General features: G+C 39.8%; 5 protein-coding genes across 7 annotated transcripts; 2 read left to right on the forward strand and 3 right to left on the reverse strand.

Moving 5' to 3' along the window:
• Positions 1–24,227: 24,227 nt before the first annotated feature.
• Positions 24,228–77,266, reverse strand: LOC118770139 (potassium voltage-gated channel subfamily C member 2-like). Of its 3 annotated transcripts, XM_036517607.1 has the most exons (5): positions 75,605–77,266; positions 33,674–34,613; positions 32,203–32,373; positions 26,823–26,923; positions 24,228–25,725 (listed from the first exon to the last, which is right to left on the reverse strand). In XM_036517607.1, exons 1-4 carry the CDS (start codon positions 76,163–76,165, stop codon positions 26,856–26,858), a joined length of 1,740 nt encoding a protein of 579 aa, XP_036373500.1. In that variant the 5' UTR covers positions 76,166–77,266; the 3' UTR covers positions 24,228–25,725; positions 26,823–26,855. The 3 variants fall into 3 exon arrangements, with proteins under 3 accessions (XP_036373500.1, XP_036373499.1, XP_036373498.1); XM_036517606.1 differs by having other exon boundaries at positions 24,228–26,923; XM_036517605.1 differs by lacking the exons at positions 24,228–25,725; positions 26,823–26,923 and adding an exon at positions 27,253–27,889.
• Positions 77,267–83,953: 6,687 nt separating this feature from the next.
• Positions 83,954–85,639, reverse strand: LOC118770682 (hemagglutinin/amebocyte aggregation factor-like). Its single transcript, XM_036518442.1, has 5 exons — positions 85,582–85,639; positions 85,283–85,358; positions 84,970–85,158; positions 84,498–84,650; positions 83,954–84,054 (listed from the first exon to the last, which is right to left on the reverse strand). Exons 1-5 carry the CDS (start codon positions 85,637–85,639, stop codon positions 84,009–84,011), a joined length of 522 nt encoding a protein of 173 aa, XP_036374335.1. The 3' UTR covers positions 83,954–84,008.
• Positions 85,640–87,881: 2,242 nt separating this feature from the next.
• On the reverse strand, positions 87,882–92,181 carry LOC118770521 (coiled-coil domain-containing protein 107-like). The gene is made up of 6 exons (XM_036518246.1): positions 91,920–92,181; positions 91,322–91,542; positions 90,855–90,927; positions 90,641–90,731; positions 90,314–90,423; positions 87,882–89,311 (listed from the first exon to the last, which is right to left on the reverse strand). The coding sequence occupies exons 1-6, from the start codon at positions 92,056–92,058 to the stop codon at positions 89,007–89,009; spliced, it is 939 nt and encodes a 312-aa protein (XP_036374139.1). The 5' UTR covers positions 92,059–92,181; the 3' UTR covers positions 87,882–89,006.
• Positions 92,182–96,014: 3,833 nt separating this feature from the next.
• LOC118770602 (GLIPR1-like protein 1) lies at positions 96,015–99,027 on the forward strand. The gene is made up of 6 exons (XM_036518364.1): positions 96,015–96,331; positions 96,913–97,161; positions 97,434–97,546; positions 97,785–97,870; positions 98,345–98,371; positions 98,731–99,027. Exons 1-6 carry the CDS (start codon positions 96,146–96,148, stop codon positions 98,883–98,885), a joined length of 816 nt encoding a protein of 271 aa, XP_036374257.1. The 5' UTR covers positions 96,015–96,145; the 3' UTR covers positions 98,886–99,027.
• Positions 99,028–102,621: 3,594 nt separating this feature from the next.
• Positions 102,622–110,257, forward strand: LOC118770683 (crystal protein-like). The gene is made up of 8 exons (XM_036518443.1): positions 102,622–103,113; positions 103,307–103,508; positions 104,364–104,497; positions 105,499–105,626; positions 106,526–106,644; positions 107,416–107,556; positions 108,056–108,228; positions 109,805–110,257. Exons 1-8 carry the CDS (start codon positions 102,622–102,624, stop codon positions 110,255–110,257), a joined length of 1,842 nt encoding a protein of 613 aa, XP_036374336.1.
• Positions 110,258–121,896: the final 11,639 nt, after the last annotated feature.

Genomic DNA, 121,896 nt, shown 5'->3' on the forward strand with positions numbered 1-121,896 from the left:
TATTCTAAATTGTGATATTGTATTGTGTATATCACTGAGGTAATATCCATACCTCTTTTACTTTTGTAAACAAGTAAACCAGCACTACACACGTTGTTTTGCATTGTGTTGACACCCTGTTCAGTTCTCCCTGCCAGCTGCGATGACAGGTCTTTAAATTTAAATTACATGCTTTGCACAACTAGTCATATGATATTGCCCATTAAATTAACACTGACTGCAGCTTATAAAAAAAACATGTATTTAGTGTAGTGCTACACTGTCTGCCTTTACTGAAGGCTTGAGGCATTTCATATTATATCCCGTGTGGTACAAAAAGGCAAAAGTGCTCAAGATAGTGAACAAATTTTGTTCTTTGCAATGAAAGTGTGATCTTAACATTTCATTTCAACTTCCATGAATTGGGAATGCAATTGTAATTGTAATCAGGAGTAATAGGTGGGATTTTTATTGTGATCATCTCTGATGCCTCCTCCTGTAATTCAGGCCTTACCCAGGGAGCCTGGCTGCAGAATGGCAATTTCTCGTGCTAATCACCTCGCTCACAGAGTGGCCTGTATAATACACCAGGAGCTCTCATTCCTGTACAGCTTCCCCACAGCCAAAGCCTGAATGACCCTTGTCCGGAGTGGTGTATGACCAGGCCTTATTTCCCCCATGTGCTGCTCCATCTGTTGAATCAATGCATCATGAAAGCATTGGTGAACGCACCCCCTCCCTCAGACACTGTGGTGGGGACGGGAGAAGTTGTTCACAATCTGCTTCTACATATGCAGCTTGTGAGAAATCAGAAGAAAACAGCCTTTTGTTCAGCATAAGGTAGGGTTAGTGTTTCCCAAGTTACATAAGTGCAGTATGTGTTGTCCAAATCAATGGAATCAAAAGAGGTCACACAACTGCTTGGATTCCTTCCATTCATTAGGCTCAGGATATCCTGCTTATGTTTATGGATTGTATTTTGGAATATGTAGTTCCAAAAAAAGCACATCCAAATATGGCTAAATGGATAAATACAACATATAGGCTATGAAACACTGACAATATTTTATTGGGTCTGCAGAGATTCAATATTTACAGTTATGTTAATGATAAGGGGTTTTTTTTGAACAAACTGAAAGGGGTGCATTTCACACACTCATAAAAATAAAATCTTTTTTGCTTGTGTGATTGTTTATTTACTTATTATTTTCCTGAAATAATCCATTTATGTCGTAAAATGTGTTGTTACACACATGTTGACTTGGTTATCGAACACTGAAAGTATTACTTTTACTGTTATTCTCCAAGTAGCTTCTCTATATCTCTCTCACACTAATAACACATACAGAATATCAAAAACATTTATCAGTCCAGTGCAATGGAAATTACCAGTGAGTGAATTTTGAACTTTAAATTATACAGTATTTAAGAGTTGACTGGACAGAGAGGTCACCTGCAGCTGGGGAAAGTTTTTCTCGACTTTTTACACCCTGTTCCCAGTTTATAAAAAGAACATGCTAAGCATAATAAATGAGACACCTTGCCAACAAACGATAAGGCAGATGGCATCTTCCTGAAGCATGGCCACTCCATATGGCAAGCTGTCCTAATATATCCCATTAGGCTGGCAGTTAAAAAAAAGGGGGTTACGGTCTCAATAATGTGTGGTGGCTCACTCTAAACTAACCCTTGAGTGACAGGAGACTTTGGCAGATGAGCATGTACACATACACTGCTCTTTCATAATGGAACCTTCTAGAAGGCAGAATTTTTTCAAACTGGCAGCTTTTGTGCCCTTTCTCTCCATTGCTGCCCCCTGGCCGTCTCCTATCTCCTATCAGCATTTGCAGGTTGTCTTCCTAGAACACCCCCGAGGGCATCACGAGCTGTGTTTGGCTGGCTTCCATCTTAGTTGGTTCCAGGGTTCAGTGCCCTCGTCCAAATGGCAGCGGCCAGCCCCTTCCACCATGGAAGGTTTTCCTAATTAAGGATTCAGGGGAAAAATGAAAAATGTAGGAGGCTGTACTGGAGTTCTATTGGTTTCAGAAGATGGAGTCTTGACTACTGCAAATTGCCCCATAAATGGAAGATGGAAAATGGCTCTTTCCTGTGCAATGGTCCATTCTCTTGTGCAAAATATGAATGATAGGCTCCATGGGAAGGTTCTGACCACTTCTTCACATGTGACCTATTAGTCACAGACAAATATTTAAACAAAACATTCTTCTTTCAGTGACAGCGACAGAGCATTGTAATTCCTGTCTTGTCTACAGGTGAACAAATAGATATTTCCCTATAGCTTCTACCGAAGAATTTGTGTTCACCTGGTAGCAGTGGGCGGCAGTGTAGCATAGTGGTTAAGGAGCAGGACTCGTAACCAAAAGGTTGCCGGTTCAATCCCTGCTGGTGTACCCTTGGGCAAGGTACCTAAACCACAGTTGCCTCAGTAAATATCCAGCTGTATAAATGGATAACATTGTAAAACAACTGTAACCTATGTAAGTCGCTTTGGATAAAAGCGTCTGCCAAATGAATAAATGTAAATGTAGCACCTCCTCTGTGTGTTGTGGGCACAGTCCTGCTTTTGTTCCATGTGTCATGTACTGGCTTACTGCATCCTGAGAGGTCCGGTGTCCTGTAATATCTCTCTCAGAATATAGGCTTGAAGCAGACTAACCAATTTAAATGCAACATGTGTAGCATAGCCTGCTGGGAAAAAAAAAAGCTGAAGGGCTTCATTTTTTTTCTGTGCAATGTATTCTGAGTTTAGAAAAACATACCATTTTTCCAAGGTGTGTTAAAGCACACTGCAAGGTAACATGTCAAGGACGCTGAATCAATGGGCAGCCTCTAAGCACTCAAATGATTTCAGAATATTGACTTTTCTCAGATAATAAAGATGTGTTCCTCAGAGGTCACTGAAACAGAAAAACATACATTTGTTCCTAGAATTCTGTTGCATGTCACGAAATTTATACGCTTATATACACAGTATTTGAGTCCCTTATGTCTTTCAATGAAAGACATTAGAATTTTGAATGCATGTGCTGCATCTGGTTTCAAAAATACATGAAACACATGTCTTAGTGACATAGTGTCTTGCTAAAAAGCCTTGTTTTACTACAGACTGCTATAACATTTCAATAGAATTGTAGAGCTTATGGAGTCATGGCAAATGACCAACTCATGAAATGTACAATTGCAGCATTGCATGTAATCTAGCTACCAATCTCTATTTCACATATGCAGTAAAATGCCCTTTCCATTTACAAATGGGTGGTGAATGGATGAACCTTACTAAAATTCCTGTTTTTATTTTTATTTTTATTTTTATTTTTTAACCTCAAAAACCTCAAAGTGAGATTCAGGTTGATTATGTATTTAAGATATGTTCTTTAACTCGCTGATTTCTTGTTCAGAGGCCTTCACCAGTTTCAACAACAGAATTATCAGATGGCTCCATGTCTATCAGTACCTCTGATGCAAAAACAACATGGTGTTTAAGAAGGCGACCAAGGTTGCTAGACAATGAACATTCTCCGCGTGGTTACAATCACCTGAGCTGTGACACATCGAGTATCTTTGTGTTGGAACCTGTAACGGCTGAGAAAAGAAGGACACGAGGCGAGATCCCAACACACAATGAATGCGGGTTAGTATTTAAACTAGCCTGATAACAAGGTGGCCCTTGGGATGCCGATGGTTGGCAGTCGTATTGGATTTCTCACCCAAGGATACCTGATAAAATCTTTTGTTGTGCATTTTTCATGTGTTCGAATAGCTAAAAGGAATCTTGCCAACATTTTTTTATTCATATGGACACTCGTGGTGTTTCAAGTGGCCGCACACATGCACAGTGATGAACAGATCACAGGACATCACATGCTGTAAATAGAAGTAATGAGTTGCAAAATGGGTGCACTGCTTAATATACTCATGGCTTTAGGAAAATGCATGGCTACATTAGATCAATGGCTTCAAATGCTTTGTATAAGAGTGTAAGATAAAGACCTGGCCTTTTCACCTGCTGAAAATCACCTGGCTGCTACTGGCTACATTGTGGAAAGCTTTTAATAAGATTACTTGTTATTTAATATGAACAAACAAATAAAAAAAATAAAGTTAAATAAATACTTACCCTCCACCATAGATATTTGACTATATTACACTATGCATTGCCATTTATTTTTTTTCTTATTTTGTCTTATTTTGTTTGGTTTTGTAATAAAGGTCATCATCACAAGGTGCTGGAGTAGAAACAACAGCATTTGGCTCTTTGTAGAAGATGGATGAAAAACATCTGGCATTTTATAGAGGATGAATGTAGGCCTTTTTTTGAAGCTACAGCTGAGGGTAGACATACAGCAGGCATTGTAACTGGAGATGCAAGATACAAGAAATTACCATGGCTTCTGAGATGGAAAATGTAGGATCAGAGAGTTCTGACATTGGAATTGATTATTAAAGTCTTGAAAGACAGTTATACACAGTACTACTGTGCCAAAAATCTATGTAAAACCTTTCTAAGAGGTAATGTTCTTAGATTTGCGGAAGGCTTTCCATTGAAATAAAATTCTTATTGTGAATTAATAGTAGACATGATCACTTCTTCCTTTCAGTCTGATATTCCAGCACTATATTTGAATACACAATAGACTGAAGTAGTACCAGGATTTGAATGCACGCCTTGGTCACCTTGTATGTCCACTGGGGTTCGTGAGTGCGTATTCACTCCCTTGTCAGTCTGATGGAACCTGAATCCAGCAAGTATCGGGTGCATACTCGAAATAAGTCTGTTTGGGAATTCTGCTGGAAAAGATGAACGGGAGCCGGCAGCCAACAAAAAGTGTCAGTATGTGAAAAAGAGGGCTTTTCAAGCAGGGCACTGAATGCAGAAGCAGAAAACGTGTTTATAATGAATGAATGTAGGATTATGAATGTTGTTGAGCTTCAGCCGACGGCGGTAATTCAGAGAAGAATTCTGTTAGAGACAGACTGAGGTCCACAGTCAGCGTCTGGCAGACAGGATTCTCACATTTATCTCCTCCATGACATGGTCATTGATGAAACTGTTTTTTTAAACAGATGCCATGTACACAACCCAATTCATTTCATTCTCATTCTCATTCTCATTCTTCTTCAACATTTTGGGCTGTGTGGCCTAATTCTGCTGTATAATGACTTAACGTTAAAGAAAACTTTACTAAGACTTTGCATCCAAATGTTATACACTTATAAAATATAAAATATAAAATATAAAATGAATTGATTTATTTTTTGTTTAAGATATGCATTTTTTTTTCTTGCCAGGCTGGTGACACAACTCCTATGACACTACTTTGTCTTCTCACAATGAGTAGCTATGCAAGGCAAGCTATGTGCCATGAGGCAGACTGTCAGAAAAGATCAAATTACATTTGATCAAAGCACGGAATGATTTCGCCTGGAGTCTCTACCAGACAAAAGTGCATTTCAAATTGCCCTTGCTTTTCAAGCATTTCAAAAAAAAAGAACATTTCTCCTGAACAACTGCAAAAGAAGATTTATCAACCAAAATTTATCTACAGCTTTCTTTAATGTAGTTTTGAAAGCCATAAAAATGCAAAAATTTCAGAAATACATACTACCATTAAAAACATGTACAATAAATTGATGAACAGTACACACAGGTTATGGATAAATATGGGTTATGGACAAGATATGTATTTCTTTTTAATATCTTTTTGATATTCTTCATGTTATCATTTTCTATTGTGGGATACCAACCATTAATTTATGTCATGAATTCTGAACTAGAAAGCCATATTGCAGGTGCATAGTACATTGCTAATAATAAAATATCACTTAAGTATTATTAAGTCTAAAGTGTAAGTACTCCGCCCCCTAGCTGTTGTTTTGGTGTTCTCCCTGTCTGTCAGTGTCGTCCATGTGCTTTTCTTTACTGTTCCCATGTGCTCCGGCCCTGCCCTGCTCTCCACCCTGTCCCCGCCCACCTGATTTCCTGATTGTCTCCACCTGCCTGCCTGCCCACCTGCATCCCATCTCCTCGTCAGCCCAGCCCTATATCTACCCTGCTTGTCGCTGCTTTGTTGCAAGCTTGTCTTGGTGTGTGCTCTGTTAAGTTCTGGCCTTGTTGCTTATGTTGTTGGTTCCTGTACCAATTTCTGCCTGACTTTGTACCTTGTCTCTGCCTGCCATCCTGCCTTGGTTGCCTGATCTGCCTGCCTACCCCAGCTTGTTCCGGTCTCTGATCCCTGCTCCTGGTTTGTGTCTGCCTCAGACTGCCTTCCTGGTTTTTTGACTCTGCCTGTACTGCCACCACGAACTTGCCCAGCGACTCCAAATAAGGCCCTTGAAACCCGTACTCGCCTGGTCTGTCTGAGTCCGTGCCTGTGCCCTGACACTAAAGACTCATCCAAATACAAAGCAAGCTAGCAACAAACTTTTTTTTTTTTTTTTTTTTTTTTTTTTTTCTTTTCCCTTTTTCTTTCAGGTGCTTATTTGATTGTGTTCTATGTTTGTGTCACTGATCAACCGAATGCAGAATAATAATCCAGATATCAATCCTAACAGTTTGTCCAACGTGGGGGCAGGTCAGTTATTTCTGAATTTGCACTCACTCTAGCATTAACTAGCTTCACTGTGGATATACATAAACATGTTTGTCATCTGTTTAGTTCACTTCTTGGAATTAGTTTTCATAGAATTGAAACCTATGTCTGCTTCCTGAAAAAAACTTTTTTGAAGTACTACATAGTGCTTGTCCTTTGCTGTTTGATAAAGGGAATTATAATTTAAAATTGAACAATTGTGAAAATGTTGATGGATATCTCAACTGTATACCAAATCAATGGCCCTTGGAAGGCTGACTTATAAAGGCTTGTTACATCCAGCTAAACACTGGAGGTTTTTCTCCCAGAGCAGCTTCAAGACAGACATGCATCCTGTGAGATTTACTGCAAGATAAAATGAAACTGCAGCATCCCACAGACAGAATGAATAAAAAGAAATGGTGCCACTGTGTTGAATTAATGCAGTGTTCAAAGAGAGGACTCTTCAGACTTTGATTGGTTAGAATTCCCAGATTATGTAAAGTCAATCAGTGCCATCCAGCCACTCCAGCAATCCATATCTTTGTTAAAGGCATATAGTTAGCATATAGTTAAATCAATCATCTGTCCATCTATCTATGGTGTATTCATTCATGAGGACACTCAGTATGCTTGGCCAAACTCGTGTTTCACTTCCAGTAAGGACATTTCTGAATCCCTTTTGAGATGGAGATCACCATGGAAACACCTCATTGCCATAAATATGAAAAAGTACAAAACCTGAACATTTCCACATTATGAAAATAGCCAGCATTATGACTCATTAGAAGCTACTCTTTCAATAGGGATAGTTTTGTTTGTTTTGATTTCTGTCACTGTTGAATAGTCACCCTTTTTTCTCCCTCCCTCATGGCCTGGGAGAGCCCATGCTTTATTCAGTAACAAAGATTTGTAACACAGCCAGCTCCTGAGGGAGGAAAAGATCATGTTTGCTTGCTTGCCATCTCTGTGTAATATTGCCCTGCTTCCAGATGTTGATTGTTCTCAGGTTGTTGCTCAGTCAGTGTATTAGAGTCTTTATTAAAGTAGGCTCTTATTTGATCTGTGGGCTGGGAATCCCTCAGTGACTCACCACTATTTCTAATGCTGTAGTGATACTATGTAAAACTCCCCTATGGTGTCAGCAACTGTTCTGGGGTTGTGAGTCAACATATTAGGTTTTTCTGTTACACATTCACAGAGATACACACACACACATACACACACACACATACTGTACAAACACATACACATGCAAACATAAACAAACATTTTCAAGGGGCAGCACAAGCGTTAATTTCAACCCACACCCAAATCATCTCACAGCGCCAAATAGAGCCCTGAAGCCTCTGGTTACAATGCAAATCCTCTACAGCTTAAAACATCAGACCCCGCAGTGCCACCAGCCTCAAACTGTGGAAAATCGGTCTGAAAATAAGAAAGAAATCTGTGAACCTGTCTGTTCAGGTATCCACTAATAAGGCCTATTTCCATTTTGTTCTGGGTGTTAATGTATATCTGTCCACACGTTACACTGTCTACTTATTTGCCACCTCTTTATTGTATGAATATTGTTTATGATTGAGTGGAACAACAGCAATCACTGTGTTGCACTGTGTATTGCTAAGTACATACATGTTTCACTAATTATAAAATGTGCTCGAGTTAGTTTTAAGTTTGAGATGCAGGTTATATTGTCAGTTGTAACACACAATCGATTAATTACTGTTCACAAGAATATATTACTACTTCAAAAGCTGGTGGTGCCTTCCAGAATATTCAGAGTAAACAGAGTATCCCTTGGCATATTCTCCCCAGGTGATATTGGTTCCAGCTGTAACACATGGTCTTTTCCACCATGTTAATTCAGTTACGCTCAGGTATAGGCCATCAATCACAAACATCCAATTGCAAGAATGAAACTGAAATGCTGTCCAAGTCAGTGGATTTCCATGCATTTGTCAGTCTGTCAGGAAGGATAACTGTTACCCAGATGATGATACCTGAGATTTGTGTCAAGAACAACAGTGAAAATGAGAAATCACAACCACATAAGACAGGGACTTTGTGCAAACCCTGGAGTGACCTTAAGTTAGCCACCAGGGAAGAAGGTGTGCGTTTGTGTGTGTATGTGTGTGTGTGTGAGTGTGTGTGTGTGTGTGTGTGTGTGTGCGTGCGTATGTGCCCTGTACTTCTGTGAGTGCGAATGCATGTTCATGTGTGCATCTGCATGTCTGTATGTGTGTGGTGTGTTTGAAGGCATGCAAATGCATGTGTGTGTGTGTATGTGTGTGTGTGTGTGTGTGTGTTTTTGTGTGCGAGCTTGAGAGGGAGAGAGCAAGAGGGAGAGAGATAGAGCGAGAAAGGAGAGCGCAAGGTGTTCAAATCCCTGTTGAAAAAACTACACCTCAAGTTAATGGACACGGTTTGACGCTTATGGGCCCAAGGTGTCAAATCCTGTTAGAGCACCCCAGCTGAATCCCCAGCCAAACATTACAGGGAACTCAAGATGACAAGTTTTATTTCAGCATTAGCAATGGGGCTGCATGTTTTATTAGTCTGAATGGGCTCACTGCACTATATCAAACTGCCTACATGTGGAAATGTTACAAAAGGACACAAGTGAATGCAGTCTGTAATGACACTACTGCCACAAAGTTAATTTCTCATATCTTTATGTTTTAGCTGCTTGGCAGATGTGACATGCTGCTCTCCCATAAGACACCGAGGAAATCAGTGAAGAGGCACATATTTGTTCTCTGTGCAGTGCTGCAACCGTAAATGAACCCAAGCTAAAATTAATCTGGAGCACCACAGTTATTACAGTCATTGTTAACACACCTAGCATAAGGGGGCGTAAGGCCATTTTACTATACTTGGCTTAAAAGGATGGTTTTGTTGACCAAATATGTTATTGAGCAGCAGTAACTAGTTAATAAGACAAAACAGCTACAAAATACTGATGCTTAATTGGGTCAGCCCAACCGAGTATCACTTTCTGATGTGACTGCTATTAGGAAAAATGGAGGTTGTCAGGTCTCAGCTCCAATCACACATCACACATGTATGTTTCAGGGGAGACATCTTACAACTGCAACCATTGCAATATAATTTTTAAAACAAAACTGACATGCATGAGTAGGTAGTGTGGCATCTTTAAAGGTAAAAGAATCTGAATATTGAGTATGGTCCAAAATGAGGGTTCAATATGGCATTTACTCAACAGGAAAACCAAATCTTACAAAAAATGTCAGAGAAAGAAATTTCTTTGGCTTATAGAACTTGCAGTTCTCATGAAGAGTCTGAAAATTTCAGCACTGACATAAAGTTTTAATTAAGTGAGGCTGCATAAATATTTTATCTTAAGAGCAACTGCACTGTGAGTACCAAGTGAAGTTAGATTCTACTTGCAGAGATGAAACTTAAAAGTAGTGTCTTTTTAAAGAAATTCTGGGGTTGCTTAGCATTAAATGTTAAAACTGTATAATAATCAAATGTATGCAGTTTGCATTTAGTTACCTGTATGTGTCAGATTACACAGTTGTTCTTCAGAAAACATATGGGGAAAAATGTTTTGGTATAGTCAGTCATATGTATTCATTATACATGTTGATGGCATTTCAAGTCATCTGTTTCAAAAACATTTCCAAAGCACTGTGCTTGAACTCCTAATGGGATTTATGCATGACTCCTCACTCATTGCACTTGTTAAAAGCAATTGCTATGCAAGAATGAAGAAAAAAAAAGTCATGATGCTTGTTGAAATTTTCAGTTATAGGGAAGAAATGCATGGTAGCTGTGTTTAGTCTGGACCTAGGATTTATTTTTCCCTTTGAGGATTGCTTTGTGTGGGATTATTGCATATGAATGAGTCCCGTTACAGTGGAGGACTCCTCAGAAGGTGGCGTTACCCTGCGTAGGGACTCCTGAGGAGGCTGTGAGCTCGATCCCATGTGGATTAGCACATTGATAAGGCTAATGAGTCCTGACACATGGTGCAGGGGAGAAAAATAACCGCACGGATGTAGCGATGAGCAGGATCTGCTGGACTGAGGCCAGTTTCTACACGCAATATGTTCACACTCATTAATCATAAATATGCTGTTATGAAGGTTTGAAAACAAACAAACAAACAAAAGATAGAGGTGGACACCCCGGCTTCAGAAAGTATAAGTCCTACCATGTATTTGTTCTAGCCATTCACTATACAGGGTGATTTCACTAATTATCTCCTCTACCTGGCTGAAGAGTTGTGCTAATTAAATTCAGCTGGTGCAGTGTAGAAAAAATCAAGGTAGAGGAAATTATGTGGTGAAGTGATTAAAATGCCACTCTAAACCACATGTACAGATGCTAAAACAGCAAAAAAAAAACAATTAAAAAATCTTTCCATTTGGTTTAACGATAAATGAACCACGCATTCTTTATACATACGTCAGTCCGTACATATACATTTGTAACAGGGGTCACTCGCAGTCAAAATAGATGACAATTACTTGAAAATAAAAGATTTTACAGTTATATGAATTTTATGGTGTAACTATGTACATAGAAACTCAGATGCTAGTGGCAAGCGTGTTTTATCAGAAGGTATTAATGCCTAATTCTGTTCTTGCTCACAATGAGACATGTAAAATTTCAAGATGTCTTCTCTGTGCCAGTTTCCTCAGATCATCCTAGACAGTATGGCATCACACATCATATCCCCGGCTGTCAAGGCTCCCTGCAAATGGACTTGCGACTTTGTCTTGAGGTGTAACAGATCTTCACCATTTACAGATAGGAGGATGAAGGCGCTCGTGATCCATGAGGCAAAAAAAGGTTCCCTCTCATCTGCAGGGTGAAGCAAAGTGCAGTGAGTCTCCCCCAGATCAGCAGGTCAGAGTACGGTAAATGAATGCGATACTATCATAACGCCACATTAAGGTCTGTCTCCATACTTCTGCCAGTTAGGATTGTGAATGGATATGATATTGTAGTCATAATTTTAAAAATATTACATTGTCTCTCAGAGATATTATTCAAAGTGCATTACTGAATTGGAATGAGGAGCATGTCATATATGTCATCTTGGAAAAGGTTGTGTTGACCTCATAATTTTTTTTTCATCATATTTGTGATTACCAGGCACTACACTATTTTTCATTGTGAATGACATGTTGGCATTTTACCCATTTGTGCAGCCCAGTTACTGATGACCGATCATTTCAGGTAGAGCATCTTGCTAACTTGTACAAATGCGGTGTCCCCAACTGGAGATTGAAAACCCACCTCTCAGGCTCCATCACCTTAACAACCTCTTTCACTTAGCATTATCTGGAAAAGGAAAGGACCACAAAAGCCTCTCCAAATCGATCATGTAATGGAATTACAAAATCATGAGAACTTGTAAAAATGCAACCTGGGTGTGAAACCGTGAACCATAAAACATGTACACATCAGCCTTGATCAGCCACTGATGTGGCGCATGCTTGGCTCATCCAGCTAAACCTTTTCTATTGACATTTCTATACGTTTATTTACTTTTTCAGTAAAAATCTAAATTAATCTCGAAGGCTTAATCGGATACATTTTCTTCCTTTATTAACATGATGGTGAGCTCTCCAGCAGCTGATTGGATGTAAAATTCACAGACAGGAGATGGTATGTATGAAGGTTGAGCGCTTAGCTTGTTATCATGTTGCAAACTTTTAGTAAGTGGCCACACAATGGGGAATGTGCTTCTCAAATAAAAGATTACAGTGAAAAATTGTTTCATACCAAAGAACTAAAAGTATCTAAATATAGACATCTGGGTAGAATTCAGGTGATAGAGGCAGAGGTTATTACAATGTGCATAGGTAACCAACATACGAAGCAGAATTACTTTTTGTGTACATGTAATTTCCCTGACAGTAGAGGGTTCAGAATCAGAAGACGGATCATTCCAATCATATATTATTGCATGGCTGCAAGCACAAGTGAAAGCAATTATGTGTTAAAGAAATTAAGTCTATTAAACACATTCACTTTGTGACACAATCCATTACAGAGCAACAGATGGAATGTCTATGAAACAACCTTCAAAGCTGCACTCCACTTCACTGTGGTTAAAAATCCCATACCTTGCTTTGCTCATTCTGTCAGAACAATGATGAATGGTTCTCATTAATTTTACTGAAGACCTGTTTAAGTGAAAATATGGAGCTTTGTATGTAAGATCAAAAATTGGACTCTGGTGGCATTACATATATGCTGAAATATAACTTCACAATTTCAGGGCTATTTATACTCAGGTCATCATAGAATTAAAGGGGTAGAACATAGCTCCACTGGGCCTTCCTCTTTTCATTTCCATTCACTGTGGAACCTACTTGACCTTAAAAAGAGGAATAATAGGGGCTTTCAAAAGCCACAAATGTTGCATTTATTATCCTCAGTGATTTCCCAGTTTCAAAGAAAATACGTTCAAGAAACACTCACCATTCCAAAGTGGAGAAGCGTTCAGTTCACAACATTAGGATGGACTGTGATCCAGACTTTTCAATTTGTTTCTTACACAGTATTTTTAATTTAATGCAGGCACTGCTGAATCCACCCAATATCTTTAGTGTACAAATGGCTTTCCTGGCCACGTAACTGTATTACACTAAATATCATTGTTCCTTCAAATAGTTATGGCAATGAACTTTACGCTCTACTTTCCCCCAAATTGGCATTGTGTTAAATTCAACTTTTGATTTAATAGAATGAATTAATAATATACTAGAACAGAAGGAACATGTTCATGGATAAAAAAAACAGAAGCTCAGAATTGTTGCTCATTCTTGAAAGAGAAGAATATCTTTTGCATGATAACATGGTGTTTGCCTACAAAGGAGTTGCTCCAATGACTGAAAATTCCAACAAACAGCGCAAAGAATCATTTTTGTTCTTTTTTTCTTCAGTTAGCAGCAGATGGATTTCTCAGATCCATCAAAATTATATTGCCAATACTGTTTTGGCACTTAAAAAACAAACCACTAAATTTAATGTTGTTTTTGTGGTTTTTGTTTGTTTTCACCATAGTCATTTTCAGCAGACATGAATCTTCATCAACCACAAAATGGGTGGAGCCATCAGTGACTCACTGACCCAATCATTACCATTGTTCTGTGTAATGCAGTTTTTAATTGGTTCAAATAAACTATTGATTGACAGCACATTATAGTTGTGTCATGGGTCTCTCATGACTACATTTCAAAGGCTAGCATAACCCAGTACTGACACTTTAGATCTCTGTACAGATGTGGTAACTTTAATTGACTGTCTTGTTTTTCTTTTCTGGCAGCTGTGAGATGTGGACCACACAGTTGATTTCTTGACTGCATGCCAGTTGGCTGTAAAAATAAGAAACATTTAATGCCCAGTAGTACCAGGTCTATAATCTGGAAATAAGATGGGCGTTGTGGTCTCTGCTCAAAGCCTGCCAAGTCTCATTGCCCATAATATGCCCTTCTGTCTTCCTCCATAATGTTATTTCCTTGTCTTGACTCATTTGGGAGAAGCCCATAGTTGATGAGAGTTGATCCTTTAAAGTGGGCCTGAGGTGATTTCGTGTGGAAAGAAATCCCAGGGAAAAGTGTTTGGTTGGATGTGCCAAGAATTAAGACATATAAATTTTAAAATAGATTTTTCAGAAAACTTACACTGTAGTTTAAACTCCAGGCCATTGGAAATATTAAATATTAATACAGTGACCCACTGATGGTGTGCTACAGTACAACCAATTTAAATAGTTAAGTATGCAATAAAGAATAGCGACACTCCCCAAAGAGAGTTTGTGCTGTACCTATCACATTGTGTTTGTGTAGTATGTTTAGAATACAAATGGAAAAAAGTGAGTCAGGTAAATCTATAGTAACAGCATATCACACAACTAGCCAAATATTCTAAATATAAGTTTATAATGCTTATTTCAAGCATTTCTTTTGGACTGACAAGAATACAAAGAAACTGCGTTTGGTGCAATTGCAAATAGAATCTATTCTTAAATATTCCAAATAGTTGCAATATGTTAATGTTGCAAATTAAATAAAAAAATGTTAATTGACAAATTAAATAAAAAAAGTCTTCAAATAAAAAACACCTATTGCTGTTAGATAGCTGGAAAGATGGTTCTATCATACCACTTGTACAATTGTCTACTGTGATACCACTCACTAGCATACTAAGCAGCACTTACAGTCATTTTCACCCTGTTTCTAATTGGCAGCTGAGGTTGTCTTCTGCTGGTACTAAGCATACTTTCTTAAGCTTACCTACATTAAGAGCAGAATCTGAAACTTACAAGCATATTTAAATCATTGTGTGAACAAGGCCTAAGTGTATATAAATATTAAATGTATATAGATCCATTATATATGTCATGCCTTGAGGGCAACCGTACTCCATTGTCAGCTAAGATTATAATGATTTAATGCTAATAATAAGTGCCTAAAATGTCAGCCAGGACTTTCAGTAATCTGTGTGTAATATTAATTTTGTTAACCAGATATGAAACAAGTCATTTATATGGCACAAGTAGAATTTATGTTTTAAATGAAAGTACAGATCCCACATATAGAACACTGTAATTAATACTGTGGCAGTGTTTGGTACGCTGCTGGGGCGCTGGTCTCTTGTTTAGTAACAGCGCTTGTGTTAATCCTCATTCTGCTATTGCTTGATGGTGGCCAGATCACTTTTTAAGATCAATTTTCTAGCTGATAATATAATAACGTTTGCAGAGCTATACAGAAACACATTGCCAGTCTCTCTCTCAATCTGTGCAGTATAGTTGCTGCACAATATTATTTCACATGCTGCTATTTTAAACATGAATGTGCTCCACTGCCCTCTTGTTATTTCTGAATGAAATATAACTGAGCACTTGTCAGACTGTCATGTTCAATGATGTATGTGTATATATGGTCTGAGCCTTACCTGTGTGCACTGTTCAATATCACTCCTTCCTCAAACAGCAAGATGAGTTCAACGTAGAAACAGTTTACATGGTATTTTTTTGCCATCCCTAGGGGCTTTTATACTGTTTAAAGACAATATGGATAAACTGACTGACAAGTCATTCTACAGATAAAATATTCTTTTTTTCTTCATTGATGTAAGCATCAAAATCCTCACTGAAGGACCTTGAGCTTTCAAAGACTTCAAGTAGATATGCCTTAGCTGGGTTTGGAACCATAAAGCTTATGTGACAAGTTCAGTCCCCTACTCAAAGTGTCACACTGTTGCCCAGACCTTCTTTTGGTGTCAGTGCAGAAGCACATCTGGCTTCAGAGCCTGTCTGATCCTAGATCTGTCAAGGATAGATAAAAAAGTAACCACACTAATTATTCCAGACATAGATGAGGGGGGTGTATGCAGCTGTAATTAATGTTTTCTTAACATCATAGGGTTTGATGATTATTGAACATGCTGGAATTAATCTCCAAGAAAATGAATGGCAATAATTCATAGAATAATTAACTGTAATAGTCTGGATTGTGAACTAAATCTCCCATTTCTTTATTCTCCGGAAACAATCCAAGACCTGATATTTGAGCTAAAACAGAAGATACCCTAAGCCTGGACATGCCTACAACTGTGTAAAAGCAAAGCTGTTCTTAGAATTTACAAGCATACAATGCAAATTAATGTTTATTCTGATTAATTTTATCATGAGCAGTGTATGTATGAAATTTTGATATCTTCTATATTTTGAGGGAGCATTCCAGTTTTTGTCATTACACTGTTCTAGCGTTGGTTAACCACAGCTCTCTGAAGTTATTTTTTACACCTGGGCAGGCAGTTTCGTTTTCAAACAGCTGCTTTGAGTACCATTTGTTTAAAGGTTAAGTTAAAACAATATTGAATTCACATAATCCTTATCTCTCTGTTTTTGAGAAGGGATCAGTTCATATTTCATATCTGACAGGATCATAATGGCTCCAGTAAATCACAGCTGTTTGAACAGGCATTTTTTTCTCTCTGTGTTGTTCAGCACTAACAACATGTGGGGAAAACTGGGTCACACTCCATTTTAAAAGCCTGTATATGCTATTAGAAAAATTATTAAGTATTAAAATTGTTGGATTTTGAAAAGAGTTCAGACTTAATGAGTAGTAAGGTATTCATTTAAACTATAACTTGGCCATTGAGTTGTGTGAGGAAATATTCTTATTGTTTTCTGTGTTGACAGTCTTATACAGGACAAATTACATTGCACATACCAATCATTTATACAAATGGATGTTTACAGAGGCAATTTGGCAGTATATTGCTTAAGGGTGCAATGGCAGAGCCTACCTGAGAATCAAACTGGCAACTCTCTGGTTATAAGCCTACCCTAGACCCCAATGTCTGCTCTATGCTGCCACCCAGTGTTAAGGGCCCTGCCGTTGCAGACTTCAGCTTTCACTTGTGTGTAACTCAAGAAAAAAAATCATCCTTAAAAAGGGTTATTCAATCAACAGTGATAGCTGCAATGAGAGCACAGGTTTTTCCCAAGCAGAAATAGCCATGAAAAGAAAACTTGCTCATTTGAGTTTTAAAGTAAGAAAGAAGGTGTGGAGAGACAGGGTAGGGAACATCCTGTGTCAGATGCTGAAAGGTTGTTTATGGCCAAGATTGCTGCTAAGTAGAGATGTCCAGCCACAACCAAGAACTGTCTGGGGCCTGTAAACTAGATGTTAAATTGTGTTGAAACACCATCATTTACATACAGGAAAAAGACTTGAATGAAAAATGACCTGTTCAGCCAGCAAGGAATATTGTTATGGCCAAAAATTGCCTTTAAGGTGTGTTCACCTTTTATCCACTGAAGGAAATGGGTGTGGCCAGGTAAAGGTTATACCAAACTTTGGGCACCATTTTGTATTTTCTTGCGGCCATGTGACAGACAAGAAAAAATAAATAAAAAGGAAGAGTAGGGATTCTGTGTTTTCTGAAACTGAAATCCAAAACTCTTTGTAAAAATATAGATAGATATGTAGATATTATCTCTGGATTACGTCATATTTCCCTCTTAGATTAACTGTAACTGATTCAAGTACTGAACTGGAGACTGGTTCTGGTAGGACTGTGGGGTTTTTTGTTCTGTGCTTTTGCTTCTGCTGTGGTTTGAATGTTGGGGGGTTGTCTTTGGCTTTGTGGAGTGTGAGTTTGTTTTTCTTGTTTTGGTTTTTTCTTTGAAGAGTACTGTTGACTCCTCAAGTGTTCTGCTCAGCCTGCAGTGAAATTCTATTAGTTCTTTGCTGGCCCATCCTTTCATTTCTTTTGCGCTCTCACTGTTTTAAACTTGTATTTGTAAATATGTCTGAGTCACTCTCTTTCCCCCAGTGCTTATACTACAGCATTTCTGGCAATGATTTGCACCTTTCACAAGACTGTTACGAATGCATTGTTTGTGTGTTGTATAAAACATGCTGCATTATAAATACAGTGGCGTGAAGAGGTACATGTGCAGAGAGTTGGATGAATATTTATTTGATAGCTCAGCAATGCTGTCAGCGTTACTTTATCAGAAGTGTGCTATGCCATGCCTGTCATGAAGTACACTCAGAGGAGGGCAAGGTTCGGAATGCTTTCGCTATTACACGCCAATTAGTGTGCAGAGTGTGGTCTAAAAATAAAGACTAGTTGAGACCTTGACGGGAAAAAGAATAATATGGGTTTTAGATACGAAATTGGTTTTAAGACCTCGGGGGAGTGTCGTGTCTAACAGCAGCCCTCTAAAACTGGATAGCACACTTCTCCAGGTGTTGCGGACAGCAAATGATGATATTGTCTTTCTCTTCCTCTCGGATTCTGCGAGTCGCGCTTCATCAGGTTTTCATTATCCGAGAGGTCTGCCTTTCACCTCCTTTCATCGCCGAGCTGAAATGATCAAATTGACTCACGCGCGGTGAAGGCAAGATCACAGCAATGGGACAAAATTAATAGTCTTGTCCCCACATGAAGCTCCATTATGGGCTTGCTAGGGAGAATTATGGCTTGATTGCTTCTTTCTTGCCTGGTCTAGAGACACCTCCATGTTGTAAATGAGGAAGAGCCAGAGGAACATGAATTGAGAAGAATGGTTTCCAATACCTTGCCTTATTGAATATGCAGAATTATGAATCACCATATTTATACATGCATACATATAAGAGAGACAGACATATTTGTTGATATCCTAGCACGCACTTACAATTAACAGGTTATTGTCTTTTTGTTGGCTGTTGAAGCTAACCCATTTCCAAACTGGTCTGCAGGTTGTTATTATTATTATTAGTAGTAGTACTAGTAGTTGTAGTAGTAGTAGTAGCAGTAGCAGCATACAGCATGGGGAAAGGGGACTCTTTTCACAGGTTATGTTTTAATCTTTTCTATGAAGGATGCATTTTCCTGTGACATACTTGTATTTTTGTATGTAGTATGTAGTATTAGTATTTTTGCTGTACCTTTGTATAGATATGTTCCATGTACATTCCAAGAAATAACCCATAAAAACAGATCAGCAAGATTACATTACATTTGGTCCACCATGGTCAGGTTAATATTCAGTGTAAGGGGTTTTGCTGTTGGTGTTAAAAACAAGCAAGGAGAACATCTGTTCATTCATTTGAGGTAGGCGGACATGTCTATTAAACAGGGACTGTAGTTTTTAGTGTTTCTCAGTCAAAACATAAGCCATACTGTAAGATCATACTGTAGGCCATTCAGCTATAGATCCCTGGGTGTGCTGTACTTATTCAAAAATGATTATATGCTCCTGGATCAACATTGTGATTTAGGTGAACTTTACATACATTACACCAAACTTACATACATGTTCCACCCTTTCTTCCATACATACGTCCTGAGCAAGCCAACCTAAAGTGAATCAATCAATGGGACGGACACTGTAGTGAGGGTGTTGGATGTATGTTTACTTGAACCACGGCCTTGAGACCATTCATAATTTCTGCTCACTTTCAGAAAGTAGTCATTGATGAAACGATGTGTCTGGTGGCGGCGACATCATCTGGCGAGGAGGAGGGGCGGGCAGCACCAGAGCATTGATCACAGTGAACACTGCTGAACAGAAATCAGGTGAAGGACAGGGTGCTGCTTAGCAACAATGCTAACACTACAGAATGCTAACGTTTTTTGAGTCATTAAAATAATAAAACTTATTATATCATGTGTTAACATCATAAAATGACTTTTTGTAATAATAAATCTGGTAGTGTATTACTGCTTGTTTATTTAACAGTGGAAGCTATTAATTACTTTTTTAAACAGATGCCCTTATCCATGGGGATTTGTAATACTTTAAGCAATGCAACCTATTTGTAGGTCATTATTCAGCAGGATTTTTTTTTCCTTTTTTTCTGCAGAGATTTAATTTATTTAATAGAAACAGGCTCAAAGAGCAACAGCAAAAGTTGCACCTGAGAGTTTGAAATCATAACCCTGAGGTTTTGAACTTAGTGTCCTGTTATGCCATGTGCTATGATTAATAGGGGATGATGTGTATACAGTATTAGTATAACACAATAGGTTTTGAAACTGTGTGCTCTGATGTGGAGGATCATTTCTCACCTGAAATGGAATTTTACTATTTTTGTAAGTCTAGGTAATCTAGGTAAGAGTTTCTGCTCAATGATAAAATGTAAATGTTACCTTAAAAATTAATACTTTAAAAAGCAAATAAATAAATAAAAAATGTTTAATGTCTGTAATTTTCTAATACTTCAAATAGTTATGAATGCCTAGATATCTGAATTGCATGGCCAGATAAGAGCAAACCTAAAAAAAAAAACGCTAAAACTTTTTTTTTTTCATATTTCAAAACAATAAGTGTGGTGACAGTGATAAATAGCCAGCACTGTCTGCGCTCCTAAATCTATCCTCTTAGACTGTAGACTGCTTCAATTTGGAGGACACGTCATACAGACATCGAACAGTAAACAAACCTTTATGTAGACAGACAATGCCCAACATTTCACTGAAATGAAGCTGTCGTTTGACGAGCAGTTTATGCACATCAAAATAGTTCATGTACACACAACACTGTCAGTGAAGTAACTAACTTGATATTGATATTGATCTAATATTGGTTGGCACAGCCAAACGCAATATAGCCACTGCTGACAACTGTGAAAGGATGAACTTCCCGCTGAAATAAATTAGCTAAAATAGCTTTAGAAAGAAAAATACACTATGGATACTGAGAAAGAAATACTCCTTCATACACAGCTTTTCATTGTTTTTATCTGTGTAGATTTCAGTTCAGCCAAACAGTATCTGTATTGTGATCAATATCTGCAACTAAGTTATCTGTGTGTGTGTGTGTGTGTGTGTGTATGTGGTTGCCATATTTAAGGTCAGTCCACTAACTTGAAGGTCTCAGCCAACCCATCATCAAGACCTGTAAAGTAAGCCTTGACAGGGATGCACTTGTCTCTGTGAAAAGATATGCTGTTTGACTCTGTGTATACATGTGGTCAGAAATAGTTTTTCCAAGTAAACCACAGCTTGCAACCACAAATGCAAATACATTTGCATTTTCTCAACAGGCATTTACTATGGTGACTACGGAAAGGAAGTAACATGGGACATGACACTTTGGATGGCTCTTTGACTAACCTTAACTTTATCCTAAACCTACCATCAAAGCACACTGTGGTTCTATAAAAAAATTGTATGGGAAAGTGTATTGTTGTGAGCAGAGACAATTCAAACAATTGAAAATGTTACCTTCTTGGTATGTGTTTTGTATGTACAACCAAACACCTTCCCCGCTCAATATTCCAGGAAAAGTAAATAAGTGTCTTGAATGATAATAAGCAGGGAAATCATTTATCAGTTTTGGTGTGAGATGGAGTAAATGCATTAAGTTTGAATAGGTAAATGTGTTTAGTTAATGCATTAATAAGGTAATCCCTCACAACTGTCTTGATAGTCGGATAAAAAAAAATAAGGCCTAAACAATTCAGGGACACCCAGTTCTCATATAACTGGGACTTTCCGAATGGTTCACTGGTCTGTGTCTTTTTGAATGAGGAAAAAAGAAGGCTTTACTGTGTTTTGGGTCTTATTTAATTTCAGTGACAAGCAATGATGTGATTGCAGTGCTCCCTGTAATGGCTACTGTTGTAGCACATCCTCACGCTGAAAAGATTCTACACATTCAGTGTTCAGCCTACACTCGTGTGTCTATCAGAGAATGAAGCTCTTCTCTCAAGCTAATTAGTAGGGCACTCTACCAGTCCCTGAAAGTGAGTAGCGCTCTCATTGTATAAACCACTCTGACATCCCATTGATGCAGTTGGTCCAGTTACTTTTCACAGTTCATATGGTTAATCGCCTCCTCTAGCTAGATGCTCAGTCACACTTTGTTGAATGAAAATAAGGGCCCACTTCAGTGTAGCTCCTTTTTTTTTACTACTGATAATAAGCAGCTCATGTAAAAAGCACATTATTCTGCAGTTCCAGCTCTGAATTATAATGACATGTTGAGGGTTTTGCCGTGCAGTGTTTTATCCTGCCCATGTGGTCAGGTTTGGGAAGGTGGCCCACTCAGCGGCTGCATCAGGTTTGTCTCCATTTTGTACTGAGATTTATACACAGCATGACAGGAGATACACGCTGGTGCCTGAAGCTAAGCAGAGTTGGGCTTAAGTTTGTACTTCCTCGAGAGAGGATCTGGGGAAAAAACAGGTTTCTGCTGGAAAGTGGTGTTGGTGGGCCAGCAGGTGGCAGTCTTCCCTCTGGACTAAAGAGGAGCCAAATACCCCTGTGTAGTGATGGGGACACTGTGCTGTGGAATGTCTCACTGTGCAGTCTTCTGGATGAGACTCAACCAACGTCCTTGCTATTTGTGGACACTAAAGATTCCATGACACTTCCTGCAAAGAACAGCGGTTTTCCCAGCGCTTTGGCTAAATTCCCAATCAGATGCTTACAATCTGCCTATTAAATAATGCCTTAACGTAATTGCCTAAATAAGTTTTGCCCTCTTCACCTCAGGTGATGTGTAGTGCTTTGGAAATCTTGACAATCTGGAAGGCTCTCTGTAAATGTAGTCCATTATTATTATATGTGGATGTCTGTCTGTTCTGTTGCAGTACAAAGACCTGGAGGAGAAGATTCCATATGGCAGGGCCTAAATTGTCTCTCCATTTCAATATTCATGGTCACGACTGTGGCATTCTTAAATTTTTACCTCACAATGCTCCTGGGGTGGGCCTTCTTTGCAAAATCTGTCCATAGCTGTTTACATCCTCTTGACTTGGGGACTGTTTCCATGGTGATGAGACTTAAGGTGGTTGACTGCGACAATGGGAATGGGATGCCCAGGATAAATAGTTCTGCAATTACATGTAACTGTGTACTGTACCTTATAGATGCTGCATGAAGCTGAAGTTGGCTTTAAGCGTATGAACTCTGCATGTGTTTGACAGCAGTGTTTTTTAGGTATATTTTATCTTATTTGGTTTAATCATCTATTTCATACTGCTGATTACAGTCCTATAACTCGTCGGAACCCAGCTCAAGGGCCCATTTACACTGACATGAAACGCATATTATATACATTGCTACTTATAAATTAAGTGTAATACAAATTGCACTTAATACTTGACATTAATAGTACTTAAAGCTGGGTAAGCAGGTAGCAAAAATGTTTCTGTGCAGGTTAATGTAAACACACAAAGCTGAAGTGCTATTTTTAAAAATCATTTCTAAATTATTTTAAACTGTTTATTTGAATATCTATTACTGGTTTACTACTTCACTGACATTTTTCCAGATTTTTAAAGTAAACAGTCATAAGTAGTAATGTATTTCCTGTTTTGACAGTAAAATAGGGCCATGAAAGAACCTATCCAAGTAAAGAAATTTTTTCAAAGAAAGGAACCCACATTTTGAGTGATACATGATTATGGGAATCACATTGTATTTTCTTTTATTCTGCACATGTTGTTCTGTTGTTGTTATGATATTCTTACATTTTGATATATCATCATGGGTGGTGCATGCACTCAATGCCAAGAAATGGTTCCACAATACAGATAGTAAAGCTGGCATTGTCCACACACGAATTACACAAAACACAAAGTCCTGGATGGCAGCTTTGACAGGCGCGGACATTGCCGAGGATCACAGCATCAGAGCACAATGAAACAGACAAGTAACCAGGCTACTAACTCCACAGCAGACACAGAAACAAACAGAATTAAAATTTTAACAGGTTTCCTTTCACACATTTTAAAGCACACATTTTGTTATTCTGCAATATAGTTTGTAGGGTGTCCAAGGTAATTTATTTTAAGATTTAAACAGCAGGAGACAGAATGCACAAAAAGTGAATTTTCCTAGAGCATGCTGTGTAGAATGTGGGTATATTACAGTTAGAAAGCACATTCCTTGTGCAAGCCACTCCAACATGGAGTTATTTATCTCTTAATTGGTGGTGTGAAATATTCTAATTCCCCATGGGAGATAGAGAAAATCATACAAACTCCTGTTCAAAGGGATAAAGTGAGTGATTTAACATTTCTTTCATATGTATGTATAGAGCAAAAAAAACAGTGCAAATTGGTGCGTTTTGCATTAGACTGTTGCACTTTCAATCTGTTATACTGTGTGTGTATATATATATATATATATATATATATATATATATATACCCTCAATTTCCCCCTTTTTCAACCATTTTTAAGCAGTTGAATACATTAGGCTCGCCTCACAGCAACAACCTGCAGGGCGAGGCCAATTCAATCCTCTGGTAAACACACATGCATGCTAGCGCAACTGTTCTTCACACTGCAAACCCATAGTGCACTACAGTGAATTGGGTGCTAATTGGAGGATATAGGCACTACTCCACTGACACGGGTGCCGAGAGCAGTGTGGCGAGAGGGCCCTGGATGACTTACCCACCCCAATCCCCAGCAGAACGAAGCCAATTTGTTCTGCTGTAGTGGGTTCCCAGTCATCGTTGACTGGCAAGGCTGGTTTTGAAACCAAGTTGTAGGGCTGTGCTACCAATAAGTTCCTATGTTGTCTTTTATTCTATGCTTGCTGCAGACAGAGATAATGGTCATTTAGAAGATATACAGCTGAAATTTTTATCACCAAAAATAATACTGTTTTGTTGACGAAGGTGTAACATTAACATTGAAATGACTACCTTGATATGTTTGTAGGGTGTTTATTTTTGTTGGGGTGGGGTATGTAGGTCAGGGAAAATTCAAAGCAGGGAATACCCTCTTCAAAGTGGGGAAATTTAAGCATTTTAAAGCGGTCAAATCTTATGGAACCAGTATCAGGAGTGCTCCATTTTCTATCTTGCCTATTTTTCATTAATCCTTGTCACCAACTCTGATAAATTTGATATGCAACGGTAAAAGACAAAAAGGATAGCCCTCGTTAAAGTGCAGTTACCTTCCCCTTGCTGTTCTTTCAGTATTTCTAAAAGAACAGTAAACTGTTTTGTGGTGTCCAGTGCCGAATTCTTTGTTTTTATTGCATCTCTCATGTTGCACCTTTTAAGCTCCAATGCTAAAATGTAAAACAAAAGAAACCAGCCAAGCAATGAATCCACCAGGATACTAAAGGAAATAAAAATATCGATGACTATGCGTCACATTTATTAATCTCAGCACACTTGTTCCTGTCTATATATTTATTTAGTTTTTAGATAAAGAATATTTCCAGATCTATCTCAGCTTTATACATCTTAATACATTTATTGCAGGGATTTCATGGATGGAAAAAGTTTATGTGGGCCATCACATGTAAATGTCCACGAAGATTCTCCTTCCAGAAGACATCATGAGAAGAGTTTGTTATCCCATGCGTCTTGTGTGAATATATACAAATATATATTTCATCTCTTTTTTTTTTTGAAGTGCGTCTGTCATGAGCATCGAGGTTTCATTTCAAAATTATATCAGCCGTAGTCTCTCCAAAGCCTGGGCCCCACGCATCCGTCTGCTCTGTGATTCTAGTCTTCCCAGTATCCAGAGGCCTCTCCCAAATGGAGTTCTCCAACAAACGGCCATGGTTATGCCCAAAGTCTCACACCCGCTGATCTCCTTCGAGCTTTTAATCCATGAATAACGCTGCTCTGTGCTGCGGTCAGTGACAGCACCATCAAGGATTCCATTCATTCCATCAATAATTATATCTTTCCAAGACAAATATTGATCAGCATGTCAACATAATATGTACAGTTCACATCTCTAAATATCAGAAATGTTTCTGTTGTAACAGTGCATCATGTTTTACAAGGAATGACATGTAGATTCATGCAAGTCTATTTGGTTAAATCTATATACAGGTGTTGTTTAATTTGCTTCATGGTGATAAATGTAAGCTTTCACATGTTAACATTACACTGGGGGTAATTCAACAAATCATTAAAAGTACAGAAAATACTGTTTTTTAAATAATAGCATTGGTATATACAGTATTCCCTCACAGACCGATCAACAACATTGTGTATATGCGAGAAAGAGAGAGAGAGAGGGACTGTACACATCTCTAGTATAAATTGACAACATTAATGCATGTCAGTTGCTTAGCAACCTTACTACAGTTGCCATAGGTAATGGACAGAGTTCTGGTGGAAGAAAGTAGAACATACTGTAACTAGCTATTTATTAAATCGTTATTGACTATTTATTAAATCATTATTGATTTTATTAAGTCATTTTATCAATGCTGAGATTTCTTAACAAAACTCACAACCAAGGACATTCCTGATGACACTGAAACTGTTGTGTGTGTATGTATATCCCTTTGTATCCCTATATGCAGGTAGTCCACAAAAGTAATTTTATTTAAATGAATAGTTCAGCTGTGTGTGAATGTGTGCCTATGTGTTTGCATTCATGTGTGCTGTGTGTTTGATTATCATTTAACATTTATATTTTGTTTGTTCTTATTTTAAAGCAAGGTTCTCCCTTTAACCTGAATTCATAACAATTACATTTATATGTACTGTACTGAGTAGCTGCAAGTACACATTGTTTCACAATGCTTACTGTTTTAGAACCCATTAATTGTTTTGCTTTTTTTGTCAGGTACACTTGTTGTAAAGTGTAACTAAAGAAAAAATCATGACACAGTGTGGTTAGTATTGCCTTGTCTGATTGTCTGATTGAAATGTTGCTGAATTACCCCCTCCATAGTGAGACAAAACAAAAAAAACAAAAAAAATTACTTTTAACACATCACAAGGAATTGGATGTGGTTAAGAGCAAGCCAGAGAAACAACGTTACCTTTACATCACGAGGGAGCCTTCCTTCCAGCCATTAAGAAAGAGCGCTGCTTTCTGCTTGTGTGCAACCAGTAAAGACAACCTCTTTGCAGTTCTCTGCACCTAAACAATCGGAGACACCTCAGTTCGGCCATGTGGTGACAGCTGGGCAAAAAAAAAAAAATCAGCAGCGGGGCAGCAGCATAGCCACATGCAGGAGGAGTTTGCCGGTGTGCTCCGACATGTTTTCCTCGTTGTCTGCAGCAGACAGCACACGCATACACACACACGCAGGTCCCAGTGTACATTCCATGTCTAAGATTCAGGGGTTTTCGCTTATTTGTTTGTTTGTTTGTCTTGCTTACAACACTGCTTGCAGACGATGAAACGGGATGATCCATGCAAAACGTGGTCAAGGCCCGGAAGTTTTTGTGTGGGGGGGGGGGGGGGGGGGGGGTTGGGGGGTTAGCGTGTGCGTGAATCAAGACAAGGCTGCAGACATCTCCAAGGGAAAAAAAAATGGATAACGATTATTGACGTGAGGTCCAATGAAGTGATAGTATGGTTTGGAAGCACATCATCTTCTGTTGTATCTAAATATAGCTATATACATAATCTCCCTGATTAAATATATTTATTAAACATTATGGCCATTTTGTCAGCCACTGAAAGTCATCTTTATTGCCTTTAAGTAGCTACCATAATAATATTGTGGAACTTTAGGGGAAGCACTACTCTGTGATCATCTTATCAATAGGCAAAGCACAGGGTTTCTTCTATGAGTGAAGCAATGGGGTTTCTAATATTTAGCTACAGTTTAACACCATACACATTTTCTACTGAACTATCTGTACTTTAAAATTAACTCTGCAGGGGGTGGGACTCCGTTTTGCAGTTAGCGACCCCGGGGCGGACCCTGGCCGGCCCGTATGGATGATGGGGGGGCGTGGCCTCACAGGATTGATGGGATGGGAGAGCGAGAGCGTCTCAGCGGACAGGGCGAGCTGTACGGCGAGGTCACCGGAGACAGTCTCAGAGCATTGCTGGCCACGCCAGCTATGTTGTTTAAGCTTCGGGATTTCTCGTATCCTTCAATGCAGGAGAACGCACAAGACAGAACAAGTAAGTCGTGGTCAGGAAACCGGAATTTAGAACAAGACAAGACAAGGAGACAACGGTGCGATGTTACAGAACTCATGCACAGATTAGACGTGTTCAATGGTGCTTCACAGGCAAGTGTCCGTTAATGAAAATACGCATGATTGTTTATGAATCACTGAAAAATAAACACGACATTTTTGGAGAATTTAGGAAGATCTTTCTCCTTGTGTTACATTTTAAATTTTCAGCCACAATGAAACAAATACTTGATGAAAACTGGAATCAGCTTTGGGTTTATTCTTTGTAATACCAATACAACTGCACACAAGTGAGAACATATATTAAGGGAATATGGTGCTGCTAGTTATCATTCTCATTAATGGACACGTTATGCATTACATCAGTCAATCGTTTGCTGTGGAAAAAAATACAGGTAAAATGTTCTAAGTCATGATATATCATAAGCTATAATAAATAATAATAAACTATCCTGTTATTTTTAAGTGGATGTCTGCATGGTCTAGTGCCAGTTTAGTGTCATTTGTTTGACCAGGTATGGTCATTTGGTGCAAGGTATTAAACCCTGACAGCTCAGCTAAAGAAAATTCATCAGCAACATATTGGGATGGAAATTATTTTAGATATGAAAAGGTTTGCCTTTACAGTAATGTTGTCTATGTTTATACGAAACCCCTTTTCTGTGATTTTCAGTCAGATCAATTTAATCAAGAGGTGTTGTCTGTCCTAATTCCCCAAAATGACTACAATGGCAGGAGAGGCCAAGGAACCCCTGGAAAAAGCTTTTAAGGCAGGAACAGTTATGTATGACTCTACAGGTACAAAATACCTTTGTCAATTAAAACACTACTAATTCACTCTGTTTGAAAGTTTATAAATATGTTACAACCAATTAATTATGATTTGCAGAACGTCTGTTTCCTTTCTATAATAACCGTATCTTCTATCTTCTCTTTTGAACTTTGAATTGAGTGAATGGATGTTTCATTTTATTGATTTCATGTTTAAAACTCCTGCAATGTTCTCCAATGCCTTATAAAATGGACAGTGAATCTTAATTTAGCCCTCGTTGATTTTTAGGTATACCAATATCATTAAAATGCTGAATGTGATTATTCTGAATATCTGGTCATTCACATTTTCTGCCTAAAGCCAGTCAGAGGAAGCACAGAACAAAAGACAGCTGCAGCTTCTTTCAGCTGAGGAACAAAGCCAGTATGTTTTATGCATATCCCCTCAACTTGCAAGGGATCATACTGTGAAGAGAGACAGCGGCAGTCTAGAGACAACAAGAACTCTGCCACTCCTAAAATTATGCAGCACCCGCATGGTGCACTTCTCAGTTGGATCACTGGAGTTATGACTCTCTAGTACAGCAGCACCCACAGGAGATCTAAGGGTGGACGGACATTTTCAGAGATATTGCTTGGATGGGAGCTGTAATCACCTGCCGTTTCAGGTGCTTCTGGTTGAAAGGCATCTCGTATATTCCATAGAACCCTGCAGAACGTAACTTTATTATATAAGGCACTTTTGCCTCTACCCTGTTGAATGTATCATGGTCATGTTATGTAAAGTTGGGCCCAGATTGGGACCCATGTCACATCAAGAATGGAGACACTTGCCGTATGTCTACAGGGATGTCAGATCATTCTCCCAGCAGGGTACTGTATGAGCAAATCCTCGTGAGCGAAGTACTTCATTTACATTTTACCTGGCATGGCTCTGTGAGGACTGACTGTATAAAATATCAGCCCTTTAAGACATACTGCTTGAAACAATGCAAACCCCTGCCTGCACAGGCACCTCTTGCTGAGCAAAAAAGAAATCCCAATCAGGGCCTGTGTGCATGAGCCCGAAGCTGTGCCACAGGGGGGCGTTCCTCCAACAACTCTAGAGGATGCTTAGCCAAATCAGTTTCAGTTGAAAATGGAGGGGATCGTAGCAATATATCTTCACTTGTGAAATGGGTGCCATGTCCTAAATGCCTTGCATTTGGAAACCAAAGGCTGCCAGTGTTGCATAGACCAGTACCATTAGACAATTAACTAAATTGTGGAATTAACTGGGATTTTTTAAAATGCAGTTTTTAGATGTTGTTTATTCTCTGCTGTAAAAACAATGAAAACATCATGGCAATGCTGTGTTGTTGTGAAAAGGGCTATTTGAACAGACCAGACAAAGGCTGTGTTATGATGTGCCACTTACTTTGGGACTCCCTTGTTAAAGTAACCTAATGTTTATATTATCAAAAACCTTTGCATTGTTCCTATAAACCTACAGCTCTATGGAATAAGTTGTTCACACATATATCTAACTGTTAAAATGGTTCTTGTCCATGTTGCGTTACCCCTCATTATCCTGCATGTTTTGTGTCCTTTTTTATCTTCATTTATGTAGTACTGTGGACTGATCTTAAAGCAAATGGCAGAGTGACAGAATTTTACTTCATAATAATCGCACTTCTCTTTGACTGCCAATTCAGCTTCCCTTACCAGAGGCTCACTGCATGAAGATGCCTCACTTCCAACCAATGAGAGAATTGCATTCAGATCGCAGACTGGAGAGGCAATTCGGTTCTTATTGTAAGCAATTAGCCATACCTTAATGGAATCTAATATCACATTATAAAGTAATTACTATGATAATTATGATTACATTTAACCCCCATGTGGCATATGCTTTGGTCTTAGAGTAAAATACATCTTCAGTATTTCCTGATTTGGTCTGCATTACTTTAAATGGCAAGGCCACACAGCATTGTAGAGATTGCCTGTAACCTTCCATATTTCTAGAGGAACCAACATACTCTTCATTAGGGTATAGATTCCTTTCTGTTGAAGCAGACAGAAAGTGTTCCTGACCTTTTTACCCTTTCCTTTAGAAGGTAGCTTAATTATTAAAATACACATGTACCAGATCTTTCTGAAATTATTGTACTAACACTGATCCTTAGTTGGAAACAGTTTCACCTTTATTTGACCCTTTTTATGCAAGGTAAATATATGTCAAGTGTACCTTGACAAGGACTTGTGTGAGCATAGAAAGTGGGGAAGCTATTGTAGAGATTTTATTTCCTTAGGAGAAAATACTGATGGCATGTGGGTACAGGGGACAAACATTTGCCCTTGGTGTGCAGCTTTGCTGATTTCTGAATAATGTGTCTGTTATTTAGCAGATGTTAACATTATGATGCCCCTCGGTGTACTCCTCGGTGTAGGGCAGGGAGGGCCGCGTGCGCATTGACCTTTCCGTCGCCCTGTAGTCTTACGTGATGTTCCCTGTATCACTCCATAGCCCGGGGAGATAATACATTACCAGGCACTGGGTGGTGAAATTAAAATGGTGTCGAACCCACCAAGGGTAAAAAGAGCGGCCGTCTCAACGCGACCTGCTGTTCCTCAGCTCGCTTGCTTGGAGGGATCAATCTGTCACGGGCTTCCCGTGGTGGCTTTGCATTGGCCAGCCCGTGTGTCTGGCTGGTCAGTGACTTACAGCAGAGGACAGAGCCAAAGGGACGTGTCCTTTCCAACGGATTACCCACAGCTTTTCCGAATGTGAAGGTTGACCTCGGGAAGGGGTATTGTGTGTTTTGGAACAACAGCTGTTAAGCATGCAGCTATGGTTTTTGGAAGGCTTTCAAGATGTACCTAATGGGCTGGGGGTGAACAGTAATTAGATGGAGATTATTGAGATGATGCCCTGCTTATGATTTACAGTATGATTTTGATCCAGTAGCACTGAACATACCACTTAACGTATCACTTCTGTCCTGCATGTGTTTTGACTGATCAATGATTTATCCTGATATTATTATGAATGTAAATAATCTTAGACAAGGATTATTGTTTGCCATTCTATGGTTTTGTCTGTTTAAGGCTATTTTCTTATAGGGACTGACTGAAAATCTGCTATTGGGTTACAACCGCTGACACATTAATGACTAATATGAAAGAGAATGTCATTACTGTGTAGTTGGTTATAAAGTATATCTGTACATGTCTTAAGGCAGTATTTTTAAACTTTTTTATTGTACCTACTATGTACTAGTTCCTCTGTTGGTACACTTAATCCATGTGATTATTTGGGGCTATATTGTATGGTTATTACCTGTTTAAGCCAAAATAATATAATTGTTAATGGTAATGTGAGCATCTCTAAAACTTTCAACAGTCTGTTATTATAGAAACAATAGATCAATAGATGAATAACCCATTGATAAAGATACTGCATAAAAATAGCCAAGCAGCCCTGATGTCTAAAAGAAGGAGAGAGCGGCACACCTGGCTTCCGGATGCCACCGTCCGTGGAGCAGGTATAGTCGCTGGCGGCCAGCAGGAAGCAGGTCCCGCCGCTTCTCCGGTTCTTGTCCTGCGTGCTGGACCTCCGCATGGGGAGCCGCTCCTCCGGGGACAGGGTGAGGTCACTGCCCCCGCTGCAGTCAGCTGACAGCACTGGCCCAAGCGCCAGCAGCGTTTGGGGACGAGATACAACACATTACATTACATTATTGGCATTTAGCAGACGCTCTTATCCAGAGCAACTTACAGTGTTATATATTTATACAGCTGGATAATTACTGAGGCAATTCTGGGTTAACTACCTTGCTCAAGGGTACAGCAGCAGTGCCCCAGCAGGGAATCGAACCAGCAACCTTTCAGTTACGAGTCCAGGTCCTTAACCACTGTGCTACACTGCCGCCCTCATCAAACACTCACATCAAGCACGCTCTGCAGACCCATTGTGGGCCAGAGCGCAGCAGGGGGGTTAAAGGTCACTAAAGGGGGCTTGAAATAGGCAGGATCCATGGTCAGGATGCAAATCATATCAAGCCGTATGCCTGTTTATTGCCACAGGCGGGGAACACATAGTCACTTGTGAAAAGTTAGAAAGTCAATGTGGCAACAAGTGATTTCAGTGATACTTCAGTGTACTTCTAAAAAAAGCATATATATTTTCACTTTCAAGGACAAATTTAAATAGATATCAAAGTTTCAAATCCAGATTGTTACCTGGATAAAATATGCATGTTGTTTATTCCACAGGATGCATAATTTGCATATTTTAATGGCTGTTCTGTGTGCCCTAAAGCAAAGCGTTCAGTTATCACATTATCATTCATAGGAAGGAGGAGCAGAATTTATACCCATACTGAATGCAATCACATCAAAATGCACTATAAAAAATTCTAGTAACACATTAACTGAAGTGGGTCTTAAGTATACCTTTCTTAGCAGTACTTAATGCGTATAGCTGTTCTCCTCAGTAATATTATGACCATCTTATACTAAACTGACATGACAAGGTCATTAAGATACTAGTGACATAAAATTGCAGCAATGTTAAATTTGCCATTCAAAGGTTTCTGTACCTTAATTTGAAATGAATAATTTCTTGTGTAGACTGAATCAAACCTTCATTGGACATCCTTTGATAAGTATTGATTCCTTTGATTTTTCTTATGTGGGTTCCCAGTATCTGTCCTTTAGGTATATCATTGCTATTTGCATAAATATCTTTCTTTGGGCTTGAAAATAAATCACTCCTAAGTAACCACACCCCACAACCTCCACTTGCTGTAAATGGTCATCAACAATTATAAAAATAACATTTAGTTATGTGTTTAGCAGCCACCTGTACTTTGCCAATGCTAGAAATCTGCATGTTGAATGCTCTACTGATGTTTACAATACCAGTGCCTGCCCTCAGGTTACAAGCTCAGCAGGCTAAGCATTATGCCACACTGCTGCTTACCGGATCTGTTGCGCTCTAACACCCTGTTCCCCTGGCTATGGCCGTGGCAGGAATCCCCCTGGGTACTGTTGCAGGCCATGTTCAGCTCTGTTTTGCAGTAAGTGGGCGACCCCCCCTGCGGTGCCTGGGGAATGTGCTTCTTCCTCTTCTTGGGGAGCTTCTGTTTGGCCATAGCCAGGGAGTAGTACATCCCAAAGTTGTTGACAATGACAGGCACGGGCATAGCTATCGTCAGCACCCCGGCCAGGGCACAGAGGGCCCCGACCACCATGCCCGACCAGGTCTGGGGGTACATGTCGCCATAGCCCAGCGTAGTCATGGTGACCACTGCCCACCAGAACCCAATGGGGATGTTCTTGAAGGTCGTGTGGTCGCTGGCCGTGGGGTCGTTGGGGTTAGCGCCGATCCGCTCGGCGTAGTAGATCATGGTGGCAAAGATGAGCACGCCCAGCGCCAGGAAGATGATGAGCAGCAGGAACTCGTTGGTGCTGGCCCGCAGGGTGTGGCCCAGCACCCGCAGCCCCATGAAGTGGCGGGTCAGCTTGAAGATCCGAAGGATCCGGACAAAGCGGACCACGCGGAGGAAGCCCAGCACGTCCTTGGCGGCTTTAGAGGAGAGGCCGCTCAGGCTCACCTCGAGATAAAACGGAAGGATAGCCACGAAGTCAATGATGTTGAGGACGCTCTTGACGAACTCCAGCTTGTCTGGGCTGAAGGTGACCCGCACCAGGAATTCAATGGTGAACCAGAAGACACAGACTCCCTCCACATACGTCAGGGCTGGGTCCGTCTCAATCTCATACTGTGGGCCCAGGTCCGGCAGGCTGTCGTTCCGCAGTGGCTCTGTCTTGTTGATGATGGTGTGGAACGCCTCGTGAGTCTCAAGGCAAAAGGTGGTGATGGATACCAGGATGAAGAACAATGAGGCAAAGGCCACAAACTGCAAAAGTGGAAAGACTGAGTTAGGGAAAAACTCACACACAAGACTAACTAAAGGAAGTCTCATGCTAGCCTCTGTAATTACCCATAGCTGACCTTATAATTGTCATTGAACACATATTTGCATTTGAAGCTTGAAATTGTTTCTTGAAGCCAGGATTAGGAATGACCACATATTTGCATTTGAAGCTTGAAATTGTTTCTTGAAGCCAGGATTAGGAATGATGCCAGTTATAGTGTTTAGTCAGATGATCTCCACCAAATGGTCATCAGGAGGCAGATTTGTAAATGTTTAATTAATCCAAGTGAACAATCACATTGTGACAGTGTGGAGTAGTATTGAAGTAAGTGGAATTGTAACCTGAGCATCGCAGGTTTAACCACAGGGTGGGACGCTATATTCTCTGTGCAAGGCCCTTCTATAATATAAAATTCCTCTTACATTAATGGATATTGTATCAACTGCAAGTAGCTGCAAGCAGCAAAGCTGAGACAATTAACATTCAGTAAAGCTATGTGTTTATCTTACTTGTCAGTCTTAATGCCTTTGCCCCTGGTATGACATGCTCATTTATTCCAATAGGTCTTTATGGAAGGGGTGAAAAAAAAGCTTTCACATGTCAGACACTAGCGCATTGGCACTTATTAATGCGGATAGCCAGACATAAAGGATGTGTGCAATTTACTTTGCTTCACTGTTGCACAAATCTAATGAACAGACTAGAGATATCCCCTGGAAAACACAAACCAGTGAATGAGAGTCCTAAGGCCTCCCAAATACTGATCCCCAGTCATTAATCAGTGATTAGACAACACAGCAGGTCAGCTCTGGACATCAGGAGTGAACCTAAATTAGAAATAGGCTTTCCCTGGACAACAGAATATGTTCTGTGTATAACCCACTCATTCATAAAGTCATACTTCATCATAATTTCAAGGTGTACTAATGCTTATAGCAGTATTTTTTAAATGATTGGTCATTTTTCAAGTACATGCCTACTCCCACTGCATGCTTGGGCCAGTATGCCTGCATGAGATACGTCTAAGGCAGTGAGTTAGACCTAGTTAAAGGGCAGGCTGAGCCCTACAGCCTGGGTTTGAAGCCAACTGTGCAATTTGCTAACAATGACCGGGATTCCACAGAGACAGAGGATAGGGGTGAATAGGTCAGCCAGGGCTCCCTTGTCTTGCCACTTTCTAGCATACTACAGTTTGTTGGGTCCCTGCAAGTTGCTCTGATGATATTTACATTTACATTTATTCATTTAGCAGATGCTTTTATCCAAAGCGACTTACATAGGTTACTGTTCTTTACAATGTTATCCATTTATACAGCTGGATATTTACTGAGGCAATTGTGGGTTAAGTACCTTGCCCAAGGGTACAGCAGCAGCCCAATGATATCTTCCAATGAGTGACCATTTCAAGTCCGCTGTGTGACTTGTGGTGTGAAAAACTGCTATCAGCTGTGAGTGTATCAGAAGATTGCATTCGTCCTGTTTCAGTGTTTCTGTGCAGAGATTGTCATGGTAAGACAAGCCCGTTCTGAATTGGCTGTTCAAATTAACTTGCCGTAAAACTAACCCTATTCTTAACCTAACTAAGGCCAGAGGACTGGTAGGCTGGCCACTGACAATTCTGACCCCCCATATCTGCTGATGCCTCTTCAGCTTTACCATATGTCCCACGCCTTTTGAAAGCTTGGTTATCAACAGGAAATAGGAAATCCTTCATCCTTTGATTATTCAAGGTTTGTCTGTATTGTTGTTAATAAACTTGTTTCATTAATTATATCTTTGCCCCGTCTGTATTTTGTATTGACAAACCAGACCGTGACAGGCATAAAACACCTCAAATTTTTAACTTAATAACTAAATATTAACTAAATATTCTTTGCAGAATTTAATTATCCTCACCAACTGACCAGTGCCACTCGGGAAATAGAAACGTTCCTTACATAGACGGTGCCCTGTCTGAGGATAGGCATGTTCCCTAGAGGACCCTAACATCAATATAACACTAGACAGCACAGGAGACTTTAGGCCATGCCAATGTGATGTCCAGGCATTCTAATTAAAGAAACTTCACATCTGATCTGCAGCTGCAGTTTATGAGGTGACTCATCTCTCAGTTAAAGCACTCTTTAGCATTCTGGTCACTCACAACCCTTATCTAACCAAACACCACACTAAGGGTGCCAGCATTCCAGTCCATTCTAATTTGTTTACTTGTTCTCATGTTACAGGATTGCACTGGTTAGACATACAGTACACACCTGTCAACCAACTATTCATTGTCAATGTCTATCAATAGTGTTTTTCTGACTGCTTGTCACATAGGCATCATAAATTAGAGCAAATTATCATTTGAGCAACACTGTGGTATTATTCATGGGTAATACTACATTAATTGTGTAGTTTTGAAGTTATTCCGTTGCAATTACTATGTAACTACTATGTATCAGTTTGTTGTCATAAAATAACAAAAAACGGGTCACAAAAATAACCAATATGATATGACTAACCATAGTCCCTCACCCAACTATAACACTATCCCTATCCATGGCTAACTAAACTTGTCATGTAGCATGCCACTTGATGAAATGTCTGACTGAAATGCTTCCATGTGCCATGCTAGTAATTTGTAGCTGTGCAGTAAAAAAATGGCAGTAAACTATGGAACAGGAGCTGTAATTGTGTTCACACCGTCATGAAGGAACGCTTTGTGTTTCAGCTGGCACTGTGAAAGCTGATGGAGTTTCCGGTTGCCCTGATTTCAGAGTGACATGTCCTGTCAAAGCCTCATGTTTGGCTCACACCTCATCGCCCCTGTGGGTCGGTGTGCTGAGGCTATGAATCGGACAGATGGGAAGTGCTTTCAGACTGTTCCTCTGTTTATAGTACTCAGAAAAAATGACCTGGCTTTCCTATCTTTACTGTACACCATACAGTACATTACACATTTTTAACCAAGCCCTGTGGTTATTAGACCAAATAGTGTCCATTTTGAGCCTAGTTTAACAAGCCAGCAATGTTTATAATACGTCTACAAAAAACTTCTCCACATCTCCTAACTCTCCACAGCACCCGCATATCACAGATTCCCCAGGGGCTCAGTCGTTAGAGTAGCTTGGGCTGTATGATTCAGGATCCAGAGGTAACAGGCCCTGAATAGCAAGCCCATACCATTACACTTTACCATTCCACTCTTAATTAACTGGACATTGAGTACATTTCAATATATGTCTGTCAAGAGTCCAATACATAAGCATTTTGTTAAAAAAATGCTTATGTATTGGACTCTTGACAGACATATATTGAAATGTGTCTATCAAGAGTCCAATACATAAGCATTTTGTGAAAAAAAAATAAAAAATTTAAAAGCAATATTTTGTCAGAAGCAGTGTGCCAAGGTTGATTCTTAATCAAAGCACTCTATGACAATTCCATTCTGAGGAGCGCCCTCTTTGTTAAAAATTTGATTGAAAGTGAAATTTGATGAAGTCTGAGCCACAGAAAAGCGCTGTGAGACAGCCCTGTGTAATGATCACTGGGCAGAGCTCACAGCTGTATATCTCCCACAGCCCTCTCCCTCCCTCCCAAACCTCCAAAAGCCATCTCTCACTCTCAGTGCAGCCCTGGAATATATTCACACTATGTAGGTCATTCTACCCCGACGGGTATGTGAGTGCTCTCACTAAAACTGGTAACGAGGTGTGTTTTTATGTATTATGGATGTGGTCGTGACTTTCTTTACTACTAATTTTACATTATTCATTTTTTGAGAAAATTACAGCAAGCGGCTATCTTAAGCAAACAAAAATCCATGCCGGGTTAACTAGAATCCTTTAGATTGTAGCCAAGAAAAAAGGCTGTCTGAATTAGACATAAAATTCTATGTGAGTCACTGCATACACTTTACATGAGTGTTCAATGGATTTTGATTTGGAATTGAATAATTAAGTAATAGTGGCATAGGACCATTCACACTCACAAACTGCTTGTATTGTCGTGAATACTGTCTGTCAGTTTAGTATAATGCATGACGTAAGTATGTTTTGCAGGACTACTTCCCTTACTTTTGTGATCTGGCAATATTTGGTGAATGAGAGTGATTCACCCAGCTAACCAATTTGCCTGCTCATTTTCATTTCACTGACCTTTTCAACACAATTTTGACTTTGACTTCCAATGACATAAACATGTTAAATGTAACTGTAAGGCAAACTGCCGGTAACATTTCAGATAACAGCCTTGGTTGTCATTTGCTGAACTTTCAGCAGGGTATTAAGACGTTCAGTACCATTCTGTTGTGCCAAGACAAGTATTTCTCTTCTGTTGATACTGTACCTCTAAATTTAAATAATCTTTGGACACTGTCTCTGTGCATATTTGCGTGTGCATATACATGTGGGCAAATGATCAGGTGATAAGATAATGCAAAGCTTGTAAATCCTTTCGTTCTAATCCTTTGTTGGTCGATACTTCAAAGATCTCAGGCCAGAGGTGTCATCTTTGAGCCCTGTGCACTTTTTTCATGTCCCAGCCAAACTATGGCTGCATCCAACAGTCAGACGACAGGAAAAGAAAAAAAACATTTTGCAAAGGGGAAACTGGGGCATGAACTCCAAAGCTTGAGACTGTGGTGAATGTTTAACAAGCTCTGGGCTTCACTTTCCATCAGTGCCATTGCAAAACTGTTGCCTGTATAAAGCAGTACAGATCACAGAGGCGGGCCTTTGTGGTTTCGCTTCCTTATTTGACTGAATAATAAATAGTCCTACTGTGCCATGCTAAGCTTGCATACATTTACACATACACAGTCAAGTTAGGGACAAAATATTGTCAGAAAAGCTCAAGTTAGACGATGCATGGCTATTGTTTTCCCCTGATAGCTTGTAACAGCTTGATTATGCATGGATACATGGTGCAAACAGACAGGCAGTAATGTATAGCAGACATTAAAATGCACAGGGTTGTGTTACAGACGCAATGGCTTGAATACTGTGCATGCGAAATAATGTGTGTTGGGAGTCTGTGCATGCACAGAGCCGCTTGCCATAAAGTCCTTGAAGTTCTTCTCTGACCGAGAGCCTCGGCGTTTCTCTCAATTGGTATTCTCCTCGGATGAGCTGTTCTCGGAATACATAAATCAGCCATGGTGTCCCATGCAAGCTCAATTCTACCAGAGGCCTATCGGTAAATTTGCATTTGATGCAGAATAATCAGAATCTGGCAGGGCAAGCGCATCGCAAGTTAAATGACATCACTGGTGGAAGCTAAGTATGTTTTATGGGTCACAGCCTAAATGCAAACAAAACTACTGACAGAGGAGGCAGACTGTTGGAGGAAGAAATGGATAAAATGTTGAAGCAAACCCCTAAATAGTGCATGGGAAAGCAGGTTCTCCACACTGATTCTGAAGGTATCAAATTTACTGAAATGTACTGCTACACAGTGTTCTCTGCCTTTGACAACGAGTGAATAAAAATTGCATTCACTACAACAGGATTCACTAACTGGTTCCAACTGAATGACCAAAAAATGGTTTTAGAATCACAGACTGATTAACTGCTCAATTCTGAAGCATACCCTCCCATCAAATGCCCTGCCTGACAGGTGTGGCAATCAAGCCGAACCCATAAATCCAAATTACGGACTTTGGCATTGCTCCATAGAAGTTCCCCCTCTGACGCTGCTCTCCCGCTGCTCTCCCGAACAACAACATATCACACCCAACCAATCAGCACCTCTTTATCCGTCCCTCCTCTCCACACCAGCCATCTGTTTAACACCTTTCCTTTAAATGAAATTACTTCCACGGTTCTTCCTGGAAAGCACCCCGTTCCTAGTGATATAGACTCTGTGTGATCTTGGCCCAGGCTCCTGACAGCTCTCCAGCGCTCTGCCTCTCCAGGTTCTGTGACGTCATTACTCACCGAGGGGACTCCGACAGTTCTGACAGACCTGGATCCTTCCCAAATTTTTTTTTTCTTTTTCAGTTATAGTCATATGCAAGAGTATGCCAGGCTTAACTGTAGCTTTTTGGAAACTTGCTGACTGGATGATGCCATATACTTCAGGTTTGTGGTTCAATACTCTAGCAGTTTAGCCCTAGAATAAATATATATTATAATGTAATTATGCAGGATTTTAATTCCAGCCCTGTACTTCACCTTATAGGCCTTCCACGCCCATGGGAAAAGTTTGCAAGATGTTAAAAAAATGCAATTAAATTGCATAGTAATCAACAGTGTCTCCAATACTCCCAGTATAGAAGGCACATTATATTCTGTACTGTTGCTTGGAGAGTACTACCCTCCTAGACCAACCCACGAACCTTCCCCAAAATCATGGGACTGCGCAGATAATGGTACAACAATCGCAGCCAACAATAAGCAAGGAAAGTTTTGTTTGTGATATGTGTTACATGGATGTATGGATATATGAATATGATATATATGATAATCACATTAACCTCCACATCTTATAGTGATCTTGCATCTCAGGAGGGTAACTCACATTATCCACCACATACATATAACATTCCCCTTCATATACATTACCTAGATGCCAAGCAGGAATTGCTATAAAACTCCTATATATGCCATAACATTATTTTTACATGATAAAAATACCAATGTTATAGTGACATGTAACCACTAATTAATCAAAGTGCAATTTCAAAGTGGATGCTTACTATGGGTACTTATTATTCTTTACACTAGCCTGACATCCTCCACATTCAAAACCACTGCAACTACTGACTGCCATCTTTTAGAATACCTCTCTCTCTGCCTGTCCCTTCCTCTTTTCTGTCTCCTTCACTCTGTCTCTCCTTTTTTCTTTCTCCCACATTAAACAACATCACATCCTTACACTAGACTCGCCTGGGAAGCCCTTTTAAATCTTTCGGCAAGCAACCACACACCGGATTAAAAATAGCATGTTGAAATCTTCAGCCATGCTAATTTGAATAATTCATTGTTACGTTAAGTTTAAAAGGCTCGTAAAGCAGACGGAAACAAGAAGACGTCTGAAATCATCGCCGAGCACAATATTGTATGTTCTTTATAGCTTCAAAGGAGTCGGGCAGGGGAAGCTCAAAAGGCATCTCCCCATTGATAAGCTCTACTGACACCTCACCGTCTATAAATAGTCGGCTCACTCACTGTGTCCAAGCACTTATGTTAGATTGGCAGGCGGAATTCCCCCCAAGGGTAAAATGGAGAAGAGGAGTGGGGGGTGGGATTACACAGTGACACTCCCAGGTCACCTTGGGAGTCCCTCCCCCGCCCAAAAAAACGACCAGGGTCGTACATCAATGGCATGCTCCGCACAGCGGGTAACGGCTTACACAATAAAGGGTTTGAAACGGAAGCGCAGGCGCGTCCAGGTGAAGCGTGCGGCATGTGGCCTGGAGCTGGCCGGAGATCCAGCTCATGCAGAGAGCTGGCAGAGGTGGGCGTGACAGGATGGCTCTGAGCCAGTCCTTCTGCATTAACCTCCAGCCTCTGAATCTTTATGTCAGCCCGACGTGCACGCCAGCTCTGATATCCACATACTGTTTGAATTTCCTGTGCAGGATATGGTGTCATAATTGTTAGTCTTGTTTAGCTGATGACATTAACCAATGTGACGCATAGTACAGAGCAAGACAATGGCAGACAAAAAAATAATTAAAATCATCTAACCACATTAGGAACATTACATACTGAAATAAATTTCTTTTCATATAGGATGTGAATGCACTTAACTATCATTAGTGTTCATGGGGGGCATTAAATCTTTGTAAGATGCATGAAAATACAAAATAATTGGGGATTTTGCATAAGAATTGCGTGATGGGTATATGTGGCATATGAATATAGCAATAGTTGGGTCACATTTAACCTCTACGGAGAGACTCTCCTTTGTTCAGGCAATGTGTTGGGCAGGGTGCTTTCCCATAAAAACCTCATAAATGATGAGGATGAAGTGTAGCGGGTGTGGAGGACTGCTCTGGGGCTTCTGCATAGCTCAGTTGTTAAGATATTCATTTCGAGTGGCCTGGGTTTAACACTAGCCATGTAAGCAGCCAACAACGTCAGGGAGCCCACACCAGCGGAATAAATTGGCTTCAATCCACTAGGGACAGAGGTGGTTATGTTAGCAGGAGTTTCTTATCTCACTGCTCTCAGGCACTCTGTGACTCGTCAGGTGCCCTGAGTTGCATCAGGGAAGCCACGCCCGTCCTCCAATAGGTGCTAAGCAAGCTATAGTGTATTGGGTGGCTTGTAGCGGTAAAAATAGTTGCAACAGAGGATTGCATTCACGATGCTCTGCGCTCCTAAATGAGTACAGTGGTCATCATGGTGAGAGATGGTAGTGTTCAATTGGCAATTCCCTAAAGAGGAGTGCATAAAGGAGAAAAATAAAAATAATGAAATAAACCTCTTCTAAAACAAAATAGTTAATGTCTAACTTCTTTATGTAACAAAATCGAACATGTACATGCATTATGACACAGCATTTCCTATTCAATAACACTGGACATTACTTAGTAGGAAAGTAATATGCAGCAGTGGATAGTTGTAAGGTTTGTTCTAAAACTGTGAGCCTCCACCTTGCTTTCCCAATTCTAGCACACAGTGACGGCTTTGACATGCTTTTGGTGTGGCTGGTGCTCAGCCAGTGTTTTACCTTTGCGTGCGCTTCAAATGGCTGAGAACTGTTTGAGCGGTGGAATAACTGCATGCGCAGTTCCTCCGTTCTCCCACCCTCGCTGCGGAGCTCTCCCACTGCGACGGTGTTTGCTTTCAGCTGTTGGCAACACCCAGCGCTCAGATCCCAACAGCTCAGTGGGGCTGCTGCTATTTTCGCAAAAGCGTTAGTCTTGCAGTTTAAGTGGATGAGGATACTGTTTACCTTGACAAGCACTGTGCCAGGCTTTGGACTTTCACCTTTGAAACTAATGACTCATTAGGCCAGAATATACGGGGCAGCTGTATTAAAGAGAGGGTTTAGTACACGTAAGGAACAGAAAGATTAGAAAAGACTATGAGGCATAACCAATCGCCTGAGTGGCAGACAGTCCTGACAAATTAATGTGAGAAATAAATAAATCAGTCAAGTATATCCATTTATGTTTAAGGGATCTGAGGCCACCTGGGTAAAAAAAATCTGAATTTTACCTAACAAATCTCATAAAATGACTTTGAATGAAATGAGTTTTAAGTTTTCTGGTATTTGAAACATGTATTTGAAAATGTACTCCACTGAAAGTGCTCATTTGCACATCAAGCAAAAACCATGTGAAAGAACTATTGCAGGCAGTGGTAGTGATTCTTGGCATGTCTACTCAGACACTTGCCCTGAGTTTTGTTTCATCATAGAACATTGCTGAGTGATTTCTGAAAGCATTGCTGGTGTTTAATACTGCATAGGCCAGTAGTCTGTGGCCAAAAAAAACGCTCCAAGTAATGTGGGTAAGGCATCATCATAGATGAGAAGGCCCTTCAAACTTCCATTAAAAGGTATTCGTGCTTATTTACATGACAGACATGCTCATCTAGGGTAAATTGCATTGCTTACAACTGACATCTGTTTATTCCTTTGGATAATTACTCAAGCAATACAAGTCATTTAAGTTTTTTGAGGATACAATAGTGGTGCCACATCTGTTTAAAGTCCAGTTCCTTAACCACTACATCGCAGTGTCACCCCCATGGACAGATCAATGAGGTAACGCCCTGTCATTACTTTCTGGCCCTCTAACCGAATGGCATGACTGGGCTGAAACTGCTCCAGTGCTGTGCTGTGATATGTGACATATGATATGTACTAATGACTGCAAACTCAAATGGCTCCAGTGCTTTGTATACAGGATATGTGATTCAGCTCCTTCTACGCCCACTACAGTGTGGTACTGAATTGGGCACAGCATACATACTGTGTTGGTACGTACATACTGGGCTATCCCTCTCTGGGTGTTTAAGGTGTTGTTTTTTGTTGGGTCAGCTTGGTGTCAAGTCTCCTGAGCAACAAATCCTTTATTTTTACAGTCTGCAGTCTTACAGAGAGCTATCTTTGAATACATACATGTGTTATGTTTAGTTAGTTATGTTAGTCAGTTGGGTTAGTCAGTGTTTGGGCAAATGGGTAAAGAATAATCTCATACATGGTTGTGGTGTCTCGCAGGCACACACTCACACACTCACACGCACACACACACACCCTTCTAGAGCATACTAATCAGCTGCATCAAAACATTGCACTCTCAATTATGAACAGGTCTTGTCTTGAAATAGGTTTTCCAATAGGTTTTCCTCCTATAGGTTTTTCTTTTGCCTTTTTTTTTTTTCTTCTGGTTCTGCATAGGTGAAGTTGGGCATTGAAAGAACAAGAGAGCCATGAACACAGTGTTCGAGAAGTTATTTTCCCCCTCTCTCAACAAGTATCTCAACAGGGACTTGTTTGGCAGTGGTTCAATGTATGTATGTCAATGCATGGTCTAGAATAAAATACAAGGGATGAAATACATCGGTCGACAACTATTCAGCAGCATAGTCGTAAAAAAAGAGGTGATTGAACTAGGTGAAATTAATTTCAAGAGGCCAAGAACAGCAGTATGGATCAATATGTATGACTAACAGGCAATACTATCGATAGCTTGGTGATGCATGCAGTCTAGCTTGGCCATGGGGACAGTCTGTCTATGTGTAGTATTGGGTTATAGCTGGTGTATGTATGATTTACTGTAAGTGCTGATTCTTTGATCAATCAGTGTAGCTGTAAGGCTGTAAGTTAAAAGGTTAGTAGGTTTTATATCTACACAGGAATTCTGTGCCTATTCCTTAATGAATGATTCCAAAGGGAAATGATGAGTAAACTTTAACAATTAAATGAAATTGCATGTGCATGCCCTTTTTGTGCATCTACACGGGAGAGAAAGGCAGTGTAACTGCGTGATACAACATGAATACTGCTACATGAAGATAAATGTTACCTGAAAAAGTCAAAGCAAATTGTTTCCATAAAGCAAAATAAAGTTAATGTTATCTAAACTGGTATTTGTAGTTTTTGTCAATGTGAGTTTAAATAGAACAGTGTTTCTCTATCCTGTTCCTGGAGGACCACTGTCCTGCACATTTTCCATCTTTCCCTACCTGACTGAACTCATCGGTGGCACTTTTCATTAGCTGAGCACACCTGATTTAATCAAGAGCATGTTAATCACACTAATTAGGTGTGTTTGGAGCAAGGATAGATAGAAGATATGCAGGACATTGGGCCTCCAGGAATAGAATTGAGAAACAATGCAATAGAAAAATTAAAACTCATAAATGATTAAATTACTACACCCCTCGTTGACAGCTTTTAGCCATTTATCAGCACTCCACCCCATTTATTTGGGGCAGCAAGTCCAGTAAATTACCTCCAATTACTGTCATGGGTGATAATATGGCTGTCAGTGGATGGGTATCTGTCAGTTCCAGACCTAATACATAAACCACAGGGATAAATGACAGTTTGATGATCCCAAGGGTAATATCATTTACCATGAGTTACTACAATCTTGGATATGAATTAATATGTGTTTGGGATGTTTTATATGTGTAATTATTCTCACTGTTATTACTGTTGTGTTTTTATACAGTTATAATAATGTTTTAATCATTTTTGAATGTCACTGTCTTTTCATGTCAGTGTATTGCAGTTCAGTTTTTGATTACTGAAACTGTCAGAATGCATCACTATGACCTGTAATGACAAATGATGAATGATATCCTGTAATAATTATGATAAATAAACCAGAACACATAATCATGATCTGTCATCGCTTTTCAAATTACAACCAGGTCAGGTGTCGATGTAACATATGATTTTCAGCATGGATAGAAACAAATATATTCACTAGTACTAAAGTATTGAACCAAAAGCAAGATATACTAAATTTATATGAACAATACTTAAAAAACAAAACATAAACTTTGACATCACAAATAAAATACACACTAGTAAATGAGGTAATAAGGAACAATTTCCAATTTAATGTTGGACTTAAAATGTGTTCATAAATATATCTTTGTATGTGTGTGGGTAAAAACAGTAAAATGTGGTGTTTAATAATTGTTTGTTCCTCAAGGCTAAGTGGATAATACCTATTTATCGGTATACCAAGCAACAGCGATTTGATTTGTGTCATGTGATTCAGCAGAATACCACCTTCAGCAACAGCTCTCCGTCAGTGAGAACAGAACACTCACAAGAACTGTAACTGTTACTATGCTAAAATTATCAATGTCAGACAGGGCAAAACCGCATTTTACACAAATGCATCTATAAAAGCCGCTTGCATAAACTTATATCAACAAAATATGAACTTGACGGTGAAGGCCTGGAATGATGTTTAATCAATGACATATAACCTTGTCGTATAGTCCCAGTGCTGTGGTCTTTACAGGCTTGTTCTTGTAAAAAAGAGGGACTCAGCTTTTAATGCACCAATGGGAATTGGCAGGAGCTGTGTAAGACGTCATTAAAAGTATCGTGCCAGCAATGTCAGGTGAGGTGACACCTCGGTTCTTGTGTGTTCTCGCTCAGAATTATGGGAGTTATTTTCAGTGTTTACCAGAGGTTCCAGACTGAAGGAGGTGATGGCGTGGGTCAGATACCCACGTCTGTCATCTCACAGGGGTGGAAATAGCTGTATTAAAATGAGACTGACATGGGCTCAGACCTTGTTTAGAAACCCTCTAAATATAATAGGATTAATATGGCAGTTAGCTGTATGTTCATTTATATTCAATAAGGTTACTTCAGAATAGTTCTACTGTCATGGTCAGTGTTTTCAATTCCCATGCATATTATTAGTATTAATAATAATAATAATAAGAAGAAGAATTGGCAGTGCATAAGCAGTGGGTGTGTGGACAGCAGTATGGTGGCATGGTAAGGAGCAGGGCTAACGTGACAGTTCAGTTCCCATGTGGGTCACTGCTATTGTACCCTTAGGCATGGTACTTAACATGAATTGCCTCAGCAAATACTCAGCTGTTCAAATGGATAAGTCAAAGTCGCTCTGGCTAAGAGCATCTACTAAACAACTTTAGTAGTCGCATACACAGAAGCACACAGCATTTTAATTTGGAATTGCTCAGCTTGGACTTAAAACACAAATGTTTCGAAACGATCCTAATACTCTTCTCTGTCAGCTATGCTGGAGGGCATGACCTCAACCAATACAGCATTTCTCAATCTAAACTATATCTCGTTTATCACTGTCTCTACCTGACATACTCCTACATTTTGTCTCAACTCCCACACAGATCGCTGCAGCTATTTACACTCATTTTGTGTGTGTGTGCGTGTGTGTGTGTGTGTGTGTGTGTTATCCCCAGGAGTTTGCTGAGTGCCAATACTGTGTGTGACAGCGGCAGTCTCCTCATTTTGTGTCAGCCTTCAGGTGACCTTTTCGTAACTGCTTACTTTTCAGAACCCTAGATTTTTGACATTCTCATCCCTGCTTAGGTTGATTCTTGACACCCCTTGTTTATTTGACAGCTCTGCACTTTTTCACTCAGTACAGTAAGCGACAATTTTTTGTCCGCTGTTTGCCAACATCGCCTCCGAATTCCGCAGGTCACAGTTGGGTTGATTTACTCAGGCTTGCTCCGCTGAAACACTACACAGTGAATGAAAAAAAACACCAGGGGAGTGGCATTTGCAGTGATTGTCATTCACAGCTGTGTACCACCATATTCAGTAGTAGTGACATTTTTGCATGAGTGAGTGCAATGAGTTGTATGCTAGTAAAATGCATGGTTAAGGACGAAGACAGCATGCCATTCACGAGTTAAGAGACCTGAGAATGCTTTCTATGCCACTCAATAATGTCCAAATTCAGGTTTGGACAACCTCAGATGATTTGAAGATTAAAACAGAAAAAAATAAGTTGTCCAATGTCCAATTTAGCATAGGTCAAAGTAATTTCTCAGTTGATATAAATTCAGTAGATTCCCACTGCTAGAAAATTTCATAGAATAATCCATGGAAGAAGACCAGGAAAAAATGACAACGCTAACGATTAATGGTCTTAAAGGTTTAACGCACTGAAACTTTCAGTTTTTTACTGTATTTGACTCTTACTGCTCACCAGCAACCGTTCATTGTTAGTATTTTTTCTTTACCTCATAGAGATGTATAGAACAATGTATCGAACAATGAAAACTACTACTACTAATGACAACTAACAATAGTATGAAGAAATACTTCTTGTGTAAAACAAAAGTTAGTGAAAGACTCATGTGCATTTTCATAAATTAGGTAACAGAAGAGAATGAATCCACCTAATAGGACATGTATATTTTACTGTATAAATACTGTTTCCATCTAAATACAATTTATGCATGAATTTATAAAATCATTCAGCTCTTATTTGAAACCATTTGTTCTTCAAACAGGATCAAAGAATCCTAGAAGACATTCAGCTGGTATTTATGCTCAGCCCCTAATTTATTTATCATCTTCAAAATGAATTATTAATTGCAGTCATGCTTTCAAGCTCACCTGAATAGAACCGTGCTTTGGCCCAGACTGATTTTGAAATACAAGCCAGAGGTTCTCTCATTCTTACTGATTTCTCCAGAATTTAGGTAAATACATTAACCATCTCCTGGTTTGGATATAGTATCATAACTCAATTGCATTAAAATATTCACCCACATGCTATGGGTCTTTCATGTGTTCAGAGTATTTTCTGGAACACTATAGGGATTTATGTAGGTCTTCTTTTAATAATAAATGTATGGTTATTCCTAAAACTGTATTGGACTATTTAACAGCACTGTTAAATATTCATAAACATTCATAAAAATTTATTTCAAATGTAACAGTTTGTCTTATAGCACATGTTGTTTTGATCTTGTGCATTATCTTTGATCTTTTATATCAGTGACAACAATTGGCACTGAATATTAACAAATGGTAAACTCTTAAGTAGTGACTGCTATTGGATGATAATGAATGTTATAAGGGTTTTATTACCTCCTAACGTATTATATGTTTCCATAAGGCTCCATAAATAAATTCAGAAAGTGTTACTCTCTCAGTGCTAATTTATACATTCACTGACAGAAATACTAAATTCCGTATGGTGGTTAGTTTACAACTGCATCTCTGTACAACTAGGAACCTGCAAAGGGTTATGGCCCACACCACATCTATCTCTCACCTCATGTGCAAATATGAATATAAGTGAGCGGTTCTCACTGTTCATATTGATTTAACTAAAGAGGTTATATAAGACTGGGGAACCGTGTATGCAATCATAGTCTTGTGCATGATAATTAGAGCTTTTTGCTCTTGTCCAAATGATTTAAAGACCATTAACACTACAGGTGTGAAACATGGCACCCACTTTTAATTCATCAGGGTTTTAGGTTGTATTTTGTGAGCTGCCTGCATCCTGAAATGACAAGGCCTTTTCACAGCTACTCACAGAGTAATGAAAGGTGCTTTAATTATTAATTGTATGTATGTATAGGTTTCTTTTTAAATGAGGACAATTTACAGAGTGAATATAAAAGATAAAGGGCATTTCAATTTTTATTGCATTAGTGTAAAGGAACCCAAGTGATGAACGGCTGGGGTTGACTTGTCTAAAGCAGTAGATATGTAGTTATTCATGATTCCCTTACATTATACAGTGTTTCTCTGTCTCTGCTCGTGGCACAAGAGGTCAGGGAATGCTATTAACCCCAGAGCCGGTCTAAAACAGCACGCTGTACCTTAATGCTTATTCCTGCCCTGTGGCTTCATATGGAAACATGTATTAGAAAAATATTGGGAAACTATACACCAATCATCTGCAGCGAATGTTCTTTTGCAGTATTGTCCTGTTGCACTAACTCTCTCTTCAATCAGCTTTTGATCAATGATCAGACTCACACATGAATGAAACAATATGTAAACAGTATTATTAAGAAGATTTGCCATGGCAGGTACAACTTAATAATACTCAAGTAAACTGTTATACATCATGTATACAAAACTGTAGTGATCTGAAACTGATTTATCACAGGCTGCTTACAGGGGAATTACAGTAGCAATAACGATGACTATAATGGGCAATGGAAAAAGAAAGTGCTACTTGTCATGCCTACATTCTTGATCCACTCAGCCTTCAACACCAGGCACTGCCTGATCTGCTGAGGTTGTTGACAAGCAGTGTTGCCAATTTAACAATTTTTGTCACTGGATATGGAGACATTTAAGCTGCATTCACATGCGGAATTCTACAGTTATCTTTGGATTTTGACATTAACACCAAGGTGTGATCTTTCATCTCATTCTACTCTATGATTACATTAACAAACCACCGCTTGACTTGAATGAAGTCCAGGACACAATACCCATAAACTAAATGGAATACCACCTACATCAAAGCTGCCTCCACAATGTTATCCACATCACGTTGGTGTTCAAATATGCCATATAATTCCAGGGGAGAAAATTAATAACCATTCAAATTCGTAGATGAACATGACCTTAAAGAAATCAAGTGACATTTATGTACATTTATGGGGCACTAGATATTGATTTTACTACCATATTAATACCCTGAAATGTAATAAACATAAATAAATAAGCTATGCATAACCCTCACAAAAAAGCATCATTTTTTGACCAATGAAATGCAGCTTTCAAAGAGATCTTTTCTCCTGAACTGTTGGCAATGGTGTTGACCGGTTTTACCACATTAGAATGGTTTACACCACCTGTCTGCTATTTCACACCTTTTCCATCTGCTCTACACACCTCCAAACTGATGAGTACCATACATATCTTTTAGATTTGGCCTATTGTGTATTTTTACACCATCCATTATCCCATTATTATTAGCCCATATTCATATTATTGTAACAGCTCTGTAGCAGCATAAGTTTTAATGTGCTTTGAATATTGCGAGAGATGATTAGGGCTGATTGACAGAAGTCTCAATAACCCTCTCTTCTCTTTGTAGAGAGCAATCACGATGTGAGATGAAGCAGTACAGCCCCATGCAGACCAGCAGAACCACACTGCAAACTGAACTATACTCGGTAGATGTATGGTGTTTTTACACCAGGTGAAGTTATTTTAATATGTAGCAGATTAGCACTTTCCTCTTTCCGGGACCTGATGAGCTGACACACATAGAGACCGGTACAATATACATGGAGAAAATCACTTCCTTGGTTATAGCTTCAGAATACGCATCATCCATAGAGAAAAGTGCTGCAGCTAACTCTGCTAAGGGGTTGAGTGATATTATTTTATATATCATATATTATATGTAAACACACACAAGTAATACGATATGACTCTCACAGTAAAAATTAATGCATATGCTTCCTCATGTGCACAGCCTTATAAGAAACCGCATGCACTTGTGGCATTCACATGTGTGGGATTTGAATTCACAATGAAGTCATTCAAATGGCTAGCATCAGGAGTCAGTTTTGGGCTTAGAATGACTGGCAGCATTGGTTTAATCACTTCCAAGGCAGAGAGCAAGGACATCTAAATCAAGCAGTGGGATATAAAAAGAGCCCCAGAGCGGAATTTATCAGAGATGCTCTTCATTTCCGAAAAGCTCCTTTATTAGTCATGAAACTGTACCAGCGGATATACCCCATCAGGATGCTTTCTCAGTCGGAGGAAAACAGAATCAGAGATGAACGGATGATGAGGCAAACGGTGTCTGGAAAGACGGCCTTAAGGTTATTTGTCTTATATTGGGTAAGATGCTCTCATTTCCCATTAACTCCACAAAACAGTACACAAAGACTGAACTGCTGCCTGACAATACTTCATCTCTGTCGATATTATGTGTCAAGGGGTATTGATTTGGACGTGCTTTTCCTATGGCTGGGTAAACGTGCCAAAATATGACTACAGGAGACAAATGGATATGATCAGAGAATCTTTACTGCAGTCAGCAGTACCTCCAGATAATGTGAGAGGTGCTAACCTAAAAATGGATGGTTAGTGAATATGGGTTAAATTGACGTTGAAACCCATATATGAATTTTCTTATGCTAAAACGCAGCTGTGTGCGTACATTTTTGTGTGCGTGCCTGTGTGCATGTGCAGGTGGAAGTGCAGGGCAAGTCAGAAACCATGGTGTAGCTCATATTACCAGCAATGCGGTAGAGGCTTCGTGCCACTGATCCAGCCTTATATTTGCCCTTGTATTTGCTGCTTGGAATCTCCTTCTGTAACCGAAGCAGATGAGGCCATCTCTCCAAAATCCCCAATGAGTTTTGAATGGTTCCCCTGAATAAACCTCTGAAATGAATCTTCTAAAATGCTTCATCAATGCCAACCCCCTAAAGTGGCGATTCCTGTCACAAGGTCACAGCCTTGCAAGGTCAGACAGAGAGAGAGAGAAAGAATGTGTGTGTGTGAGAGAGAGAGAGAAAGAAGAGTAAAGAGAGTAAGACAGCTCAAACATGATGGCATCCCCCCTCCATAATGCCATCAGTCATGCTTTGTAATGAATGGTCATTACTGCGGGGTGACTTAAACCCCTGTGCATGTGCTTATATTACATACGACAACATTGAACACATTATGGATTATGTGTTTTGTTGTAATCGCCATGTAATTTATAGAGATGCTAGAAGCAATGATTGTCTAGAGGTCCATGTAAGTAATATTCATAGCTTGCTTGTTACACATATTCTTTAACTGGAGCTATATTTGTGAAGATTACTTTTTTCTTAATTGCCCAAGATGGCTGTTTTTCAGGAAGATTTAGAGGTAAAGGATTTTGTGTCTAGGTTATGCAAAGCTTGTGTACTGTAAGTTTACACGGTGTGGAGTCGCCCTGGTTTTAAGGAAGAGTGTGACCTGCGTGTATAGATAATGACAGGAAGATTTGCTGGAGTCTGGAAAGCTGAGCTCTTTGCTGACCTGGACTTCTCCACTGTGTGATTCAGCTCCACTGGCCTGTGGATTGGCTGGCAAGGAGGAGGTGAGAGGGAGAATATCTCCATTGAAAGCCTAGTTTTATACAAAAACATACCCCATGTAAAGAGACTGGTTTAATGTAGGTCCTTGTAAGGTGTTTAATGCATCCAACCAAGTGCTTTTTCTGGCATTCATTTTGAAATACTTTGTGATTTTTTTTTTCTGAGAAGAAAACTTTGAAGTAATTTTAATATACATATGAATTGACATGTGCAACATAAACTTTTTTTTGTTATTTAATTCAAGAAAGAATTAGCAATGCTGATGCAGAGAATGGCTTGTCTGGGACAAGCTGTAGAGAGACTATGAATCTGATTGTCTAAGGCTTCTATTCTATCTAGTGAGATGAATCTTTGAAAACAACCTACACATGGCAATAGTTTCAGATAATGAGACCTTTAATTGGTACCCACTATAGGTAAAAATTGCCAGTGCCTATAGTGTCACTCATCAGTGCCAAACATCAGTAAACAGAATCACAAGCTACAGTATATAGAATGCAATTAACAAGGATTATTGCCCTTGCCTAAATGTTATGGTCAAAGGTAATGATAAAGCACTCTAGCTGTCTGCTGTGGGAAAGGACTTTGAGCAACATGCCATAATTCTTTCAGTGAAGGTACTTAATTCAGATCACGGACAACATGACAAGGATGATTACTGACACAGCGAGGTGAGATCTTCGAGAGACGGTGCACACACTTCCCCTGCGGATGTCCAGGAAGACCAGAATCACATCCAATCTGCATGCTCAATATCCCCTCCTGTTGCTGTCTGGATCCCGCATACATGAATTCGTAATAGTGATACGCACGCCAGATGGAACATAGACAATAGGTACTTATCCCAGCCTCTCAAGTGTATTTTTTTAAACAATGGGAAATCTCATTTGCAGGAAAGAGAAGTTCAGGAGGTTACGTATGTTATGTGTGTCTTTTTATTGCACTGTTGTCCCGTGGTATCCTTGGCCCAGTGGTAGATCTAACTGGAATCAAAAGAAAATGGTTGTAAAGGTGTTTTATTGGGAAGTAGTCAAACTCCTGTTAAACTGAGTCAAAAGGAATACTACACTTCCTGTAACAATACTATGAAAATCCTGCCTATTGCTTCTCTGTATCCACTTTATATACTCTATTTACATTCTGTATATCTGTTATAAGTTCTGAAAATGCTTACTAAACTATTAAAATGCCTAACAAAATAGTGTGCCCTCTAAATGAGTTCCATATTACAAAAGTAACGGCTCAGTGCAGAAGCACCACATTAATAGCTTAAATAGACGGTGGAGGTCACCGCTGCACTGCTATTAATATATCTATTATCATCGATTGCCAGCTCTTTAGGACATTGTGTCATTGGCTTTCTGAACCTGTTACCACCTCTATTTTAAGGGGTCAAAAGAGCAGCCCATAAAGGCTGTCTTTAGTGAGCCCTAATATGCCCCGCGCGGCCGGCCCTCCATTTCCCCTCTGACAGTTTTATACGTCTGTCCTGAAACCCAATACTCCCAAAGCTTCACTGGGCAGCAGCAGTCTCGCTCCAGGGGAATGAGTGTGCACTCCAAAAACCACTTTCCAGGGGACACCTGCGGTGGACCTTTGTTCTTTTTTTTTTTTTTCAAAAGGACATCATCCTAAAAAGATTCCTGACCTTGACTTTGTGCAGTTGGTATTATTCATTATTATTTATAAACTGAAAAAAAGCAAGTCAGAACTAAAAATACCCAAAGCTGCAGAATCACTCGTGCTAGTCTTGTGAGACAAACGTCATATAAGCTTTGGGAAGCACACAAATTAATGGCCACTGCAGGACAAAAGTGCTTGGGTCCTTTGATATTATGTTCCTTTTGCTTTGCCCAAAATACCCACCCAGTCTGGCTTTAAAAGGGAGTGAAGAAAGGAAAACCATGTTTTATTGCTGGTCTGTTACTCAAGTGGAGTATCTTGGGCTTTCACTGCATTATTGCAATGTACTATTAATCACAGTAGTCTTCCATCCCAGCTTGTGATTTGTGTGGTTGTCTGGCATTGACATTCTCATGTCCCCCAGAAGTACCTACAAACAATGTCTGCCATGAATGTTTCCACCTTCCATATGAAGCACTGTGTAGGTTAAATGGCACAGTGAAAGTATAATTTTCTTTGGGTGATAGTGTGAGTGAAAAAATCACCCTTGAAGAGCCAAATAAGACTCCATTACCCACAATGCAGATGAAGAAATCTGTTTGAATCCTTCACAATGTACACATAGCAGAGATATCTTTGGTGCTAAACATTGTTCTCTCTCAATTACCCTCATTGATATTCTGTCCAATTAGAGCCATAAAAAGGCAATTGCCAAACACTGTTGCTATATGTATAGTGTAAGTATAGAATGGTTTACTATATGTAAAACTGATTTCTTGTAACTTTTGCCAAGTTTTTTTGTTTGTTTGTTTCTGTATATTTTAAATATATGCCACATATTTTGGCTGTTACCATATTTTCACATATTTCTGTTTCACAATGGTGGGAAGGAACAGGTGCCTAGCTCATGGAAATGAAGACCCAAAAGTTTACAGGACAGTTTTAAAGGGTTTACAGGACAGTTTGAAACCACCATGGTTTCACAGTTTGATTTGATCTGAGATTTTCATGTCTCAGACTGTGGACTGTAATCTGTATGGAAACAGGGATTTTGCCTGAATCAATTCATCGATTCTAGCGGTTCAGTGGCAAAGTACTCGGGAAAATGAGGATGCTGATCTGTAAACCCTCTCAGCGGTGGGCTGTTTACATCATTACAGCAGCGCAACTGTGGCTTAGCGGGAAGGTGCAGTGCAATCATTATTCTGCAGACATGGCTCCTCAGGTGGGATGCCAGGGTTTAGAGGTGTAATCTCATGTTAGCAACACAAAGGCCTGTGCTATGCATGAGTAATAGACAGCGACCCCCTTTGCTTATGTTCCACAGGGGAAAGCCCCTCTCAGCCACTGGGAAGCAGAACAGCTTCACGTATAAAGATGCTGTGTGTCAAGTGCAGTAACTCGATTGAGGCTCTGCAATGTTTGAAGGATTTTCTAACACATCTCGTGTCAACACTTGCCATGTTTTACATTATTTTACATTATTGTCATTTAGCAGACGTTCTCATCCAGAGCGAATTTCATAGGTTACAATTTTACAATTTACCCATTTATATACAATGGGTATTTACTGCCGGATATTTACTGAGGCAATTCTCCCTAAGGGTACAGCAACAGTACCCCGGCGGGGAATTGAACCTTGAAACCTTTCAATTGCAAGTGCTTGCTGTCACCGCTACACACACACTGCCACCACCCCCGCCCCGCCTTTTTTTGCACTTTACGGCTCATTCTTAGGGGATGGAACTGGAGTTACAATGTTCCAGTTACTTAAACTTCAACTGTCTCCATGGCATGTGTCTTGGTTAAGACACAAAATAGCAAAGTAACAACTGATTTTACATGGTATTAGCTGTAAATTAGTGGCCTTTATACAAACATAGTTTTGAAATGTGGATTTAAATTCACTGACATCAAAGATATGGTCTTTTTTACATACTTGGGCAAACAAAAACTGTAAAATTGTGTTAGTATTAAGGCTGACATTTGAAATCAAAGAAAGATCAATATTTAATGGGTGCACAATTCCAGTAAGTTTCACAGACAAAGGGTTCATTAAGCTATTCGATACAGCTAGAAAACCCCATATTTTGTAAGTATGAGACAGTTCTGAAATACGGATGATTGGAAACATTATTTTGGGAATAAATAGCACTGCCTCTGACAACCAGCCTACAGGTTCATGAAAAAAAAACATTTTAATCAACCGCCTTATTTCCTCAGGAGAGTTTTATCTTTAATTGTGCATCAGGCATGACCTAGATGCAGCATACCAGACATGCTTTCTTAGATTTGCCTGTATTTTAATTCAACCATGATCAGCCCCAAGCCCAATCTCTTTGTACTGATGTGATATTAACAAAAAAAAAAAAAAAAATCTCGAAACCATTCCAAATTCAGGGTCTGGAATATTCAGTCTAGTGAGCCCCAGGCCTGACACAGATGATTAGGCCAAAACTGGGCAGGAACAAAGCTTTCTTCCTGCCGTTCTGCAATACCATCTCTTGGCATTTGGCAGCCCGTCTTTATTTTCTGTCTGAACCCGAGCTCCTGTTTTCTCCATGCTCCAGTGGGTGGGATGTCGCATTGGCACGGCTTTGGCTCATGTGATCTGCGGTCCGTGTGCCGGGCGGTATGCTATGCTACGGCTGGGCAGAGTGCAGATGGTGGCAGTGCAGGGCTTCTGTTGCGCCCACGCCTGTGCAGAATTTACGCCATGACTGGACTCTTTCGGTGTGTAAAGGTACGGCCTCAGAGAAAATGGCAACAAATTACTGATGAATTATTTACTGTTTCTCTCTCTCTCTCTCTCTCTCTCTCTCTCTCTCGTATCCAGGGTGTCTTCCATGCCTTACATTTTAGCTACTATCCATTTGTACAAGTTGCTTGAGGACTCAATGGTAATGACCTATCTGAGATTTCTCAACCAGGCAGGCACTTGCTACAGTATGAACGAATGGAAGAATAGGTAGGGTTTGTAACAAATAAGTTTCCACTTTGACTCTCAGATGAGGAACTGGATACAAGATACTTAGTCCTGAATTGCTTCAGTAAATATCCAGCAACATACTGTACATGTATGATATGCAACACTTACAGTACGCTAAGTAAATTACCCCGGACAGGAGACACAGCACAAGTAAATGTATAGTATCTGAGATCACCACAATTATCAATGAGAACCAATGATTTATGATGAGGAGAGGGCTAGCTGAAGGGGGCTCCTCCTCAAAACATGGGTGTGCTCATTGAGAAAGCAAGGCTTGATATTCCTGTTATAATTCACCCGCCTCAAGCCAACAGCACTGTGCACCATAGGAGTGTTTTTCCAAGGATACTAAGCAGCAGGAGTGCCATGCTTGAGAGTCACTGTAATCATAGTAGTTTAAGTAGTGTTTAAGTGTGGCAGACCTAGTGCCTTACAAATAAGCATGCAGGCCTGGACATCACGCATTCCTCTTTTGTTTCAGTTGCCACTTGGTTGCCATTGAATGGCATGCCAATAGGAAGCCTCCTACCACAGCACTGAACCAATGGGTTCAAGTAATGTCTGATGCAAAGTAACGTAACATTTGTGTAAACTTTGTTCATTTTTGTAAAGCATTTGCACACTTTCATCACTTGAATGATATGTATCAGGAGACCAGGGAATATGTGCCATAACTTCTATTATGATCTTTTACGAAAAATCACTTAAACAAGAGAACCAGCATTATAAAGGAATGGACTATATGGAATTTGCTTAAATGACCTGTCAAAACATCACTGTTACTATACAGCATGTACGTGTTCAGTGCGGCCAGGGTTGCAACAGTGATCTGTAATTGATGTCTCTACACCTCTATTGTATGGTTGTAGCACAGTTGTGAACAAAGCAGGGCTGAACACTTAGCACAGCCGCAGCTGTGACTGTAATTCCAGAGACAACACTAGTTCTGTAACAGTGCCCGGCTTTCAGTCACAATGAAGTGAACTGTGGTGATAATCATGGTGATGAGGTACTCTGTGACCGTTTAAAGAAGTGACTCATTTGCCTTTCCTGGCCACCCACTGAAGGAGTGGGAAACACTGTCACCTGCAGAGAGGGGCCCAGCTCTTCCAAGAACTGTATTGCGTCAGCCCTGATAGTGAAGCACAATTTGTTTAATTAGAGTTGTAAACCACAATTTTGGAGGGAAATTTCCACACCATCCCTCATGAAATTACAGGTGGAAGCATGGCAGGTAATGGACTATAAGCCCAAGTGGAATTGCAATGAAAACAACACACTCTCAAAATTCTCAAAAATATATGGAATTAAAACACATCCAGAGTGCAAAGATGTCAGAGGTTGATTCTAAGAAAATGACATATTTTTTTAGAAAGTATTATATCATGGTGGTAAAGAATAGAAGTGATACATAGCATTGCTGTTGTTAAAACAGCTGCAACTAATGTGTTTTCTTCAGTGTAGCATGTCTGGTGCCAGTGGAAGACCCATTAAAATGACTGACAGCTGTGCCAGTGATTTTGTTGGCCTTGCCACAGAAACACCACAGTGCTCTCAGACACAGGAGGAAAACAATCCCAACTTTGCTGTCTGAAAACAGCAGTGGACTTTGGACGATCATCAGGCCAAAATGATTTAGGCAGCTGTTGGCATGATGAAGGCCACTGATGTGAAGCCTTGCTCTGTTGTGAAGGATGTTATATTCAAACTACTACAGTGGCATGAATCAAGATAAAATAAGAATATTAAAACAAAATACAGGAGCTCTTAAGAATGTCATTCCACATTTCACACATTTGCAATGGAAAAATTGAATAAAACTTTGCTTCACAATACTATCTGCCCCCCCCCCCCCTCAAATATAATACCTAAGATGTCAAAGTCCATTGAAATGATAGTAAAAGTGGTAGAATATATATATTTTGGACTGATAATGATTATGGTTTGTTAAGTACAGTGCAGTATTGTGCTTCTGACATCACTCCATTCAGCACAATAACTGAGTGATTTCTTCCTCTACTTGTATATCCTGTCTTTGTTTTATTGTTTGGTATTGTTTGCAATAAAATGGCCTTACAAAGCTCCCACGTCCTCTCTCAGAGGTCCAAACTGAAACGTCAGTTCACACTGGTCCCAAATGGCTGACAAAGTCCACATTTATTGTTGTAAATAATGTATTGTTAATAGGTTTCTCAGGTCAAGATGCATTGTGTTGTAATCATTATGTGATAGAATAATATTTATTACATGGACATGACAATTAATTGACAATGACAGTCACTGAGTTATGTGGGGTTTATTTTCACATATAACCAGCATGAGCAGCATTTAAAGGCTGTTTCTGTGAAATGTCAAATGCAGGTAAGTTGTTTTCTGTGTAACAAGTATCACTCTGGTCTTGAACAAGCTCAAACCCAAGTTCCCAAAAGGAAAGCTATACACCTTGATTTGTTTTTGATTGATTCAGCATCTGCACTAACACAATATCTTCACTGACTGAGACACAGGTCAGGGAGACCATGACTTAGCTGTTTTCCTCCAGCAAAAGTGGACTTTCAAGGCTCATAATGTTACTCATTGGAGAGGACAGAGATATTTCGGGACACGCTGTACAATTTAATCCTGTTGAGAGTTTGCTTGGTTCCCGAAGATCATCACGAAAATGATCCGTCTCTCTCTCCGAGAGGCTGTCTGATTGATTACTTTAGCCTGAAAGCTGAGGGCCACTGGGAATGCAACAGATTGCAGACATTACACAGACATTTGCATAATCTTTTTGTACACAGCCACCCAAGGGTACAGAGCGAATATATTAATTACTTGATGTCTGTGGAGGATGTTTGAACAAACACAAAGAAGAAATGGAAATGGAAAAATAGAGAGACAGAATATAATATATCTGAAAGGAATTTAGAAATGAGGAACAATAATAAGCAGGTTTGGTGATTGTGACTGTCATTCAATCATGCTGTAATAGAAAAAGAAAATGGTTTTGATTACAAATTCTGTACAGGGCTGAAGTTATGCATGCTACTAGTATGAAGGGAAAGGTGTTAAGTACTGCATGGAGGTGAAATTCTTAAATTGGGTTCGCTATTAAATTTAAGTAATGCAAATTAATCAACATCCTTTTTCTGAATATTTGGTAGTATTTGAAACTAGATTCCTGACACAGTCACAAGCAGTTGTATAATCACATTCTACAGAATTGTTCATAATTACTCCCATTTATCTAGTAAAGACTCTTTAAACACATCTGTGTATGATACAGATTTAAATGACACTGAAAACTGACAACCCTTTCAAACCCAAAACTCAGTCTCCTATTTGGTTGACCAGCTCATTATCTAGCCACCACACAACACAGCTTGACATTTTCAAAGTTTTGTATGGGTTTTGGACATAGCTGAAATAGCAGTGATTAAAACAAAACCTGTAATATACCTACATTTACACTATAGTATTAGTCTTAGCCTTGGAAACCAGAATAGTCTGTTGGTTGCAAGAATGCTAAAAATATCATTTTGCACCTGTGAACATAATTGGAGATCAGCATACACTTTAGATTAGCCTCTTACACACTTAAAAATCCCCCTTCACAAATTACTTTGAAAATTCCTGTGACTTAAGAAATGGAATAAGCCTGGGAGAATTAGCACTTGGCATGCTTCCGCTAAGATAAATCCTTTCGTGTTCCGTAAAATGTCTCACACGCCAAGGCTTTGAACATGAGACGATGAGTTTTGCTAATGTCAAGTATAGCCAAAAGTGGCAATATCTTGCGCTTCAGTGAAATACAAATCAAGCTTTAAAATAGGACCAAACCAATCCTTTAACCCCACAGAAATACATCAGATGCATATTTAACGTCTGTATATAACAAGATATATGATACTGTAGCGAGGCTGACATTCAGAATGCTCTTCCTGAGAATAAATGTTTCCCTCTTTGCACCTAATCAGAGAGAAAGAGGAAATCTCCCTTCATTTTCAGTTTTAAGGGAAATTACCCACCATTTTGTGTGTTCAAAGGGTCATGAAACTAGGACCCCCTTTCCACCTCATACTTTCTGAGTTATGATGAATGGTGATTAGTTGGCATGTGATTTATCTTTACCTTATCTCACAACCTATATAAGAGATTATCGCTCTTTTTCTTCTTATACTAGGCCTAACAGACCCAGCCCTCACCACATGGTGAGTGTTTCTTTTGTCTCCTCAACAAGAAACTGACATCTGGTGAACAAAGTAGCTAGAATCCAAGTCTATGTAGCTGGTGATGCAAGACTCCAAGGGATACTGTGCCAACCTCTGTTCAGCAGTCTAGTTTCAGGGAGAAACTAAGGAATTTTAGCTTATGTGAAAGTGAGTGAAAGAACTCTGAACTAAGCTTGTCCAAGAGCATTGCCTATGAATTCAAACAAGGCGAACCGCAAGCATAACAGGAGAAAGAACTAGGCCTTCTATTCACAGGGAAAGAGAGAAAGGGATTCAGCAATGTCCTGCCCCAGTCTACACAGAATAGCCAAATCAGAAATCCAGCCTTACTCAGCATGCAAAGAAGGCCAAGCCACATGCAATGTCCTGTTGTGTGCTGATCTGGGCCCAAGGAGAGAGAACAAAGGAGAGACCAAAGGTCTTAGCCTAGAGATATTGATGAGGAGATATACTGACAAAGACTGAGTATATAACACTCTTAATGTCTTCAACTCCTAGTCTCTCTTAATTATTCTAAATACCAACTGGTGTTTGTGTCATTTTTTCTATACCAATACCTATTTACAATATTTCTGCTTACACTATATTTTGTAAATGTTTTGTTTGATAATGTTATATGAATTTATGAATTGTGATTTCCAATTATACATACTCTACTTTCAGATACAAATAAGTCTTCAATAAGTCCTTTGAATACATTTTCACATTAGGTGAAATTCCAAAGCTTGTATTTCAATAATTTATATTCAAAAATACTGAATTGTACAATAAATGGTGTCCTCCCCCCCCATGCCCAGGTAGCCGTGATCACTACAAAATGCATGTTAGGCAGTAAGTGGGCATGCTGATAATCATCAGCATTGTATTGTACAAAAGCTGTGATTCAAAAAATTGCTTCATGAATAATAATGTCCAGCATGAAAACAGCAATTTTCTCCCATGCTTGTATATCATGTCTGTGTTAGTCATGCGCAGACCTCATAAAATCTCCTGTCCTGTTTCAGAGGTCCAAGCTGAAAGGTCAGATCACACTGGGCCCAAATGGCTGCCAAACTCCATGCCAGTGGAGTCAAGTGGAGCAGCTTATTTAACCTCTGAGAACAGTCACCATGAAGGCAGAGTGTACGTTGTAACTGTGATGTCACTAGGGGACATCCCTGTCAGACCACTCAGCAGGTTGAAAGGGAAAAAAAGCTTCTGCAAAAAAATTAAACACTGCAGTGTGATTAAATTCAAACTTTGTAACATAGGTGGTGCTTTTCTTTATTTGGTGATAATATTTTCACAGGATATTTTTGTAATTATGTTTGAGTTTTAGGCAAAATTTTACTTCGCATCTTCATTTGGCCATAATGGAAGTAACACACAGATTGTGACCCATCAACATCTGCTTTCTTTTTGATGTTTATCTATTATGCTAAAGAAATCAGTGCAGTTTGGAGAAGTGGACAGCACCATTATCATTTTATCTCCCTCCAGTTTTCTCCCATTAAGTATAGTCCATTAGCCATCAGCTTATCCTGTTCTCCTTACATTTTCAAGCAGTGGCTTAAATGCTGAATGATTTGTCCTTAAAACAGTCTGTCCTGGGACTTGTTCCCAAGCAACTGTCTGAAAAAACGAGAGGGATGGCACATCTTCTCTTAGAAAGAATGTGGCTGGCAATCTAAGGGCATTTATAGTCATTTGAACTTCGCTGTGTTATCACTCTAGTAAGCCGTGATTTGAAATCTTTCATTTGTCCTGCTTAATTAGCCACAACGAAAGCAATTCCATTTGTCTCGAGAACAGGAGACCAGTTTACGGAACGCAATAAAAGAGGAAAGATTAAGCTTGACCCCTGGCTATTCCCTGAGGGGACCTCTCTGACAGTTCCTAAAAACAGCTTTTTTTCTCAGCGCAGATACATTAAGAATGCTGTCTTCACCTGAACTTTCATGTTGCACAGGTCTCATCAACCAACAGTACCAGAGACACAGCAACAAGCTTCAGAGAAACAGCTAATTCCTGTCCATAAAAGATTTTGTTTGGGTGAAATTAAATTCAAGTGACTGAAATATTTAAACCCCTTAATATTTAAATAGATAAATATTTCACTGTTCACTGGACTTATCTGTTCTCCAAAACACATTTTCCGAGTTTCCAATTCAAAGAGCAGATTTTGATCCTTAGTTGTCATTACACATGTTTCAGTAAAGGATTTTAATATGTGTAAACTCTAGTATGTGCCCACAAATAGCCACAGAAATAGTGTGAGTTAAATCTATTCTGTTGATGTAAATGTATTCAAATATGTAAATTCTTTCAACATGAATTATGGGTAATTACCATCCTTGGTCCAAATCAAATATGCTTTCCCTTTCACATTGAGAAAAGCAGTTCAGGAAAACTCGGTATGTTTCCAGCCAGACATTAACATTAAAACATTATCACAAATATTAAAAAGTGAGAAACTATCCCAGAAACTAACCTGGAATAGAAAATGTTTTGTGTGCAACACCGATCTACATTGAGATGGATACAGTATAAAACTACACATTAGAACACGAAAATTTAAAAAAGTGCTTTTCTTTTTTGAAGAACTGTTTTACATCAGTCCCTAGTGATGTGCTAGTAACACTGTGTGTGTGGTTTGAACCCACTTATTTGTAGAATCTGATCATGAGTACACTGGACACTATCTCAGTCTAATGCACTTCCCCAGGTGACACCAGGCAACAGCAATACATTTCATTCCTGAGCATCAGGCACTCTAATCCAACCCTGTCTAGCACTCTGCCATCAGGCTCCTACCAGAAGCTAAAAAGCACTCTGGTGTTGAACACACACTCACACATCTCAAGCCAGAGGGATCCTCTCGAACTCCTGTTCCATTTGTGCCCAGAAACAGACTTCCAAGAAAATGAGCTTCAAATGAGGCGGAAACAGCAGATATGACTGCCAGCCACAAACCCCTGCAGCTCCTGTTACAGGTGACCCGTTTCATAGAAAATACATAGTACATGGTGTACACGTGTGCAAGAACATGAATGAAGAGTCCTCCGCAAAAGGAAGGGAAGTCAAGTGCGATTTTGGGAGCGTGTTGTCTTTAGCTGAATGCAAGCAGTGGAAGATAGAGAGAAATGGTTTCTGACTTCCTCCTCTGAATCAAGTCCGCTGATATCCTCCAGTTGAAAGGGAAAAATCAAATCCACTCAGGCTTTGCTCTGCCAGGTGGCTGTCAGGAAAAGGCTTATGAAAGAGAAACAGGAAAACCTCTAGTACTGGGGGCTTAAAGATTTGTCCACTGGGGAGCACACCTCACTTGCGGTACTTCAGCTGGTTTAACTAGTGTGCTAGGCCAGAAAGAACTGGAGATCCAGGCCAGGGATTCAGTATAATGAAGCCGAGACCAGCCCCTTAGCCCATCCTGTGATCCATGAAGGGCCAGGCGATACTAATTTCCTCTGTCAGATGTGTGTGTGGAACGCAGAGCCTGTGCTTCATCCCTGCACTTTCCCAGGCCTGTGTGCTTGACTTCATCTGGGAGGACCAGGCGCTACGGGCAGTCAGTCACTGTCAGACTGTGAGAGCGGTCTGTTTGGAGGGAAGAAAGTTCCATTAACAAGAAGCAGTCAAGCGGGCCAAAGTCCCACCCTCGTTTCTGAAGGGAGTTTGTCAGACCTTGCCAACCAGGACTGACGCCCCTCCCATTGTAAGCAGGCAATGGGATGTTCAATGGGAGACCATTCAGGAAAGCAAATTTCTCACTCAAATCTGCACACCTGTACACATGGAGAGTGAATGGAACAGCCACAGCCCACACAATGCTACAGCACAACCTGCAACCTGCAAATGCTTCTGCACCATGTTATAGCAGGTACTCTAATTTCTTGAATCTCCTTACATTCTGAAAGAACTTGCTGTAGGGAAAAAAATGTCAATTTACTTCTCACAAAGTCATCCCAGGGTTTCTCAGTATGGCAGACCTGAAGCAACACACAGCAGGTTTTCTCAGGTGTGTTACATAGGGTAAACACTCAGAGTCGATCTGTCAAAAGGTGATATGATATGATATGATATGATATGATATGATATGATATGATATGATATGATATGATATGTGATTCACTCAGTCTGCCATCTCAGCAAGATTACCTGGTGATTACACAGGCTTGTTCAGGCATTACCCATTGAACTTTTCTGTTCAGGTTCATTACATTATAATGGTAATACAGAAGACTATCTTGACTCCAGATACGTACTGGACAATCAAGTGGTTGGGGAACCAGAACATCAGCAGAGGGCTCTGTAGATTATATTACACCAGTTGGATACTGTCCTTGTCAGTGCATTAAGACCAATTATCCAAAACTCTAGGGGAAGTTGCTGTTGTTTAGATACAACAGCCTTTTCAATTGTTTTACCCTATAGTCAGTAGAAATTTAAAACAAAATGTATTGCAGTGGGTTTAAGATATCATGCAAGATCAAGCTGCTTATAGACAATAGACTATATGGTATCAGCCAATCAGCCAGGATAGTAAAGAAAAAAGGAATTCCAAACTCCAATCACGTTAACTTCAACTTTATTGCCATCACTGGGTGCACTGGGTGCCATATTTATAAGAGTAACACTATGGCACATCTGTCAATCAATGCAGTGTGCCTGTATTACATGCAGTGTTCCTTAATTCTGTGTGGAATACAGGATACCATAGCCTACAGCAATTATTACAGTAAAATTGCAGTGAACAGACAAGCTATGTGAGCTCTGGACTCAGACGGATGTGACCAATACAGACATTTAACACTATCTGACATCCATAAGGTTTACAACATACCTATCCAGGTCGGAAAACTGTGAGATAAAGGAAGCTCCTTAAACACCTTGACAGGTGTGCCATGGGGATGGCCAGACATAAATAGCTGTGCCATAGTAGATCTTGTCATGGAGAATTCCATTCATATTCATGTTGTGGAAGAGCACAATCTATACATGTGTAAAAATTCAGAACAAAAAATGATTCTTTTTACATGTGTTCTTATGCCCACAAAACAATTGTTTTTGTCCACCTCTGACCCACCTATTCCTCCTTTTGTCAATACACATTTTCCTTCCATGTATAGCTTGTCAGATGGGCCACACAATTACATGTACTGTGTGCCAATTACCATCCAGGCTTAGAATTGCCACATTCGATACTAAGCATTCTTTTAGTTCCTTCTTTGACCCATTGAAAATGATCAGTAAATTGAGAGTTGAAAGGGGATATCCTCACAGAGGAAATCCTATCACAACATTAGCATTTTAAACAACACCAGTCTCTAGAACTGCAACTCCAACATTTCATATGTGAAAATTAACTTTCTGTTCATTGTTAAATTGAAGGCAGCCATCAGATATGCAGCCCCATCCCAGCCATCATTTCATTAAGAGTTAAATTATGTGAGGTATGTCAATCGGTTTCTATGACTTTCAGTAAATTTACTCATACTGATGATTGTGCTAAAAAAAACACTCAAAAGACACTCAATGGTCAATTACTATAAAGGAAAGAGGAAAGGAGCTCATGATGTTGTTTAATCTTCCTCTGTATAGCAAAGAATAGTCAGTGCATTATATTTGCATTTATATCTACTAAATTGATATGGAAACCTACGCAGTCAGGACATTAATGGTCATGTTCAAACATGCAACGCTCCAAACATTCTTGAAATACTGGATCTTGTGGATACGTGTTTTGATACAAGTGCAATCACTGTTTGAATACCATGATAACAGCATGGATTATGATTGACAGATTGATGAGTTAGTTATGGTGTTCAGGGTCTTAAGACTCTTAGAGTGCTGGAGTAAATGTATCTTCAAATGACACAGAACACTGACAAAGCACAAAAAAATCTGTCAGGATAAATGGAAAAGATAGTGCTTGAGATACATAGAAATAGTGGAACTAAATTATACCCACTACAATATTCATCTCTATTTGATAAAAAATTTAAAAAGGGACATTAATTTACAATATCTTTTATTATTCAAGTTTTATTGTAGTGCACCAGTTAAAGAATCATCTTGAAAAATAGCATATTTAATAAGCCCCTTGTCCTTGGGAAGTGCTTCATCTTTGAGAGTGAAAGGGATGACATCAATAATGTAGCATTCCTTCGAGACAAATGGTATTACCGTTAATGCTAATGCACCTTGCGCATGTCCGCTCCTGCTTGGTAGTCCTGTGGCATAGCTCTGTGAGATGAGCACATTCCAAGCTCACACCCATCACATGTGTACTGCTGCTTACAGAAATGCACAGGATAACATGTCAAGCTAAGGCTGATTGCATCCACCCATTTTGTACAACCCGATCTGAGAGCAAAGCCACACACCTTCTGCTATGGTCTGTTTCAGTTGGTTAGCCTCCTCCATGTAGAGTCTGTAGGTTCTCTACAGATGTCTTGAATGGAGTGTTGTGAGACGTTTGACAACAGCATTTGAGCCCGACTGCATTACAAGCTACCAGATGACAGATGTAATCTCCACAAGAAGGCTAGAGAGAGAGAGAGAGTGAGAAAAGGAAGGGAAGCTGATCTCTGCTTAGCATTAGTTAACCAAGTCAAGCTGTTGCCCTCAGTAGCTGCATAATCCGATTAATCTTACAGGAGGTGATGATTAATGTTGCGGACTTTGTATTTGTGTATAATTTTGAACCAATCTGAATCAAACACTTGAAGCATATTCAATCAGAATAGGAAGCCATTCAGTGTTTGACACTGTGGGTAACATGCATCAAATTTTATTTTTGTATTTTGGCCAGGAATTTTCATTACATGCCTAATGGATCCTCCAGATTATTAAAAGCACATTTTATGCTCTAAAACAGATTATGTTCGTTTTGCGAACTGAGGGCATCCCCTCAATTTAGATGTAAAGTGACCATTGCATGCGCAACAGAACCCCTGAGACAATTTATTTCCATGAGTCTGAATTTCTCAAGGACACTTGTGTCTGGAGCAGTGGGGCAAAGCGGTTCAATCTATCAGAACTCCATCCTTCATGGTAATGGCTTTTATATTTATTTGCAAAACGACAGCTTCTGCATGCCATATTTGCAGACAAGTTGAAGTGATATTTATAGCACACCATTTGCTGAATTCACACCAAAGTCAAAGGGGTCTGCCCAGCTCTTGCATGTAGTCGCCTTTTTCATGAACAATCTGTGCCTTGACACAGTATTGCTGTTAGCCGTCAAAACCGCCTGCCCACAATTTTTGCAGTGTCAGACAACAAAAGTTTGGCACTGTTTTGATTTTTGTCTTTACAAAGCTTTAGAGGACATAGTCATGATTAATTGGCAAGTCCTTGCAAACATCAAAGAGGGGTTTGATAAAGCAAAAAAACAGGAGTGATGCAATATGAAATGAATATGCTGTTTGTGCCTTATACAGTCTTGTTCCTCTGTGGTGTTACTGGAACACCCACAGCTCAGTTACTCCCTCAGAAAAAACTTGGCTATTATAAACAAACAAGGAAAAAATGATCCAGACAAGGAACAGCAATACTGAGCTAAGCACAAAATATTAAAAAAGACATATACCTCACTATGTAAACAATGAGCAAAAGGTTAAGACACAGAGCAGGTGTTTTATTTTGGAACATTTCAAGAGGAAGACCTCATCTTGTTTTGCAATAATTTCCTTGTCTGGGCAATTCCAGTAGTTAGGGGGTCGTTTGCTACTGGAATTGCCCATACAAGGAAATTATTGCAAATAAATTTCCATTTGCAATGTTTTTACTAAGAGCGATTATGTAAATGCCACTAGGTGCAAACAATACCCTTCAGAATACTTTATTTAGACAAGAGTTTTTCATAAGAGATTTCTATGCCATTGACCTGACAACAAACAGAGCTAGTGAAAGCAGACTTATGGTGTGTCTATGGTGCAATGAATGCTTTAACTATTGTTACAACATTGGTCTAAAAACAAAGAATATGGACACCCTACTGTCTCTCAGCAAAAATGTTTAAGCTTGCCTTTGAGATTTACTGCACATTCTTAACTAGATTTGTTGATGTCTCATTTTCACCATCACATTTTTTAATGGATAAACACAGAACAAGCCTGTAATTGGTTTACATTCGTGGTGAGCTTTGTGACTTTAGTTTGTCTTTGATGGACTTGATTTTTGCATCAAAATGCACGGGCCTTCGGTTGGAGTTATTTGGCTTTAGAAGAAGTCCCTTTGAGATCATTTTAAACTTACTTCAATGCACTGACAAAAAAGGATAAATATTTCTGAGCAATATTCCACAGGCATATTCCCAGCTATATTTTTCCAAAGTGTTTTTGATCCCGGGATAGTTATTTACTCATGTTTTTGTAAGGCACAAGAAGAACTTATGCCATTAATTTGTTTATACATGGAGTTATTATCCCATGATTGCATATGTATGAAGCCTGTATGCTCAAGCAGGGAAAAAGCACCTTCCTTCTCTGAACTACAGTTAATGTATGGTTTAATGGATACCTAATGAAAAAAGTTTGGTTTGTGGGTGTGAAAAAGCATGGAAACTACAGGCCTATTGTACAATTAGACACAAATGCTCTGAAACTCACTACTCAAAACTATTACCTTCGAGACTAAAGAATACCCTTACAGGGTCAAAGCAGTACTTTCAAAAAGGGATGCTCACTGAATATGCCCTGAAGATTGAAGCAAGAATGATTGATTGGCAGTATATTGAAATGGCTGGCAATGGTTGCAGACATCCAGTAGTAGGCTGTCACTGCCCAGAGCCATTCTGACTGGCCTCTTCAGAGCGTCTTATCAAGCCGGCAGCTGCTGTCCATTTTCTTAATAATTGTTAATTAAGCACTGTTATAATTCAGCCATTGCACTTTTTTCCTTATTTTAATGCAAGCACAGTATGTGCAACAGAGCAGTGTAAACAGTGGATGCTCAACGGACACCAACAATGTAGGCTTGAATAGTTGTACATGAGGGCACTCCATCTATTTTAGTTTTTTTTTTTCATTTGGCAGACAACTTATAAAACGTGCATTCAACAGCATTAAGCATTAGGCAAGCAGCCATAACAATAATGAATCAGTAGAACCATCCTTGTAATATAATGCCATTGTAGGAAGCTTTGCGACAAATTAATAAGTGCTTTCGTAAGGCCAATATCTATACACTACTACCCCTGATTTCAAGCCACCAAGCCACTTGTATCACCATAAAGTGTTTACCACTAAGTATTTTCTGTTGCAAACGTTCATATCGCCAGAAGGCTTTTCCCTTAAATTCTTCAACCACGATCATGTGATCATCATTACTAAGCTTTTACTACAGTGTTAGGAAGGGAAGGGGTCAGAGATTGAGGAACTGAGATGTAGTCTGAAGGCTGTGCCTCAAGATGGACAATGATCGTCACTGTCCTAACTCTTGCAGGGAGCTCATTCCACCATTTAGGGACCAGAGTAAAGACAGGATGTAATCGAAATTTATCCAAGCCATAACAGGTAGCCAATGTAGAGAGATGAGGAGGGGGTGTGACATGATAGTATTCTGACAGGTTGTAGATTACTGGAGCTGCAGCAGTTTGAAATAGTTGGAGAGGCTTGATGGCAGTTGCAGGGAGGCCATTTTAACTCATATATTTATGCTAAATCCCAAACGGTTGTGTAATGGTTAAAAAAGTCATAACAATAGTTTGGCAACATTCAAGACCCATTTGGGTCCAGCTTCGCAGTCTAACGATAAAAAACACCCATCAATGCAGCACACAATGAGTTATAAAGGGAAGTTCATGGCTGAATAAGTTCCTGAGATCGCATGGTTTCATGGACCGGGCAGTTCCAATGAAAACAGGAAGGCACGAACGAGATGCTGCCATGACAACAAGCACAGCCTGCCGAGGTAGCATCTTTGAACGTGCGGAGACACCCAACAGCAACCGGTTTAACCTCTTAAGTGGCAAAGCAGGCTAGATCTCTCCAGTGTATGACTGAAAACAAATCCGCAGAATTGAAAAAGGAAGTATCAGGCGCCAAAGAAAGAAGGGTTTACCGTCACAGCATAGTGAACTGCAGCAGGGACAAAAGAAAAAACGACAGTTTACATTTGCAACAGTGCACAAGGACAGATTCTGGCAGGAGGAAAGGCAGCGCAGACATCAATGTAAAACTCCCCTGATGCATAATTAAGCAAGGGGTGAATACTAGCTGCCTGCAATGAATCAGAATTTCTCTCCCATTGCAGTCTGATTTCTGAGCTTTCAGTTATGGCAAGACAATTGATCCTCTGAAGCCTGTGTGTTGGGTTTAAGCATGTAAGACATTATAATTTTATGCTTTAATTAAAAATCTTTCCAGATTTAACTATTTTAGTGAACCAGTCTCCATCCTGATGTTTGGTTCCCAAACCACATACTAATAATAAATAATATCTGTTTCATTCTGGAGACAAGCTATGTGGGTCACGCCAGAAAACTGAACCAATTGATCATTTTTAGGTCAAACGAAATGATTTCCTTTGCAACACCTTCGCAATACAAAGTTGTGCTAGCATTATCCTTCTTAAGTATCAAATATCTTTCTTAGCAAAGAACTTGACTTTGCATGTAACTGATTCACAGGCAACAATCAAGATCATATTGTGGCAGATGTAAAAGACCCAAAAGTGTTGTCAGGGTGGCAATTTCATTGTGTCTTTCTGCAATGCAACCAACCTGGTGACAAATCATGAAATAACAGTGGGTGACTAAGAGAGAGGCTGAGAGAGAAAACACACCAAGAGAGAGCAGGTCATTATCCATGACAGCTGAAGGCATAACAATGTAATGGGTGACAGATTATATCAGATCTGTTGGTTATTGAGAAGCTGAACAGCATGGCGCCAGAGGTTACTGAATGGGTGGCTGAGGCAGCCCGGCCCTATAGTTTTAAAAGATGTGGTTTTACAATCTAAGCAATTTAAACAGAGGGTATTGGAAATCAGATATCTCTCTAAATATTTGTAGCATTCTGTTTATCTAGGGAGGGGGATGTGAGTGACTCGTGGCTATTAGGTTACTTTTAGTTTTAGAACAGTGGGTGTTCTCAATCACTCCTCGTATTCACTCCCCTTACACAGGCTGTTTTTGTTTAAACAAGGCCAATTTGTTCTACTCCTGCCCCAGGTCCCCTAAGTCCACAATACAGCGCTGTGCCAATTTGATTACAGCTATTAAACACGCAAGCAAAGTAGGTACACAGCGTGGTCACCATCAACAATGTCATGATTCAGTTTTTTTTTGAATGGGTAGTGGCTCATTCAGGAAATGCAGCTATCATTTCCTGTTTTTTTTATAATATCCAGCTTAAAACTGAGAGTCCACAGAGAAGATTCAGATGGATAGCAGAACATGTTTGAATGAGCACAGCTGACCCGCATTTCCACAAAACCCAGATAGGTCTTGTTTTGTGTAGGAGTTTAGTTCATCATTCATAATTTGTGATTTGTAATGACGGACGACATCAAGGAAAGAAGCAAATACTAAAAAATGAATATTTCTGAGTGCAGAGCTCTTTCTCAGTGAGGCAGGTCACACCCCCAGCCCCACCTCTTTAAACGTGTAGATTACAGACAAGGCACTGCGTTAGATGGCTTGAACAATTAATTATTGACTGGGTCAACTGCCTGGTACAAAATTATGTTTTTTTTTTTTTTTTTACATTTTTCCCTAAATAGAGTGGAATCTTTCGTCTTCCTTGGCTGAGCCAAACCTTGATATCGTGAAATATCAGCATGAGAAAGGTAACTTTATCCCGTGATGTTTAGGGAGATATTAAGGGTACACCAGCACTGTCTACTTGAGAGCCACAGGGTTCCCTTCTTCATTGACCTGTTGTTCTAGGCATCAATAAATAACACAGCTTCACAAAGGCACAACCACATAAAATACTTAAAATTCTGTATCTAAAACCCTCATGGTCATGAATCTCCAGGACGAGAAGCAGACACCGCACAGATCCCCCCAGGAAATTGTCGCAGTGCCTACCCTGGGAAAAGAGGCTTCTATAGGCTGTGTGTAAATGGGGGAGCTACAGTTAGCAGATTTTTCAGTATTAAGGTCCATATGGACAACTGCACTAAAAGGCTAAACAGTAAACTGCCGTAGCCTCATGCCACTCTGTTCTCCTGATTGCCAATGTAAGGGCTATATATTTCCCATTACCAAGACAGCTGAGCTCCAGCCAGCCTGCAGAAAGATGAACACTGGGAACCGGGGCGTTGGAGAAAAAAAAAAATGAGTGGAAGAAAAGATGTATTTGCAGCTGGTGCTCTTGGCTCTTTCGAGGTCTAGGTGGTAGTTGAGAGGTTGTATTTTTCCATGTACCATCCATGTCAAAGCAATACAAAAAATATGTACTGCCATTTAGCACAGTCAGTGGACATCTGCGGAGTGACCTTGATCAAGTCCAGCCATATGTCAGTGCTCCAAAGGTAACTTGTCTGATGTTGTGACAAACAGAACCAACCTACAGTTTTATTTTCTAATCTTTCTATTTATTTGCTCTGATCATCCGTTCTTAAAGACATATCTATGTATAATTGGAAATAAATGCAATTATGCAACTACTTTACTTGCTTAATTAATAAAACAAAACAATACAATACTCTTAATTGCATTCGCCAGATTTGGAATTAATGTGTATATTTTTTTCATCCTAGGTTTTATTTCGAAATACCACCTACAGTCCATTCAAAGAAACCCCACCCCCTCCGTTACTGCCACCTCCAAAACAGGTTTCCATAACAACCTCCGATTCAAAATCTAAACTTCTATTTATAGACATATTGCCTCAGACTACATTTCGGAGAGGAGACCGGTTCATTAATTTTAGTGGCACATTTTTATGTCTCTATTTCACAAAATTGTTTATTATTTCACCTTAACAAAGGACAACTGTCATTCTTAATTCCCTGGAAGATGCATTAATTTTAGCTCCCAAAATCTTAACAACTTAAACTTCTTTGTAAATCTTTCTATATCTGTAGGGGTGGAGTAGTTTCTTACAGAGGTTGGATAACAACGATGTGCACAATATATGTTGTATGAGGATAGAGGAACTTCCCGTTGCTTAAGCGCTCCATTTTATTTTACATTTCACCAGGTGCTTTTTAATCACACCAGCGCGGCTTACCCTTGCGGCTCTGGAAGAATAGGGATCCTCAAATAGATTCCAAATCACCGGTTGCCACTTTTTCCACAGGCTGACACTGCCGTCGGCGGACACCACGTCCTCAATGCCCAACCTTTTATTAACCTCTTCGTCCTCTCCGTCTCCATTGTCCACGTTTATGTCAAACACGTCGAGCGCCTCTTCTGCGTCCCGGTGCTGCCGGTAGGTCATCCAGCAGCACGGCTCCACGTCGGTCTCGTCGATGCCCCAGAAGGACAACTCTTCCTCGAAGAGCGGACCGCAGACATCTGCCGGGCAGTGAAGTTTGCCGGTCCGGTAGTAGTTGAGCACGTAGGCGAAAACGCCCGGGTGTCGGTCGAAGAAGTATTCGTTGTTCTTGGGGTTGAACTCGATGAAGCCGGGGACTTGTTGCAGCTGGTCCAGCACGGACCCCGGGTCCGCCTCGGAGGCTAGGAGAGCCAGACGCGTGCCGGGCAAGGTCTTCAACGTGTTCCTGTACGTTTCGTGCCTGGTCCCCCCAACGTTGAGGATTATCCTCTCATTGTCATCGATCTTGCCCATCGCTCTGGGTAAGACATGACTCGCTAAAAGAGAGTAAGTAATCGTGCATTTAAAAAAGTAACGTCAAGTACAGTGACCACACCGAGCGAGATCACAAATCCACAATACCTCCCAAAATCGTTCGAGGAGAGATACTTTCAATAGGGAAATCTCTCTCTCTTGGCGCTTTGCGAACGTGTTAAGCTAAAGCATCTTTGTCGGTGATTAAAGACAAGGAACACGCAATCCCGTCTAAGCGAGTCGTCTAAACCTCCGGCTCCTTGCGAGCGTGCAGCGCATGTTTTCTTTGAGCACCTTCCTTTACCTCAGCGCTGACCATCCGGACAGGAGAAGTCAAACGGAATGACAGCTCCTTTCACTGTTGATCTGTCACCTTCGGCTTTATACCCTTGGGATTTCGCCAGCACAAGCCTCTGAATATCAGACTAATCTCATTCATTCCGTTCCTCAAATGTGCTTCTTTTTCCCCGAAATAGCGTCAAGGGCACACCCTTTATTCTCTCCCTCACTCATCGGCATGCGTTGTTGCTTCAAAAGCTCAGTGAAACGGGGGGAACGTCTTTTCAGTCCATGCTGTATCACTCAAGGTCGCAGATGAGCTTTTTAATCAACTATTAATAGTACTTTATTCAGTGCCTGCTGCATCCATAATACAACTGTTGATAATTCCAGAGTACAAAATGCTCGCGTGTATTTATACTTTGCACGCGCTCTTATTCTCAACAGGTCAGGCAACAACAGAAACGGTTCTCCTAAAAATACTCACTTTGTCTTATCTTACCGCCATTTATATTTTAGTAAGACCAAACAGCTTGGCTTCCGCATTATTTTAGAGGAATTCGGTGTATTGGTGTGTGCCCCACCATCCAGCCTGATCAGCGCGAGGGAGCTGTCCTTTCAGCACGCGCGCTATTAGATTTCTGTCACGTGAAAGCACTTAACTTCAATGGAAACACAATACCACAAACCATCTGGGATCACGCTTTCCAAGGGTGCGTTTTCTTTTCTAAAACTAACTTTATTTCTCTGCAGCACTATGAACGATTTTCCTTGTAGGGACCGCGGTAAAAGCTGTTCCCCATTTATCCGCTGTTGCTTTTGTTGGAGCCCCACTGTCTCCAGTCTTATTCATAAATGGAGCGCTACGCGACAGGGTTACCCCGCTCGCGAGGTTTTCCTAAGCCAATTTCTTCTTCCGTTGTCTTCAGCGCTCTGTTCATGGTGAAGGGTTAGGGTCTCTAGCAGAATGCTTGTTTTTATTGGGTTTACTTCTTTTGCTAAAAAATCTTGACGTCCAACGGTAGTCATAGATGTCAGTAATTTGGACTAACACATAGAGAATCAATTACAGTGCATTTGCACAGTAAAAATTGAGGTTTTGGTTTTATGAACAGGCTGTTCAGTCATCCTTTAAATTCATTTACAGTTAATTTGAGATTAGTTTGGTGGTCTAATACAGCTTGAGGTAATTTAATGGTTAATTATTTACTCCATATGAAAACACCAAAATCTCATTATGTGGCCTACATATTCACAATGAATACCCTGAGGTAGTAGCCTAGAAATATGCCATACTGTGATCAAAAAGTTTAATTAATCCATGATCGTCATTTGCAAGGGGCTAATTGTTCTTTGATTCAATTTGCTGCGTTTCAGGAATCTGAAATTAAACTTTAAAGTACCAAGTGTGACAAAGCCATTTTAACCCATATTGTAATAAAAAATGTAAAAACTCTCGAAGTTACACTGTGTGAAGTGATGGTGCAGTGCAGTGGTTGAGGAGCCGAGTCTGTAATCTGAAAGTTCCTGGTTTGATTCTGAGGTTCAGCACTGCTTTTGTACCCTTCAGCAAGATATGTAAACTGAACTAACCTTTCCTCACTAACCTACTACTATCATTGTTTAGAAGATAAGCAACCATTTCTTTTAGATGTCCACACAGAATGTTGTCCTCATGAATTTAAAAATAACTTCCACAGTGCACAGTTGTGACAGTAATTTGATTAAACTTTGACCATCTGTCTCTGAGGGGACAGCCGCTTAACTTCCCTTGACATGTTTTACAGAAAGCTTGTTCCACTAAAATTAGTTGAATATCATATCTTTTGAAAGCATTTATTTATCTACATATTAAAAAGTAAACATTAGCTCATTTCAGAATGTGCTTTTAATGAGTTGTTATTGACACAGCTGTGAGATAACTGTTTTATGAAAAGCACTTTGTGTGGTTCCCAGCAAATGCAAAATATCAATGACTAGAGGCTATTTGTAAAAAGGGGTGGTACACTGGTAATAATACATAAAAAAAACAATAAACAGTAGAGAAGGAGTAATTAACAAACTAAATCCATATTCCACCATAGGTCACATCTGGACATTTCTTATTGTCTCTCAGCCTGTTATATTCAGGGAATGAAGAAAAGCTTTGTCATCTTTTTTATTAGATGTATATCAGTGTGTCCCAGAAATACTGGATCTTTGAATTATAGACTATCAATGTTTTTCTTGCCGTAGATTAACTGATGTGAAATGTATGGAGTGTGACATGTACATGTAACCAGAAGTCATATGGAGTGCATACAAAGCATTATGGGAAAAATCCAAGATTGAGACAGGAAAAATCTAAGGGAGAGGTGCATATCCGTAGCAGTGTATGCCTCACTGCTAAGCATTAATGGGGTGACCACCTGCACGCCACCAGGTTCACACTGCCCATACGGCTTACAGGTCTTTTCCCACTATCAGATACTCTACCTATGGATTGCATTTAACAGCAGAGAGAAATACCATTGGGAGAAACCATTTTCTCCTGTTACTCTTTCCTGAAGATCACTGGCTAAAAATAGACAGCTCAGACACCGTGTCAGATGGCTGATCTTTATCGAGAGGCAAGCGCAAATAGTTCATGAAGATAAAAACACAAAGAATAAGATGTGGTAAAATTAAATAAAGACTATGGTTATTATATGGAAAACACACTCAATATAATTCAACCATCTACAATATGAGAAAGGCTTTCCTGTCTGTTTACAGTAGAGTACATATCCTGCAGATTGGAAAAAACTATCATGGCTGCAAGCTTCCAGCACCAGCAATGTCTGTACCAAGCATGTTTTAAAAAGTAGATAAAAACTTGCAGATGTGTACAAATACAGGTGCATTTTGTAACTTAACCCAATATAACTGCTCATTTGCAAACTAGCTACCAAACAAAAATAAGGATCTTAAAAACTCTGGATGAAATAGCCAGCCAATAAATCAATAGACAAACATTGCAAATGTAGTTAGCTAGTTACTTAATAATTAAACTAATGGACTAGATAGTCAACTCATATTCTTGTGAGTAAATGGGAAATAATTTTACATGGGTGTGCACATTTAGCATGTACAATACTGTAAATCTCTCTGATTTTCTGTGACTGCATATCACCAGTGCTGGGCAGCCACATAGAAATGCCTATTCCTGCCATATCCCCAAGGCATATTTGATGACTTTCAGGCTGGTAATAGGCACAGGCAGGAGGGGAATGTACTTATGTTACTCCATGGCAGAGGCCAGCACATATCTTCTGTCTGCCCTGGTAGCCTTAACGCTCTTGCCCAGAGACAGCTGGAGGCGGTGTCAGTTCCACCTGGCAATTTGCATCTATCCAGCTGAGAAAGGCCACAAGACCATATCTACTTGGGCATGCATTTATACAGGGTATCCGTTTGAGTGGCCTCCTTAATTCAAGAACAAGTCCACCTGTCCACGTCTTTTTGTTTTGTTTTTCAGTGATATTTTGAATGCAACAATAGTGTCATTGGACAGAGAAATCCTCTCTAAAGCTGTAATTTTAGCCTTTACAGTGTACTAAAATGTCTTGTGAAGGCTGGGCCCTGTGTTGGGTTAATGTAGCTGTGTAAAAGTTGATAATGTGATAAGACACTGTATGAGGGTCAATGTAAGGAAGCATTAGCAGGGTAGTTTCAATTGAGTGAAATGTCTAATAGTTGTTTATTGTATTAATGTAAAGATAAGATGAATGTTATGTTTAAAAACAAAATTTTAAAAATTCAAACAAAATAAATTTGGCTACCGTTATACTATTTTGTGAGACAGAACCAAGGCAGTTTTAACTGGTACTTTTTTAAAAAATTTTGCTTTAATTTTTCTTCAACAATCTTGTCATGAGGCATTACCTTTGACTATACTTTATATACTGCTTTTAAACCAAGGGCATTGGCCAGCAATCTTGCATGCATCTTGGGTGTTATACTGGGTGATCTACGCCAATGATTCTTAATAAATGTAATATGTTAGGAAAAGTCCCATTTGGGCAAAACTGGCCAAAGCTTTATTACTGCTACATTATCATTACATAAGACTACAACTGAAAATGTTAGACTTTACATTTTTTACTTGCATTCAGACAGGTAAAATTCAAACAGCTTGAGTCAGAATCCATTTTCCAATTGGACAGCAGGCTCCTCCCTGTTAGATCTGAGCAGAGAAAACTGAGAAGTAATCAGGGGTCTGTTGTGTCACAGCTTGTTTTGACTGCAGAAATTTGGCCCTGCCCGAGCTAGGCAACATGTGCCTAAAAATCTATGCACTGTCAGCTGTAACGTGTTTTTTTTTTTCTTCTTCTTTTTTTATTCCCAGTGTTTACATTTACTTCATCCCATGCAACCCTCTCCTAATTTTATCTGGGCTGTTTCTCCTGAACTTCCCAGTGGACATGCTGGGAAATCTTGCTGACATTTAAGTCTTTCCACAACCACGCATCGATAATTCTCCCTGCATTTCCAGCCGGAAATCCCAAAGCTGCATTTCGTCTCGTGTTCGGCTTTCTTTCTGTCCCTGCTCTGTGCACATCTTTTACTTTAGATGGTGTGCTTTCTGCTTTTCTGAGACAGGAACACAGCGGGGTATACTGGATGCATTCAGGAAGGACTGAGTTTTTGTACTACTCTTTTAATACTACAAGCATTTTTACTGATGTTGCTAAGTGTTTTTGGCAATGCTGGGTCAATCTAAGGTGGAGTTCCCCGTCAACAGCTGGCAGAGGTATGTCATGGTGTTTCCAGTGTGTAACCAGACAGTTGAGGGATTGAACCCTGCGTGGATTGCTGCTGTTATCTTTGAACAATGTACTGCTACCTCATAGCATGAATGACTATGTAGCGCTATGAATGGATTATATGTAGATTCTAAGAGAGCTCATTAGAGCCAGGATCAGAGTGCCTGTGAAGATAACGAGTGTGGTAATAACAATAATGAAAAATAATGTGGTTGTATTGTATCAAGTCTGGGGGTAAACTCACTCCAGTTGAGTCACCCTAATAATGTAGTGAGCTCTGGTGAGTTCTGATCTTCAAAGATGTAACAGGTTTTTTTTATTTCCAATTTAATTACAACTCTGGGTATCAAGATGGGGCTAAGACGTGTGTGCCGCCTCGGAAGGCCTGCCCTGATACGAGCAGAGCAGACATGCTGGTTTCCTGAGAAGGTGTGTTCCCTGCATCTCCAGCCGCTGAGCAGTCTCTCTGAACGATCAGATCAGACAGGAATGTAAAAATAGAAATCTCCCAGCTCCCGCTCTCCGCCGAGCAGATTCCCCCCCTGTTCCCCACGTTGCCTTTCATTCGAGCTACTGTTGCATGTCTGTTGCGTGTCATCACGGCGCCACACGCCACCGGAGGCCCCGGTCCTTTCATTGCCTTGTCTAGTTTTCCAGCGCTGCGATTTTCCTGTGGGGGCTTTCCTAAAAACACACAGTAAGATGTGGCACACGGAAGTACAGAACACTGGAGATGGTGCAGACAGCCGTTCCTGTCAAAACGTTGCTGTGTCAGTGGATGTCTCTGATAAATAGTTGCTGAGGGCATTATGGAAAAACTTGGCTACCCACATAAAGGATGGGAAATTTTGTAATTTGATGAAAGACTTTAACTGAACCCAATGGAGAGTGAGTTATCAGATTTAAAATGATATAAAACTTATTGTTTCTATGAGTAGGTATATATTCTGGTAAAATGAAAACTGTCAGTTGACTGCCTCTTCTTTCAATCATATAATACAAGTAGTGGTATCTTCCATTATATACCTATGCCGGTCCATTTAAACTTACTATGCTGGTAGTGGAATGCATTGTGCTTATTGTTTATGTAATTCCTTCCTGTACTTAAACCTCTGTGTAGTTTCTGGCTTCATCTGTCAGGGGAGTGAAAGCTACCCTGCCCCTATCTTTACTACTATCTTTATACAGTATATAAGATAACACAATGAAGTTCTTAGTTCACTTGTTCTCCTGACTGAACTGTTGTTCAGCTCAGTCGTCAAGTCATGTATCAGTATATAAATGCAGCCCATTAATCTGAGGCAATTCTCCATCCATCAAAAGGCCAGATGTGAAGGAAAGATCACTTACCAAATCCTATTTTATGTGTAGTTTGCATTGCTTAAATTCAGTATTGCTAAAAGGCCTTTATGGTTGAAGAAGACTAAAGCCATAGTCACGGAGCCCCAGCAGGAATCACAAGTCAAAAATCTGAAGCCCCATTCCATGAAAGACGATGAACCTCTGTGCATCATTATTCATAGAATAAACTGTGAAACTGGATTATATTCATGATTAGTACACTAACATAATATAAATGATAAGACAGTGTTACCGAGTCTACTTCTGCAGGGCTACAGTACAGGAAGTTGGCTTTCTACTCAAATCCTTCATTGGAAACGATACTCTCCATTACACAGTCACTTCAGGAGAGTTGGAAAAGCTGCTGGAGTCTGGCCCTCCTGGATCAGGACTGGGTGACCCTGTTAAACGTTTATAATACTGTGGGTCCTGAGAGCCCTAGACTTGCTGGTCTTGCTTGGTCTTACAAAATGTTGACGTATGAACAGATAACAGTGATTAATTCAGCAATTGTCTCCATTGTTATAGAAATTTACAGTGTTTTAAAATTCACCTAATAAAGTGTTTGTGCTGTGCTGGTAAGGGGCAGAGCTCATAATTCAAATTGATAACAACAAAAACATAATATGACATGTTAAATGACATTGCTTGATATTGTATTTTTAACTAATGAACTTGTAAACCAATGACAGAAAATATGATGGCTGGTTAACAAATAAAAAAATGTAAAGCCAAAATAATTACTTTGGGGATAGAGTTACAAAACCAAACACACCACCCCAATGCATACCGATTCTGGATTCTTCATTTGTTTTCATGGTTGAATGTGCTTACTTGGCCATACAGCGTGATTAACTACACTGTAAATGGCTATCCATAGTATTACAGTAGTATTTAGAGTAGAAAAATTATGTTGAATGCTTGTGAAACTGTATGTGAATGGTAGAGTAAGAAAGAAATGGTTTCGATGTCTTTGACTGTAGCACCATCTGCTGCACAGTTTGCTAATTGCATTAAACAAAAACAACCAATATTTTTTACTTGCCTGATTTGTTTTGTTTTACTTGATTTTTTTTTTATTTTACTTTTCTTTAAATATGTACACAAAAGTAATTCAGCCCTTCATTTTAGGTTTAGCTTCCATCTGTCATGTCCTCATCTATGGACATCATTGAATACAGTCATGGAAATAACATTTAGAGGCAGACTAGTTTGTGCATGAATAGGCCAATTAAAATAGCTTGTTACTTGTAATAGGTATTGCTGCAGGTGTTCTGTTGAGGAGAGTCAAAGTGTGATCTCAGTTACTAATACGATTTTACCTTCAAAATAAAATAAACTTGATAGATATGCCAATTCTCTTTATTTGTCTTTTTTTCTTAATTCTTATTAATTGCACTATTTCAGATGTTGATAGTACTCATTTTTCCAGCATGGAATCAGCATGGCTGTCTTGAGCAGTACATATACTGCCAACGGCGATCTCTGAAAACACACAAGACAAAGTATTAGTGTGACACAGACCCAGGGTTGGACTGTCAGAGGAGACTGTACATCCTTTCATGTTATATAAATCCACAAAAATACCGACATGTACTTCATGTTTTTCGCCCTCTGTCAGTCTTCATTTCACTTCAGATAATCTGTACTTTGTTCTTAATGTTGAATAGTGAATTAAGAATATGCGCAGCCATTGGTTATAATGTGGCTTCATGGCTCACAATTACAAAAGACCTGCCTTGTGAGTCTTGCTTGTGAAGTGCCTTGAGCTGCTACAGGGAATCAGTTATGTTTCTTAACAATAAGAGTTCATCAGTCACTGAAATGAATAGAACACAGAATATACACTGACAGTAATGCTTGCTTACTAAGTCAAACTTCCTCCTACTTGTGTAGACATAGTGAGACAAACAAAACTAACTACTTACTCATGCTTATTTTCATGGTAGCTTGAAACTCCAACAAGGTAGTTCATGTGTGGAACATACCAAGTGAATTCCTCATCAAAGTTGTTCACATGTGGTGTCCACTGGCAGTGAGAATTACAGTACTTGTAGTCTCGGCAGCAATAGAATTTCCATCTTTAATGCAGTAGAGAAAAATAGAAGAATTAAGAGTCTCTCTCTATCTACTCTATCATTCTGTCTCTCTCCTCACAAACATACTATGAATACACACAAACACAAAAACACAAACATTTGTTCTCTTCAAGGAAATAACCCGTTGATCGGATGTTCTCATAAAAACATAACTGCTTGGAAAACAAACACTTTATGATTTGAGAAGAGTCAGTGTATTGTATACTCTATTACATTTGCAGTACAGACATGGCATCGTGTCAGTATCTTAAGTTAAAGCACTATTAGTCTTTGTCACAATATGAAAACCCCTGGAACAAACCTTCGATCCTCATGCTTGTTTTCATGGTAGCTTTCCATTCCTGACATTACATAATTGTCTGGACAGCTATATGATAAGTATTCATCAAAATAATTAGCATACGGAGACCAGAAACATTGTGGAGAGGACTCAAAGGTGTCTTTGCAACTGAAATCCCAGATACGATCTTCATGGTGGTTGTCATGTTTGCTGGAAACAATAGACAAACGGTCCAAATTAGACATAATTCAATGTCATGATGATGATCTCAGTGATGATTCTAATATGCTAAATTAATTTTGCAGATGTGACAAAAGAAATGTAAATGTCTTACCTGACTATCTTAGAGATTGAGGATAATGAAGGACAGGCAAAAGATAAAACATGGTCGTACTCATTTTGCCAGCGTTCTGTTAGTAAGAAAAAGCAAGTCTATGAATGTATTCAAAGCAAAACCATATTTTCACACACACACACACACACACATATGTTTCTGTGCATAAGTGCTTCTGCTGATAAACTCTAAAACAAAGGGAGAAATACTCTTTTTTCTAATGAAATGGCAAATATATTATAGGAAAACTGCAATGTGTGGATATAATTATTTGAGAATGTCCATATGATCCTGCTCACCTTGTCCATTGACTTGAAGTCCAGCAAATAGACACAAAAGGAAACGTATTTTATCCATGACTGGTCAGAAAAAGGGGCCACCACATCCACATACTCACTCATCCACATATATATACTTTTGGAAGAAATGTGATAGTGGCCAAGGCTGCTGTTATCAGGCCTTTTTATAAACATGGGTAATTATTTTATTGGTACAGGTGTTGTTATTTCTGTCCACATATGTTAGCTTCTCAGGTAAAATAACCATTCACGGCTTACTGAACAGGAATCAGTGAAAAATGCAAAACCTGTATGCTTGCAGCTTGTAAAGTGCTGAAAAGAGAAACTGTCATCACTCCTAGGATCTGGTACACTACACACCCACACCCAAGGTGATTAGCCAAGGTACGATTTCAGCGTAGATTTGCCAAGGTTCACCAAAAATCACTACAGACTTGCAAGGGGAGTTAAATGGGGTATATGAAGTTATGACATGTGCTAGGCATTGGGCTAAATTGGTGAGCTGAATGTCACTCTGTTGGTAATTTAAAATTCAGAACTTTTTTCTCTTAATTAAACTTACATCCACAATCTAAGGCAAACTCTAAAATAACAGTAATTTGAGCAATAAGAGTATAGGCAACTTCAAAGCAAGTTTGCAGTAATAATCTTTAACAGAGATATTTAAACAGCTCCATTAAACACTTGATTTGACCACATGATGTACCTTTCTTGATTTTAAATGATTGGTTAAAGGCAACAGCAGGTAAAACATTTCTAAAATGTATATATTTTTAATCAAATACCCCTTAAGTCTAAACATTTATGAGTTTTGACTGGACTTTCCTCCAAATATTAAACTTTGTGCCACCTAAGGTACCCTTAAGTGAACTTTACAGGTGTTACAAATCTCTTGTATTTAGGTATTATCAAAAATCCTGGCACACGTTTATGGCTATCGCTGCTGTTGGAGACTAAAGTCCCACCATATTTTAACTTCTTCAGTCATACACAACATGGCACATTCAGGTTTTCATACAGAACCTTTTATTCATATAGTTAAATAATCCAAATATAATCCTACTTATCCATTCCTAAAAAAACTGAAATTATGCTGGTATAGTATAAATACAATTATATGGTATAACTGTGCAAAGAATCTCATGTAGGCTAATTTGTTTTGTAGTCTCTGTATCTAGGTTTGCTTACTAATTAACGTGATATTTTTTATCATAATGTCTTTCCTTCTGATGTATTGTATTGTATTGAGATGTATTGTTTGTCAACACTAGTTTTGACATATAATTGAGTCCTTTCTCTTTGACCTGATCGGCAGCTTTGGTCAAATCTTCTGTGCACCTGTGTCCACAGTCAGCAAAAGATAAGCTCTTTATATAACTCCTGTGTAAGCATGAAATAACACCTGCTGCAACATGAAAAATATTTGTATATAAAATATCAAGATACCAAATGCCTTAACTTAGTGATTCTTGGTTTCATTATAAAAAACACCTACCAATAGTGAATTTACCTGAATTAAGTTAATAATTTCTGCTTTTTTTCTCCAGTATTAACAAGACATATAAAAACATTACATATGTGTTCACCAATGGCTTGGAGCTTTCAATAAATATATTGCATCTAATTACCAGAAACATCAAATGTCAAGCATCTATATAAAACAGCAGATATAATGTTGATACTAAGAAGGATTGTGATGCAATGAATAATTAGAGCCTTTTTATTTTAAATCAAGAACAACAGAATGACTGAACTTAAACAGAAAAAAATACTGTGTATAATGCTGGAGCACATGAACGTACAAACCAATCAGTCCAAATCAAAGGACTGATGAAATATATTTGGGAAATGCTCTTCTCAATGTGAAGTGCTGCCCGCATCTTAGCAAGTGTACGTGGTCATTGATATGATGGCATGTGGCATGGCCAATGATATGTGTAGGGCAAGAATGCATTTCTCTATACATCTGCCTTTCATTCAGTTGTTATATAAGAAGTTATCTGGGGTTCATTTTCATTCTAGCAAGGCTGACTAACCTTACTACAGCAGTGTGCTCTCACATACATTCTACACATCAGTAAACATGGTCTCCAGCCTGTTCACCTCAAATGTCTTTATACGTTCAAATATGTGTAAGAGAGAATGGTACCCCATCAAGCCTTTTCCCCCTTTAGGTACTGGCTGTGAAATTACAAACAATACGGCATATAAAACTTGGTTTTTTGTTTGATTAGTGTATTATGAGTACACTCAAGTACAACTACTCAGGTAAAGTTACTCAGAACAAACACCTTTGCGTTTCATAATTTATTTTCAGTAAGGCAAGGAGTGTTCACTCAGTCTTTCATAACAGAGTTTGCTTCCCATAATTCCACAGTGTTCACACATATATATATATATAATCTACAATGCACATCATGAGACAAGTAAAGGCAATACCGAACACATCACATAAAGCATACAGACAAGCAAATATGCATTTGCAGATGTCAAGAGATTCAAAAAGCAAGTCTGCTCTTCTTGGTTATTCCTCGTGCATGTTTCAGGATTACAAAAACTGTAAGGCAGCCACTTGCCTGATGGCTAATTTAAGACTTTACTCTTTGAGTAATTTTAAAACAACAGGCATGTTCAGTTGACATTGTTTATACCAGGAAAAGAATAAAGTACATAAATTATCATTCTTCACCTAGTCCTCTTTGTCATCTTCAGTCCAAGCGCTGTATTTGCAAATGCCACCAAGTAGCAATATTTTGATAGCTGCTCACAATAATGTCTTATGCTACTGGCTTGTCAAGCAGTTTCTATGTGTATTATGTACACGTTCCTTCTGCTTGGTATGTTCCTCTGGATAAGCACATCAACCAAATAAATATTAGCTTAATGCAATGCAGACATTGCAGTTTTAGCTTCTGAGATGCAGACCTCTTAGTGTCATAATTCTGAAATGTATAATAGGTCTGTTATGCCTTCTCTACTCATAAACAGCAGATAAGGTTAGTTGTTTGCCTGAAATAAAAATTAATGGTAATTAAATCGATACCAAACTTGTCAAACAGTGACAGCATGCAATATATAGGACTATGTTTGTACTGTGTATGTACATGCCAAAAGGGGCTCTTAGCATTGCAGTCATAGATACTTGCAAAGTTTTTAGGATATGTATTATGTATGTTTCATCTTATTTTAACCCTACTTTGCTGGATGACAGTATTTCATAGGCAATGTTTATACCTGTAATAAAAAAACATTCACAATTCATATGAATACACCACAATAAGATGGCCACACAAAATAATGTGCTGAACAAAAACTCTTGCACTCGGCAGTCTTGCAATGACGATAAGGAAGTGTTTGGTAACAGGGTGCAGCGCCAGTGACAATGAAAAAATAAATAGAAATTCAGATTTGATTAAAAATATTGTTCATTCTGGTCTGTTGCGTCGTCTCAGCCCAGTTACCGGCATCTCTTCTGAGAGTCTCCCAACATCCTCAATGTTTGTTTCTGAGGACTCATCCAAGGAGGACGTGTGGGTGACCCTGTCACCATCTTCCTCCTCCTCTTCCTCGTCCTCCACGCTTTGCTCTTGAGGAGATTCCTCTTCGCCCTCTGCCACTCCCTGTCCACTGATGTTCTGCTCCTCCTCCTCCATCACTGGGGCTGTTGGCTGTGACTCCTGCGCTGTCAGGGACTCGATGAGGTCATCCAAATTCCTCTGACATGAGGGCTCTGAAAGGTCAATGGGTATGCGCGCGTTATGCTTTATTTCAATACTTCTTTTTTTTTGTTTACACATGTAAAAAGGATTACACATGTGCATGAAGGAAATTGTGCTTGTGGAGTCATTTGCCTCTCTGAAAACACCCACAATCCTTTTAGCCTAATTTAATCAACCTTGGAGCTCTATGGGTGGCTGAACATTTGTAACCTGAGACTGGAAAGAGTGACTGACTCCGAGAGTGGCCCGCAACCACACGGAACATTTTCCAGTAAAGGCAAACAACTAACAGGAGCACTGTGACATCATACAGACTGTACAGGGGAATATCCATATTTTCAGACAGCAGATGAGCATGATAATAGGTCATCTCTGGAAGACTTGTGTGTTGTGACACATTACAGGCCATGCCGGTGGCTGAATGGCTGGATTAGAACAGAGACCCCACACACTACACACTTTCTTCCCAGTTCCAGTCTTTGCTGAAGTCAACGGTCCTGTAATGAAACTTTACATTGCTAGGACAAAATTTTCAGTGTGAAGTTTATAGAGCTTGGTTCTTGTTACTGGGGAGAAAACTTGACTGGAACCAATGTGATGTACAAGCACACACCCTGGTGAGAGGGTATCATTCCACCTCAGGCCCTTTGCTCCCATCTATCTTGGTAATTTTATGTAAATAAAAATCATTTTAATTACTCCTGTCAATATTGCCCATAGGCTTGGATTTTTCTAATTCTTTTAATTCCCTTCCATATTGACTTTACTACTAGATAATTTGCATAGTTATTGTAACTGAAGCACTATTGTTTCTGTACAATAATTGTCATGAATTGTTCCATGCACTGGACACAAATATGATACATAGCAATCATACCAGTCAATCACAGCTATAAACACATTATTACAACAAAAAAATAACAGCATGATGAATAACAGTAATAACAACAATAACTATGGTTGCCAAGCATGCAGAGAGGGGGCTATATTTTTTAAGGTGGGCATAATAATACCTTCGAGGTTGATTGGAGGGCAGTCCATGCCCCTCTTTTTCATAAGGTGTCTGATACTCTGGAGCTGGGACATGATTTCATTCTTCTGTTCAAATGCCACTGACTTCACACTGGAGTGGGAATGACAAAAACAAATAATAATTAAAACTGAAAAGGCAGTCATTATCTGATCTGCCAGACCAGCTGGAGAGCATGCCATAAACCTCACACAGGTGATTCTTTAATTATGTCATCCTTTTTATATCACAACAGGTTTTGGTTAGCTTACCAGAAAAAGGAGGATGAATCAGTTTAGTTTCTATAGTTAAACGCGTTTTGACCACTCACCAGTTTGTTAGTGGATCCAGCTGAGTTAGTATTGAATTCAGCATCTTCTCTGTCTGCGCTAAACGTTGCTCCAGTTCGTTCAGCTGGTTTTCTGTGGAGAACAAACAATAGTGGTGAAACTCAATGGCACTGTGCAGACAATGCTTAGTGGGCAGCTACTGCAAATGGCTCACAGAGATAATGCAAATACAAAAATGAGAGCTGAGCACCACACCTGTCTCTATCGGCTTCTTTGCTCCTTTGACAGTCTTATCCTTTACAGCTTTAGTTTCCTCTTTTGATTTGATCTGCAGGCAGATGTAAACAGACTTGGCATTTACCTATACATAGCACTGTGCTGTAGGTTACTTGCATTGTTTCTTTGTTAAGGTGGTTAAGGAACTGGTATTGTAATCAGTGCTCGTCAGTTATGGTATGAAATCTGACCCAGTTGTGTATAATTAAGACTGTGTGCGTGTGTGTGTTATCCCAGGGAGTTTGCTGTGTGTGTGTGTGTGTGTGTGTGTGTACGAAAAATGACTGCCCTGTAAAAACCCCCAGTAAAGTATAATCCTCCATTGTGAATATTGTCCCTCATTTTTGTATTATTATGCATGTCATACAATTACCCATAAAATGGGCTCGCAAACATACACCACATAATCAATGTCACTCGGCTCAAGAAGAATCATAACCTGTTACCTTTATAAACTTGTATACTGCAAAGATCCCCACTCCGATGGCGTAGAGAGGCATGAGGGTAAACACGTATCCCTTGCTATTCGCTTTGTACTTTTCGCTTTTCATTTCTTGTTCCATCATTTTTCTCATTTGCTGCATATTGTCAAACGTCTGGCCTTTTGATCCTGGAGGATTTACGTTCATCTGATGTCCCCTTGGGCCTGGACTCAGACCTGGACCTACTGTAAACACACAAGCACGCGCGTACACGATGGTAGACGTGAGATCTTTATAGCAATTTTTAAATTATCACTGTCTTGACAGTATTGTTAGTTAGCCAGAAGCATTTCCGATCAGCTCATGCAACACTACATTGTTAAAACTGTAGTTTTCAATTTATTGCAGCAAATTAAATATAGCTACTAAGCTATTTTGATATTTTATATATAAATTGTTATGTGGCTCATGGTAGCTAACACAACATCATGCAACAGTTCACCCATGCGTCGGCTCCTTCCTCTCAAGATCACACACCGGTCCTCATTGACCGGGTTAGCAAAAGTATTTCTTTTTGTAACGAGCTATTTCACTCCACTGAAGCTTCCAGCTAGCTACTAACCTTTCCTGTTATAACGCGGATCGAACCCTCTTGTTTCCTTTGATCCAGCCCCGCCGCCAAACATTCTGGGGAAAACCACGAAAGCGAACAGCACAGCCGTGAAAGCGACCACAAGCTGCTGAGAGGATGACAGCACCATTATTTCAAGCCAAAACGTGACTCTACATGTAAGCAGTGTTATTATTCCTGTGTTGATTTCTTCTATGCTGAAAGTGTCCTGCTGAATCGCTTTTGCATGAGCAGCTGTCAAATCGTTTACACCATTCACTTCCTGTTGAAATAACCAATCATTAGCTATCTTGATGTAATGACGTTACGTTTAACGTTACGAGCGTCAAACAAATGGCGCGTACTGTCGGATTCACCCGAATATTGTCGAACCTGTACCGACTTGTTCAATGCCTGAAGTCTATATTAATTTAAGCAAAGCGATGCGTTTGATCTTTTGGAGACGATTTGATGAGTCATTGATTTATTCTGGTGTAGTTTTCCAAGCAGGACATAGAGGAGCATTGTAAACAGGATATGAACTAAACGTCGACTTAATTGCAGAAAAGAGTCACTGTTCAAAACCTGCACAGCTAGTGTGTTAAATAAATAATGTACTCACAAAATGAAGTGCAAACAGTAGGGAATCATATTTTTTGTCACTGTGGCATCCATTTTTATCAATGTGGTGAAGTCCTTTCATTGTGGAGTGGAGTAAACACTTCAGTGGAAACCCCTGTACACCACAATGTAACCTTATTTGGTAAAATTACAGCATTTTTGCCTATACGGCTTGGGTTCATGGGAATGTATCCATGATTTTGGCCCTTCAGAATGACACTAGAAGTTCAGGTACTGTTAACACACACAACTCTGCTGTGTTCTTTTAAAGGAAGTGATGTTCAGGAGTGAAGTGAGAGCAATTGCCTCTGTCCAGATATGTAGATCACAATATGAACATGGTCTGCTTCAGTCTTTCGCCCAGTGAGTTGCACAGGAGATTTAGAGATTAAATTTCCATTTCCTCCAGCAAGGTCATGTCCTTACTTAATCCCAAAGATTACAATACATTTGGTGAATGATTATTTGCTGGTCACTGAGTATGTGAGTCAGAGGAGCCAATTCTGTCAATTCTGGGTTAAGTAACTTGCCCAAGGGTACAACAGCAGGGGGAATCAAAGCAGCAACGTTTCGGTTACAAATCCTGCTCTTTACCACGATGCTACACTGCCATCCAAGATGACTTTGCACGGAAGTCATAACAATAAACTCGATTTCTACTTAAATAATACATTTGAATAAATACAAACTAAGCATTACGTACATAAATTTGCTAAGCATTAACATAATTTTGTGACGTTCTTTTCAGCATCCCTACTGCTTTTTTGACGATTAATCCAATATTTTTGTTTCTATTTCAGACATGGGATGAGGCCATGGCCAAAACAGCCAGAGCTTGGGCAAGGTTCTGTAAATTTGCCCACAACCCCCGCCTAAAAACCAAGGGGGAGGTCCACCCGAATTTGACCTCTTTGGGTGAAAACATCTGGGTGGGAGCTCCATATTCAATCTTTACAGTGGAAAATGCCATCCAGAGTTGGTACGATGAACGATGCAATAATGTAGCGTGTTTCTTGAGAACTTTTCATTGAAAATGTGTAATAACTGATTATGTAAGGGGTGATAATGATCCCTTGTTAGAAGGGATCAGCCTGGGACCCTGCAGCTTCTTCCTGCGGTTCATACTGCCTGGGACTGTTGGTCACCCGGCCGCTGGCTGTCCTGCTCACGTTCATAGGGGTTTATGGGCTGCAGACTCTCTACCCAAACATGTTTGCATATGAGTAACTCCTCATACTGGATAGTAAAGAAAACAAATTGCAGTATCCTTGTTCTCAATACAGTGTGCTTGGTAGATGGAGAGCTGGACTGTGCTCAGTGCAATATTTACTGAGGCAAATGTGGGTTAAGTACCTTGCCCAAGGGTACAGCAGCAGTGTCCCAGTGGGGATCGAACCATCAACCTTTCAGTTACGAGTCTTGCTCCTCAACCACTATGCTCCTTAACCACTACGCTACACTGCTGCCCCGTTTGTTGTGTTATCATGTACCACACTCCATTCTATGTGAAATATGCACTCTTGAAACAAGACTATCAATGTTTTTTTTTTTTTTTTTTTACTTTCCAACTGCTGAACTATCTCATCAAATTGCATTATATGATTGGAAAGCCAAGAATGCAGAGATTGAAACACTTTGTACACGCCTGACTGCAGTTATAAGTCTGTTTTTAGTGCTTCAGAAGCAATGGGCAATTTTGCACCTAATTTTAAAATCAATAAATGTATACTCTGTGCACAATCCAGTTCAGGGGTTGTTCCTCTTTTTTACTGAGATGTACTTTGCCTTTCAATTAGCTGCCTTTGTTTCCACCACCTTGTATATCCAGGTACCACTTCATTTTGATGCCAGAGTGACATTTGTTCTGTCTTACTGCCAGGTAGTCATTCCGTAATTAAAAACTGCCACATTAAAAACTAAAATTCTTTTTTTGTTGTTTTGTTTTGTTTGAAAGAACACTACATCATTCCGAACCATTTAACTTAAAATATCTTTTCACCCTTCTCAGGCTTTTGAGCTGAGCCTTTGGCCCTCTTCAGCTTTCACACACAGGAATCCCATGTGACTGATCATCAGCACAGTTGCAGAATGAACACAGATTCTTTTACTTTTTACCAATACAGTGAGCGTATTTCCAACCTGAAAAGACTTTCAAAGTCTGCTTTAAAAATGTATAAATAAAGGAAGAGCATTACTATATCAACCCTAGGACCGTAGGACTTTCAGTGGTTCAGAGACTACTTCCAAAAACAACCAGCAGGTGTCCTTGTGACAGCCTGTCTGTCCCTTTTTGCTTGCTGCTTCCCCAGGCTTTCACCAGAGGTCCTGTCATCCTGTTTGTGCCTTGCCCATTCCAGTTAAACAGCTGCACCTGTGTATTGTTTGTCTGGTCATGTGATTTCATGCCCTATATAAGCCTGGCCTGTTGCTTTGTTCTCTTCTCTGTCTTGAGCTGCCCTGCCTTGTGTATGTTCCTGAGCACAAAGCTTGGCCTTTTTGAGTCCTCAGTAAAATTGCTTTGTTTCTTTACCATCCATCTGTGTTACTGTGTAGTTTCTGCAATTGGATCCGACCTGCTCACTTGTTACAAGGACTCTCTTATCTGTACAGTTTATAGTACAGCACTCCTATGTCATCGCAGTCAAAGAGCATAACTTCTTTCTTACAAGTCGGTAATGTTTAGGGTAACCTGGATGCCCCAACAACAAACCACGAAAATACTGTGTAGAAGGCAATATGCAGAAGTACTACAAGGCAAAACACCTTGCAGTGTACAGATTCGATAAAATTGTATAGATTAAAATTAATGCTGTGTTCATCTATCTTTGCGTTTTTATCTATACCCATTCTTATGTCGTCAGATCTTTGAAAAAATCATTCTGAATAACAATTTTGAAATGCAAACGGAGACAACAGTCACCACACTCACAGCAGCCTTTGTTAGTCAGTAGCGTGGACCGGGGTGGCCAGGCTTGATCATCTGCATCTTTATCCACCACACCCCTGACTGACAGCCAAATGGATGGGAAACAGTGCAGATCATGAGTTCAATTTAGCTTTAACTTGCATGGCCTACGCCTTTATTCAAGGCACCTCAGCGTGCCCATGTGCACATTTAGCATGTGTATTTCTGGTTGTTTTTCATTCTCACAGTCCACTCCAGTCCACTCCATTACATTGTAAAGTCCCATACAAATACAAAAACCATATCTGACAATTTGCAGTAGATTCCTCTTTCTGTGAAATTTAAGGAAGTGTATACCATGTTTAGATGCCACGAGATGCTTTGTCTATGAGACACAACCACATAGTTGCCTTCGTATATGCGGGTGGCTTGGTTTAGTGCTAAAGCATGTTACAATAGAGCGGTGAACACCAAGCCAGTGTCTCTCCAATCGCTTCAGAGGAAGAACAAACAAGGCAGCAACGGATACTTGTGACTTACACCTTAAACTTCATTTCCTTCCTTTTTCTCTCACACATGAATCGAGAGCAACATAAGTTCCTGCAAGCTAAAGTGTATTTTAAAAGGACTGACATCAGCGAAAGTTCAAAGTGACAGATTTACTGTGCTCATGTTCAATTGCTTGTGGAAGTAACCGAAGTCTTTGGTGATCATGGACCAGCTGCTACATATGCCGCTGTGGTTAGCACTTTTCATGGATTTAACTGTTCACATACAGTCTTCAAAAGATACCCAGCTACCTGACATCACTGATCAAGATTTCATTAACAAGTGTGTCAAGGCTCACAATCATCATCGCTCCAGTGTGAAACCAGCTGCAAGCAACATGTTTTACATGGTAATGTACAAGCGAGTCTTTTGATTAAAGAATGTGTTAACCTGTTTTAGCATGGGTACACAGTACAATATGTAGGGTGTGGTACATAGTCAGTTTTCTGGCTGTAACCAGGAAATGAGAATGAGTGTGAAGCAACAACGTCTGATGTGACATGTTGAATTCATGGTCATCCTGGTTAAGGTTGCAAATTCATGTTCAATCAAACCAGATGAGTTTGATCCAACAGATTTTGATTTCTGATTCTGGATGGATGGATATTGTCAGGGGCTTGGTTGCGTAAATCAGTTAGCATGTCAGTTAGCATGTGAGAGAGTTCTTGGTCAGAATTTACATAGCATAAAGGTCTGTGCAGTTGTGGGGTTATTGCAGCCATAAAGGCTTCAGTTGCCAGGTTTATCTAATTGAGAATGGTTTTCACTGTTCATTTAGGGACCTAAAATACTGTATATGCTAATTTCTATCAACTTAAAAAATACATTTAAATAAATATAAACTAAGCATTAACATAATTTTGTGACCTTCTTCTCAGCATCCCTACTGCTTTTTTGACAATTAATCCAATATTTTTGTTTCTATTTCAGACATGGGATGAGGCCATAGCCAAAACAGCTAGAGCTTGGGCAAGGTTCTGTAAATTTGACCACAACCCCCGCCTAAAAACCAAGGGGGAGGTCCACCCGAATTTTACCTCTTTGGGTGAAAACATCTGGGTGGGAACTCCGTATTCAATCTTTACAGTGGAAAAGGCCATCCAGAGTTGGTACGATGAAGTGGCACATTATGACTACTATTCAATGAGCTGCAATGATGTATGTGGACATTACACACAGGTACTGTTGGTTTGGTTTTGATTCGCACATTGGTTACATTTATCAGACAATTAGGGGCCGTACTTAGTAGCAGATTCTGGCTTTGAGACACCAAAGCACATGTACCATGCAGTCATGTACAGCGTCTAATTACTTGGCATAGGTTGTTAAAGGATAAAAAGAAGGGCCATTTTGACCTCTACCAAAATCTGTCTGCACCTCAGGAGTAAGCACTAGTGTGAAGTGAAGTTTCATTTAAGTACAGGGTATTGTGACATGTCAGCATTTCATAGGTCGTGTGGGCCACAAGCTACAAAGTTGGCTGTGCAGTCCAAGCCTGTCATGAGGGAGTGGAGGGATTTTACAAGGGCCCAGCTGCCATTTTTGTGTGTGACTATGGAGATGCGTAAGTTGCTTCGGTATAAATCCACGGAAACTGTTTCATGAAAGCAAGTGGTGATTATGCTCTTACCACAATCAAAATATTATCCTTTAAATTTCAGCACATGAAGGAGCCATGTTTTGCTGCAACTTGCCTTTGCCAGTACTTCCAGACTCTTGTGTGCCAATGTTAGACTATACGAATTGCATGCTGGGGTTAGGAGCTAAATTTTAGGTGTAATTTTTTAATTCCCACTGGCCAGAGGGAATTATGGAGGAGTACATCCCTACAAAACCGGATCACCCTGCAGTGGATGCAATGGTGGAACCTGTGAGAACAATCTTTGCCGTGAGTCTCATTAAACTGTTGGGCTGTGAGATTGCATTGCATGTACACAGACTGCACTGTGCTTTGGACATGAGGCTGGTATATGTTGAATAATTATCCCAGCAAAGTTACAACAGAGCTGTTTTCACACTTCCTCACTTCCACCACTTCCTACACAAAAACACAAATTCTACATTATCATAATTCAGAGTACTTTAAATTCAGAGAAAAGTCTGAGAGGTTATAATTATGCTGCCCTTCATACTTCTGCTTGATCTCCATTTGTCTCCAGCTATCTCAAATCGTTAATACAACAACCCCAAAATGATCATTCACCCTGATGTCCAAATGTTCAACAAATGTTTTTCCTAATATTATAATATTATTGTAAATACATTCATTAATTCAGCTATAGAGCTGAACTTCCCTCTTGAAGTAAGTTACAGAGATGAACCTCATGATCATTTCCCTTTACACTGTTTTCCCTGTTGGCAGGTGACCCAAAAAGAGATGCACTGAAAAGTAGGTGTTAAGATTTCCATTTAAAAAAAAGAAAATAAATTATAACATGCAATAATGTAGCGTGTTTCTTGAGAACTTTTCATTGAAAATGTGTAATAACTGATTATGTAAGGGGTGATAATGATCCCTTGTTAGAATTTGACAGTCATTTTTAAAAATGTTTTAGGAGTATTAATATATCTAGAAGTAATTCATTTTACTTTGGGAAAAGAGTTTAGTTGGATGTGCCAAGCAAATCATTGACCCTTATAGGGCATAGGTAAAAATGGGGGTACATCCAACCACACATTTTCCTTGATTTAATTTCTCACTGCAGGAGTATAGCTTCTCTTTAATGTGGTCTTTTCTCCTGACTGCAGGATACAACTGGAGTCCAGCCTGGGACCCTGCAGCTTCTTCCTGCGGTTCATACTGCCTGGGAGTGTTGGTCACCCGGCCGCTGGCTGTCCTGCTCACATTCATAGGGGTTTATGGGCTGCAGATTCTCTACCCAAACATGTTTGCATATGAGTGACTCCTCATACTGGATAGTAAAGAAAACAAATTGCAGTATCCTTGTTCTTAATACATTGTGTTTGGTAGATGGAGAGCTGGACTGTGCTCAGTGCAAAAGGTATTTCTACCACCTGCTATAGACAGTATGTGATTCACCTGAAGAGGCCCTGCATGATGACATTGCATCTTGTCATCAGGTTATTTATAAAAGTTTTCAATGTACTACACTGTATTCTATGTGAATTATGCACTTTTGAAACAAGCCTCTGAATGTTTTTTTTCCACTTTTCAACTGCTGAACTATCTCATCAAATTGCATTATATGATTGTAATGCCAAGAATGCAGAGATTTTTTAGTTCTTCAGAGGCAATGGGAAATTTTGCACCTAATTTGAAATCAATAAATGTATACTCTGTGCACAATCCAGTTCAGGGGTTGTTCCTCTTTTTTACTGAGATGTACTTTGCCTTTCAATTAGCTGCCTTTGTTTCCACCACACTGTATATTCTGGTACCACTTCATTTGATGCCAGGGTGACATTTGTTCTGTCTTACTGCCAGGTAGTCAAGCCAAATTTAAAAACTGTCATGTTAAAAGCTACATTTTAGTGATTTTTTTCTTTTATTTGAAGGTACACTGCAGTGTTACAAACCATTTAACATAAAATATCTTTTCACCCTTCTCAGGTTTTTGAGCTGAGCCTTTGGCCCTCTTCAGCTTTCACACACAGGAATCCCATGTGACTGATCATCAGCACAGTTGCAGAATCAACACAGATTCTTTTACTTTTTACCAATACAGTGAGCGTATTTACAACCTGAAAAGACTTTCAAAGTCTGCTTTAAAATGTGTATATCAAGGAAGAACATTACCAAAATAACCCTAGGACCCTGGCTAACCCGGGCTCTATACTAACATGTTCAGACGCTTCGGCTGCAGGCAGCACCAAAATAGCAGGTATTCCTGGAAAAACATTGTGCCATTCAGTGGAATTAAGAGTGAGGATGGCACATCATTGAGCAAACCGTACTATTTTTGTAGTTTTGTGCCATGAATCCATGAAAACATTGTCTCCTTTGGCATATACAGAAAACCTCTGGACACATGGACATGGACACGTTTTCTGCACTATGAGGAAATAACTGGCTGGCATGATTGAAAATTATGTAAGAGTACCCAGTAACAGCAAAGTATTTGCACAGTGTTTGGCTGAAATGCTTCCTCTTTGACAACTTCCTGTGTCTTGTGGTGGTGACTCATTTATTTTCATCACAACTAAAATATAAAATATGGTTAGCAACCAGCACAATGATTGTGGACTGTCAGCTCATTCTGACGGGAGTATTTTTGGCATCAGCTGTGGATTAGCAGCACTTCAAATATGTGAGCTTCATGCCACCTTCTTGGTGAAGACAAAAAAGCAGTCTGCTTGATGTGATGTGGAGTCCGATGAAGACCACCTCCCTTCTGTAAGACACCTGTCTACCACTTATGTATATACAGTGTCTTAATAATCAAAGCTAAGAGGTAGAATCATCTGGCAAGGCCTTTATTTAAATCAATATTCACACTATTCTGTAAAGACAGCATAAGCACCAGATGTTGCAACTAGTTAGCTAAGAAGCTAGCTAACCTTACAGGAACAAATGATTCATTAACAAAACTATTTTCCTTCTTGACTCAAGTTCTACACAATGCACAGAAGCCAAGAACAGTAGTATGCTCAGTCAAAAAAAAAAAAAAAATCTGTCCTGTCTGAGGCTTTTCAGAACAAAATGACCATGGTGTATTGCTATTTTTCCCCAAGCTCCCCATTGCCAAATTTCCAACATACAATATTAGCTGTTTTGCAAATCAAAAAAAAAAAAAAACTCCATAGTATACAGTCCCCATCACTGCACCCAGGATGAATCTTACTCCCTGTGGAGTTCGCATCCAAGTACAGACCAGACCAGGCCATACAATGGATTAGTGGTGATGGTCAAATATTTGGACTGTGGACTGTTTTGTCTCATTCCCACTCACTTCCTTGAGGACACTGGCATACTCAGACTTTGTATGTTCCACACAATGAATCACTAAGTCTGACCACATGCCCTCTGTACTCTACAGTTGTGGCATAACTGGCACCACTGCCAGACAGTTCTCAGTACCAAATAGTCAAAGTCATTCACACAGTGGGGAAGTTTTTGCCAGAGATGAAGGCTCTGACATCATCATGGTCCCTTGACTGAAATATGAAATATGTCATACATGTGTCATATTATGAAAAACATCTCTCAAAAATATGTCTAAATACTTAAGTGTATGACTCTGGAGAGATAATTAATTTTCAACTGAACTGATTCTGAATCAAGTGGCAACACTCTGCCCTCTTGTGGAGACACCTCCAATTTCAGGTAAATGATTTTTAATTTATACCAAAAAGAAAAGAAAGAAAATATTTTTTTCTTTTTGGCAGAAAAAAATGGACTGAACATAATGATGGGGCACCTGAAACATATTAACATTCACATCCATTACAAAAACAAAAGGAGGAGAAATACCAATGCAGTGTATTTTCTCATCGAACTAGTTCAATACTTTGTGTCCCCTATGTTTGCATTCATATATATGCATTCAGAAATATGGTATTGACGTTACAAGAAGGGTTGGCTTGTTTTTCTCACTCTCACTTATTTCAGTCAGGAAGAGGTGCTGCTTACAACTCTACAAGATCTGCACACTAGTTATCCAGATATGTCCAGATGTTAATTCATGTTAGGTGAGCAGGTTTGCCACTCCATCGCAAGGGTGCTGACATGTGCCTGCCCTGGCTGGTGTTGGTCAGAGGCTGACCCTGTCAGAAGGTTCAGTAATGCGACTGCAGGTTTGATGTTTTTGAATGGTGCACACCTGGTCTCGTGTTCCTGGTCACTTTGCCTTCAGCATCCCCATGGACTCTATTCTTCAACTTTATGGCAGCCACAGATTTTTTTCCATTCATAATTAGAGCACATTTACCCTTAGTGTTTGTATGAAGGGTAACATGTGCAGAAAAATGTGAAAATTGCCACGATCACACATACATTTGCTAATCTGCAAACCATTCAACCATATTTAGTGTGCTACAAATAAACAAGCACCAGAGATGCCCTTCTGTGTCAGTTTGGATGATTTATTGGTTTGGAAATGAAGTGAGTTACATGTTTTTTCTTGATAATCTGTGAATATATACTTGTGGAGAACATCTGGAGCCAAAGTTGTAGGATTTTTAATGCCACTCAGTATATTGGAAGAAAATCTTGGGTGGATGGAATGAGGCTTGTTGCCTGATCTCAAGTGCAGATCGCAAATTGCATGTGTAGTTCAGGCCTGAAAGTTAAATGTGTGTCATGCGATCCTGTGTTATCCTGTTAGACAAACGTCAGGCCAGTTGTGTCTAATTACTGGAGTTTCTTCACAGGGCCCACTTACAGACCAGCTGCCCACAGTAATAGGATTTCCAGTTCAAATACTTTGAGAAGTGGGACAAGGGGACTTTTGTCTTTGAACCAGCCTTGCTCCAGAGCGGTTTGGATTAATCAGTGTCACAAGCAGCCAGTGCAAACCGTTGCGGCTCATGACATTTGCTCCAGCCTCTGTGTGCTGTTGGTGTCGTGTAGCGATCGGAGTCAAGCATGACCAGAGAGAACCAGAACTAAAGAAAGATGACTGTCTTTTTTGCACCATAACCACAGCACAGTTTTTTTTTTGTTTCAAAAATAGGGTGAAGATGAGGAACTGTAATTTTATATTTTCCCTTTTTACCCTGGGCTTCCTTGTATCTTGTGTGGGAACTACCTCTGACAATGAAATCAGCATTGAGGCACTGCTAAGGACAATCTCATCGGGCCTAAGGATTCGAAACGAGCCAGCTGTTCTTGAAAGCGCGCTCCAGTTTGATGGAAGCGTTTTGGAGTCTTTGGAAAGCGAAAATTCCATTTATTGGAGTGATTCTGAGGACGGTTCTCGTGCTCCACTCAGTGACGGGCCTGTCCCCGACGGCCCTAAGATTCAAACAAAGGATGGAGTTCTCAGGGGGCTTACGTTAGACAAGGCATATGTTTTTTATGGAATTCCGTATGCCAATCCGCCAGTTGGCGCCCGCCGCTGGAAAGCGCCAACTCCCGTGACACCTTGGACAGGAGTCTATGATGCCACTTTCCCCAGGGCCGCCTGTATGCAGGCTTGCAGCGGCCCAATCTCAGACGAATGTCCAGCCAAGGTGATGCAGCAACACAGAAAACAGAATGAGAGTTTCAAAACAGAGCGCGTGTATGCTGTTTTTCTGATATGTGGGAATAAGATGTGTTCAGTTACATTCAACACTTACATTGTAACATGCAGAAACATACTTTCTTCCTTTAATGTCATTGTATTCTTTTGCAGTATGACCCATTCAGTTATATTTTCCACAGGTCAGTGAAGACTGCCTGTACCTCAACATCTTTGTGCCGATGGTGGTTAACTTCTCGTCTCCCCTGTTGAGACCCTTGCCGGTGATGGTGTGGATACATGGAGGGGACTTTATTGCCGGCTCAGCCTCCAAGCCTTTATATGATGGGAGGTTCATCAGCAACTATACTCACACTGTGGTGGTGAGTGTGGACTACCGCCTAGGTAAGATAAATCATTCTGTCTTATTAGCTCAGGTTGTGTGCTTTGAACATACCATGGTCCACCTACTTCCTAATATGTAGTATCACAGCTGTTTGACTGACGGGCAAAATAATGTTAGTCCAAAAGGGACATAATATGATATGGTGGTAACAGCATGGGACTCCAGGTTTGAGGGTTGTGCGTTTTAATTCCTCGACTCATGTAGAAATAAGTAAGACTTTATATGCAAAATGCAGAGGCTCCATAAGGTAAAAGTAAATTATTTTTAATTACTTTTAATTCTTAATTACGGTGTGTCTGTTAAGAAACAGATGTATATAAATCTATATGGTGCCTTCATTCACTGAAATCTCCTGGTTAAACAGATGGGTCATAAGGTGTGACTTGATTTCAGTGATTCTATGTGAGTGTCCAATAATTGTGAAGCATTCCTTAAAAAAGTTTTAGTTAACAGATCTTCTGGCACCCTCTTTTAATTGCATTCTTGGGAGGTTGGTAAGAAAAAGAAGACACCAGGCACGTCTGAGATGTGTTTGGATGTGGAAGAAAAGAATGGCATAGCACAGAATAGAACAGAGAATTCATCCCTTTAGGGGAATTTAGCTTGTTCTACAATTAGCAAAACAATTTGCACACACAAAATCATCACATGACTAAAGAAAGCAGGATACCCATGTCATTTCACAAACATAAAAACCAATGATCTGATGATCAGAATCCAGCATAACATTAGCAGTTGTTATTTTATCTTGCTATATGCATGTAGCGAGCCTTAAAAAAAGATCACCAGCAGTCACCAGATGTGCTATTACGAGAGATTAGACTGGCAACCATTGAAATATAGCCTTGTTTCAGGGGCGTTCGGTTTCCTTGTCACCGGGAAAGACCCAAAAACTTCAGCTGTTGGAAATTATGGGATCTTGGACCAGCAAGCAGCGCTCCTTTGGGTTCAACAGAACATCGCTGTTTTTGGAGGCGACCCTAACAGGGTAAGCATGCAGATGTCAGTGGGGAAAAGTTAAAATTCAATGGCCTTTGGTGACAAAGCTTAGGTTCATTTCACACTTCATTCATTTGTTTGCCAGACACTCTTTTTCAGAGTGACTTACAAAGTGCATTCAGTGTACAGTATTTTAAATGTAGAGGCATGCTGAATACTTTACAGCTCTGACTTTCTTATTGGGTTTACTGCAGATTTGCTGTGCTTGAATTCACATTTTGAAAAGTCATGAAAGCAGAAACTCTCTCAATGCAAAGTCTCATGAGAGTTCTGTATGCAGTGCTTGTTATAGCTAAAGCACAGCATTTGCTGAGGTATCATAGCTAACCTACAGTGTAGCTATACAGAAAGTATGAACCCTGAGAGAGGCAGTGGGTGGAACATAAGCTGAGCTCTCACCAAGGGCCTGTGGAGTGGAAACAGAGCGAAGAGTTTTAACAACTTTAACCACTTGGCATGGGGCCTAGGTTTTTACAAACAGATGCAGAGAGAGGGAGGAGTGAGGAGACCTCAAATTTCACATGATTCACTGCCTGACAGAGCAAAGAGGCATGTGAAAGTGAACTTCCACAAATCTGATGTGGAGTTTTGGGTGGAGCCACCATGTGTTATTAATGAGTGATTATAGTGTTTTCCTGGGTTCAGTGAAATTTAATTAGTACATACAAGCAACTGACAGCACATGGTGGTTCCATTCATACTAGGATTCATGAAACGTCCTATTACTAAGAACTTTTGGGGCAGCAATATGATCAAGAAGGTTGCACATTTCAATGCCAGCATTGGATGCTGCTGTCATGCCCTTGAACAAGGCTCTTAACCTGAACTTCTCTGCTAAAATATTTGAATGAATAAATACAAAACATTTAAATAGGGTATCACAGAGCATTGGCATCCTGATTTTATATTGTTTCGTTGAGTTATTTAATGTGGGACCAGGGTCTGGTGCCTCTACCACAGAGTGAATCTTTGGTTGTGCTGTCTGTGCAGGTGACCATATTTGGGGAGAGCGCTGGGGCTCAGTCTGTGAGCCTCCACTTGATGATCCAGAGCAGTAAGCCTCTGTTTAAGCAGGCGGTCTTCCAGAGTCTGCCCTTCTCCATCCCCCTGAAGACAAGGTAGGCTTTAAAGGCCGATAATGCTAATGCTAATGCTATAATTACAGTGATAACACAAGACACAACGCGCTGTTGTGTAATGTTTTACATAAGCTGCATTTTCTCTGTGGAGCAGGTCTGCCTTTTTCTATAAGCCCTATGAGCACTATATGTAGAACGTCAGGGTCAAGTAGTGAAGTGAGTTAAGGAAATTAGTCAGTGAACAATGCCTCAGTGTTGGTTTCATTTTCAGACGTTCTCACACAACAGATGAAATAAAGGTCAGGGTATAAAGTGGTAGAGAAAAATTACACTTCACTTCAACCTGATCTACACTTTAGCTTTATGCTCTGATTTCCTTTGAAATAGTGAAGTAGACCTCTTCAGTGTCTCATAATCTGACTACTCGGTGATGCAATTTGCCATTCCACAGCCCCAGTGAGTTTTCTGAGAAGTTTAAAAACCAGGTGGTACTATGAACTGGGATTAATTGCTACTTGACTTCACTGTAGTATTCGAGCAGAACTGAATCCTGTTCCTGTTCCTAAATTTGATTTTGAATAGCAGCTTCAGGGGAGTGTTATAATTTTTTGTTATAGCTACAGTATTTCAAGATGAATTAAACAAAAACGTAGTTTGACTGTCGGCAAGGTGTTCAACTTTGTGCAAAAAAAAGTAGACTACATAAATAAATCACCAGCATTTCCCCTTGTCAGTATATCATTAAATTCATACTGAAAGTGCTGTCTGAACCTGTCATGGAGAGGATTTCTGTAGCCTCTCTGATAAAGTTTCTGACATCGTTTCATATTAAGTCAGGCAGGGCTTTAATGATAAAGGAAGGCAGAGACACACAGACTGTCTACAGAAAGCGGGCGTGTCTGGGCTGCGCAGTGACACAGGCGGGTCCTGTTTTTCAGACACGACGCACTGAAGCTGGGCAGGGACTTTGCCGAGCTGGCCAACTGCTCCGAGATGGACCTGGTGTGCCTGCTGTCGCTCAGTCCGCAGGCTGTCCTCGCCGCCCAGATTAAAGCAGGCGGGGCAACACGCCGCCCAGTCGCACGTTGTCCCACCTCTTGTCTGTCACAGCTTTAGAAAGAGATCCCTCTGTCATTTCATAATATCCAATGGTTATTTATCCCAGGAGCTTCTAAAAACAGTATTTATTTTGTAACTAAATACTTCTTATTAGTTTGGCAGGAATTTTTCATCTAACCCCACAAGGACCCATTTAGAACTGATATAAGACATTGCAAAACGACACACTTTATTGTATACATGTATTCAATGTAATGCTTCAGAGTAAATGTGTTAAAGTGGCACCATAATACATTTCACATGGTAAACTAATTGTTGTGTCATGAAATAGACAGATCACTAACTCTATGAACATTTTAAGTGTGTTAAAGTTAGTTCATAACCATCATCATAAATATATTATTCCTTTCATGACTTCCTTTGCTAATCCCGTGATCCAGGGGAAATTACATAAGAGTACATATTTTCTGTTCACACTGTGAGACCTAGTGACATATTTTCAGGCCATGTACGTTACTCTAAACTACACTAACCATGTCTAACCTATCACACTGTAGTCCAGCCCAACTGACACATAACATTTTCCAACCATTGTTGTGTTGGTGAAGTAATATTAACCTTGCAGCCATATTTTAGAAACATTGCAGGAACATTATGCGCAGGCTAGGAATACCCTGCCAGTACTCCATCATGCTTCCAAAGAGGTGTCAAGAGTTGCTCTTCAGTTGTCATGGTGAAGTGACGGCCATGGCCACCCTATGCCCCGCAGGGTCTAAAATTGTGAACCCGTTCCGGTTCCTGGAGGTGTTTGAGACCTGGGGGCCCTACATCGATGGGGAGCTGATCAAGGAGCAGGCGGTGACCGCCTTCCAGAAGGGACACTGGCAGAAGGAGAAGCCTGTGCTGCTTGGTCAGTCACGCCTCAGCGCTCTGCTCATTTCAATGCTAATGGAAGTGAAAATGAATTGAATTTACATAGCTCCTTTCATTGGTGGGGGTGGGGGTGGGAGTGGAGGGAAGGCGGGTGATGGACCTCCACCTCCATCAATGTGTGCTGCAGTATTTGCCTAGGTGAGGCAAGGCAGCTAATGAGCCAGAACATTCAGCAAATAACATCCAAGTGGAGGGGTTTTTAACATTTTTCATTGGCTCTGTAATTCTGCAGCCATGAGCTTTGCAGCTGTTTGTGCACCTGATTTTGTTTACCAGTTCTACATATGACCCTAAAATAATATGTGTGGTGGCAATTGACCTACACACAGAGGAGTCAGGTCACTTCCTGCTTAACAAGCTGGCCCATTTTAGTAAGAATCCAAAGGTGACTCCTTTTAAGTGAATTGTGTCTAATGCGGCCGCACCTGATTTGTGCTCTTCGCATGATCGACGCGGTTCTCTGTTTACCTCCGCAGGGACTACATCTGAGGAAGGGGTGGCCTTTGTGTATGGAGTCTTCACCAAGCCTGTGTCTGCGCTGGAGTGCACCATCTATACCACAGCCATCTTCAAACAGCATGCCCTGCGGATCCTCCACAAGTACCTGCCCCTGTACAAGGACTCAGACCGACGGGCCATGCTGGCGCAGGTGCGGCGCTGTTTTTTCGTAATTATTCAGCAGCATTACACATCAGCAGGTATGACAGACACTGGCACATTGGTGTGGTACTTTAAATCACATGTGTTGTGATTCCTAAAACGAACATTGCATAATCACCAATTTCACATGGAATGTGCAATACCCAGTACAGCATACAAGCAGCACATATTTAAAATGCAGTCCACTCCCGTGTGTTGGAGAGCCGAGGCCCTTTGCTCCAGATGAAGATTTCAAACGCGGACATCTGCTCCAAATCAAGAGTTACTGGGGCTGCCACATTAACTTACACAGCTGTCAGCATCAATAGATACAGCCACAGTGACAGGATGCTGCAGACCCGTGATGCGTGAAGCACATTTGTTGCCTTTTTTATCCAGCTGTGCACTACGGGTGCCCAAGAATAGGCCTGTGCAGTTTCTTTAAATAGTTCACCTTACATTACATTACATTATGCTCATTTAGCAGATGTTCTTATCCAGAGCAACTTCCATCACAAGAGTATTTAAGGGAACAATGTAAAGCTGCTTCGTGACAACTTGTGTTGTAAAAAGCGCTATTCAAATAAAATTGAATTGAATTGAATTTTTAAATTTTCGGTAATTCTGTTATGCTAAATGAGCTGATCAGCAGGTCACCTGGAATGCTGGATTAAAATTTATTATTTAGGTGATTTAAAAATTAAATGTTTACAAAAATTATATTAGTTAATAAATAGTTTCATTAATCCTGTTTAATGTACGTTGACCAGAGTTTTATTTGCGCATTCAGTGCAGATATTGCTTATTTCAGATCTCTCCATATGTGCTATTCTAAATAGTTACCAGCAGATGGGGCCTTTATTATTGTGTTGATGGAGCATAAACTGGAGTTCTCTGGAGTTCAGAGGATAACTGGTGTGCTAATATGTAATGCAGTCTGTTTTTTTTTTGTTTTTCAAAAGAAGGTAGGAATTTTTCAGCATTGGGCACTGGAGTTCATCAACAGGTTCTTCCAGCACCCCTTGCCTTAAACACAGACAGAGTCACAAGATTTACATCCAAGATTTACAACCCTGAAAAGCAAAGCTGTGTGTGTGTGTGTGTGTGTGTATGTGCATGTGTACGTATGCACAGCGTCTGTGTTACTATACTTACTGGCATTGTTTCCCTTCTTCCCTCTCTGCGGTTAATCGGAGCTGTGTATGTGTGTGTCTGTAAGTATGTGTGTGTGTATGTACGTATCTGTGGTACCTGCTAATATTAATTCCCCTGTCCTCTGTCTGTCGTGACCCTTGACTCCAGCCAGTGGCTTATTAGCATCAGAGAAAGGGGCTGAGGCCGCAGGTGCTTGCTGTGGAGCGCAGGGAAGTGTCAGCCTGCAGTCACATTTTAAGATAATTGAGGTAATTGTAAATCTCCTTTGGAACACTTGAAGCCAACGTCCCAATCAAAGACGCACTATTGCACTCTGGAAACAGAGACACTCTGCAGGTGGTAACTAAAGAATATGGCGTTAAAGCCCTACTCTCTCCAACTATAAACCCTGTAAATATTCTAACCCACATTCCCGACACCTGTTTTCACAGATCGTGACTGACTACATCTTCCTGTGCCCCTCGCGCAAGTCTGCCCGCATGGGCGTGTCCTCCGGCAGCGGCGTGTGGATGTATGTCTTCGATCACGCAGCAACCGACCACCAGGTGTGGAAGGGCCTGACCTTCTGCTACGGGCGCGTGTGCCACGGCGCCGAGCTGCCCTTCCTCTTCGGCTCCGCGGGCGTGGCCAACTTCACCTTCACGCCGCCCGAGAGGCTGCTCTCCAGCCGCATGCTCTGCTTCTGGGGCGCTTTCGCCCACGGGGGCGACCCCGCCGCCCGGGCCGAGGAGACCTCCTTCTGCCGGCAGCAGCGGCCGCCCGCCTGGCCCCGCTACTCCGACACCAGCGGCTGGCTGGTGATGAACCTCACCGAGCGCTCCCACCCGCAGGTGGGTACCCGCGACCACCTCTGCGACTTCTGGGACAAGCTGGGCATATATTAGAGTCGCCCTTTTGTTGGCTGACCGTCTAAGACCACGGTGTGTGCTGTTTGTGTTTGGTGACAGTCGGCTATTTCAAAGTGTTAGTTCTGCAGCCACTGGGATGCAATGATCCTCCCCCAAGCATTTCCTAGATAGCAGGAATGACTGTTGTTCCCTCAAGCCTTGGATTCATACTACATGTCTTACCCTAGACCTTTTTTAAATAACTGTATTTAGCAAATTCTACATATTTATTAAAGTGATAGAATACAATGTATATCTCATTTTGAAATCTTATTAGTCACTTTCGCCCAGGAGTTGTTATAAAAATGATATTCTATGTAGTTGAATCACTGGATAAATTTAGCTAAATTAATGTACTAAGTGAATACAAAAGATTGAATTTCGACACTTTGTTTCTTTGGGGTCCCATAATAAAAGACAACTCTGCTCAGTGAAGTGTGAATATAAGCACACTTGTTCAATGAAGGTGCAGTCACAGCTGATTACCTCTTGTGTCCTGTGGTTTTTAGTGTGTGTGCATGGAAACAGGTGTGGATTTTCTTTGTGTCTCAGGACATAAACTTCTGCGTGCCACTCTAAGGGCCCCTCTCAGCTAAATCCTTAGTACTGACCTGTATAGTTCAAGCTATGGCTCAGTAGTTAATTTACAATACATGCCACTTTACGCCTTGCATGTAACCTTCTGAAATGTTACAAAAACATTTTTTTTTTGGTCTCTTTCAAAACCTTTTTGTGTTGTATTTTCTGATTATATATCTCTTCAGGCAACATGAATAAACCCTTCTATCAAGGATTATTCTCTTTATTCATGTTCAGCAATTAGTGCATGTTTGTGTTGGTGGGTCTATTGGAGCATAGCACAATGGACACCCTGCTCAAAATGTACAAAATGTACATTTTCATGTACATGAAAGTAAATTACTGACTTATAAGAACCAAATGACTTCACTCTCCACAGCAAAATAATATGACTGGTAATAATCATCAAGTCACTAATAATAGCTCTGCCAGTTCTGGGTTTCATGAAACCTCACTCTCCCTTTACTAAAAATATTTGCTACCTGGTTTAGTGCACATAATTTTTTTCTCATTTTTGTGTAGTCTGTAGCCACGTTTGATAGGGGGTTGCAGAGAGATGCTTTATGCAGTGAAATCATGGGCAGCACTGACACACATCTCCTGTCGATTTAAACAGCGGGCTTTAAAAAGGTCTAAACAGAAGGTCTTCTTTTCCTCTTCCATGGTTATTGTATATTCCTGGGTGGGTAAAGCCAGGAGATAATGCAGTGCCATTTAATGTGAGAATGCCAAATTTACAAACGCCAATTCGAGCCTTTGTAGTGTATCCTAAGTAGATGACAAAACATTATAGGCAGTCCCTCTTTCAAATATGACAGCATTAATAGTTTAAGACATAAAATCTTAAATTAGGTTTAGAGAGTGAGTTTAGGATGGGGTAGTGAAAACAAGAGTGACTGGCAGCCACTTTAACATTAAACAAACCTGGTTATCTGTCTTTGTCTTGGAATATTTAGTATCCCAAGAACGTTATGCTCAATATTCAAAATTTCTCTTACTAACAAATTCTGAGGTTTATATTGATTCTGAAATGTGCTGACATTAATGCAAGTAAATGAAACTGGATCATTTCAATAACAATATTTACAGTCCTTCCCCTCAGAAAATTATAAGCATTGATTCAGATGTATTGATTGATGAGCCAAAGACCCATAGTTAGCCCCAGGCAATTCCTATGTGTTAATGCTAATATCCACTTCGAGATGGATTCATTTTCTACAGTTGAATACCCTTCCTTCTTAATGCTTAAGCAAATGATCTCCATGAGACAATGTCTTTCACCTCAACACGCTGAATGGCTGAAATCAAAGGCTGATTATCACTCTGCTTTGAGTTATCTGTGCTTTTCCATTCACAGGAGATGTGCCGTGAAACATTTCAATAAGATATGATTACACCATTAAAAACTGCAAAAGAAAAAAAACAATTGGTGTGTTCTGTGTGTGGACCAACTCCCCCCATGACAAGGCCATTCTTTCTTGAGCCCTCTGTGTCTGGATAATTGTGTGCACGGCTGCTAAATGATCTTCTTCCATAATGAGCCATTATCGAGCATTGTTGTAAAGACTATGAACACATTCTCTGTGTTGAAATACCTAGTTCATTCATACTTAAATCAGACAGTAACAGGTGCATTCAGAGATTGCAGACCCTTGCACCTTTGCCAACCTCAAGTGGTGAAGCGTGAGAATGCTCCAAGCCATACCAAACTGAATGGAATAGCCTCATGATTGCGCAAAGACAATATGAATAACTAAGAAAAATGCACAAAAAATGCAGCACTGAGATAAAAGACCTAGCGCTGAAATTTTCAAATGAGTTGCCAGGAAATTTTAACTCCTAAAGTAATTTAATGTATTGGAAATTACTGTAGAATTGACAACTAACAACTAACATTTCAGCATACTGTCTTACTGTAAGATATAATTTCACCATGGCAGCTTATAGAGTATTCAGTATAGCTGAGTTAAATTTCTTAGCACATAATGCCACTTCACAGTGCATTAATCTTTCAATTGCAGCCTGACTCACATATTAGCCATTTGCTGTGTTGAATTCAGTCGAGCCCATTTTTTGGAATGTTGTCACAAAAGGTTCTTTGAAGGCCAGTCTCACGCTGAAAAGGAACTGCATTTCAGGTAGGCCTACCACATTAGGACAAAAACACTTTTTGATTGGTGCTCTCACATCAATGAATAAAAACATTGTTTTGGATTGGTTACAAAAGGTTGTAACTGTAATTAGAATTACAGATGTAATTGTGAAGCTCTAAGTATCCGTCTGTCAATTACTTCAAAATACACAAATGTCATCAATCTTACCTGTAAGGTATATTTGACAAAGCTTCATGAACAAGATAACTGTCTAGAGGCTAAATTAGCTTTACATAGCATTATGACAGGCCATTTATTACTCAGTGTAAACTGCCATTACTTTTGGTATGTATCATCATTTGAGAATAGAAACCAGTCACTTAAGCTAAGGATAAGTTTGGATGCCCCAACTTGAGCCAAACCACATCCTTGAGCCACAAAGGTACTATTGTTGCCCAAAAATAGTCACTATTTTAATTCATTTTTTTTTATCCCGCCATCACACTCCCAAATGATACAGTTGTGGGGTTTCTAATAAATACTTCCTAAAGGTTTTTATAGATACAATATTTTCGCAAATAATGAAAAACGGTAACTTTGACATTTGACATAAATTTACCAACAGCTCAAATACAATAAATGCATTCATTTCTGCTTAGTCCTTTGACAAGGGATGGTTAGTGTTTCTGTGGGTGACATGAGGCAGTCACGGATGTCAAGGTAGGGCAAGGGTCACCCATGTTGTCTCAGAACTGCCCATTGACTTTAAGAGCATGCCCTGTCAAATCAAATCCTTGCTGAAATCACCCTGGAGTTACAAGGACCTTTTTGTCAGGATTTCAGCACAGCTGTAATTAGCAATGTCCTATCCTGTGCCATTGGCTCCTAATTAAAAAGCAGAGCAGGATTAACAGCGCTCAGGCACAGTCCCTGAATGGAGCGCAAGACACCGGACAGGACTGACAGTGTTGTGAATGTCAATTAATTCTGCGGCTCACAAAATATGACCACAAGCTTCAGGAACACTCAGTCACACAAGGAGGAAGCATTAATCAACAGCCTCAATTAACTGTAACGGTTCATATAATTGACCCTTATAGAGTGTTTTATGGGATTTGACGTAAAAAGGATTTACAAGGTTGTACTCCTCTTTCTGCAAAATTCCGAGAATGAGAAGATCTGAAAAACATACCAAAATTTGGCAAAAAATATTCTTTCAAACATATAAAACTTTCCTGGATTATATTAAAATTACCCTGTGCAATAAAGGCATTGCCAAACACCTGCCATAACTTTTCTGTTGTCTAGATTATTTACAGAATAATTCTGAGCACAAATGGAGAGTATTAATCTACCGTAAATGTTGAATGAAAGGTCAGTTTAGCTGCAGGTCAGGTTTGATGTCCATTTTACAGTCTGAACCTGCTGTGCACTTGCTAGTTGGCAGTCAACCACATATGGGTTACAGTTCAATTGACAATTACATTTAGAGTGAACTTTTAAGAAACTGTTTACAATATAAATTATACTGCAGGCATGGCTTCTACAAAATATCTGTCTTACAAATATCTATGACCCTAGACCCTTACAAATATCCTCTTTACAAAATGCTGTAAATAGAAACTTCTGAAAAAGCACTACCAGGGGCACACAGGATTATTTAGAGGAAAGTATATCCACACAAAACACTTGCACCCATTGCATTTAATATCAATTCATATGCAAAACAGTCAGATTTCTTGTGCAGAAATAGTTAATAATAATAAGATGTGGCTGGCTTTGAAGTCCAAGGATGAAATCTCACATGACTGTTAGGACACGGCCATTGACCCTTCCCATTCCCCATGCACATTGTGGATCAGGAAATTACAGAGAGAGATAGAGAAGAGGAGGATGCACAGATGTGGATGAGAGATTCTAGACACAAGTGACATTTAAAAGAGTGAGGTGTGTAGTTTCTATACTTGTAGAAATGGTATAGGCTTTCTAAAGGACTGACCCTCTAGACTCCCACCACTGAATAAAACAGGAGCAGAAAAGGGGCGGCAGCGGGGCGGCAATTGCCTCAGTAAATATCCAGCTGTATAAATGGATAACATTGAACTGTACCCTCTGGGTACAGTTCAATGGCTAAATAATATAATGTAATGTAAAAAGGTCCCCCCCCCCTCCACAGAGTTCAGACAACATCGTCATGTTCACGTTGCTACTGTGTCACATCGACATCGAGTATTGGGTTTCACCATCTTAGAAACAGAATGACTTTGCGTATGCCGCCTACGCTGTCCGATCCAGTTGCCTGGGAGAGAATGCCCTCTGTAAGCCTCAGGTTCCACCCCTTGAGAGACGCCCGACACCGGAGCCTCGAGTCAGTGGTGTCACAGCCAGGTTGCAGGGGAACGGCTAATCCCTAAAGGTGTACAGAGATCACAGCACTTTTCCAAAGTATTCTCCAGAGACCGTCTGCTCACAAGCACAAGACAAGCTTGTCTAACTGCGATCAAATACACTGCAGGAGGAGCACCCGTGTCACAATAACATCAAAGATACAGTAGAGAGGGAGAAGACAGAGAGGCAATAAGCTCACAAAGGCTTGCCTGCTGCTACCGATAGCCTTTATTTATGCGCTGATATTTTCAGGGCAAAAACAACTCAGTGTGGAGGAGCTGATTCAGCGTCTCCCCATATTTCGTTTCACCTGAAGGACTGCAGCATGAATGAGTTTCTTTCATACTCATTCCAAATACAGTGTATGTAGAGCCAGCAGCCATACCACCCTGTAACTGTCTCCTTCCTGGTGGTTGAAGCTAAGTAGGGTTGGGCTTGATTAGTATTTGGGTGGGAGACCTCCTGAGAAACCAGGATGCTGCTAGAGGCAGTGTTTGTGGGGAAGTAGTCTTCTATCTGGGCCTAATAGAAGACCAGCACTGTGATGGGGACACTGTGCTTTATGAGATGCTGTTGTTCAGATGAGACACGACTGTTTGCTACATTAAAATTTGACAACAGCTTTAATCCAAAGCAATTTACAAGTGAGGCAGAGTACAACACAAGCAAATAGGATTCAATAATATTAGAAGTGATACATGTCCAAGTTTAGAAGTTTGGCCAGGCAAGGTACAAGCTAGCTAGTTTGCTTTGATGTGTCTTCTCGTAAACAAATTTGATTGAATTTGTCCCCTTAGTTGAGCCATCTTTGCTCACACTGTTCCTTTTTTCATCCTGTTGTAAGATGAATGTGTGCATCCATGTTCCTTGTTCAGGCAAGACTCAGCAATTGGAGTCAAGCTACCACAACACAACAAGGGCCTGGGGTGCACGCTCAGTAAGAAATTTATGAGCATAGCTGGCAATTAAACACTCCATATTATCAATGTGTAATTAGCATAAAAGGTGCATGCTCAACTAAGCAATTAGGAGAGGAAGCAAGTAAGGGTGAAGGTCATTAACCAATATGGACAAAATGGACTCCACAAGTCCATCAGCACTTCTGTATTCAAGGTTCTGTGGATTCATTTGTATCACTGTTATTGCCAACATGCAGAGAAATGGGACAAGAGTGTGTTTCGGCTATCTCAGAGGTGAATTATTTTACTGTGTGTGAATAATCCATCTGTGATTTCTTTCTGTGAATACCTCCTTCAGAAACAGACATTGTTGGAGTAATTAACATGTTTTAAGTGGTGGCAACAGTCCCTGCGGATTTTATGGGCTGTTTAAGTGTTTCCAGTAGGGGACTAAAATGAGTTTCTGCGCACTGTGAGATGGTTTATTGTTGTTGTCAGTTTTACTGGGGCATGAATGCTGCCGAGATTACTCCGTGGATCATTGGTAGATGTTGTAATGTTGTAATATGAAGTTTTTGGGGTGCTGGTTTTTATTGTTAATCTTCTGTGGTAAAAAAAAAAAGTACTCTGTTCAAATAAACAAACTGATGCTCTGGTCATTTTGTTGAAATCTACCTTCTCACTTCTTTTTTTCTTTGTATCTTTGGGAGATCTGTGGGAAGAGAGACTAACATGGTTAAGGGACCAATTGACCTTTCATGATGATCTGCACTTTCTGGCTGAGTAAGTATGAAGGGGGATTAATCGTAGGCTCCCATCTGAAACGGAGGTCACAGCCAGTGGCACTGCCAACATAACATTTCTGATGGGGCCAGTCTAATGTGATGGCAATGAAACATACTGCCTCCATATTTCAATACACACAACCTAGATAGCTCACCCAAACTGAAAGGACAGGATGACTCTCAGACACAATGATCAATATCTCAAGCTCTCCTTTTACACCACTACAACTAGCAGTTAGCCAAATTTTTCTGGAACCACACGTAGCTAAATGAGTGGTTATCGTTTGGGTTATCGTAAAGGCTACAGGTATAGCCATGGCTCTGTTTTGATCACAGGTTCATGTTTCTCCCACGGGGGAAGATGGTTTTACAGGATAGCATGTTTGAGTATTAATGAAAATGAAGCAGTTTAGGTTTTTTGGTAAAGTGTCATTTCACTCGCCTTAGGCTTACTTTTGACCTAATTTTAGGGTCAGTATTACATTTAGGGTAGGGTTAGGTTATTGGATACAGTTAGTTCTCCATTTCTATCTCAGTCTGAAAGTAATCTTGAAATCAGAGTTTATGATGGCATCCGTGGAAATCCATACTGATTTCCTCTTGGTTTTCATGTGTCAGGTCTGAAATAAGGTTATGACAAATGTTTGTGATAAATAACTTGTTGAAAGAATGAGATAAACACCACTGCATAAATGGCTATTTACATAGCCTATATATTACTGTACAGGTGCACAATGTTAAAGAGTACTCATGTAGTAACACCTATGTGAGAAATGCATGCGATATTAAGATAAGGTCAGATTAGGTCTGGGGAAAAGTTAGGGTTAGAACAACAATGGCAGGTCAGACAGGAAGTGGTAGGACATGGCAAGATTGGACCACTGTGGAAACCTGCAAATAAAACAGCTGCTACTGTTACTAATCCAACTCTGTGCCAAAACCTCCAGTTGTTTTCATTTCTGGAATGTCAATGAAAGTCAAGATCTCTGAGGTCTGAAAAATATTTATTTACAACAGAGAGAGATAAGGAGGCCACGGAAGTTTGTTTTTCTAAGAATACCTTTGAAAGACAGCAGGAAGTCATAAAAGTCAAACAGAACAAGAAAGTGAGAAGATTCTGGGCCTTGAGCATGTGTTTGTAAATGATCTTGTTATCTTGTCAGATAACAGGATTTCATTTTGTTCTTGCTCATTCTTGCTCATTATAAATTTCTTATAATCCATTTTTGTTCTGTGATGCTCCTTTTTTTTCAAATAGCAAAACAGAAGTAATTAATTTTCCACTGACAGGGTAAATGTTTCGCTAGCTAGCACTAAGGGGCCTCACAGTATGGATACAGGTAATTTTATATTTCATGAACATGCCTCAATAACTCCACACAACCGAGGCAACCAATTTGGTGATGAATTTTTAAGATTCATGATAGAAGACAAATTAACAAACCATGTTTGTTTCAGTGGCTGGCATTTGTTTCCATGATGATAATACATGTTAATGAGTCATTGATTAATTATTCACTTAAACATAAAATGGCAAACTACCAATAGCTAACCAGTAACAATACTGCAAAGCATCCAGTTTTAAAATGATGTTTGCATAATTTGCCAGCAATGGTTCTGTCATTACTCTGTCATAAATGGCAGAAGTAAATACAAAGAGCAATGGTACAAACAATTCTGACAATATGCTACCATCCTTATTTGGATTTCACAGGGGCTGTTTAAATTGATTAGATTGTATATCTGTTCTTCTCCACTAGGAGCTCTCCATATATTTTCATTTATTCTGCCCCTTCATCTTCCAATGCCATTTAATTATAATTCAGTGGTGTAATACAATAAAGACCTGAGATAGGTACTTAAATCTTGTCATTGTCAAAATAATGCAAATGCCCAAGGACCCATTTTTACCCCTGTAATTTTGAAAATATTTTAAAATATTTAAATTATTAGATACCAAATTATTACACATATTACTCATCCCAAAAGTCTGCTGTTTTTTTTTCCATATCTGTGGAAATTGCACTAGCGAGATCTGGTTACATTAGTGTGACAGGGACTTGTTCCCTTAGGCTAAACTATATTTATTCTACTGTTTTGTTGTCACAGTCAGGAAACTGAAAACACACATTTACCGGCTTAGGCTGTTGGTTTATTGGCAAATCCATTTGATGCCACTTAGAGTATTATCTGCCTTCTTGAACTGTGCAAATACAATGAACAGTGAGAAACCTCTTTAAGGCTGCACAGAGACCAGACAAAAACTAACCCTGGGATTCTTGGATGTACCTTCCACAGAGCTGGTTCCTTAAAAATGCATCAGCAATCAGTCTTCACCTTATATGTGCTGTGTTACAGGTCATTGTGCTAAAAAAAATCATTGACAATGAAAGTGGCACAGCTGGGTTCACTAAGCACAGAATTTGATGCTGATTTATGTACATCTAGCCGAACCCTTTCCCTGGGTTTTACACTGTATTAGAAAAAACCTTTTAACACACAGTCCACAGACCTGACGAGAGTGATAACTTAGGGGGAAAAGATTCCCCCACCCCACTGTCTGTATCCTGCTGTCTCTTGCCTCTAGTTCACCTGATACCCCTCAACAAAACGCCCTCGCCAGAACCTGAGACCTTATATCGGTGGGAAAGAGCGAGGTCTATAGAATAACTGAGGCACTCCAGTGACTCACCAGAGTCCTTCCCTTACACTGCTGCATTGTGGGTAATAGCTTCACTTTGATGGGTTCACCCCACAGCAGAGTAGAGCTCTTATTTCAATTCAAAGAATCTTTTTGCCACTCCTCCCGTTGCATGTGGGAGGGTCATTCGGCTTGGTGCCATGGGGAACGGGTGGAAAGGGAAGACAAGGGGGACCACCTCAGTGGGAGCGCCAGATAAAGTGGGTCACTAGCAGATTATTATGTAAACGAGGCAGGAAAGAATAACTGAACCATTCTTGTTGTGACGTCTTTTCTGATACTGTAATCTGCATGTGACGCCATTTTTTGTCGCCTGAGAACTGTCATCGCTTTCCACCAGACAGTAACCCGGCATGGGGTGGACAGGAAAAAGGAAAAAACGGGCACCCGACTGTCAAAGTGTTATCTCAGCAACCTCAAAAGCATGGAAAAAAGTGTAAAAGCAATCATTTTCAGTGTCAGTGAGTAAAAGGCTGTGATAAAACATAAATTTACAAGGGAAAAAAACCGATAGCAAGAGTGACAGTTCTGTGAATGAAGAAATCATAGCTTTTAATCAACTGCACAACAAAGGTTTAAAAAAAGCACAGATGTAACTTTAACTGTGGCCCTAAATTTTGCTGCAGTTTTTTCCTTATGCGCAAGTAACAAAGTAAAATCCATTTACCACATTTTCTCTCTTCAAACCCTGTTTGTGTTCTATCCAAGAATTCCATTTACAGCCTTTTCAGTTACCAACCTCCTTTTACCAATCTCTGGATTCCCACAGTCATTAATTCAAAAAGCCTTGCTTAATTTTTATTTGATATTGCTAATATAAGCATTAGGCACCACAAGGAGCTGGGAATGTTCTGAATCAACAAAGGTCTTTTTATATTTCAGAATTTCAAGCAACACAAATGGTGCATGGAATCAGAGTTCTGCTCCAAGCTTGTCCTCTGCAGAATTACTTTTGTGTGACAAGTGAGCCACAGCAGGGGCAATTGTGTATTTCTATTTAGATGTGGCAGGCTGCCCTGCATTACGCTGGGGTCAGAAATGTGGACCTTCCCCACATTATACTGGTGTCAGTGGTGGTAATTATATTACATTCTGTAATGCCATTCACTGACCAGAATTGTTTTGAATTACAGTGTCTGAAAAAAAGAAAGAAAAACAGCAGCAGAATTTCAGATCGTGGTGGCCTCTTTGACTTCTCATTCTCCTTCTCCTTCTTCCATGATTTGATGGCACCAACCCTTCAGAAATGAACCATGTATGTTACCCATTACTTCATGCTATGTATATATTCATCACTTCAAACAGAAAACACTTGAGATCCAAATGTTATTGGCCAAAACAAGTTACAGGGAACATACATGAAGAGTAGAGAACCATATTTGATTTATTTATAGCACAATAATTGATTTTATTAGGGCCATAAAAGTTCTTAAATTGCTTCATTCTTGCTAAAGAAACAGCAAAAAGCATTCTGGGGTGACATGCTATGGTTATGGCCCCATATCAGGTTTCAGCAGGCTTAGTAAATTAAGAAGCTGGGGACATTATGAGCAGAAAAACTTCTAATGAAGTGGCTTATTGAAATGTAAAGCTATGTGTAATGCCATGGGAGATTTTGCCGTCAGTTTTGGGAGATTTCTCTCCTACTCCTGAAAATATTATTAATAGCTGGCCCTTTTCATCTGTGAAAACAAAGCTGCTGTAGGCTGACAGGCACTTAAAAATGTTTACTTGGCGTGTAAATAATGATTTTAAAAATGGCATCAGTCAACCCATTTCAAACACTAAGAGTAGCCAAACTTTATTTTCAATCCAAAAGTAATGCCTTTGTGAATGCAGTTCACTTTATAAACCACAATTAGCTTCAGAAATATGTTGGCGGTATATGTAACGGACCATTTTCACAAATTCACTGGAAAAATAAAACAAGTTAACAAAATTATTTTGAAAATGAAAGTGGTCTTGCTATGCCTCTCAGTCAAAATACTAAATTTTAGAAATAAAGAATGTAAAAAAAAAAATAGACACAATACTTGCTTAAAGATATAGTGTGTCCATGTTGAAAATGTGTTCTTGAAGATCTGATGGTTTGTTTAGTTCTTGTGATTTAATAATGTGAGTATGTTCACATTTTGGTATTAATTGACCTCATGCCCTCGGGCCCTCCCCATTCACCAGTTTATCACATCAA

Source organism: Megalops cyprinoides, chromosome 23 (genome assembly GCF_013368585.1).
Source record: "Megalops cyprinoides isolate fMegCyp1 chromosome 23, fMegCyp1.pri, whole genome shotgun sequence".
In the NCBI taxonomy this organism is placed as follows: domain Eukaryota; kingdom Metazoa; phylum Chordata; class Actinopteri; order Elopiformes; family Megalopidae; genus Megalops; species Megalops cyprinoides.

Coding starts and splice junctions, on each gene's coding strand:
- LOC118770139 (XM_036517605.1), bottom strand. CDS start 76,165: ATGGGCAAGATCGATGACAATGAGAGGATAATCCTCAACGTTGGGGGG. Junction 34,614..75,604: donor ATTCTTCCAGAGCCGCAAGG/GTAAGCCGCGCT, acceptor CCACTTTTGCAG/TTTGTGGCCTTTGCCTCATT. Junction 27,890..32,202: donor CGGTGGCATCCGGAAGCCAG/GTGTGCCGCTCT, acceptor CCTGCATTGAAG/GATACGAGAAATCCCGAAGC.
- LOC118770682 (XM_036518442.1), bottom strand. CDS start 85,639: ATGGATAAAATACGTTTCCTTTTGTGTCTATTTGCTGGACTTCAAGTC. Junction 85,159..85,282: donor TCAATCTCTAAGATAGTCAG/GTAAGACATTTA, acceptor TATTGTTTCCAG/CAAACATGACAACCACCATG. Junction 84,055..84,497: donor TACCATGAAAATAAGCATGA/GTAAGTAGTTAG, acceptor GTGTGTTTTCAG/AGATCGCCGTTGGCAGTATA.
- LOC118770521 (XM_036518246.1), bottom strand. CDS start 92,058: ATGGTGCTGTCATCCTCTCAGCAGCTTGTGGTCGCTTTCACGGCTGTG. Junction 90,424..90,640: donor CTGGATCCACTAACAAACTG/GTGAGTGGTCAA, acceptor TTCCCACTCCAG/TGTGAAGTCAGTGGCATTTG. Junction 89,312..90,313: donor CCCTCCAATCAACCTCGAAG/GTATTATTATGC, acceptor TTGACCTTTCAG/AGCCCTCATGTCAGAGGAAT.
- LOC118770602 (XM_036518364.1), top strand. CDS start 96,146: ATGGACCAGCTGCTACATATGCCGCTGTGGTTAGCACTTTTCATGGAT. Junction 97,547..97,784: donor GTGTGTGACTATGGAGATGC/GTAAGTTGCTTC, acceptor CCCACTGGCCAG/AGGGAATTATGGAGGAGTAC. Junction 98,372..98,730: donor AAAAAGAGATGCACTGAAAA/GTAGGTGTTAAG, acceptor TCCTGACTGCAG/GATACAACTGGAGTCCAGCC.
- LOC118770683 (XM_036518443.1), top strand. CDS start 102,622: ATGAGGAACTGTAATTTTATATTTTCCCTTTTTACCCTGGGCTTCCTT. Junction 104,498..105,498: donor TTGGAGGCGACCCTAACAGG/GTAAGCATGCAG, acceptor CTGTCTGTGCAG/GTGACCATATTTGGGGAGAG. Junction 105,627..106,525: donor TCCATCCCCCTGAAGACAAG/GTAGGCTTTAAA, acceptor CCTGTTTTTCAG/ACACGACGCACTGAAGCTGG.